The sequence below is a fragment of the Saimiri boliviensis genome, chromosome 2, assembly GCF_048565385.1.
Source record: "Saimiri boliviensis isolate mSaiBol1 chromosome 2, mSaiBol1.pri, whole genome shotgun sequence".
In the NCBI taxonomy this organism is placed as follows: Eukaryota; Metazoa; Chordata; class Mammalia; order Primates; family Cebidae; genus Saimiri; species Saimiri boliviensis.
The window spans coordinates 150865329-151009507 of NC_133450.1; the positions used below are offsets into that span (position 1 = coordinate 150865329).

The window sequence follows — 144179 nt, forward strand, 5'->3', positions numbered from 1 at the left end:
GTGTGCTAACCACCCCGCTTCCTCTCATAAGAGTACATGTGACTACAGTTAGGACCCATCTTGATCATCCAGAATAATCTCCCCAATTCAAGAAGACCCTTAATTGAATCACATATGCGAAGACCCTCTATCCATATAAGGCAACGTGGACAAGTTCCGGGATTTAGAACCTGATATCTTTGGGGAGGGAACATTTTTCAGCCTAGCAAATGGGGTGACACAGTTCTGTCTTTATTAAGCACAGTCCTAAACATTTCACCTTTGGACCACGGAAACAGTCTTTTGTCTTTTCCAGCTTGTCATTCAAAACCATCTTGCTTGTTTTGAAAACCTTTCCTCCCTTCCTCCCTCTCCCAGAAGGGACGGCGGCTCCAAAAGGCAGATGGGTGAAGTTTCTGTAAGATCTCAGCACTGGCCGGTGTTGCTGTTTTGGAGTCATCTTTCTAAGGTTTCAGTTAATTAGAGGATGCATTCCAGCCCTGTTTCCCAAACTAACATATTCCACATACCTCTGATTCAGTAGATTGGGCGATGTCTGGCAATCCAATTTTTTCTAAGTGCCCCAGGGGATACTGATCATCAGCCAAGATCTGGAAACAGTAATTCCTTATATGAAGCCCTGAACTAATACCCTCGAAATAGGGGATTCCCCTTCAATGCCGGGTGTGGCACGGTTACACGACTGAGTTTGGTGGGGAGGGTAATGAAGAACCCTGAAAACTAAACTATCCTACCTGTACGGTATTCACTGAAAGTTTCCTGGATGGAAAAACTTCCAATTCCCAATTAAACTGAGGATGACAGCGGCCCGGATTTGGCAGTCCTGCAGCTGTCACTAGCTTGGGACCTCGTGGGTCTGAGTGATCCAGCTCGGGCAGCGCCCTCATCCCGAGCCAAGGCTTTTCCTCTGTGAGAGCAGCGCCAGCAAAGGGGTGGGGTGGCAGCGGCAGAGCAGCTCTGGGCCGGGTGCCGGTGTCCACAGAGCGGTAGTTTGGCACTGGGGTGGGCTGGGGCGTGGCTTTCAGCGCCACCTCTGCAAGCAGCCGCCACTCCAGAGTGGCGCGGGCAGGGGGTGTGGGAAGACCTAGGTATATTTATTCCGGCCGGCAAGCGGGATGCTGGGGCTGCTCCAAGGGACCAGAAGAGCTGCCCGGTGTCTCAGAGCAGGCTGGTTCTTCTGACAGCGCTAAGAACCCGGCTCCCGCGTCTGGCCAGGTGGGGGCGGTGACGGGACGCTCAGTACATTTGCGGGAGTGTGGAAATCCCTTTAGGGGCGATGGGGCGCAGAGTCTGACTCAGCCAAGGGTTTATGGGGTGCAGAGTCACGCTCAGCGGGGGGACTTTGGGGGCACAGTGTCAGGCTCAGCCAGAGGTGAGGGGGCGCAATGTCAGGCTCAGCCAGGGCGTGACAGGCGCAGTACCAGCCTCTTCTGGGGGTGCTGGAGGCATAGGCTCCGATTCTTCCAGGCGGGTGTGCGCGCCCGGCAAGTATAGGAGCCTGCCCCGCCGGCCGTGCGCTCCGGCGCTGTTCCAGCGAGCAGCGGCGAGTGGCGCGCTGAGCCTCCGCTTTCGCAGCTCGCAGAGCGCCGGGCCGGCGGGAGGAGCCTGGCGGGGCCACCGCCTCCTCTGATCGCAGGCTCCTCCTCTCCCTCCGCCTCCCTCGCGCTCCACCGCCCGCCCACCCGCCGGATCCTCAGTCCTCGGCCCAGCAGAGTCGGGCTGCTTGTCTGGCCCGCGGTGCTGAGCGCGACCCTATCGAGCCGCGGCGCCCGCCGACCAGGGACAGGCGGGACTCCTGGGGCTCCACTCTGCCCCGCGCCGCCGCCTCCTCCCCTGTTGTCAGACCTGCATCGCCCGGGCCACGATTCTCCTCCTCTTCCTCCCGGAGGGGAAGGAGCGGAGAAAGCCTAGCTGCGGCTCCGGCAAAAAGCGAGCCGAGGCCCCTGCCCCAGAGGCTCGGGGCTGGAGGAGGAGGCGGAGGCGGAGGCGGAGGCGGAGGGAAGTGCGCGTCACTCCCGGGAGGAGAGTATTTCACCTCCAGGCAGACGCTGCGGCTGCCAGTTGCGTGCGAACGGCAGCTGCGGCGGCGCCGGGCGCCGGGACTCGAGTGGCTCCCTGGCCATGGGGAGGAGATCTGGACCCGAGGACGCCAGGGGCTCCTCTCCGTCTCTCTGGACCGCTGTGTAGGCACCTGAGTTAACGGACGCTAAGTGGGGTAGGGGAAGGTAAGAAGCGACTAAGACACCCGGCCCCCGGTCCACCTCGTTTGCTGCCCTAGGGGGCCACTGCTGGGGCGCGGACCCGGGTCTCGCCCACCTTCTTCGCAGCCGGCGGCCTGGCCCGCTCTGGCGTGGGGCATTTCTGCAGAAATGGGAGACGTCCTCCCGCCCTTCCTCCGTGCGCCTTCTTTCCCGGTTTCATCTCTGGATTAAGACTGACCCGACTCCCCAGGAGTCAGCCCTTTCCGTAAGGAAGGGTCCTCGAAAACGGTGTCTTGATTTCTTTCTCTTCTCTCTTTTCATTATGTTCATGGGGAAGGGAACAATGGACCTTTCAAAGTCGGTGCAAACAGCCTTAAACTTTCTGGAGAGGGATGGGGTAAAGGGATAAACCCCACAAGAAGCCGATTACAGTGAAAGGTTGATGGAATGTGCTTTGCAGTCCGGGCTTCAGTGCGCGCGCGCTTGTGCGTTTGGGGTGATCTTTGTCTCCTTACAATTCCCCCGGGTTGACGGGTCCTCCGCTCTCCGCCCCCTGCCTGGCTTTCTGTTAGCTAAGGTAAGGTGAGGCTTTAAAATCGCGTGCAGCTTCCTTCCCAGCTTTTCTCTAGGGAGTTGGGAGATTCTGGTAAAGGAGAGGGCCCTCTCTGTGGAACCAAAGTGCTGCTAATAGCACTCGTTACGACGCCCTTAGCTATAAAACCGAGGTCCTGACTTTCCTGGATGCTCTCTGCTGAGAGTTGATGAGTGTCACCAGACCTCGCCCTGGAGCGGAAACGGCTCACTTAAATTCTCCGCAGAAGGTTAGGAAAACAGACTTTGATATATTTCTCCTTTTATCAGCAGTTGGGGTTAAGCATAGCTGATAATTTTAAAAACTTCCATTGTGCACAAGAGCCACTCACTGCCTTGAGTTCGCTCCCTTTGATTCAGTGTGACAGTGTGATGCGCTGCAGCACGGTTGCATGTATTGAGATGTGCTGCTCTGCCCACTAAAAAGTAAGAAGAATTTAGAGATGGAAAGAGGTAGAGGCGTCACCTGAGCTGAGGGAGGCCTGACCCTCCAGGGCAGCCAGGCAAATCTGTTGGAAATGGCCCAGTGTTAAAATACACATTTGAAATGGTTAGCCTTATCGTTCTTTGGTTGGCTAGAATGCAGCTACTCATGTTTATCTGACCCTTGAAGGACGCTTGCTCTTTTCAGAATTGGTCTGGGTGTCATACTGTGGTTGTGTGTCTTTGATTACCTATACAAAGGGTTCTTTATAGTTTGCATTTCTGGGCAAAACAGAAGAATGTGCAGTAGGCATGTCCTCTGCTTAGTAAACGTGGGGTAGCACTTTAGAGTGCTTTATTCTTCATGCTGAAATGACTCCCCCCAGCTTCTGTGCCCCTGCATTAGAGGATCAGTTTGGGTGGAACTGGAAACGTGTCTTCTGACTTTCTGTTCAGTCCTCCTGGTGCTGTTTTGTCTGATGTATGTGTGCTTAAAGGCTCAGAAAACTAAGATTAGAAGTGAATTCTGAGTCATCACCTGTTCTTATTAACTTGTGAATGAGATAGTGAGCCGAGGAGTGGCTTATGTGTGGACAGGGAAGTAGAATCCGTAAATTCATACATGGTGCTTATCTGGATGTTCTGTGTCACAGTTAATTATTTGAGTGGTCTCCTTCTTTGATCTAGTCTGTAACCAGTGACTTAAGAAGTGTCAGTTTCATAACAGGAAGCCAGAATGGGGCAACACCTCAGTCATGTTCAAATAGGCCTAATCAAGGCTGTCCTCAAACAGCTACCAAGAAAAGACAAACTGGAGGGTAATGTAGTCTTGTGGGCCATTTCTTGAAGTTGACCTGGTACTACTCACAGCTACATGCTTTGGGGAAGTTTCTGAAATTGAGAAAGACAAACCACATTTTAGGAAGAGGAAACTTAATAATCACTACCAAATTCATGGTCTTAGACGCACATGGAGTGCTGTATGTAAGTGCATGCTTTGTAATGTGTGCTCTAAACTATGTATGAGCATTGCATCATTCACCCACCAACCCACCCACCATCCATTCAGCTAGCACTTATTAATCACCTCTTGTGGTCCAGACCCTCTGGAAGTAGTATCAACACTGGCTTTGCATGTTGGTTAAGAGGAGTTGGATACAGTGGTTGCAACTGGGGAGGCCACAGAAATTGAAGATACCTGTGTTGTTTGCGTCTATAGAGATAACACAGTCTTTGCTGTTGAAGAAATGAGCCTAGCCAGGGACATAAGAATATGAACAACTAGAAGGTTTAATAAGTGCATGTCTGGGAGAATTATGCATAGAATGCTCTAAGAAGCCAGAGAAGGAACAGATTGGGGGTGGAGGAGCAGTTTTGTGAGAAACAAAATTTATTAAATTAGACAAAATAGTAGGGACTGAAAACTGGTGTTGGAAGTACGGTCTTAAAATGGTAAAGATTGGAGGACTCAAAGTCAGACTTGGATTTAAAATGAGGCTCTAACACTTGCTAAACATTTACTGTTGGGCAAATCCCCTAATCCTTCTCATGTTGTTTCTTCACCTGAAAAATGAGTTTTAAAATGCCTTATGGGAATGTTTTGGGGATTACATTTAAGTAAATTTGCTATATATTAATATATAATAAAGTACTATAACAGGTAATGCTGTTTGGTATCAAAAGGCACTTCCAAAATTTTCTTAAAGCTATAAATAGATATAAATCATAGCTGTCAGCCACAGATCTTCATTTGATTGGCCCTTCCCGGAATGATCTGAATCCCATTTTGAGAGCAAGTCTTTAGACTTTTAAGCTAGCTATTGTCATATGGTATTGCTCTCTTGTCCAGGCTTCTTCCCATCCCAGCCACAGGAAATCTTTTCATTTCACTTGGGTTGTGAGCATTAGTGAGAAGAATGGGCTGTCTATTACAGTATATCAACTGAAAGTGTCTTGTCTGGTTTTGTACGGTAACATCCATACTCCTCTCTGCCTCCCAAGCCAAGCTAGCCCTTCTGCTTTCCTCTCTCTCAGCATGATGAATATGGAAAAAGAAAAAAAAGAAAGAAAGAAAGAAAAGCTGTGCATCTGCCTTTTTTGAGACCATGAAAATCCCCCTTACTAGTTTTCTCCATTTGTAAAGAGGTGTACTTTTCAACTAGATTGTTAAAGAAAGTCTATTTTCTCAATAGCAGCAGCTGCTGTCTAGGCGAAACTTGAATCTGTAAGCAATACTCGCTTTAGCTCTCCACTTGAAATAGACTTAAGTCCATCTGACATTTTAATAAATTGCCTTTGATAGAAATCCAAACTCAGATATTTAAAACTATCAAGTTAACTGTGCCATTTTGCCAGGGGTGGGGTAGGGAGGGGAGGGGGTAATGAATGTAAGTCAGTTTTCTGGACATTGCTCCATATGCTGAATCTTAGCATGTTGCTTGAAGAGACATTAAAGATAATATTAAAAGAAGGAAGTTGGGACCCAGAGAGGCTAAATAATTAGGTAAGGTCATATAGTAAATTAACAGCTGAGCAGGGACAAGAACTCCTTTGTCCCTGTTCCCAGTCAGCACTTTTTTTTTTCTTTCTCAGATATGTTCTTATTTTATTCCTGTTTGGCTTTGTTAGCAATTTAATTAGTTTAATGGTCAGATAATTTGCATTTTGGCTTTGAAACTCATTGCACTCAGGTTTAAGGCATACACATGTATATTTTCTCATTTCCTACTACTTACACATAATGGTGGGGTGATGTTACTTGTAATAAATTTCTGTCAAATGAGGAACTAAGTGTAAAAATAACACTAGTTTTACTTGTCTTTTCTATGAGCAGGATGAAAATTTAAAGTACTGTAGATGTGCACATTTTTTAGAAGAAGCCAGTTCCTGGAAGCCCTGTTCAGATTTGAGTTGTGAATCACCAAATAAAAGCATACTAGAATGTGTTTGCATGTTCTTTCTTTTCTTCAAAACTTAATGGCTGTAGGTCCTGTCTGCATGTTCTTTTGTTTTCCTGGTACTTGCTTTGGGAAACTTTTAATGTTGGTTGTCAGGAACTATGTTTAACAACTTTTTTATTGCATTCCTAGGATGTGCAAGGCACTGTGTTGGTTGCTGTGCAATACAAAGATAAATGAAGCATAGGGTTTTTATTAAAATGTCTTTTTAAAAAAGTGAAACAGACTCATAAACTGTGTTTGTCTTAAAACTCAGAATTGCTGTCTCCCAGCAAATCAGTTCTTTGATCTATAAGGCAAGTCTGCTTTGAAATTGTTATTATTAGGCTAACCTTGTAACCAGATTTGTAAGAAGACATTTATTTTCATTACATGGTGGTGAGTGATAAACCTTTTTACATTTGTTGTATTAAGGGTCCATTGTAGTTTGAACCATAAGTAAAAGTTCAACAATATTTGATAGGAATTTTATGTTATGAAAAGTTTGCCTGATAGAGATTGTGGCACTCTTAACCCTAATATTTTTTTAATATGGCTTTACCACTGGTTAGAAGTGTCATTAGGACGTTGTTGCCTGAAAGAGTTGAAATTTAAGACAATCCATTATTGAGCCCATGAGAAAAGAATTGACCTCTGACTGAGTTTCACGTAAGTATCTTAAAACAATATGAATATCCACTGCAAATGTGATATCATGGTCAGGTCAGATTAAGTCCCCCTCCAGTGTGCAATTGTTATCGATTTGGGGCTTTTACTTAATTACTGGTGTGCCCTTTGGAAACTGTACTTCTGTTGTCTTAAAGGTCTCTGTAATGGTGATTCACTACTCTGAAGAATGAGTCATTTTTTCACATACAATGAAGTTTGGAAAGTTAATTATTAGCATTTTAGGAATGGGAAAGATTTAGTTTAACACAGCGACAGATGCCTGATTCCTGTTTCAGAAAGAATTAGAAAAATGAGTTATTGTGTTTTTCCTTTTTTTTTTTAAATTGTGGTTTGAAAAAGTACATAACATTAGAAAAAATTATTTATTTGAGACAGGGTCTCACTCTTTCACCCAAGCTGGAGTGCAGTGGTGTGATCATAGCTGCCACAGCCTCTACCTCCTAGGCTCAAGCTGTCTTTCCACATCTCAGCATTCTGAGTCGCTGGGACTACAGGCATACACCACCATGCCCAGCTAATCTTTTTTTTTTTTTTTTTTTTTGTAGGGACAGGGTTTCACCATGTTGCCTAGGGTGGTCTTGAACTTCTGGCCTCAAGTGATCCTCCCACTTCAGTCTCCTAAAGTGGTGGGATTACAGGTGTGAGCCAATGCACGCATAATAACATTGCTTTTTAATGTCACCAGTGCCACCATTATAAAAGAGAAAAAACTATATATGAGGATTTAAAAAACATACTTGAACTGGGCTGGGCAGAGTGTGAGGTTGGCTTTAACCTTCAAGTGTTTCTTCTTGCTTCCTGTTAGTGCTTTCACCCCTTGGGCTTGTCACATAGCCCCTGTTTGCCTGCTGTGCTGCTGCTAGCCAGTAATTTTTTTTTTTTGACAGGGGTGGGGGTGGGGGTGAGGGTGGAGGCAGGGGAGTGGTGATGGGGTGGGTGGGGGCGGGGTCTTTTTAGGTTACTCAGGCTGGAGTGCATTGGCTCTATAGTAGTCCTAATACAGTATAGCCCTGAACTCCTGTGCTCAAGTGATCCAACTGCTTCGGCCTTTGAACAGATGGGACTACAAGTGCACATCATTGTGCCCCTCTTCCTAGCCACAGTCTATCCCTATTCAGCTAGGTGAAGTCCAGCCACCATTCTAGTGCTGTGTATTTACTTGTTAGAAGTTCTGCTTTTTGATTCTGTAGCACCATTGAGTCTTGAACGTAAATCGTTGAGAAGGTGTAATATGGTCGTTTTGTTTGGCCTAGTTTTCACATGCCCTAGGAAGAGAGAGACTATGACTGTTTTGTAATTTGGCCTGGAACTCACCTGCAGGTGACACCCTTTGGAAGAATATGAAAGAGTTCTGTAGTCTGTCACCTCCTCCCTCCCATACCTTTTAGTCTCTGTTGGGCAGTGTGTGGTTATTTTAATGGCAGAGTTTAGTGGTAGACATTAGTTTACACATGCAAAGTAAGGAAGATATTAGTAATAGTTTGATGGTACACATTTGGGTGAGTACATTTGCCAGGGCTTTTAGAAAACTAAACTCTCGGCCGGGCATGGTGGCCCAAGGCTGTAATCCCAGCACTTTGGGAGGCTGAGGCGGGTGGATCACGAGGTCAAGAGATCGAGACCATCCTGGTCAACATGGTGAAACACCGTCTCTACTAAAAATACAAAAAATTAGCAGGGCATGGTGGTGCGTGCCTGTAATCCCCACTACTCAGGAGGCTGAGGCAGAAGAATTGCCTGAACCCAGGAGGCGGAGGTTGCGGTGAGCCGAGATCACACCATTGTACTCCAGCCTGGGTAACAAGAGTGAAACTCTGTCTCAAAAAAAAAAAAAGAAAACTAAACTCTCTTTCATTCATAGGGATGTAATAGACTCAAGCAACCCCCTCCTCAGCCTACTTTCTTTGCCTCAACATTCATTTTAATTGCTTGTTTACTTGTGTTGTCTTTCTACTCTTTCTCACCCTAAATGCTGGGCTGTGAGCTTCTTGCAAGTAGGAACCATGTTTATTTTTTGTACAATTGGGTCTCTGTCTAGCAGACCCCTTTTCTCTTAAGAGATGCTCAAAATGGAACTTGTTCCCTGTTTGAAAAGGCTTTATTCCGAGTGGTTAAGGTTATATTAAAAATAGGCTATGAGCCGAGCACACTGGCTCACCCCTGTAACCCCAGCACTTTGGGAGGCTGAGGCGGGTGGATCACCTGAGGTCAGGAGTTCGAGACCAGCCTGGCCATACATAGTGACACTCTGTGTCTACTAAAAATACAAAAATTAGCTGGCATGGTGGCAGGTGCCTGTAATCCCAGGTACTCGGGCGGCTGAGGCAGGAGAATTGCTTGAACCCAGGAGGCAGAGGTTGCAGTGAGCCGAGATAGCGAGATAGCAGCATTGCACTCCAGCCTGGGGGACAAGAGTGAGGCTTTGTCTCAGGAAAAAAAAAAAAAAAAGGCTATGTATTACAGAGTTGAAAGAAATAGTACACTTGGGTTCTGGTCCTCGCCCTGCTGTTCATAGAAACTTCGCTATGATGCTGGATTGAACAACCCTGGATCATGTCAGTCTGGGCATCTCATTATTCATCTGAAATGTTTCTAGTGTGAAAGGCACATCAAAACATACTCCTGAGTTTCCTACTGTCATTGCATTTTGGTATCTGTACATCACTAGATCCTGAACTTTGGCAGGCCTTTGCTTGTTTTTCAAACATCTCTGTTGCCTTTTCATTTTTCCCACCTTTCAACGTTTTACCGACATAGCTTTCTTGGCTTTTTCTTCTTGAGAAGTATTTTAATGCGTTGTCCCTGGCTCTCTGCAGAGAATGCAGCCCACAGGCAGCTCTGCCCTTTGCTAGAACCTTAATTAAATCAGCCTCCCTCAGGACAGACTTCGGCTTTGGTTCTTTCTTTGGAAGGCCAGCTGCAAGGCTGGTGACGCCTGCACTCGCCATTGTGTGCCTCTGCACAGCCATCCGTCACTGCCAGCAGGTTGGAAGCCGCTCTTGAATCTTCCCAGCCAGTTGAGAACAAGGGCGAAGGGGGATGGTCTAGGATCACTGGGGAGGTAAGGGAGAAAAGAGAACTGCTTTTCAATAAAAAGAATTAAGGAGAGAAAGAAATCTGAGAAATAATAATAGGAAAAAAGGAAACCGAAGGGAATAGAGAATGACCGGTAGGTAAAACGATCCTTTTCCCGGTTTTCTAATTTTCCCGGTTGAAGAACAATATCTTCCTGCAATTCATCTCCCAGTTCTTTACTTCCACCTAGAGGCCCATGTACTTTGCTCTCTTTTTATTTTTATTTTTGGTTGGTCAAAGAGTGTTAGGTGTTCTTAATTGTTACCCTTCCTCCTCCCTTGGTCTGTGGTAGGTCTGCATTTTTTTCCTTTTATGCTTTTCTTTTTTTGGCCATGATAATGCATTTTAACCTTTTGGCCGTTTCAGCCTTATTGGCTTTAGGGTCAATTATTACTTCTCGTGGACTTGTTTAACATCGTTGGAAAAAGATATGATTAATTAGTATATTTGGGCTAAGAAAAATTGGACAGCTGCCTCCTTTACCTTGCGTAAATGAGAGAAACTTAAGAATGAGTTTGAAATATTTCTTTAAAGTCATTTATTTCATTTTAAAATGTTTTCACTTGGTTCACTTTTGGCATTAAACGTTATAAATAGACACTCTTTGTTTTGAGGGATTTATATTTTAACAGGAGAGTCCAATGTAATTTGCCAAGGATATATCCACTTTAGTGAAATTGTAGCTAAGTTGCTAATCTGAGTTTTTAAAATATAGACCATAGGCATTTATTATTTTGTTATCAGGGTAAGCAAACTCTTAGTATTTATAGCTAATTTTTGTTTTTCCAGAGATTTATTTCCTAACTAGTTTTTTAGTAGTTTTCTAGCAAAAAGACTGGCTTAATACAAAAGTAAGTGTTTAAGCAGGAAAAACAAATCTTTCAATTTTAAGTAATATTTATTCTAATTCAAAAGCTTAGTATCTTTTTTTTTTTTTTAAGTAAATTTAGTCTTTTTAGGACTATAGGTTTGAAATATTCTGAAGAAGGTAAAAATACCTCACCCCAATATATGGCTCCTTGGTAAAATGAATATTTTAAATTAGAAGACTTTAGAGATCAAAAAAATGCCTGGAGAGACTTTTCCTTTATCTACAGACATAGGACTGACTCCCATGCCCCCCAGCAAGGAAAACAATTATCCCAGCTTCTTTCACTGTTACTCATTATCCATTGCAGAAAGGACCAAAATCTAACCATACCTGAACAGACCCTATTCAGGAAAAAGACTATTCATTTGAATTCCAAAAAGAACTACTTAGAAATTAATTTCTATCCCCGCATCCAGTCATTCTCCCTAGTAACCATTTATTGCCTCTCAATAGAATTTCTCCTCTTCTCCTTCCCAGAACCTGTCTTACCAGGATCCAAGGCCTCATTCTCTCTGTAACCTCATATAAACTTCTGTGCCTCATTGGGAAGCTGGGTTATCCTTTTGAAGGCTCCCAGGCGTATATATTAAATACGCCTTTTCTTCTATGAATCAATCTGCCTCATGTCAGTGAACTTTTAGGGAGCCAAAACTCCCACAGTTTCTTATGTTTTTTCTGTATTATAATAATTTAATGGGTTTTTGGGACTGGGGAGAGTATTTTTTTTCTTTGAGGAGGGAGATTATCTGAGTGATACATGGTGTGAATCTAAAAGTCTAGAAGTCTAGTGTATACAGATGTTTATTTTAACAATAGCTTCACTTGGGAATGATATTCCCAAGTGATTTAACAAATGGATAAAGCAGGCAGGGGCATATAAACAGTTAGGGGTTCTCAGTCCCTTGTCCTTTTACTTCATAGGGAGAGGTTTATAATTAATAGATGGTGCATTTCCCTTCTACCTCTGAAAATTGACCTGGCTACATAATAAAAGTAAAGTAAACAAGAAGCTGGGCGTGGTGGCTCACACCTTTAATCCCAGCACTTTGGGAGGGTAAGGCAGAAGGATCACAACGTCAGGAGTTAGAGACCAGCCTGGCCAACATAGGGAAACCTCGTCTCCACTAAAAATACAAAAATTAGCTGGGCACAGTGGCACACGCCTGTAGTCCCAGCTACATGAGAGGCTGCAAGAATTTTTAATTCTTTCAATTCTTTGAGAAGCGCATGAACCTGGGAGGCAGAGGTTGTGGTGAGCCGAAATCACACCACTGCACTCCAGCCTGGGCAATAGAGCGAGACCCCGTCTCTAAATAAATAAATAAAACAAGGATCTTTGTAAGTAAACTAACTGCGCAGAGTGTCTTATTTCTTGGAACCATGTCAAACAATTGCAGGTGATTGTGACTCATACTGATTTTTGAGAGTTGAAGGAAAAAGACAAAAGAGCCGTGAGAAGGGCGAAGTAATAATGGAGAATATGCCCTGTGGGACAGTGTGAAGGCATGTCCTGTGGAAAATAAAAATATTTTACCCCCAAATATATTTCTTTGACATATTTTGAGATGGCTTTCAGAGGACCAGCAAACGGAAGTTGCCCTGCAAACCTGTCTGTGGGGGAAATTTGCATCTATAGAAAATATGCATTAATGCAGCCAGGCTTTCTCTTGTCCGGATCTAGGAAGGATTAATTGAGCCTGACACCTTAAAGATCTGAAAGAAACATCTGCCATCTCTCCTCTTGGGGGGTGCTACCTGTGAGGTTCATCTACATAACAAGACCACCTTTGCTAGCCAAGTCTCCTCACATAACCTGTCCTGCAGCTAAAACCTGATTTACTACCATAACCTGTTTTTTGGCTGTGCTCTGAGCCTGCATTCTTTCTGATTTCTAGAAGGTTAGATACATGCTTCTGTACCCCATCTGGGGGTTGGGTTTTCATTCTGAAGGCTTCTGTGTATAGCACGTTAAATACATTTGTGTGTCTTTTCCCCTGTTGATCTGGCTTTTGTGAGCTGATTTTTCAGTGACCTTCAGGGGACCCAGGTCCTTGGCCCCACACCTGTTTAGAGGTCTGAGGGTTTTCGATTCTTTGAGAGTATGCTGATGCACAATTGAACAGATCTCTGCATGAAAGTTGACTTAATTGTTTCAACCATCTGTGTCTGTTTTCTCCTAAATAGTTGTGTGTCTAGACCTAGCATTTATGTTGAATTCTTTGCAGTGGTTGTTTTTTTAAAAAATGTATATTATCCTGTGTGCTCTGAAAATAGAATATGTAATGCATTACATTCCGCTAAACTACATATGAAAATATTCCTTCCTACCCACACACTTTGTTTCAACCTTTGTATTTGAAAACCTTTGTAATAGCTATTTAAATATACAATCTTCTTGAAAATATTTGTCACACTTAAATATTAATTTGAAACTTGGGGAATTAGAGGACCTAAAAAGTCTCCTTTGCTAAGGAGACTTATTTTCTTATTGGATGCTTTTTTTGTGTACAAGGTATTTATTGACTTCAGTTTGTCAATGGACCTAATCTGAATCTAAAACAAAACTAAATGAAACACCTGCCTTAACCTTACTTCCCCTCAAACAAAACCAAACCACCCAGAAAATCTAAATAGTGATCCCTGATGTTTATTCTTCGTTGTGTTCTTCTGAAAGTAGGAGGTCGGGAATGTGGAATTATTAATTGAAAATTCAAGGCAGTTAGAATCTGGTTAAATATTTTATTAGGTCAGAAGTACAAATAATTATAGTAACATCTCTTTTCATGATGATTCATGCTCCTCTTTTTACTGCATGTTTTTACTTTTTGGGCATACTAGTGAATGAGTTAGAAAGATCTTAATAAAAAGAAAAAATTTCTTAGCCAAATTTTGGCCAGTTGTATTGAAACTCTTGGAAAGCAAAGATTGTAACTTGACCCTTAGATTGAATATTGTTTAAAAAATTATGTCCTCGATCAAAAAACAACAGACTTGATTAGATCGTGCCAACTTCTTGGCTATTCCTATAAGCCTGAATCTTCCATTAAAAAATTAGTTCTCTTAAAAAGTCTAGGCATAATTTGAAAGAGCTTAAATGAATAAAAAATATTATATTTTCATTAGTTGTTCAATATGAGGGGATGATGGGACCAATATGCTTTTCTTGACATGTGATTGTGTGGCTATGGGACCTTCTCTGCATTGGGTTAGAAGGGCTAGATTATTTGGGGGACTGATGATATGTCCTAGGGGGCAAGTGTCCTTAACTGCCATGTAAGTGACAAGTACCTTTGTCTTGCATATTAACATCTCAGCAGCAGAAAGAACATTAAAAGCCCTTTTAAAGAGCTCCTGCGAGTTTTGAACTGCTGCCGCTTTCTCTGTATTGAGAAGCTGTTCTCTTTGATCACAGCATTTATCGGCTGTCAGCATAACATTATAAAGTAAAGCGGAATGTTTCTTTTTGCCTGTGTGCCTACTGCATTTCATTATGTGTCGTTAAAACTATTACAAAATATTGTGAAAGGTTGAATTTATCTAGGTAGTTTGCTGCTCTTTATCTTTGGAATTCCTTCCTGCAGTTGTTAATAATACCATTTAGTCACCTATTAGTTTTCATACTAGAATTGCATTTTATAAAAATTCATCCAGACTTTTGCTTTAAGTAGTGTTGTTCTCAGTTTTCTCCTGAATCAGAGAAACTGATATAGAAATTAGTCGAATTTCTCAGGATATCAAAGAAGGATTAAATAGGAAATTTCTCTCTCTCTCTCTCTCTCTCTCTCTCTGTGTGTGTGTGTGTGTGTGTGTGTGTGTTTGTTTGAGACAGAGAGAGAGAGAGGAATCTAGTTCAAGAGATTCTTTGGCAGTATGCTTACACAAAATCAAATTGATTTCTGAATGAAAGTGGACTTAATTTTTTCAACCATTTGTTTTCTCCCCAGTAAATGTGTGTGTGTGTGTGTGTGTGTGTGTGTGTGTGTGTGTATACAGCTTATATTCAAAACTATATATATATAGCATTTTTGCTTAATTTCTTGGCAGAAATTTGTGATCTAAATTCAACAATCATTTGTTGACTATGTACTGTATATAAGCCTTTGTGAGAAGATCACTCCTGGTCTCGAGGCTCATGGTCTGCTGCAGATGAACAAGTATGTAAATTAACTGAAGCATAAGGCTGTTAGATATAGTGAACCCCAAGTTTCTCTTCAAAGAATTAGTATGTCAGTATGTTCAGCTCTCTTATTCTTTAATTCTCTATTTTAAAGTTTAACTTCCTTGTAGTTCCAGTAAACAACCTTCTCCACCAGGTCTAATCAGTAGTTCACATCTGTTACCCCAGCCCCCAGCTCCATCCTGACTCATCCCGGTCACCTGCTGCAGTCACCTGCTCTGGTCACTTTTGACCTAGGTCACCCCTGGCTACCTGCTCTGACCCAGCAGTAACCGTCCTTCCCACCAAACCACGCACCCTGCCACTCCAGCTCGGACCCCTGCTCTCTTTAAAATAGCCAATCAGGTTAAGTCTAGCTTGTGCGGTCTAATCCTAGCCAATAAGGGAATGACACAGCAGTCCCCACCCGAGTCAGACATAAGTGCCCCTTTTCCTCCTGTATCCAAGCATGTGGCCACCATTGCTCCACCCGTGCGCCGCACCCTTCTATAGAAGTAAAATGCCTTGCTGAGAGGATTTATCTTCAAATGCTATCTATTTCGTTTGCTTCATTGAAATTTTACTTGTAACAAAGCAAAAAGTAAGAAGTAAGATGATCCTGTAAGAGTTTTTGTTGTTGTTGTTGTTGTTGTTGTTGTTGTTTTTTTGAGACAGGGTCTTGTTTTGTCACCCAGGTTGGAGTACACTGGTACAGTCACAGTTTGTTGCAGCCTTCACATCCCAGGCTCAAGTGATCCTCCTGCCTCAGTTTTGTGAGTAGCTAAAGGCACAGGCCACCGTGCCCAGTTTATTTTTTTGGTTTTTAGTAGACATGAGGTCTCACTATGTTGCTCAGGCTGGTCTCAAACTCCTGAGCTCAAGTAATCCTTCTGCCTTATTCTCTAAAAGTGCTAGGATTACAAGTGTGAGCCACTGTGTCCTGCTAATTTATGGAAACTTGAGAAGGGTTCGTGCATGAAAGCATTAAGTGAGAATAGCTCAATGTTCTTAAAATCATGCCTCTTCTCTCTCTTTTTTTTTTTTTTTTTTTTTTGTAGCTACAGGGTGTCTCACTGTGTTCCCAGGCTGGTCTTGAATTCCTGGCCTCAAGCAATTCTCTCACATTGGCCACCCAAAGCACTGAGATTACAGGTGTGAGCCACCTTGCTTGGCCAAAATTATGCCTCTTTTTATAGGTTAAAAAAAAAGCGTGATTTTCTTTAATGTTATTAAAATCTCAAAATAATTGCTGTCTGTGTTTAGTTACTGTAATTTATTACCAAATAAACTGGATGCTCTTACCAACTATACGAGTCTCTCACCTTGAACTGCTTTTGAGGTAATATACCCGTTTTTTTTTTCCCCCAAGAGAATTTAATTTAAAATAATAGTGAGTTTTTAAGCTATCTTTTTGTGAGGGCAACTGCGAATTAGACAAAAGCACTAGGTACTTTTTGCAATGCTTATGTTTTTCCAGCATTTGTATTTTTTTTTTAAAACAGCATTAGTATATTTTAAGTTGATCGGTTTTCATAGTCTTAGTCATTTCTTTATTATCTAATTTAATATTTGCCTAAATTGCTTGTGCAGTTTTCTAATTGCTTTGCTTACTTCCTTGGCTCATAACCAAACCTTTTGTGATACCACTTTTCATAATCCAGTAAATAAATACAGAATGACTCTCTCAAGGAATACCTAAATACCAAAAATTATGCTTTAAAAGCTTTGTGGAGTACATTTCCAATTTTAATGTGAGTGACGTAGATTATCTCCATTTTGGATTATCTGTCTTATTTTAGGTCTTGCCACAGTCTGTAGTTGGTCTAAACGTGTCATAAAGTACTCATGTGCTCCCTCTGCATAGCATGTGTTTTCCACTAGAAATACGAAGCTTTAAGCTTTAAAACAATAGCATGTGATGGCCGGGCGCGGTGGCTCAAGCCTGTAATCCCAGCACTTTGGGAGGCCGAGGCGGGTGGATCACAAGGTCGAGAGATCGAGACCAACCTGGTCAACATGGTGAAACCCCGTCTCTACTAAAAATACGAAAAATTAGCTGGGCATGGTGGTGCGTGCCTATAATCCCAGCTTCTCAGGAGGCTGAGGCAGGAGAATTGCCTGAACCCTGGAGGCGGAGGTTGCGGTGAGCCGAGATCGCGCCATGGGTAACAAGACACTGTGTTACCATGGGTAACAAGTGTTACCATGGGTAACACTCCAGCCTGGGTAACAAGAGCGAAACTCCGTCTCAAAAAAAAAAAACAATAGCATGTGATACAAACTGACTATTAAAGTGAAATACTGGTCTGTAGTGAAATTATTAAAATGGTGCCTAATGTTTGCCTTGTAAGCCAGAGGAAACTCTTCATTGTCTTTCCCCTGGTAGGCTCCTCCTTTGTTCTCAGGTCCCCAGATACAAGTACTAACAACTTTAGAGATTAAACAGCCATTGTCGAGATAGCCTGGGAAACTTGGTCAACTTCACTTGCCTTCCAAACAAGTGATTTAAAATGGAATTTAGGAATTGCATTTCTTGGGGATGCGATAAATCTTTTATCTGTATACCCCGTAGTTCCTACCATAATCCTCTAATGATAGCAAGAGCTCACAATTAGCTTACTGAATGAATGTCAGTTTTTTCCATGAATAATTTAGATCTATAATTATCAATCAATATATTTTTAAGTCATTAATACATAATATGCCTGAAGTAAATCTGCAAACATAAAATGAAATCCTAAAGCAATATATTTGTATCTTATATTTTTAAAAATTGGAATAAATTGAGGGAGCTGTTTAAATATGATTTTTTTGGGTTATTTTATTCTAATATATGGTGCAACACCATATTACCTTTTAGGAAAAGAATCTTGTATTTGCTGCTTATACATTTACATGTTTTTCAATAAAATAGAGCTAATGGATTCAGAACATGTGCATAGACACACAAATGTTTTGCTGGAGCTTTATAGGAAAAACACAACCATGCTTACTTTTGATTTATTGACCACTTTAGTCTGTGACAGATGCCATCTGAATTTTCATGTTGGGATCCATTTTTTTGACCGTGAAGACATAAATTATGCCCAGTAGGCTGGTAACTTCATTTAGCCTCTCATGCCTTTTATTTTGTTGTGGGTACATCTGGAGACCCATTATCTCTCACCGAAGACCCCCACCCCCACCAGCCTGTTAAATAATAACAACCTTTCTCACCCTGAAACAATAAAGTATCAGATGATCACAGCCTCAGAAACAAAAGATTCCCACTTCCTTTCAGAGCTGATTAGGGCTGTGATTCCCCTGCCACCCTGGTGAGCTGACACTCAAGAATATCTACTTTAGCCCTTTCTTTGTTAAGAGAGGATCATAACGGGGTCTGTATTGTACTCTTTCATTTACTCCAGCAGGATATCTCCATTATTTTGGTCTGCTGCTTGGCACATGCAGCAGTTCTTCAATAGTACCTTGAATGGTGGTGTTTTTCTTTTGTCATGAAGCTTGAGCTTCATCTAAATAATTACTTTTGTTCAGAAATCAAACCCCACAATCCAAGTGTTTTTGACAGACACACTGACTCTGAGAATGTTCTTTGCCCCGTGTAAAATCAGCATCAATTCCTGATTAGATTCTCTTTCTGCCCCCATTAATTCCCAGGTCGTTTGGGTCCTGGGAATTGCTTGTTTGTGGCTTCTCTAATGACCATTTTGTGTTTAATGGGTTTGCTGATAGTTTAGAGCAATTTGGAAGTACTTTATGACTAGAATCTTATTCACTGTTTGGCAGAAGATGAAGGGGATTAATTGTAAGGGTATTGAATGAAGTCAGGTGACTGTGAGATGCTCTAGTTGTTAAGGAAGGGATGTAAGAGGTTAAACACCATGTTTCTGAAGCCATAGAGCACACCATGTGTTTATCCCCATCATTGCCATAAGAAGGATCCTTCCTTCCTCCCTCCCTCCCTGGCTCCTTTCCTCCTCTTCCTTCCTCCCTCCCTCCCTCCTTTCTTCCCTTCCTTTTTCCCTCCCTCCCTCCCTCCCTCCCTTCCTCTTGGCAATTTAACAGAGTAAGGTTTAATTCAAAACTTACTTTTTCACTCTAAGTACTCACTATAGAGAACATAAAAAAAATTAAAAGGGACTCCCCTGTTTTGGTGTGTCAGCTTCTGTTAAAAATGAAGCATGTATAGTTTATAAAATTATGTATGAAGAATTCCTGAGAAGATTTATATGCCTTTCAGACTCAGCACCCTGAGTTCTAGTGACACCCTTGCAAAGCTCATTCTTTGTCTCTCAATTGTTTGGAAAGACGCAGTGGAGTAAGTTAAGAGCCTAAACTTTAGAGTAAAAATACCTAGGTTTAAATCCTGATTAACTGTGTGATCTTTGGGAAAGTTAATTAACCTTTTTGGGTCTCAGTTTCTCTCATGTGTAAAATAGGGGTAATGGCATCTACCTTATAGATTTGTTGTATTAAATAAGTGAATGAATACACATAAGGCACTAATTATGTTAGCTATTTTTATCATCTTAACCATAATATTTAAATATCTGTTTTTTTCCAGACAAAATTTGAGGATTTAAAGAGATAAGATAGACTTTAGACTTTCTCACTAAATGAATTAACAATCTATATAGTTAGGTGATAACACAGATAGAAATACTTAAATTGCTTAATCACTAGATAGGTCTAGTGGGGAAATTAGAACACCCACACATGAGTGTCTATCTATTGGAACTTTTTTAGGGCCACTTTGGGTCCTCATGACACGTAGACTTTTGTCTTCAATTTGAAGAGCTTAGAATAATGATACTCAAAGTGTGACCTGCTTCAGGGTCACCAAGATACATTTTTTAAAAATGTAAAATCCAGGGCCCTCTTTGCACCAGCTGAGCCAGAAGAAATACAGGGCAAAGAGCCCAGGAATCCACGCTTTTAGCAAGCTTCTCTGATGATTCTTATGCACGCTGAAAATAGAGAACGGTTGGCATAGAACAGCAGCTCTCGACCTAGATGTTCATGAAAATCACTTAGGGAGCATTTAAAAGCTACAGATACTTAGATCCCAGGGACAGCAATCCTGATTTAATTGTTGAGGAGTGGTGCACTGAGCATTCGCCTTAGGGGGTGATCATAGCATGCAGCCAGGGTTGAGGAGCAGCGACAGTAGAACACAAGTAGTGAAGGTGATTGTCAGGGATGTAAGCTGACTTGATATTTTCAAAAAATCATTATGATGGTTATCAGGGGCTGGGAAAATGGAGAGTTACTTAATGGATATAGTGTTTCTGTTTGGGATGATGAAAAGTTCTGGAAATGGGTAGTGGTGATGGCCACAAACTTTGTGAATGTATTTAATGCCATTGAATTGTACAGTCAAAATAGTTAAAATATAAGTTTATGGTATGTTTAACACAATTTAAAAAGTACTTTATAAAAACCATTTACAATTCACACATTCTGACTGGATGCTGGGACTCACGCCTGTAATCTCAGCACTTTGAGAAGCTGAGGTAGGAGGATCACTTGAGCTCAGGAGTTCGATAATAGCCTAGGCAATATGGCAAGATCCCATCTCTGCAAAAAATTTTAAAATTAGCCAGTCATGGTGTCATGCACCATGTAGTCCTGGCTACTGGGGAGGCTTAGGCAGGAGGATTGCTTGAGTCTGGGAGTGTGAGGCTGTAGTGATCTATGATCATGCCACTGCAGTTCAGTCTGGGCAACAGAGTGAGACCCTGTCTCTAAAAAATAGAAATAAAAAAATATTAGTTTCTAAACTGTATTAAAATATTCACATATTGAAGCTTCATTTTTTTTTTCCTTTCACAGTGACCGTGTATCATGTATGCCACTGATTCCAGGGGACACGCCCCTGCTTTCCTCCAGCCTCAGAATGGAAACAGTCATCACTCATCAGGCTACGTTCCAGGGAAGGTTGTCCCACTGCGTCCCCCTCCCCCTCCAAAGAGTCAAGCTTCAGCCAAATTTACCTCCATCAGACGAGAAGACCGGGCAACCTTCGCATTCTTACCTGAAGAACAGCAAGCCCAGAGAGAAAGTCGAAAGCAAAAGAGACACAAAAATACTTTCATTTGTTTTGCTATTACTAGTTTCTCATTTTTTGTTGCACTTGCAATCATTTTAGGAATATCCTCAAAATATGCTCCAGATGGTAAGTTTGCCTGTATGTACATAGAACATATTCTAGAAGAAAAAAAGGAGGAAATAGTAGAATACTTAAAAAAATTTTTTTTTATCTTAAGTTAGCCCTAGCTAACTAATATGCGGTTAGGTAGTATGAGGTATAATTTCTTATGAATGAGAGCAATTGTTCAATAATCTGTTGGAAATGATATAATTAAATGATTGCTCTTTCTGTCCATTGTGATACTTTGTTTCAGTGCTCAATAAGGTCTTGGAGCACCTGTTTTGGAAATGTTTTCAGAGCCTTCACTAAATTCTTATGGTAGGTATGATTTTTGGACTGTTGCAAGTTTTTTTTTTTCCTTTTTTTGAGGCAGAGTCTCACTCTGTTGCCCAGGCTGGAATGCAATGGTACGATCTTGGCTCACTGCAACCTTTGCCTCTCAGGTTCAAGTGATTCCCCTGTCTCAGCCTCCCGAGTAGTTAGGACTACAGGCAAGTGCCATCACACCTGGCTAATTTTTGTATTTTTTTTTTTTTTTGAGACGGAGTTTCGCTCTTGTTACCCAGGCTGGAGTGCAGTGGCGCGATCTCGGCTCACTGCAACCTCCGCCTCCTGGGTTCAGGCAACTCTCCTGCCTCAGCCTCCTGAGTAGCTGGGATTACAGGCATGCGCCACCATGCCCAGCTAATGTTTTGTATTTTTAGTAGAGACGGGGTTTCACCATGTTGACCGGGATGGTCTCGATCTCTTGACCTCGTGATCCACCCGCCTCGGCCTCCCAAAGTGCTGGGATTACAGGCTTGAGCCACCGTGCCCGGCTAATTTTTGTATTTTTTTTTTTTTTTTTGAGACGGAGTTTTGCTCTTGTTACCCAGGCTGGAGTGCAATGGCTCGATCTCGGCTCACTGCAACCTCCGCCTCCTGGGTTCAGGCAATTCTCCTGCCCCAGCCTCCTGAGTAGCTGGGATTACAGGCACACGCCACCATGCCCAGCTAATTTTTTGTATTTTTAGTAGAGACGGGGTTTCACCATGTTGACCGGGATGGTCTCGATCTCTCGACCTCGTGATCCACCCGCCTCGGCCTCCCAAAGTACTGGGATTACAGGCTTGAGCCACCGCGCCCGGCTAATTTTTGTATTTTTAGTAGAGACGGGGTTTCACCATGTTGGACAAGCTGGTCTCGAACTCCTGACCTCAAGTAATGCCCGCCTTGGCCTCCCAAAGTGCTGGGATTACAGGTGTGAGCCACCATGCTCGGCTGCAAGTTTATTTTGGTTATAAATGTAGTGAACTAGATTTAGTTTTTTTTTAAAGTAAGTGACTACAAATAATAAGATTTGTGTATGTGGCTTGAAATGGGCTTGGGAAGCAGTTCCAAAGGAAAAGCTTAAAGTATTTTTGAGTAACAATATATATCCTGGAAGGGAAGCATCTGTTAGGATAAAAGTTCTGACATCTTTATCTAAAAATCAGTCATTTCTTCCTAATTAAATATTATCCAGGGAGATTTTAATTTCTTAAATGGTCTTTTCTTTTCACGTTAATGATATATCAATACTTTGAAAAGTTTTGAAGAAGTTGGTTGCCAGTCAGCCTTAATAGAATACTAACAATGAATTGCTTCATAAAAGAATACCATCCATCTGTCTAAAATCAGAGGGTTCGGGGCTATGAAGAGAGAAGCAGACTCTTAATAGTCTGCACTGGGCACCATATTTTTCTGCATTTTTAAACAAAGTCTACAACAGATTTTTGTCAAGTTAAATGCTTCCATCAGTAGCTACAACAGTTCAGAAGCATTTTACTACTTATAAGACTTATGAATATTATATTATTTAGTTTTCCTGGGTGCTTTAAGGGATTTTTTTTTTTTTAAATTAAGGTTCTGGGAGAGGTAGTGCTAAATACTTCTAAGAAAATAGACCTGAAATGAGAGAGACATGCATATTAGTATCCTTAGGGACCAAACTAGTAGAACACATTATGAACTTATCATGTTGATTTCCATTGCATGCCATATGACTTCCTCTCTCCTTTTCCCTGCTGAATAACCAAGTTCTCTATGCTGATTCATAATAACTAAGTTCACTGTGCTGATTCATACTTCCCAACTACTCTGCAGTAAAGGGATGCTAGACTAGTGGGAAATCAGAGCTGAAGTCTGTGGCTTTGATTGGTGTTTTCATATTCCATCTGAAACAGGGCATTGCTGATGTGGTTACTTGAATCAATGTTCTTTAGTTTCACATTTTGGCAATGTAAGTGCAGATCATCAGTGGAAAGATCTGGTATGCTGAAATATTTCAGGGACAGCCTGCCTGGGGTAATTGCCATTACATAACTTTGATAATATAACTCACTGCTCTGCAAGTGGGTAGCTGGGAAGGTGGGGCTGGCTGAGCTATGTTTCAGTGCTTAGTACAGACCACAGATTTTCTCATTAAGTGCGTTTTACTGGAAGGAAATCGCCTGGAATTTTTGGTGATGGTTTTAATGAAGCATGCTCTCCTGAGGAATAATTATAAACAATTAAGAGAAATTATATAACCATTGAAGTAGGCTCCAGATCTCGAAAGACTGGATTTCCTTCATTGTAGCTGGGTACAGTGCTTGTTATAACACCTTGGAGAATTTCAGGTAGATGTTTTATAGAAAGAGGGAAGTAGAAGAAAAGTTCAAGGAATCGTCATTATTAAGTCAAAACAAATTTAAGAGATTTTTTGTTTGTTTGTTTCTTTGATGGGAAGAGAAGCTTAAAGATTTTTAGTGTAATAGTGTACTCATTGACTTATCAGAAGCATTAAATATCAACAGTTATGAAACTGCTGTGAGAAAACTGAATGCCAGGGATATAACTGATGAGACTAATTTTAGCTGTGGTTAATATCACCTTAAAGAGAAAGTGTAAATCTAGGGCATCATAAGAGCTCAGAAACAGGAAGATGTTTGCATTAGTGTTATGCAAGTTCAAAATGAGGAATCTTTTTTTTCTCCTGTATAGAAAAATATCTCTGTGCAGCACCCCACTTCTCTATTTTTTCTCATGTTATTCCTTCCACCTTAGTTAAAGAAATTTCTTCATATGGTTTTCGAGCATATCTTGCTTATTCCTACCTTTGCTCAGTTTAAATACAGCTATCTTGGAATTCTAACTGAGCAACCAAATGGACTACTTGGATCGCAAGGGATACTAGTATTACTAGTGTTCTCTGATCCTCTTGTTTAAATGCTGCCCATCCTTTGATGCCCAGGTCTTGGGTCACCTGTTCATGAAGCTGCCTCAGTTACTCCAGCCCCACGCCTTCTTTGCTTGAGGTCTTTTGAACCTCAAGTCACTACCATATTGTTCAGCATTTCATTTTTTCATACTTGGTGGTTTTTTCCTCCAAAGCTTGAATATAAACTCTGAGGAAATGTGAGCTGATTCTATGCTTTATAAATTTTAAAATATCTGGTACAGAGTGGATAAATTGATTTTCCACAAATACCTGATCATTAGTTGATCAAAATTCAAGATGTGATTTTTTTCTCCCCTCTTCAAAATTATGGTAGACATTAAACATGTCATGCATTAAATAGCTATGGCTATTTTAATTAAATATTTTTATATTTTCATTATTATAATACCTGTTCCAGAGCCAGGTTCTAGTTCTAGTAAAGGAACACTAGAAGTAAAGAATCTCATTTTCTAAATGGGAAAACTTGCGTATTACTCAGGTTTCTAAGTAATATTTGGCTTCTCTATCCTGTAATTTCCTCATCTCTGAAAATAGAAGTTATATTGTTAGCCACTTGCCTCTTTCATTTTGTTGGGAGAGTGCACATGGCTGAAGATAGTGATGTTTCTCAGACTTGGAGAGAGGTGCTATTAACACCTACTTCATTATTCACTGTGTACGGGAAGGAACTTATGAAGACCTGATAAATGTATTATTTAGCGATTTTCACTTTTACCAGGATGTTGCGAACATACTTTCTAAAACAGCTTTCTAGTGTGAATCCCAGGACGATTTATAATTTTGCCTCTTTCTATTGGTTTATTTCCAGAGTAGATGATTCAAGAGAACTCTTTTTTTTTTTCCGTGAAGTTTGTCCTGAACTAGACGCTAGCAATTTAGTTTTGCAGTAATGTTTTAAAATGGAAATGTGTTGAGAAATTAAAGAGTAAGATGGTTCTCTGCTAGTGGAAAGGGGTGGGATTTCCATTCTACTGGCAGGAAATCAAAATATGTTAGCACATTTCTTACAGATCTGCAGTAAATAATGGTAGTGCTTAGATTTGGCTATACTCTTCTTGCATTTTAATGGGTTGGATGGAATATTAATGTGTTTATAGAAAATTGCCCAGATCAAAATCCTCGTCTCAGGAACTGGGATCCAGGACAAGATTCTGCAAAGCAAGTTGTTATCAAGGAGGGGGATATGCTCCGTCTGACCTCAGACGCCACCGTGCATTCTATAGTCATTCAGGATGGAGGTGGGTAATGGTTCTTGCCTATGGGAACTGCAAGGTTGCTCTTCAATGTGGGGGATAGTTGATGTTTCTTGTATAGAAAACTATTGTTAGGCAGAATAGCCTTTAGTTTGTGGTGTTACTCTAACCATGGAGATTTGAAAAGTTCCTGAAATAAAGCCAGAGAATTTATCCAGAGATGAACACCATAGAGTTTAAGAGCTTAGACCTTAGGTATCATTCAAATTAAGACCCCTGATTTATAGACAAGGAAGCAATACCAGAGAGCTGATCTGTCAAAGCTAAATTTTTGTTACAATTTTGAGAGGGATGAGAAAGTTAACATGAGTAAACATATATAAAAATAAGATTCAGGTTGGTAGGCTCTTAGATATTTTTTGAACGACCACACCAAGCTCGGCTGGAAGTCCAATGTGCTCTCTGTTGCACCACAGAGCCGGCTGGCTCTTAGATATTTTTAAGAGAAGTTGTTTAACCTCTAAAGTGAAGAGATTGAAATTCACAGTCATGGGTATTGAGAGTATATTAAGATATGAACTCTTCACTTTTCCCTTTGGTTTTCTAAGCAGACTCTTAGTGAATTCTTTTTTCCTACTTAATTGCGGAAGTGTATTTTACCTTAAGGTGAAATCTATTTCCTAGTATCTCAGAAAGATGATTTAGAAGTTGGCTTACAGGGGTGATGTTCCCTGCAGGACTGCTTGTATTTGGGGACAATAAAGATGGATCCAGAAATATTACTTTGAGGACTCGTTACATCCTGATCCAGGATGGTGGGGCGCTTCATATTGGAGCAGAAAAATGCCGCTATAAATCCAAAGCGACAATTGCCTTGTATGGCAAGTCAGATGAAGGTGAAAGTAGGCCAACATTTGGCAAAAAGTTTATTGGTGTGGAAGCTGGTGGGACACTGGAGTTACACGGGACACAGAAGACATCATGGACGTTGTTGGCAAAGACCCTGAATTCCTCAGGCTTGCCCTTTGGGTCCTATACCTTTGAAAAGGACTTTTCCCGGGGCCTCAATGTGAGGGTCATTGACCAAGACACAGCCAAAATTTTGGAAAGTGAGAAGTTTGATACCCATGAATACCACAATGAGAGCAGGCGACTTCAGGAGTTTCTGAGGTTCCAGGATCCAGGTCGGATTGTTGCCATAGCTGTCGGGGATTCAGCCGCTAAAAGCCTCTTACAAGGAACCATCCAGATGATCCAGGACCGGTTGGGGAGTGAACTGATCCAAGGACTGGGCTACAGGTAGGCACACCTTCTTTCCAGATCCCTGTTAGAGTCCGTGTCTGTGTGAGAGGAGAGCGAGGCTGGGGAAAGAAGCTGCAGCCGGACTCAGGCATTCAGAAGGCCCACTACCATTTGTACGCCTGGTAGCTTTGAGACATGGGGCTGGAGGCTAGGACCCTGCATACAGAAGCTGTTTTCCTTGGCTTTCATTTATGAAGCCCTTTGTGAACTGGAGTGCCAGGCTAGTGAAAAGCGGAGAACAGAAATGAGGTACTGAAAAACAGTCAGACAATTTAAGGACAATTTGCCTCTCAAGAGACTTCCTCCTTTCATTACCTTCTGAGGATCATATGAAACTCAGGCTAATTGAGGCAACTTACGAGTTCAAAGGTTAGGGCAGAATTTCGTGCTAAGTTCTAAACCTTTCTTAAAAGCCTATGGGGTGGAATATACAGTTTTGTTGTTGTTTGGACTCCTTTGCATGCTGATTTGAATGTGCTTGTTTGATTGGCACAGGTGTATAGACCCCTGGCATATGTAAGGAAGGAAAAAGTTAAGAGGGCTAGGAAATTCATCCAGATAGCAGAATTCATTTCTCCTATCTGTGGTTAACGTACCCTGTTCTTTTTATTTTTTATTTTTAGAGACAGAGTCTTGTTCTGTTGCCCAAGCTGGAGGGTAATGGTGCAGTTGCAGCTAACTGCAGCCTCCACCTCCTGGGCTCCAGCCATCCTTCGATCTCAGCCTCCCAAGTAGCTGAGACTACAAGCAATTGCCACCATACCTGTCTAATTTTTAAACTTTGTGTAGCTATGGGTCTCGTTTTGTTGCCTAGGCTGGTCTCCAACTCCTTTGCTCAAGTGATCCTCCTGCCTCAGCCTCCCAAAACATTGGCTTTATAGGCATGAACCACCACACCCAGCCTTCTTGTGCCACGTTCTAATTAACTGTGATTTCCTAATGCAGTTCTGAGTCTAGGGGAAGTAGCTGGCCTAACATTTCATTTAAAAAACAGAAGTTTTTAGTTCTGCTGAATGTTCTTAGTAAAGTCAGGGAATATCTATGGTGGAAAAAGTAAGAGGACCTCAAAACCCACGTGCCAGAATGATCTAGGCACTATTTTTTCCTTTGATGGTAGATTGTTGGAATGGGATATTACCTACAGCAATGCTAGAGAAGGCTATAGAAAGACAAAAATTAGTGAAGAAAAACAGTCTGTAACATTTTAGAAATGCCTTTTATCCACATAGGAGATACTTAGGAGATGCTAAGTGCTGGATACCCATGGGTGCTTAGACGAAAGGATACTGTCTCAGAGCCCTCATTTAACCCAGTGGATAAACAGAGACCCAAATAGATGATGATCATACATTGCAGTGAGATTGCAGTTTCAGGGTGTAATGGGAACATAAGTATTAATAGAAAGAGCCTCTACATTGGCCTAGTGAATTGGTACAGGCTCCCCAAAGGCAAAAGACCTGAAGGGAATTCAGGAGTGTGCTGTGTAGATAACAGAGAAGGAAGCTTTTTCGCACCGAGGAAATTCCATGTGCAAAACCTCAAAGGGTTGTTTTTTTTTTTTGTTTTGCTTTTTATTTTTGAAATATGATACAAAAAAGTGCTAAAAATAAGAATGCAGAGCTTCATGAGTTGCCACAATGTGATGCCTGTGTAGCCACCACCCAGGTCAAGAAATAGGACATTGCCAGCAGCCCAGAAGTTTCCTTCCTCCCTCTGCTATACAATAATCACTCTCTTCCCCACCGAAGGGAGCCATCCTCCTGAATTTGTGTAATCTACTAAAGTTTCAGCTTGCCTGTTTTTCGACTTCATGTAAATGGAAGCAGACAATATATCATATTTTGTGTCTGGCTTCTTTGTGCAGTGTTATGTTATTGAATGCTTTTCACATTGTTGCATATAGTGCTGGCTCATTTTCTTTTCTTTTTAAAATTAGAAATCGAGATGGAAGTCTCACTCTGTTGACCAGGCTGGTCTCAAACTCCTGGCCTCAAGTGATCCTCCCATCTCGTTCTCCCATATTGCTGCAATTACAGGCATGAGTCATGTGCCTGGCTGAGGCTCATTTTCATTGCTGTTTATTTTCTGTTGTATGAATATACCACAGTTTATTTATTGGTGGCCATCTGAGTGGCTTTCCAATTTGGACCTGTATAAAATTGCTTCCCCAGATGTTCCTTGATCCATCCATCTCTTGATGTACATGTGCATATATTTCTATAATTTATGGACTTAGGAGTGGAAGCATGATTGTTTCCAAGTTAGAGAACTACTTTGTTTCATTATCCAGTGATGCCAGGGATTACACCTTCTATTTCTTCATGCTGTTATTGTTTCTAGATTTGCATGATCATTAGCTGTGACTGTTTTGACTTTCTTAGGTTCCTCTCCCTACTGGTTTCTCAATTCCTTTTAAAATATCACCCTTGATTTCATAGAGGAATTATAGTTGTGATCTTTTGCCAACGTTCCATTGCATAGACATTATCTCCAATGTACATAACATAAGCACATAGGCCTTTGAAGATAATGTTCTGGTGCACTGAAATTTTCCCTCAAGTGGAGGAGGGAAGTAGGAGTGTTTTGGAGATAATGTTAGTAGGAAAGAAAGAACATTGTTTTGTAGTTGCTGAGGCAGTTCTGGTAAAGAAAGGAAGCCTCTGATATCCTTCCTCTCTTTTCTTCTCTCAAATAGGAGATAATACATTGAGACATTCTTTATTTGATTCTTTCTGCTGTATCAAGGGATATAAATAAAACTACAAAGCACTGTTGTCCAAAGAGTAGCTAATCCATACAGGGGCGGCTGTGGAATTCGTAAGGGTGTAGGCATGCTTTGGTTAGCTTTTATCTGTGAATATCCAGCCATCTGTCAGACACAGATTATAATTGTTATTTTATTTCTAGAATAGGAAGTTGACATTTTTCTTTTCATGTTTTAAACCAGAAGTCCTAAAGCAAATTTTCTGGGTTTTAAAAATCATCCCTTTACTTTGATTGCTTTTGGTCACAAGTTTGAGCACGTCTCTCAGATATTTAGTATCAGAAATAATGGTGTTTTCAGGCCAGGTGCAGTGGCTCATGCCTGTTATCCCAGCACTTTGGGAGGCTGAGGTGGTCAGATTACCAGAGGTCAGTTCAAGACCAGCCTGGCCAACATGGTGAAACCCTGTCTCTACTAAAAATTAAATATACAAAAATTAACTGGTCCTGGTGGCGGGCACCTGTAATCCCAGCTGCTTAGGAGACTGAGGCAGGAGAATCGCTTGCACCTGGGAGGTGGAGGTTGCAGTGCGCCAAGATTGCACCATTGTACTCCAGCCTGGGCAACAGGAGGAGACTCCATCTCAAAAAAAAAAAAAAAAAGAATGGTGTCTTAAAAATTTTAAATCTGTCGAATAGTGATTCTACAGCTTTAATTTAATTTAGGAATGTTAAGAAATTTCTCATTTTGCAAGGATTTTTTAAAGTGGAGACCCCTAGGGTGCACCTTAGGTCACTTATGTCAGGAAGAAGGATAAGACCCCCAGGCTATTGACACTGATGATTACTACGCTAACCTCTAGTCTCTAATTTAGGGATTTTCAAATCATGGCCCCTTGACCTGCAGTATTAACATAATTTGGTAATCCATTAGAAAACCAGAGGGTCCTACCTCAGACACTGAGGCCAGCGATCGAATTCAGCACCCCCTTCCCTTCTCCTGTTGATCCGGATGCATACTGAAGTTTGAGAACCACTGCCCAAACTCAGTGGCTCTCAAGCCTAACTGCATATTCCAGCCACCTGGGAACTTTAAAAACATAGTTGAGACCCTGTCTCCAAAAAATAAAAATAAATTATTATTTTTTTCTTTTTTATTTATTATGTAAAAAAAAAATACAAATGCGGGACCCAAACTTTTGCTATTATTATTATGATTCCCTTTATCTGAGATGGCTTCTGAGCATTGATATATTTTTCAAATTCCCAGGTAATTCTATCATGCAGTTAGATTTTTGAGAACATTGTATTAATAGAAAGGATGGTTTCAAAGAGAGCAGGTGATAATCATTTTAAAAGAAAGAAAATAGGCAGGGGTGGTGGCTCACGCCTGTAATCCTAGCACTTTGGGAGGCCAAGGCGGGTGGATCATGAGGTCAAGAGATCGAGACCATCCTGGCTAACATGGTGAAACCCCGTCTCTACTAAAAATACAAAAATTAGCTGGGCATGGTGGTGCGTGCCTGTAGTCTCAGCTACTTGGGAGGCTGAGGCAGGAGAATCCCTTGAACCTGGATGCGGAGGTCTCAGTGAGCTGAGATCACACCACTGCATTCCAGCCTGGTGACAAACTGAGACTCCATTTAAAAAAAAAAAAAAGAGAGAGAGAAAGAAAATAAATGGATTTATGGCTCAATGCTATGTGTGATATGGATGTGTGTTGAGGAAGTAAGTCAATGATTAATTGAAATTGTAGCCGTCCGTGTTCCACCTGTGACAGAGGTGGACAAACAGGTATTTAAAAACTAGGTTTATTTCCTTCTATGATGTTACTTCAGTCAAGGTTTGGAATTGTAGCCTCCTATGGAAAAAACATTAGAGATGGACAAAAATGAATATGAGAATTAAACAGCACTCTGTAATAACAACTTTGTCAGGGATTTTGTGAATGCCATGACAAATAATCAAATGCACATGCTCTTTTTCCTTCTAGGCAAGCTTGGGCTTTAGTTGGTGTCATTGATGGTGGAAGCACTTCTTGCAATGAATCTGTAAGAAACTATGAAAATCATAGCAGTGGTGGGAAGGCTCTTGCCCAGAGAGAATTTTATACTGTGGATGGCCAGAAGTTCTCTGTGACAGCTTATAGTGAATGGATTGAAGGTAGGCGAGTACAGGTTATACTCTTGTAAGACACTGTTAAGTATTATGACAGATTTTTTTTTTAGAATAGTATTTTGTTCAGATGACAGTCACCTGGTTAGATTTCTCAACTAGTTGAAATTGAAACTTACAGTTTTCCTACTGTACTTAACCTTTTAGAACAAAATCCAATAATCTTTTAGAACAGAGGTGCCCAATCTTTCGGCTTCCCTGGGCCATGGTAAAAGAAGAACTATCTTGGGCCACACACCAAATATAGTAACACTAATGATAGCTGATGAGCTAAAAAACAAAACAAACAAACAAAAAAACTCAATGTTTTAAAAAAGTTTATGAGTTTCTGTTGGGCTGCATTCAAAGTCATCTTGGGCCGCATGTGGCCCTTGGGCTGTGTGTTAGACAAGCTTGTTTTAGAATAAAGTTGAGCTGAAACTAGAGTAGACCATTCTTTAGTCTAGAAACAGTCTTCTGGGCTTGGGGTGAAGAGATGATCTATTAGGGGTGAGGAAGCTGGAGTCAAGCGCCAGCTTTCTGCCTCCAGGATCACTGCTGTTTCTTTGCCTCTGCCGAAAAGCATAGATGGTGGGTGAGAAGCATTTCTTAGCAGGAATTTTATCCTGTAAGAGGATTTCGAGGAGTTTAGTGGTACTGCCTCCAGTAATATTCTAGACAGGATAATTACTGACAGACTGCTAGTCAATGTTTCCTGTGTAGGAAATGTTATTTTCATTTCCATATTAGTGATAACTATTCATTTCTGAAAGATGGTACAATCTAGCTATCTCTCATAAGATACGGTTCATGTCTCATGTTCTCAGTGACTCTAGAAGAGGTGGACAGTTTTCTTAAGGAATGAGAGAATGAACTTTCTTTTATGCTTTCCATTCAGTAGTGCTAATAGGAGATGATCTTAGACAGGAAAGAAAAACTGAGTTACTGAGTAATACAAATCTTTCCCATCTGACCTTCTGGCTTAAAAAAAGTTTAACAGAAAGAAACAAATTCGAGTGATCTTTCAAGTCAAAATTTATTTGTCTAGTAGTCATCTTTTTTTAAAGCATTACTGAATTTTTTTTTTTTTGAGATAGATTCTTGCTCTGTCACCCAGGCTGGAGTGCAGTGGTGCGATCTTGGCTCAATGCACTGTGCCTCCCAGTTTCAAGCAATTCTCCTGCCTCAGCTTCCCAAGTAGCTGGGATTACAGGTGCATGCCACCATGCTTGGCTAATTTTTTTATATTTCTGTTATAGATAGTGTTTCACCATGTTGGTCAGGCTGGTCTCCAACTCCTGACCTGAAGTGATCCATCCACTTCAGCTTCCCAAAGTGCTGGGATTACAGGCATGGGTGCATTACTGAAATTTTATCTGAACAAAAGAATATTTCTATTCTATTCTTTTTTTTTTTTTTTTTGGTCTTTTTGTTTTTTTTCCTTTTTGTGGAGAATGAGATCTTGCTATGTTGCCCAGGCAGGTCTCAAACTCCAGGGCTCAAGGTATCTTCCCGCCTCTGCCTCCCTAAGGTGAGGCACAGTGCCCAGCAAGAATGTTTCTTAATTGCTGTTAGGGAAATTAATTTTTTTGGTAAAAATGTGAAATTTGGGATAGTGGTTGTTTTTGTCTCTACGAGTTTTTTTATTTTTTTATTTTTTGAGACAGAGTTTCGCTCTTGTTACCCAGGCTGGAGTGCAATGGCGCGATCTCGGCTCACCGCAACCTCCACCTCCTGGGTTCAGGCAATTCTCCTGCCTCAACCTCCTAAGTAGCTGGGATTACAGGCACGCCGCACCATACCCAGCTAATTTTTTGTATTTTTAGTAGAGATGGGGTTTCACCATGTTGACCAGGACGGTCTCGATATCTTGACCTCGTGATCCACCCGCCTCATCCTCCCAAAGTGCTGGGATTACAGGCTTGAGCCACCGCACCTAGTCTTTATCTTTGTTTTTAACCTGCTTGTTTTGATTCTTGGAAAGGATAATACAGAGGCTTTGGAAGAAACTGGGCTTTGGAATTAGATTGGTTTTAAATTTGGGGTTCTACCGTATTTAGCCCTTATTCAAACTCCCTGATCTTTGTTTTTTTTTTTTTTGTTTGTTTTTTTTTTATCCCTAATAAATGTAATAGCTCCTGTCTCTCACGGGATGTTTTGATGAAAGTTTATTATGCACGTGAGGTCCCAATAACTATTAGCTATCATTTTTATTGTTAGAGTTACTATTATTAATATTATTTGTATAAAATCTCATAGGCTTTAATATCTGGATGCAAGAAACATATTCAGAAAACATTTTAGATTTGTCAGGTACTTTCTTTGCATGCTTTATAGAAATAGAAAAGCAGGGTAGATTAGAGTACAAAAACAGAATCCAAGACTTGCCCAGGTTATTTTATCTGGATAGTTGGAAGAACCGGGTCCAGTGCTGATGCCTATAATCTCAGAGCTTTGGGAGCCTGAAGTGGGAGGATCACTTAAGATTAGGACGGGGCAACATATTGAGACCATGTCTTTACATTTTTTTAAAGATGGTAAGAATTTACGTATTGTTGCTTGTTCCTTGCTTTAAATTTCCCCACGTTTAATTCTCCAAAGTAAATGTGTTCTGTCACTTTTCTTCTCTTTTTTTTTTTTGAGACAGAGTCTTGTTCTGTCACCCAGGCTAGGGTTCAAGTGATTCTCCTGCTTCAGCCCCCTGAGTAGCTGGAACTACAGGCATGTGCCACTATGCCCAGCTAATTTTTGTATTTTTAGTAGAGATGGGGTTTCACCATGTTGGTCAGGCTGGTCTTGAACTCCTGACTTCAGGTGATCTGCCCACCTCGGCCTCCCAAAGTGCTGAGATTACAGGGTTTTTTTTCTTTTCTTTTATGAGAAAGGTCTCACTGTTCTCTTCCAGGCTGGAGTGCAGTACAGTCACAACTCACTGCAGCCTTGACCTCCTGAGCTTGAGCAATCTTTCCACCTCAGCCTTTCTACCTCAGGGTAGCATCCTGTTAATTAGAAGGATGACAGAAAAGTACAGATATTTATTAAACAGCTGTCTTTTGAATGTCATGTTCTCCTTCTCTATCAGTGCTATGAAGTAGTTCCCGTCTGTTTCATAAACATTTCCATTAAATCAGCTATTGGTTTATGACAGATTATATCATGAATGTTAAGAAGCAGAAAACATTTCTATACTGGATAGCATGTAAAAGAAGCCAAGTTACGAAGTTGGATTCGATTTTCAGTTCTTGCATGCTTAATTGGGAGCTAACTTTGACTTTCAAAGGAAACATTAGGAAAGATGAGTAATTAGCAGTCATTAGATTACATAATTTACATTATCCCAGGAAAGGAGCTCAGTTGGACAGGGATACCACTGTGTGACCTCAGGTCACATTGCAGAGCATACTGGTCATACTCATCCATTCAGCAGACGTCTTGGATCCACAAACAAGACGGAGTAGTGCACATGTGAATAATGTACTCTGCTACCTTCACTGACGCAACTTCCAAGGAGGTGAGCGGTCCTCCCGCTGGGAAGGTATGAACAATACCAGGCAGTATACCGCGAGAATACCGGGGAGAGAGAGGCTGCTTCCAACAAAGATGTTTGGAAAGTCCTTAAAAAATCACCCAAACTTCATAAAAGGACAGTATGTGGGTTGATCAAGAAGAATGGAAGGACATTTTAGGGGAAGAATAAAGCGTGAGCAAAGGCACAGAGATGAAGGGTTTTCGGAGACAGATTTTTGTGTTGTTTGTTTTTAGAGATGATCTTGCTCTGTTGCCTAGGCTGGAGTGCAGTGATGCAGTCATGGCTCACTGCAGCTTCAAACTCCTGGGCTCAAGTGATCCTCCCACCTCAGACTCCTAATTAGCTGGGAACACAAGCCTATGCCACCACACCCAGTTACTTTTAAAAGTTTTTGTAGAGATGGGGTCTCACTCTGTTGCTCAGGCTGGTCTTGAACTCCTGGGCTCAAATCATCCTCTGGCCTTGGCCAATCCCAAAGTGTTGGGATTACAGGTGTGAGGAACCATGCCCAGCCACAAATTGTTATTTTACGTTTTACTTATTTTGGAGACAGGGTCTTGCTCTATCTTATAGGCTGGAATGCGGTGGCCTGATCACACAGCTCACTGCAGCCTTAACCTTCCTGGCTCAGAGTAGCTGGGGCTATAGGCGCACGACACCATGCCCAGCCATTTTTTTTTTTTTTTATGTTGCCCAAGCTGGTCTTGAACTTCTGAGCTCAAGTGATCCTCCTGCCTTGACCTCCTGAAGTGCTGGGATTACAGGTGTGAACCATCATGCCTGGCCCTACCAATTCTTAAATATTAAGATTGTTAGTATGCTAATGTCCTATCCATTTTTCTGTGCTTGAATCAAATTGAAGCACTGGGTATTTATTACAGGCCTATCCTCTGTTTGACAACTTCTGCTGGAATATATGTACTTGTCACATATTAGGATAGTTTGGGGTCAGTATAACAGTTGTAGCACTGAGTTGAAATACAGTGAGAGATTTGGGGATCGAGAGCTTTCTTCAAACTTAGAAAATAATAGTTTACTAAGGTGACATCTTGTGTTCTTTCATGGCTAGTGGTACATGAAGCACTCTTTTCTTGAGGGCAGGGATCTCTCCATTTTCATGCTTTTATTATTTATATCTGTAGAGTGACTGATACATGGTAGCATGAGTAAAAATTTGATGAATCGTATGTGGTTACGTTAACTTTTAATTTGTGAATCAGTGTCCTCACACTGATTGATTTTAGAGGAAAAAAATGTACTGTTAATGCATCACTTTTTTTCTTTCTTTTTTTGGTTTAGGTGTTGCTCTTTCAGGTTTCCGGGTAGAGGCTGTAGATGGAGTGAAGCTAAATTTGCTGGATGATGTTAGTAGCTGGAAACCTGGAGACCAGATTGTGGTCGCAAGCACAGACTATTCCATGTACCAAGCAGAGGAGTTCACGCTTCTTCCCTGTTCCGAATGCAGCCGTTTTCAGGTCAAAGTTAAAGGTATTAAACTGTTCAGAGTACTACTTGGGAAACACACTGTTTTCTTGGGATTTAATCTCTGGGATTCTGTTTCCTCTCAGTCACTACTATCATCACCACCATCACCAACACCACTGTTATCAGTATTTAAGGTCATACCAGTGGAGTGCACTGAACACTAGATTCCAGGGAATATTAGATAAAAATAGCTATTGAGCAATATTCTTGCTGCTAGTGATGCATATTGTTTCCATTTCTTTGTATGTATTAAAAAAAAGAGATGTCAATTAGATAAATTGATTTTTTCCAACGTCTTTTCCATTATTTTATTTTAAGTTCTGGGGTACATGTGCAGGATGTTTAGGTTTGTTACATAAATAAATGTGTGTCATGGTGGTTTGCTGCACCTATCAACTTATCACCTAAGTATTAAGCCCAGCATGCATTAGCTATTTTTCCTGATGCTCTTCCTTCCCCCACCCCGCTCCATTTTCTTTTGTATTAGTTTTCTATTATCAGATAATAGTAAACCCAACGATAAACTAGATCCATTTATTAATAGAAGTCTTTCTTAATTAAAAGAAATCTTATGGTTTTCAAGTGCCTATTGGATTAGCAAAAAAAAAAAAAAAAAAAACACCTCACTAATATTTAAAATGGAATCAATATGTATCAATAGGTATTTCCATAAGACTACATTTTCTGGCTGGGTGCTGTGGCTCATGCCTGTAATCCCAACACTTTGGGAGGCTGAGGCGGGTGTATTACTTGAGGTCAGGTTTTTTAGACCAGTCTGGCCCATATGGTGAAACCCCGTCTGTGCTAAAAATACAAAAAAATTTAGCTGGGCATGGTGGAACATACCTATAATCCCAGCTACTGGGGAGTCTGAGGCAGGAGAATCGCTTGAACCCAGGAAGCGAAGGTTGCAGTAAGCTGAGATCATTCCACTGTGCTCCAGCCTGGGCGGCAGAGCCAGACTCCTCCTCCTCCTCAAAAAAAAAAATGACTACACAAAGAAATTCTTACTGTAAGTTGCGTATCAAAATAATGCCTGACTCTTACCAGGCATTAATTTTGAGCCTGGTACTTGGCACAGCCCCTTTGTACATTGCTTCATTTATGGTATTCATTGTGCATTTCATTCATTCTATTGCTTTTCTTCTGAACTCAAGATTAAGAAAAGAGTTTACAGTAACTGTTCAGTAAGTGCTTCTTTAGCTTTTCAGTAATTTAGAGTAATAGGTAGAGCTTTGACATTTAGGAAAAATTTTCTGCTTTGGAAAAAAACAGTGATTGGCTCACTTGGCCCTTTTTCCCTGTGCTTCATTCAACATTGTACTTTTCCTTCTTGATAATACAGGGAATAAACAAAACAAGAACACCACCACCAACAAAAAAAAAACCCCAAACTATGATGCCATCTGGCATTAATTTTTTTTGGAAATTCCAACTCTTGTTAACAAGTCTACGTGATGAGTCTTCATGAACTCTCCTCCCATGATTTATGTGTATTTTTCCTTCCTGAGTTTATATAATAAGATCATCAGAGAAAAGCTCATTATTAAAGTGCTTCTACACTTCCAGTAAATGTCAGAATTTAAAAGAATGCATAATAATACTGAAATAAAAAGAAATGGGAAAGAAAAGATGGTAATTTCTCTTTTGTTAATGTCCAGTTGCAGATTACTTTAGCTTTCAAGTAAAAGCATGGACAGTTTGACACCCTGATATTAACATCTGCACGCCATTTGTTTTATGGACTCACCAGGCATTTGGTTCTTCATATGCCCTAGGGGAGGAGACTGAAAAGAGCATATGGACGGAAACTGGAGAGAAAGATTATGGACCTTTAGGCAGATTCCAGATTATTAGTGCTGTTGAAGGGAGGATTGAGCTTCTTCAGGAAGGAACAAGCTCTCTGTCAGTGTGTGGGTTTGAGAATTGGCAGGACAGTTAGTAGTGAGGGTTCAGGCAGTAGGTGGGGACTGGACTAGATAATCTTTAAAATTCCCATGCCCTGGGATTCTGATTCTGAGGTGTGAGAGAATGGGAGCTGATGATAAGTTGTCAGTATCATCTTGGGGTTATGGAATGAAGAGAATGTCTTTTTAAAGCGAGTTTCATGTTTTCTTTGTTCTAATGTTCTTTCTTCCCTTGACCACGTCAACCAGAAACCCCTCAGTTCCTGCACATGGGTGAGATCATAGACGGTGTGGACATGAGAGCTGAGGTTGGAATTCTTACCCGGAATGTTGTAATCCAAGGAGAAGTGGAGGACTCGTGCTATGCAGAAAATCAGTGCCAGTTTTTTGATTATGATACCTTTGGGGGACACGTTATGGTAGGCAAAGGATTTGATGATTTCTTTGAAATCCTGGTTGCTAAATACACGTTTGAGGAAAATGTCAAGTTTTGGAATGAGATATAAATGGATATTAAAAGCAAATCATGTTTTGTTTCTCAAATGACAATGAGGAGGTTTTAGATGATTAAAATAGAATGTTATGACTTCATTTAGTTTACCTGGACCTCTAGTTAAACCATTTAACAGTTGTTCCATGACGAGTCAAATCAGTATATTGGGAAGAACCAATTACAGAAACAAAAAACCACAAAGGAGCTTGGTTGGTATCCATGCATGTGATTCCTGAAAGCATCAGTTAGTTTTTTTTTTTTTTAAAAAAACATAGTATTACCAAAGGGTTAGCAATACTAGCAAGCACATACAAAATATGTTTCTGTAAAAATATTTTTTGTATGCAAATTTTTGTTCTGGAAAAACGAGTACTTACTATATACTAGGCAGTATTCTATCAATATATACTAATCTGTTGGACTTCTGGGCTGCATTTTGGCTACATGTGTTGTTAAATCACTTTGTGTGCATTGAGTAGGCTGTAGCTGTAAGCAGCATTTCTGTTACAAGGATTTTTTTTTTTTTTTTTTTTTTTTTGAGACAGAGTCTCACTGTCATCCAGGATGGAGTACAGTACATGATCACGACTGATTGTGCCTCAATATCCTGGGATCAAGTGATCCTCCCACCTCAGCCCCCCCGAGTAGCTGGGACTACAGGTGTGCACTACCACACCTGACTTATTTTTGTGTTTTTTTTTGAGATAAGGTTTTGCCATGTTGCCCAGTCTGGTATTGAATTCCTGGGCTCAAGCAATCTGCCCATCTTGCCCTTCCAAAGTGCTAGGATTACAGGTGTGAGCCACTGTATGCAGCCTATTACAAGGATTTCTGAAATGTTGATCAGTGTTATTCGTTTGTTTTTAGTACTGTGATTGAAAATCTAGTGTTTAGAAGTATTGAGAGTGCTCAAACTTTGGATCACAGAAGAATTTTTGAAAATAACTTAAGCCGACAATATTATGTGCTAACTAAAACACTGGGAGGATTTAGAAATAAATATTTATCAGACTCTGATGGAGGATATCTAAATGAAGAAGATGAGATTGGGAATGACTAAAATATTTGAACAAATAAAGGAAAGCTGCAATAATGATCTCTGCGAAAGTGTTTTGATTTGTTCGAATATTTTGGTCCTAATTGAAGGCATTTGCTAAAGTATTATCTGGGAATCCAGGAAAACAGGATGCAAAAGAAAATCAAATGTTTTAATACATATTCTCTTTTGGATGTTTTCTGTTAAAACAATTTTTTTTTTTTTTGGCTAGTTCCCTATTCTGAAAAGTATGAGTTTGATTTTGGTACCTTGACTTGCAGATAATGAAAAATTTTACTTCAGTCCATCTTTCTTATGTGGAATTGAAACACATGGGTCAGCAGCAGCTGGGGCGGTATCCTGTTCACTTTCACCTGTGTGGAGACGTGGATTATAAAGGAGGATACAGACACACAACATTTGTGGATGGCCTGTCTATTCATCATAGCTTCTCAAGGTGCATCACTGTGCATGGGACAAATGGCTTGCTAGTAAGTAGCCCCACATTAGTCAACCCATATTATTGAAATAGCTAACTCTTTAATTCTCATGACTTCTCAATTTTGTGTAAGTAAACTGTTTCACACATACCTTGCTCTATCCTGCCTTTTCTGAGCATTGTACAATTTTTCTGTCTGAAGGAAACCTACCTTTTCAACCACCCAGAGTGTCCTCTTCTAAATTTGATTCAATTTTATATTTTGTATTATTTATTTATTTACAATTTATTTTTATTTCTTGCCCCTGTGGGACCCAAGCACATTGTCCCCTTCAGAGATAAAGTAAGCCTGACATGCCACTTTGCCCATTCTGCTAAGGTTCAGACCTCTTTATCCATTTGCGCTGAACATGCTACACTGGATAGCACTTGTCACTTAAATCACAATCAGTCTTGTTACCAATGACATTAATATACTTTTATTTCTGCAGATAAAAGACACCATTGGATTTGACACACTAGGTCATTGTTTCTTCTTGGAAGATGGTATTGAACAGAGAAATACTTTGTTCCACAATCTGGGACTCCTCACCAAGCCGGGCACTCTCCTGCCCACTGATAGGAACAACTCCATGTGTACCACCATGCGAGACAAAGTGTTTGGAAATTATATTCCTGTGCCTGCTACTGACTGTATGTGAGTAATTGGCAGAGAGAAAAACCCATGCGTCAAGGCCTTTGACTTTTGGGAAAGAGGTTTTTGGGGGAAGTTTTTAGTGGGCAGGAGTTTTTATGAAGAATGTTGAAATCACCTTGAAAAATGCCTTGCAGGGCTGTTTCGACCTTCTGGATTGCTCATCCCAACAATAATCTGATTAATAATGCGGCTGCAGGATCACAGGTAAGCAATGTTAAAGTGACCTCAGATGTTTTAATGTTTTTCTTGTTTATAAACAGTCTGGTTTATATGGATGTGATGTCATGTGTGCCAGTGTAACCCAAGCATGATGGTGTTTTCTGGTACTATGTGTTTAGCTGAGAGCAGGATAGCTGAGACGGTTCTTCTATTTCTCCTAAATCCTTTGTGCCCATTAGTATCTATGAGTTTAATAAGTAGACGCCAAAGGGGGAAAAGAAGTGGGCTAATCGCTAGGGTTATGTTATTTCCAGAGAGTATTTTTGGTGTATTAGGTACAATCTTTCTGGCATTTAAGTCATATGTGGTCAAGGAACTGATACTTTCAATTTCAGGGTATTGATAAAAATAGGCTTAGGTTGGGCACAGTGGTTCACGCTTGTAATCCCAGCACTTTGGGAGGCTAAGGTGGGTGGATTACTTGTGTTTAGGAGTTTGAGACCAGACTGGGCAACATGGCAAAACCCCATCTCCACCAAAAAAATAAAACAAAATAGCCAGGTGTGGTGGTACATGGCTGTCATCCCAGTGACTTGGGAGGCTGAGGTGGGAGGATACTTGAGCCCGGGAAGTGGAGGCTGCTGTGAGCCAAGATTGTGCCAATCACTATACTCCAGCCTGGGTGGTAGAGAGAGACCCTGTGTCAATAAAAACATACACACACACACACACACACACACAAACAACAACAACAAACCTCAAAAAACCTTAGCTTTTTTTTTTTCTTAATGAGAATGGATTATCTTGGAGAATACCTTATCACTCTGATCAGGGCATACACCCTTTTGTTGAATGTAAGGCTTTATTTACAAGTGGGAATCTCATTTCCTTGGGAAAGCAGCAAAACTCATATACATGCCATGAATTAAGACTCACACATGAGAATAATTTTTAAGAGAATTATGAATGATATGTTTTGGATAATAGAAGTGTCTCCTGGATAAGTTTGGAGAAATTTGTATTTATTATTGAGAGTTTTTGGTATTATTAAAACTTGTAATGTAAAAGCTAAATGATTCTTTTTTTTTTCTCCTGAGACAGGGTCTCACTCTGTCACCCAGATTGGAGTGCAGTAGTGTGACCTTGGCTTACTGCACCCTCTGCCTCCATCTTCCCACCTCAGCCTGCTGAGTAGCTGGTACTACAGGCTCATGCTTACTTTTTTTATTTTACACACACTGTGTTTGCTGTGTTGCCCAAACTGGTCTTGAACTGCTGGTCTTAAGCTATCCACCTGCCTTAGCCTCCCAAAGTGTTAGGATTATAGGGATGAGCCACCATTCCCAGGCTAAATGAATCTTTTAAGATATTATGCTATTGAGATTATAATTGTGTTGAAAATTGCAATAAAAATATGAAATTATAGTGATACCTAAATATTCATATTTATACATCATAGCTATTTAAAATATTTAAAAGGAAATAAATACCTAGCATTGTTTCCTAAGATGAAGTAAAAGATTAGTTGAAGGATGTATTTGAGATAACAAGAAAAAAGGCATCAGTGGGTGATGGTTTGAAGTCATATCTGTTATTTTCCTTAAAAACATAAAACGTAATCTGAAAGTCCCTGTCAACTGAAGATTCTTATTTGACAGACCAGAGACCCAGACGTTTGATCATTTTAGGTTTTCATTCATTCATTTTTCATCAAATATTTGTTGAGCCTGTATGAGGTTTGTGCTCAGAGTTTCTAATTGGAAAGTGAGTTTTTGAGTACAGATGACCAAGAAGTTGATGCACAGCCATCTTCTGATCTATGTGACATTACGAGTCAACAGCCAGAACAAAGATTTCTTTTAGCTCTTTTTAGAAGTCAGGGCTTGAAGATTAAAGCAAATTGCCAAGAGTTCATGAAAAATAGAAGGTGAGGCTGCCAGATACCCTTAACTGTGTCTCATATGAGAAAAGAAGAAAGCATTGCATGCATGTTCTTCCTTTTTATTCTGTGAACTGTTTATTTTCTCTCTAGAAAAACTGTTCCAGTAAAAGTTAATTTGGGCCGGGTTTTTCCTCCCAAAGTAAATCAAACCATTTTTTCATTGTACCTTTCCACTGCCTTTTACAAAGCTCCTTTTACCTGTGTTGACACCACAGTGTTTTAACAGGAAACAGCTGCTCCCCTCTTATCCCCGTCCCACTCTCATCTCCATCTCCATTGCATCCCACTCTGCCCTCAGCTTACAGGTTATGGTATGGAGTTTTCTTCTGACCCTCTAGGTCTCATCCCGTCGACTTGTCTGTTTTGTGCCCAGAAGAGTAGCAAACATTTTTCAGAGTAGTTTGTTCTATTAAGATCTGTTAATAAAATTTTGTCATGGAAAATGTTACACATGGCATTCATTTTGGTGTGTAGGTATATATCTGCTTTCCATAATTCCTCTCTCGTCTCTCCCCCCGATGGACTCTATTTGTTACAGTTAATATAGGTACTTATCATATACATTATATTTTAATTATCTCTGTATTTCTTACTAGACTGAATTATTTGAGAATAGTCTTACTGTACAGTTGGCACATAGCAGGCACTAAATAAATGTGTGCTGAATTTGAATTAATGCTGTCCTTTTACACTGTATTATTAAGTTTTAGCAAGCTATTTAATCAAAGTTCCATAAAGTGAAGTTGTCCTTCACACTGGGCTGATTTTTAATTGAGTTGTAAAATAAAGAATTGTCATGGGAATTAAGAACACTTATTTCCATTTTTATGTTTCATTTCGAGTGTCAAAAAATTTTAAACTGTTCTGTTCCTATTAAGGTCAGTAATACTGAAATTGAACAGACAGGGCCCAGCCTGAGACAGCATCTTGATTCATACATGTGGTGATTTTTTTTTTCTTTGGCAAAAATTTGCCTCGAGACAGGAAGGGAATTAGACTTGTTTGAAAGAAGTCAGTGAGCTCTGCGTGCTGGTGGACAGTTGTTTAATAGGCGTGACTCATCTATCGAACAGGTTTGGAGGTAAACAGATAAAAACCATATTGCTTAATGGTTGTGCTGTCCTGGTCACATGGAAAGCTGACTGGGTTTTAATCCTATGCAACTTGTAACATAGATAATAATGGAAAAGTTTGAAAGTGAATTTTGATACCAGCCCATTATTTCTCTTTTGTCCAATCCTGCAAGCAAAATTAAATTTGCTTTTCAAAAAAAAAAAATGGTATAACCACTTTGAGATGTGTGTACAACTTTTTATAGTCAATTCTGAACCTGAAATAATGAAAAATTTGGGTGAAAAAGATTAAAGTTGCTTATGAAGCAGTTAGTTTCTGAGAGTGTTACATAGATATCTTTATAAATCAGGGTTTTAATGGGCTTGTCCTTTCATTTGTAGGATGCTGGAATATGGTATTTATTCCACAAGGAACCTACTGGGGAATCCAGTGGATTGCAGCTGTTAGCAAAACCAGAACTCACTCCATTGGGTATATTTTATAACAACAGAGTCCATTCAAATTTTAAGGTAGGTTTCTGAATTTTAACAATTAGTATATATGATAGACAGTGCAAAGGATGAACTATTGTGATTATATTTTAGTCTACTTTGTGCTGCTGTAGTAGAATATCACAGACTGGTTAACTTATAATGAACAGAAATTTATTTGGCTCACAGTTCTTAAGGCTGGGAAGTCCAAGATCAGGGGGCCAGTATCTGGTAAGGGTCTTCTTCCTCCTGTGTCATCCACAGCAGAAGGGCAAGGAGAAGGCGAGAGAGCAGTAGAACAAATTTGTAGCCTCAAGCTCTTTTATAGTCAGCATTAATTCATTTGTGAGGGTGAATCCCTATGACCTGAACACCTCCCATTAAGCATCACCTTCCAATACTTTTGCATTGGGGATTAAGTTTCCAACACATGGTTTTTGGGGGGATGTATTCAAACCATAGCAGTTAATAGCTGAGAAATGTCAGTTTTTGATAGAACTTGTCATCAGAGAAAGTAATTTGTGGTAAAAAACAGACACCTAACCCTTCCTTGTTCAGGATATATATAGAGCATTCCATTTATACATACCTATTACTCATACAGGTATGCACAACACACACATGCACGTGTAACCTAAATAATTACATAGTGGGTTTGATCATGTGTCCTCATCCTCTCTCTTGTTTCTTCACTTGCTTCATGGTTTCCTCCCTCTCATCTTCTTTCCAGTCTTTAATGTCATTACCTGTTTATAGGGAGGTGCACATTAAATAATACGCTTCCAGGGGTTGATAAGCATAATTCATCTCTTCTTTTGATTCACAGTGGCTGTTAGTGTCCTGTTAGGCATTTAATACTAATTGCATAAATAGTGAAATTTTGCTTAAGAATAGTTGACCTGATTTAAAATGATACAGGTCAAGTAAACTAAAGGCCATTTGGAGTTTCAGTTTTTTCACGAAATTTGACTTATTTTGTGCTCACAAGGCACTTTGTTTTCGTTACGTGTATAATGCCCAGATCCTTTACCCTGATGTCACTCACACAACAGTTCAAGGAATACTTTGCATTTTTGATACTCAGAGAACCCTTTAAAAACCTAAGTGTGTTACAGTTTGAAGAGCTTAGACTCACTTGATGAAGAGTTGAGGAAAAAACTATATAGCACTGATTTTCGTGAGCTGAATAGTTAGTATTTAATGAAAGTAGCATTTCATAGTAGAAATCCTCAAATTTTCTTAATTGTAAATCTTATGAAAAGCACCTCATTCTAATTAATTTTTAACATGTAGTAATCGACTCGATAAGAATATTAAATTTAAATAACATGAGTGGATGATTAGGTGTTAATTTGTTATATTTGGAAATGACCGTCCAGGATAATACTTCATAGTCAAAGGAGATCGAATTCTTGGGAGTACTCAAAAAGAAACATGCCATTTTGGAATAACTCACAAATACCTACATGCACACACAGGCACACACCCACATGTGCGCGCGCACACATACACCAGCACTTACGGCTTCAACTGCTGATGCCTCCCAAATCTGTACTAGTCCAGATTGGTCATGCTTACCCTACTGCCTACTGAGTACCCTTTGAATGTCTTGTGGGCATAAATAAAACATGTTTCAAACTAAAATTCTTATTTTTAGGTCCAGACCTATTCCCATATGTCTCCTTCAGTGAATGAAACTACTACTCAGCTTGTGCCCGAACCAGAAATATATGAACTTTTACTGCTTTCTCTCCCTCACCCCCAGACATTTATCAGTCACAAAATGATATCAGTTCTACCTTGTAAATAAATCTCGTTTTATCTGTTTTCCACCGTTAGTATGGCCACAAGTCTAGATCATCTTTATTTCTCTTCTGGATTACTGAAATCATCTCCTACCTTATTTACCTCCCTTTTTTTTTTTAAATCCTCTTTCAATCCATTATCCATTTTATAGCTACAGTGTTTTTTTTTTTTAACTTGTAGTCAGTTGTGATGTGTTTATTAAATTCCCGTTGTTCTGACTTCTATAGCTCATCAATTCCATGTGATCGATGTTTGCTCCTCTTTAGCCTTCTCCCTTGTATTTCCTTCCTTCTTACATTTTTGTTTGTCTGTTAAAATTTTTTTTTTTCTTCTTGGCTGTTCCATCCTCTCTGTCATCTCCAGACTTTTGTACAAACTATTCCCTTGAGTTTTTTTCTCTGGTTCTTCAGCTCCTTCCTCCCACCTGCCTCCTCTGCGCCACCAATCCATTCTTTAGCAGGATTAATTTCTCTCCATGCTTCCGATTTCAGCTTTAAGATATCACTTCTTTTAGGAGACATTCCCTGAATCCTTTTAGCTCCACCCACAAAAAAGGCCTCCTCCAGATGCCTTTCTCTTCTGCCCAAGCCTCATCTATTTCCTTTATCATATGCTTATCGTGTTGGATTGTAATTATTTATTTAATTGCTAGTGTTTGTGTTAGCAACAACAAGGACCATATTTTCCTTGTTAACTAATTTGTAATACTTGGTACCTAACAGTAAGTATTTGTTGAATGACTAATGAGTAAAATTATTTAAAATATCTGGGAAAGTAGCTGCTGTTTTTTTTGTTTTGTTTTTTTTTTTTAAAGATGGGGTTTCACCATGATGACCATGCTGGTCTTGAATGCCTGACCTCAGGTGATCCACCCACCTCGGCCTCCCAAAGTGCTAAGATTACAGACATGAGCCACCACAACTGGCCGTTAATATAGTAACTTTGCTATTTATGCCCTGCTCCACTTTTTTTTGGTAGAAGTGATAAGCTAAATCTCTTTTCATGAGTCATTGTATATATTTTTGTAATTTGGGATTCATATTCATTCCAGTCGATTATTTATATTTTTCAGGCTGGCTTATTTATTGACAAAGGTGTCAAAACAACCAACTCGAGTGCTGCTGATCCAAGAGAATACCTCTGTTTGGACAATAGTGCAAGGTAAAGCTGGCTCTTATAAGTCACACTCAAGCTGTACCTTGCCAAAGCAAAACTTTCCAACTGGAGCTCATTTGTGCTCTTTCTCTGGTAATACATTTAAAATGAAGTTTTAAAAGTTCATAAAAGAATTTTTTGCAAAGCATTTATTCTATTGTTCCAGGTCTTGTGACTGGGCTTTTATCTTATAGAAATGCCAAAGAGGTTGATGTTTTTCTCCTTTTTCATTGCTATAAATAGATGGCTAGAGAGAGTTGCAGAAAGAGAAAGAAAAAGGGGAGATGTGTTGAGAAAGTTTCCAAATTTGGTGTGGAATATGATTCATTGAAAAATAAGTTAAACTAAGATGTTTAGTCGAGTCTTTGAAAAACCAAACCACATAGAATATATTCTTTGTGGTCGAAATGAACACTGCGTTTAATATTTCAAAAGGAAAGATCCCAAATTTGATGAGCGAGCTGGTTCCGGTTCAGTCCTTTGTAGCCTCAGATTTACATGATAGCCAGGCTCTAGGTTACTTTCTTTTGTAATCACAAAATGCGTTAGATATGGATCAGCATTTCAGCAGAGTTCTCTTACATGCTATATGCGAGCTAAAATAAATAAAATGTCTCAGATGAAAATAAAATTTTCTGGAAAAGATGGCGACTTAAAGTCATGTTCAGTAGAAACTGTGTACATATTATTATTTTCCATACTTCAAGTTGATTGACCAATTTATGGAGCTGATAGGGTGTTAGACTTAATAGACTTTGTTGATGGACAATTAGGAAAGGAATACCAAGCCTGATTGTTCTTCAGAGAATAAAGTAGGAAGTACACCATAAGTTGGTGAGCTGACTTCAGGGTGAGGCAGATTCTTGTGATACTTTAACAAGACATGAGATCAGAAGAAAACTGGGGAAAGTCTAGTTGCTATATTACTCATCAGGATTCCTCAAACATCAAGTTGAGCCTGAAATATTGTTATGCAATAATCAGATTGCTTTGAGAAACCCAGAAACTGTGGGTGTTTTAAAAAATAAAGTACTGGATACATAGAAGTTGATCAACAAATGAAGAGAAAAAATAGAGGAGATAAACTTAAGAAGAAAAAAGAGTATATAGATGACAACAAATTATGAACTAAGAAGAGAATATTAGCTGGCAAATAATTCTATCTAGAAGGTTATTGCTGCGTTTTTGGTTTTAAAGAGTTTATTATAATGGGCAGAACTAATATAATTCATTATAATTGGTAGAAAGTAGTGTGTTTTTTGCTTAGCATTGCCAGAAAAATCCACAAACACAATAGGTTCTCTTCCTGGCCTTAAAAAATTATTTATCTATGTATATATGTTTATGTATAATAATGTGTATGTGTATATATGTATGTGTGTATGTATATTTGTATAGAGGAATAAATATATTTGAGTTCATTGATGTTTTAATTAGACTTTACAATAAAATAATTTACTCATAGTGGCTAAAGTAGTTCCTTATGAGGTGTATGTATGTGATGTTATGAAAATGGTAATCTTTCTTCTCTTCATTATTTATTTCTCTTACTAGTTTATAAATACGTATTGACAAGGAATTGGACTCCATTTGGAAGTTGTTATTGAAAAAAATTAATTATACCAGAACAATAACAAGAGCTCGTGCATATATTGAGCTAATGTTTACAATATGCTCATATGTAGTCATGCAATTTAGACATGGCAAAGATGATAAAACTAGTGTAAATGAGTAATAAACCAGCTCATCTATTAAAGACCAGGCTTAGAGAATCCAAAAGATATTTAGTCTGTTCATCAAAGAGGAAGTTGAGTCAACAGTTAATCAGATACGCCTTTCCCTGTGTCTTCAAGACATGAAAATTCAGGAATCCCAAGGTGGAAAATTGTAACTCAAGAAAGCTCTTGGTTTGAAATTAGGAAATTCATCTAAAAAGTGAAAGGGCATTAAAACCAACTAGTACATTGAAAGCAGAGGACAATTAAGAGAGGGTTGAGAAGTGTGCTCAAAACTCATTGATGATAAAAAGACAATTGGGAAAAGTAACTATTTTCTATATGCCAAGTAGGAAGGAAGGAGAAAATAAAGGATATCAAAGCAAGCGGTTAGTTACTGATTGTTTTTTTTTTTCCTGTACATGCCTGGGTGCTGTGGGGGTGTTGTGATTGATTTATATTGATAGAAAGTTCAGAAAAGTTGAGATGATTACAGCAGAGAATCAGATGCTGCTTTATAGTACTTTTTTTTTTTTTTTTTTGCTTTCTTTTAGAAAAATGTGTCTTCTTTCCAGGACTCTTCCATCTGCTTAGTATTATGTAATGACTGCAAAGCTGTTTGGCAGAAACTGCAATGCCAGAGAGTAGATGTTGGCTTAGAGTCACACTGTTTACCTCTTAAGTCAGAGCTAGTTAGGGTAAGGGGACTTGGGTCGTATAATCTAAAGATGGGTATGACACTCTTTGTCTTTGCTGCTACTGCCCCAGTTTACACAACACATGCATCTGTCTGAAACACATAAAGAGCATTCTGACTAGTCTCCTTAGAGTCCATTCTCTAGAATCCGTTCTCCAAATAGCAGTCACTGATCTGTGAAAAGAGCCAAAAAGAGACTGCACTTGGTGGCTCACGCCTGTAATCCCAGCACTTTTGGAGGCCAAGGCTGGCGGATCACAAGGTCAGGAGATTGAGACCATCCTGGCCAACATGGTGAAACACTGTGTCTACTAAAAATACAAAAGTTAACTGGGGGTGGTGGCATGTTCCTGTGTTCCCAGCTACTCAGGAGGCTGAGGGAGGAGAATCGCTTGAACCAGGGAGTCAGAGGTTGCGGTGAGCTGAGATCACGCCACTGCGCTCCACCCTGGCAACAGAGCAAGACTCCGTCTCAAAAACAGAACAAAAAAGAAATTTGATCACATTACTTCCTTAATTCCATGCTCCCATTGACTTTCCTTTGCATTTCCAATGGAAACCCACGTTTTTACCTAGCCCTTGCCCACCTCTCTATTCTGTCTCCCTTGCTTCTTTCTCTCCAGCAAACTTCCTTGTTGTTCCTGCACATGCTAAGTTCAGTCATGCCTAAGGACATTAGCACTGCTATTCTCTCCATAGCTGCTTCTGCCATCATATACATTTGGTGAGCACCTATCGTGTGCCAACAGCTGTGGTATTAGCATTAGACAGATGATATTCCTCACTGCCGAATTGGGTTTTGAAGAGCTGTGATTTTTTTTTCTTCCATTAGCTTTGTAAGATTAAGATAGAAATGACTTTTGTAAAAAGTAGGTGGACTTATGGAGCCATTTTAGTATTTGAGTATCATGTATTTGAGTATTTGAGCATTATGAGGCCATTTGAGTCTTTGAGTTGTTATAGTAGACGGTTTTTGACACCAAATTTTTTGACCTTTTCACTAAGGTCTTTGTAACTGTTTCAGAGAGAAGAAAAAGAAAAGGTTGAAGTTCAGTCTTTATAATAAATATGTTAATTAAATATCATCTGGCCAGGTGTGGTGCTCACACCTGTGATCCCAGCACTTTGGGAGGCTGAGGCAGGTGGATCACCTGAGGTCAGAAGTTCAAGACCAGCCTGCCCAACATGGGGAAACCTCATCTCTACTAAAGATGCAAAAATTAGCTGGGTATGGTGTCATGTGCCTGTAGTTCCAGCTACTCAGGAGGCTGAGGCTGGAGAAATGCTTGACCTTAGGAAGTGAAGGTTGCGGTGAGTAGATTCCGCCACTGCACTTCAGCCTGGGCAACAGAGCAAGACTCGGTCTCAGGAAAAAAAAAAAAAATACAGTCTATTTTAAATTTAGGCATTTAATGATATTGAACCCAGTTTTATCTGTATCTAAACATGTAACCAGCATACAGCTCAAATTACACTCTCGTTCACATATATGTATGTTGAAATATATTATTTTATTAAATAAGTTTATATTATTAACGTGTACTTTCAGCATTTGTAAAGACATGCCAGACTTCGTGCTCTGGGGTTTCTTCGGAAATGATTTTTATGTAGTAATATTCTGCAGTGTTCACTTTAATTGATTGTTCAAAAAAGAACTAAGAAAACATAAATGCAGTTGGTTCTCTGGAAACTTATATGTAACAAAATGTAATTTCTTCTTTGAATCTTTAAAATGTAAGTAAGTTGTATCTTAAGAAGTTTTCCTTTGATTTGGTCAAATTTAAATTCTGCTTTTTGACTCTTATAACTAATTCCTACAGCTTTTATATTACATTTTAAAAAATCCTTTTTTTAACCCCTAGATTTCGACCTCATCAGGATGCAGACCCTGAAAAACCACGTGTTGCTGCTCTAATTGACAGGCTCATTGCTTTTAAAAATAATGATAATGGAGCTTGGGTCAGAGGAGGAGATATTATCGTTCAAAATTCAGCGTGGGTATTCTCCACAAAGTTATTATCTGATGACACTGATGTATTATTTTTCAGCTTTTTTTTAAAAGCCAGTAGCATGCACAGTGATGATTATTGGAATTATACTATTATTAATAGACAGGACAAGCTCTGAGGAAGTATGCTAGAGTTGAAAGGCTGCACATGTTTGAAATAGTCTCATTCTGATGCTTTTATTGGAACAGAACTTGTCCAGTGGCATGAGAGCTTTTGATGAAATTGAACAGAAACTGGAAATTTAACTTTATGTAACAAGCATGGTCTATGTCAGAGAGCTAAATAAAGATTTTGAAACTACCTGGATCCTTTCCCTTCCTCTTGGAAACTCCTTATTTTCGATGGTTTTCTATTGCCATTCAAAATAAAAGTTTTATAATTCCACCTCAGTAAGTCTGTTGACTTATGTCTTAACATGACTTGAGGCAGTAAGTATCTCACTTTTTTTCCCATGTATATAATTTTAGGAGTGGTCTCATGCATGTTGAGCTAAGAGTTTATATTCAACAGTCTAGAAAAATGTGTGTGTGTGTGTGTGTGTTTCTGGCACTGAAATTAGCTTCTTGGCATTTCACGTCATTTCTGACTTCTTTCATCAAAAAACTGATATTGTGTTAAATCTGTAGAAATGGCTTCAACATCATATACCACAGCCTAATTGTTTTTAAAACATAGTTATAAAAATAATAATTATAACTAATAATTTGATACACTGCTTACTGTTTGCCAGGCACTGTTTGAAACATAGAAATTATTATTTTTTGAGTCGGGGTCTTGCTCTGTTACCCAGACTAGAGTGCAGTGGTGTAATCACAGCTCACTAGCCTCAACTTTCTGGGCTCAAGCAGTCCTCCCACCTCAGTCTCCCAAGTAGCTGGGACCACAGGCATGTGACATAATGCCCTGCTAACTTTTTAATTTTTTGTGGAGACAGGGTGTCCCTACGTTGCCCAGGTTGGTCTTGACTTCCTGGGCTCAAGCGGCTCTCCTGCCTCAGCCTCCAAAAGTGTTAGGATTACAGGCATGAGCCATCACACCCTGCCAACACTAGAATGTTTAATACTCTCAAGAATCCTATGAGGAAGGTTATATTTTCATTTCAACTTACAGATGGGAAAATTGAGAGAGGTTAAGTAGCTTGCCCAAAGTCACACAGCTAATAATTTGCACCTGACCAGGATTTGAGTCAGGTGCCCTTGCTATAGATGCTGTGCTCCTAGTTATTGTGAAATCAAATTTTTGTATGGTCATGTATAGAGTAAATATTGGGACCTCCTGGATTTCATGATAATTAAAAATAGAGAGAATTACCTCTTTTTCCATATTATGGTGAGTTAAAATGTTCTTCATTCTCTTTTCTTTTACAGATTTGCAGATAATGGAATAGGACTGACCTTTGCCAGGTTTGTAAATGCTTAAAAATACTTACTTGATTATTTTAAAGATTTAAGTTAAATAACCCTTAATTTTTTTTTCCCTGATTATACACAGGAATGTTTTATCATTTGTTAACATTAAAAAACATTAGCACCCTCTTCCTGATACCACTAGGGGGACAAAAATACATTTTTTTTCTTGATTAATTGAATTCATACTAAAGTACTATATTAATACTGCTGGAATGTCACAGAAGGATAATTTTTGCTTAGAAGAAAATACTTTTGATTTGACTAAAGTTCTCAAAAAGTAGAGAAAAAAAAGAGGAAGGGGTAAAAGTAGGGAGAAAATTAAAAAACTATTATTTTCTTTCTTAGAAGAATTTAGCAGCAGTCTTTAAGAAGTCAACTTTTTGTTCTATATATATTTTTCATCAGATAATAATCATTCTAGTTGTCATATTAAACATGCTCGTCATTTAATTCTTATATTCAGGGCAAGTTTGTTCTCATTTGCAATGTTGTTGCTTGAGACTAGAGCAATCAGTCATTGCTGCTGAATTAAAGTTCATTTGTTTATCTATAATTTGCAAATCATGTATTAATTCACATGAAGGCTGAGTGTGCTGGCTTATACCTGTAAGCAGTTTGGGAGGCCAAGGCAGGAAGATCACTTGAAGCCAGGAGTTTGAGACCACGCTGAGCAACATAGCAAGACCCTGTCTCTACAAAAAAATTTAGAAATTAATCTTAATCAGGTGTGGTGGCATAGCTATAATCTTAGCTACTCTGGAGGCTGAGGTGGGAGTATCCCTTGAGCACAAGAGTTCAAGGTTGCTGTGTTCCAGTCTGGGTGACAGCATTACGTATATGTATATATATATATATATTTTTAAGAGACTCTGTCTCTTAAAATATATAATTTTTTAAGACCCTATCTCTTAAAAATATAAATTACACATATAAAAATATATATATTTTAAGAGGGGGATATATATATATATATATAAAATTATCATTAGGTATAATTTTTTTTTAGTTTAAAAGCAATTTCAAGCCTGGGTGTGATGGCTCATGCCTATAATCCCAGCATTTTGGGAGACTAAGGCAGGAGGATCACTTGAGGCCAAGAGTTCAGCATGGGCCACATAGCAAGACCCACCTCTACAAAAATTTTTTAAAAATTAGCTGGGCATGATGGCGCACATTTGTGGTCTCAGCTACTTGGAAGGCTGAGGCGAGAGGATTGTTTGAGCACAGCAGGCCAAGGCAGCAGTGAGCCATGTTCTTGTTATTGTACTCCAGCCTGGGTGACAGAGCAAGACCCTTTCTCAAAAAAAAAAAAAAAAAAAGCAGTTTCTGAAGATGTGTAAATATGTATTAGAAAAAGCTATTGACTTCTTTTAAAACTTTTAGCCTTTTAGTTATAGCATGCCTACATTTGGGCATAAATTTAAATTTCCTAGAGAAGTGTAGCTATTGATTGTTCTCACTTTAACAGTGATGGAAGCTTCCCAAGTGATGAAGGTTCCAGCCAAGAGGTATCTGAATCTCTCTTTGTTGGGGAGAGCAGGAATTATGGCTTTCACGGTGGTCAGAACAAGTATGTAGGCACTGGAGGAATAGACCAGAAGCCTCGGACATTACCCAGGAACAGGTAAGCATAGCTTTAGCTGTAGAGTGTTAAATTTAAGTAGTAAAGGAAAACCTAACCCTCAGGAAAGTTTCTGTAATAATCCTGGATGGATTGGTTCCTACTGTGACTCTTTTTCTATTTTATTATTTACTACTACTACTACTACTACTATGATTATTATGTATATTATTGTCCTGAAATTTTGGAGCATTAGTTATTAAACATTTCATATATTTAATTATCAATTTTATAACAAAGAAACCTGTCTTGTTTCTCATTCCTTATGTAAGACCTTATGTAAACTGTTTTTCTTCCGTCTTGAGCCATAGAAAGTTGCCAAACCCTAAACTATGACATTAGGTCAGGTTTTCCTCAACGTGTGTTGTTGGTTTTCAGAATTCGCTACTGGAAAAAGGAAATTACCTACTGAAAAGAGTCCTAGGAAATGAGAGTTGATTGATGCCAAAGTTAACTCAAAACCCAACCACGGCTGTATAATTAATGGTGGTTTAGATGTTGAAGGGAACAGGGTAGGCTCTTGGCACGTGTTCTGTCATCATAGTCACAGAGTCATTAAAACTGTACTTAGCACTTCTTCAGGGCTTTAAGGAAACTACTAATTCATATCAGTTCCGAGGCACCGTTTGGGCTTCTCATTTTACTTGTGAGAAAACCAGGTAGAAAGATGTTAAACGGTGTTGTTAGGCCTTACATCTGAGCCCATGTCATAATTCTTCAAGAATCAACTCCCCTAGAGGAATGCTGTCTCTGGATGTTGGGCTAGAACAAGGCAGAGGAATGGGCAGACAGACTGCTAGCTTTGGGGAGTGGGGGTGCAGAGCCGAGGCCTCGAGGAAGAGCTGTACTGTTTGCTGGAACAAGGTTACCTATGCTTGGCTTCTCACCCCTTGTGCTCGTCATTGTGGAATATTGAGCACTGCTATGTGCTACACTCTGTGTGGAACTCCTATTAGCCCACAGAATCCACTGGGAAAAGAACTTCATGGATTTTTTAAATAGCTAACATGTATTAAAATGCTTATGATATGTCAGGCCCTGTTGCAAATATATTTACTTAATTCTCACCAAGCTCAGTGCTATAGGTACTGCCAACATCCTGTTTTACAAATGAACGTCTTACTAAAGGTGGAAGAGGCGGATTCAAACCCAGTTAGGTTGTCTTCGATGCTGTTCTCTTCACAATTAGGCTCTTGCTGTTTCTCCTAATGTGCAGATTGCAAAAAAAAAAAAAAAAAAAAAAAAAGCTGTATTGGTTGGCATGTGGACTGCAGTGTGATGGTGGAGCCAAATCAGTTCCACTCTGTATTTGATATTGACCTCCAGTTTTATTTCAAAATGCTTTTTGCTGCTTTGGTAAGGAAGATTTTCCAAAACTAAAATTTCTCCTTGATTAATGGAGCCAGCTTTAATCTTATTACATCTTTATAACTTGTATTAGTCCATTTTCACACTGCTGATAAAGACATACCTGAGACCAGGCAATTTACAAAAGGAGGAGGTTTATTGGACCAACAGTTCCACGTCTCTGGGGAGGCCTCACAGTCATGGCAGAAGGCAACGAGAGCAAGTCACATCTTACGTGGATAGCAGCAGGCAAAAAGAATAAGCTTGTGCTTGTTTTAAAACTCCCGTTTTTAAGACCATCAGATCTCGTGAAACCCATTCACTATCATGAGGAAAGCGGTCCCTCCCAAAACACGTGGGAATTATGGGAGCTACAAGGATAAGTTTGGGTGAGGACACAGAACCAAAATATATCACAACGTTTTCTACAGGGGAGAACCGTGTTGAGATGTACGCCTAGAAATGATGTGTGGATTGTTAACTAGACTATTTGGTTTTCTCGCTAGCATATATGCTTTTGCTATATGCTACAACACTGCCTAGTTGTAGGATAATTAGTTGCTATAGAGATCCTCTGCCATGCAATTAAAGAAGTAATAGGAGAGGAACTTAAGGAATTCAGAATATTTCCAGTTCTACACATTAATTATGGTTATTGATTTATGATTAGTAGGCTAAGGAGTTTGTGTTTGAACAGAAAGGGGGAAAATGAATAAAACAAAATTATTAGTCTAGTTAACACTGTTGACATAGTAAGCCTTGAGGGCTCCTGCTTTCACACTTTTAAGTGTATCATTTCACCTTTGTACTATCATATAGTGTCTTGAGAGGCAGTTCTCTGCCTAAGCACAGTCATGTCTTTTGTTCTCATGGCAAATTTGGTAATAAAGACTGAAATAAATAAAGAAATTTGGGAATAAAGACTGAAGTATGTGAGGTTCCAAATAAAAGATCTTAACCGAGTTGATTCAAGGAAGACAAAGTAACCTTTTCATTTTCTAAAATAGCATCTTTCTACCCATTCAATCTATTATAATGTTGTGTCTTATTGTCTCTATAGCACTTATTTTCTGAAATGATCCTTTGTTTTTCTGTTTGTCTTTCCCACTACAGTGTATGTTTCATTCAATCAGGGATCTTGTCTTGGTTCCCACTGTATCCTAGCGCATACAGGATCCTTAGCAGTATTCATAAAACCAGTAATTGAAGTGCTGCTAAGGGGACAGCCCATATGCATTAAACAAAATCTTTTATTTCCACAGGACATTCCCAATTAGAGGCTTTCAGATTTATGATGGGCCCATTCATCTCACCAGGAGCACTTTCAAAAACTATGTGCCAACTCCAGATAGGTACAGCAGTGCAATTGGCTTCCTCATGAAGAATTCCTGGCAGATAACCCCCAGGAACAACATCTCCCTCGTGAAGTTTGGTCCACACGTAAGTAAATCCTATAGTTCCTATGTAGTGACTATGGTGAGAGAGGGAGGGATAGCACATTCCCAAAGACAAAAACACAAAGGATCTACCCTGAGTCTGTATGAGTGGGAGGAGAAATACACACAGAGGCAGCTCCTGATTCCATGCACTCTCTCCTATTGAGTTCAAGGTGAGAACAGAAGTCCTGTGTGACTTGGGGTATTTTTGACATTCAAGTCATACCTTGATAGGGAATATGCCTTCAAGTGATGATACAGGGGTTGTAGAGTTTCATAGCAACAGGAGGACATACGGTCATGGAAAATTCAGTGAAATACGCTGGTTGGGAAGCCCATTTCCACTAAGAGATTTGGGTCCTTCCTGCTATTTTGCTTGTCTGAGGGCTGTTCTTCTGGGGGACTAGAGGATAAGAGGTTGGGAATAAAGAGGAATATTGTGGCAGTATGATACAAATTGGATTATTTCCTTTTTTTTTTTTTTGTATTTTTTCTTTCCTTTGAGGCAGGGTCTCGCTCTGTCACCCAGGCTGCAGTGCAGTGATGTGAACAGTGTTGCAGTCATGGTTCATTGCAGCCTCAACCTCCTGGGCTCAAGCCATCCTCCCACCTCAGCTCCCTAAGTAGCTGGGTCTATAAGCATATGCCATCACATCTGGCTACTTAATTTTTTTTTTTTAATAGAGAAAAGGCCTCATTAGCCTGGGCTGATCTTTAACTCCTGGCCTCAGATGATCTCAATGTGGCCTCCCAAAGTGTTGAGAATAAGGTGTGAGCCACTGCACCTGGCTGAAATTAGGTTATTGCTGATATAAACAGAAGGTTTTTATGAAGATTGCAGATAGACTGTAAAAATTACCATTTACAGTACAGTAGCCCACGGGAATCATGTTCTTGGTAATTTCACTGGTATCACCTGTACCCATAACACACAGGCCGATCTGATTCCATGCCCCCAGGCTTTCTTCATCTTGCCAGTTCCATGATGCCAATGGCACAAGACAGATGAGTCTCAGGACATCTAGCTCCCTGTTCCCACCGGGAGTCACACCTGGAAATAAGTCATCACTCTCTCCTTCACATCCACCTACAAACTTTATAGTTACCCAATTTAAAATAGAGCTTGATAGGTTTACCAAAGTCTATGTCTGGTTTCTACAGTAGCTCAGGCATGGATCAGAGGCACAGGTACAAATTGGAGTGTCAGCTCGGTTGGCTGATTCTTTTTTAGGCCATATGACTCCAGGAGAGGGGCAGGGGTAGGCTGGTAGATGGCGCCCACGTTAATCAGCAGGGTGAGTCTTGGATCACCTGTCCAATATGGAGACTTATTGTTTCCTTACTGCCCACGTGGACCTCCCCATAGTTCTCCATGTATCGAGTTTTGGGATCACTGGCATAGGCATACTGAAAAGCAGTTTGTTAGCTACTGCATTTGTTGTCCTAAAGTTATTACAGCATAAGATAATCCACACTAAGTCCATCAGTTCATCCAGTCTGGAGCTTTCTATCGTAGGGGATGCTCTAGAGCTTATAAAGGGAGCAATTTGCAAAATTTGCTTTACTTAAAAGTGTGGAAAATGTGCTCTAAACTTTTCTCAGATTTAACAACATGAGGACAGAAAAAAAGTGTGGAACCAAGAACTTGCAGCTGCTTGTCCCAGACATGACAGTTTTCCATTCAGTTGCTTATCACTTAGATGTTCTGTTGATTTAAAAACACCCCAGGGAAAAAAGTGCACAAAAGCATTTCAGAGATATATCTGTGTTGAACAGCGTTAGTATCAAATAATGTACTGCTAATAAGTAGCAGCTAAAGACTGTAAAATGTATCACCTGCACCCCATTTTGCAGCTGTGCATTATGTGTTTGATAAAGGCTTTAAATAAACTCCACTGGGTGTGAAAACTACTGAGCTGAGTTTGATCTGTATTGAGGAGATAGTAATATAGGCTTTTTAGCAGATTCTATTGTTTATCAGTAACTCAGCAATACTAAGCCAACAATTAAATTGTGTTTCTGTTTTGACCTGTACTTACCTGTTTATTTTTTTGGCGGGGGGAGTCATATGAACCAGTAACTAAAGCATTTAGAGATAAACTCATCAACTAGCTTTGAAGATAACTTATCAAAGATTTTTATTTCTTTGAGGTATAATTTACACTTAGGGAAATGCACAGATCTTACATGTACAGTTTATAATTTTTGACAAATGTATGTGACTGAATAGTCCCTCTTCTCACAACTCTTCTGATTTCTCTCACTACAAATGAGTTTTGTCTGGCGAACAGGTCATAGTTTTTAAGTGCGGAAAAGAAGAAGAATACAAATAAAGATGAAGTATAGCATTTGCCCATTAAACACCATAAGGTTTTGGGAAATTCCCCCCAAAACCCAGCATGTCGTTAATTGAGTACAAAACTTAGGTTGATTTGAGTGCCATAGCTGCCAACTGAACTGTAACTGCTCATAGCAGTGACGGAACTGCTCTAAGCTTAAAGCAATCACAATGGACCTGCAGTTGGGTCGTTCCTGGGGAGATGGCAGGAGCCCTCACTTTGTGATGTCCTTCTTTTTCACTGTGGTCAGGTCTCTCTGAATGTCTTTTTTGGAAAGCCTGGCCCCTGGTTTGAAGACTGTGAGCTGGATGGCGATAAGAACTCCATATTCCACGACATTGATGGCTCTGTGACAGGATACAAGGACACTTATGTGGGAAGAATGGACAACTACCTGATCCGCCATCCAAGCTGCGTAAATGTTACTAGGTGGAATGCAGTGATCTGTAATGGGACCTATGCCCAGGTAGGCTTAGCGAGTGTGTGATGCCCAGGTTCCTCCCAGCTCCTGCAGGCACTGTTTCTGTGAGAGGTACCCTTCAGCTTTTCAGTGTGATGGACATTTTCCACAGTATAGTTCTTTCTTTCCCCTCCCCTTCCCTTTCCAGTTCCTTCCTCTTCTCCTTCCCCTTCCCCTTCCCTCCGCCTTCCCTTCCCTTTCCCGTTTCCCCTCCCCCCTTCCTCTCCTTTCCCTCTTTCCTCCTCCTCCTCTTCCTTCCCCTCCCCTCCCTCCTCCCCCCTTTTCTCCCCTCCCTGCCCTCCCTTCCTCTCCCCCTTCCTTTCTTTTCTTTCTTTCTTTTGATTCATTAGAAGTCATGGACACCTGGAATTTTTCTTAAAACTCCCCAACTCCAGAATTGTTTAAGAAGTGGAAAAGTGAGCCCCAGAGAGGAGAGCTGATTTACCTTTGGTTAAATATGTTTAGAACGTTGTTGGGGCAAGAACCTACGTTTCTTGACTCTTAGGTTTTCTTGCCATACTATAGCTGTGCCCTCTAGGAGGGATTTTTATCCTTTGCTTTGGGGGTTATTAATCTCTACTTAATTAAAGAATCTAACTTTTAAGACAAAATATCAATAGGTCACATGAAAAGTGAGATGTTCTGGGGACAGAGTGGAGATTAGGAGTGAGTGGACCAGAAAGGAATCCAAGGAAAATTTTCTAATTATATTATGATAAACTTGTCTATGAAAATATGAAGAAGATGATATAGATGGAGAAACACCTGTTTGAAGACATTAAGCATTAATGTGTATTAACTTGATGCCTAGCATAAGAGGATGAACTACTTTGCAACGTACTATGTATGGTTAAGAGCACAGACTCTGGAGCTAGACTTCTTGGATTTGAATTGTGGCTTTGTTATCTTCTGAAGTATGTATTGGATAAGTTAATTAACTACTCTATGTCTGTGCACAATGGGGATAATAGTAATTACTCTCATATGAGGCTACTGTGAAGACAGAGTGCATGCATATATGTAAAGCATTCAGCATATGGCCTGGCTCATAGTTGAATGCCTGCTGCTCTTAGTATTATTTAAGGAGAAGAGCTGTAAGTTGCAAAGGCGGTTTTAATAGTGAAATTTTGGTGCTGAGAGAGATTGCAGAATTGGAGGTACCAGTTGCCCAGGATTTTGAAGGTACCAGATCCCACCCCCACCTTCTGCTCCATGCTTTAGACAATTAAATGATAGGATTTAATAATGGGCTCTCAGAGGAGATAAAGGCATAAAGGACATAGATGATCAGAACATGGAGACAAGAATTAGAGGAAGAGCAACGGATTTTCCGCCTAGAACTGGGCTCTGATAGCCCTAAAGGCAGGAAAGCAGCCCCTTTCGTTGATTTGCTGCTAGGTGTTCTTTTTGTAGTATGGGCTCTTCCTGGGGAGGATCAGTGCTGTGCTGTTTCCCTCTCCTGAGCTCTGCTCACTTTGCCGGTCAGAGGTGTGTTTGTGGGCTCCCACCTGTCACTTCTCTGAGCTCCCTGAATTTCCTGTAGTTTCTACCACCTGAGCTTTCAATAGTTGGAGCTCCTTGGATCAGAATTCTTCACTGCTCTTCTGACTTTGAATTATGACAATTAAAGAAAGTGATTTTAAAATTTTAAAACTTAAAAATAGTTTGGATCCTTATCTCTAGACAAAGCAAAGGGCTTGAGTTTCTGGTTTATTTTAGTGGGCGTATTAGCTTCTTTGTGGCTATGGGATTTCTCATTCCCATGAGCAAAAATTAAAAAAAAAATGTTTTTAAAGTAATAATTGCCTAAGTCCTAGAACGGATGGGGAATTAACTATAGTAGTATAACGAAGAAAGGAACACGGTTTAAAATGTGATTTATTTTTTCCATTTATCTTATTCTGAATCAGAATTGCCTTCCCCAAATTAAGTTTACCCATCAATACCTAGGAACTATAGAAGTTCTAGAATTAAAACAAAAATAAAAAATAAAAAGCTTTTAGTCTTCTTGTAGCTACAGTTTTGGCTAAAGTTCTTGGCAGCTATGAGTATTCATGCATGTGTGCATACATCTGCCTGTCTGTCTTAAAGTGGCACGTACACACTAATGAAAACTTTATATATGATTTTTTTGGTGCCATGACTCGGATGAAAACTTTGTATTTTTTAAGTGATCATAAATGTATCTATAACATACGTGGTTATGGTAGCTGTTTTGTAAATTACCACTGCTACTGTCAATGTGACATATTTTTTCATTTGTTCAACATTCACTCAGTAAAGCATTCAATCCTTTGAATATCAAATGTGTTTGAGACTATTAACCTGATCTATGTTACAAATCAGAGTAGTAATTCTGTTTTTATTTACAGATGAAGAAGTCGTCTAACATTTCTCAGGGGGGAGTGGGGATGGTAGGACCATGAGCCAGAAATTTACTCCTGAGATTGTGAAATTTGGGCCAGAAGCCCAGATCTGCAGCCATTTGTTGTTACTTAGAAACGATGTAGTATGCAATTGTAGGCAAAAAATGGGAGCAGTTGGATCTCGAGACAGAATGATCATGATTTAACTATTTGTAAATACTTTTTAGTGGTATATGTGCTTTTTTTTTTTTTTTTGAGATGGAGTTTTGCTTTTGACAACCAGGCTGGAGTGCAATGGCGTAATCTTGGCTCACTGCAACCTCCGCCTCCCAGGTTTCAAGCGATTCTCCTGCCTCAACCTCCTGTAATCTGGGGTTATAGGAGTGCGCCACCATGCCCAGCTAATTTTTGTATTTTTAGTAGAGATGGGGTTTCACCATGTTGGTCAGGCTGGTCTCAAACTCCTGACCTCATCATCCGCCCTCCTCAGCCTCCAAAAATGCTGAGATTACAGGTGTGAGCCACTGCCCCCAGCTGAATATATGCTTTTTAATGACCTGAGGGATAAAGGTGCTCAGAAAGAAAGATGGTTATATAGGGAGAATTAAGGTTAGTAAGGCAAGGAGCAGATATACGGTGTATGCATATCCTCATATATATACACACACTATAGAAATGTATAAATGTACATATAAATATACGTATACATAAATATGTATAATTAAACATGTTAAACATAAATATGTTTAAATTAATATATGTTGAATATATATTTAAATGATGACCATCAATAGTCTTAAAAATATGTTTTCTATTTTAAATCTTTAAGTGGTATCAGTAGAGTATTAAATAATTGAAGTAATTTAAAAGGACATAAAATTGAGGAGTCAATATGGGTAAGATCATAGAAATGAAAGGGAAAATACAAAAGTATTGTAGATTAAATGTCAGTATTCTGCATCTGCTTTAATATTCTGGAGAATTTGGTTACGGATACTGATTTTTTTTAGGAGAGTTCTTCTAAGAATTTTCCTTTGTAGGATACATTTGGGGATGGTTTTGTTTTGGCATAGCAAGTAGCTCAAATGCCACTGGAATAAATTCAGGACTTTCACATTTGTCTCAGTTTAATATGTTTTTTCAGTTGTTGCACAGTACTTTATAATTTTTTTTTTTTGAATGGCTGAAAAATGGTTTTGTGGGCTGATGTAGGCCATGGAAAATTGAAAGCCAAAGCTCTAAGATATATAAATTTTTCATGTCTTGGTTTAGTGGAAAGTGTCTAGATTTGACTAGAGGATATCAGTTTTCACATGAGTTTACTAATTTTTCTGTATATGTGTTCTTCAGACTGAGAGATTTCTTTGACAAGCTATATAAGCCGCAGAAGTTTCATATTCTGATGAATAAGCTGGCCTGTAGGGGTGGAAGCGGTGATGAAGATCTTGGCTAGCAGAGCGCATGGTCTGTTTTTACCATTTCTACTTTAAGTCAGCTGCACTATAAGTGGCTTAGGATGTGGTTGGCTGCTTCTCACTTAGTCTGGCACAGATCACAGAATCTTTTCAAAGTCGAGACACTTGACTCTGTGCTGGAACTGTCTTTCTAGCTGTTTACGTTTTCATTCTCTCCCCTTCTTATTTTTTTAAGGTCTATGTACAGACATGGAGCACTCAGAATCTTTCTATGACCATTACACGAGATGAGTATCCGTCCCACCCTATGGTGCTCCGAGGTATTAATCAGAAGGCTGCCTTTCCACAGTACCAGCCTGTCATCATGCTGGAGAAGGGATATACCATCCACTGGAATGGGCCCGCACCACGGACTACATTTCTATACCTCGTCAACTTCAACAAGTATGTTTCTAATACTGTCATTTCAAATAGTCGAGTGAGTAGTAATGTGGAGAAAAAGAATAACTTATATCTCCTTTGCAGCAAGCAAAGAAAGCCAATTTTATGTCCTTTGCTTTTCTTGTAGGGAGGCTATATATTTTGTGTGGATGGAATTAAGAGATTATACAGATGGAATCCTGTCATTCCAAAAACATTTCTTTTTCTCTGTGGTCAAGTTATTATGCACATAAAGCCATTCAACGATAGGTTTTAATACAGTTTGGTGAATGCTTTAATTCCCTGTAGCTGGGATGTTAAGTAGTTTTATATGGTGTTCCAGCAGATGCTTACCTGAAAAATTAAAAAGATTTTTGAGGCTGAGTTTAGACTTGGTGGAAGAAAGGGGTGGGATGGATTAGTAATACCTGCTGGGTCAAGAAGTGAAAGAGTTGGGACATGAAGGCCAGGTGTTTACTAGCCCTGCCCGAAAGCACTGTTTTATCCCTTCCTGATTTCTCAGTTGTCTGTTCTAATATCCCATGCAATCCCAGGTGCAATTTTTACAGTTAATTTATTCAAGTGTTTAGTGTGTGTCAGCTGACATAAAGATGAATGAGAGAAGTGCTTGCCTTCTAGGAGTTCACAGTGGAAAGGTAGAAAAAACTCAAGTAAATAGATAAACCAAAGCTGTTTTTTAGTGGACAAATGATAGAGAAACTATTAAGTAATTCTGCCGAAGGGAGTTGAGCCAGGCTGCAGTGAAGAATGATTCTGATGAAGTGATCAGTCTTGTTATGTTAATAAAAGCACGGTGTTGGGAAGGAGCCAGTTCTCCTGGGGGAAATGATGGATTCAGTGTGATGGGGACATAGGATGTATCAGGGGAAGTGACAGAATGTGAAACTGGGAAGGTGGGATGGGACTATTTAGAAAGCAGGGGTAAACCGCATGTATCTTATTAATCTAGATACATGTGGCTATAAACCCGTACAACTCCATGAAACTGATGAGATACGTACCTGAAAAATTGAAATGGCTCGTTCACCTGACTCATCAGCAAGCCCTGACTTGTCAGAATACTCTTAAAACATCCAGTTGAAATGAACAGAGAAGGACTAGAGGATACAGGATTTTAGCTGTAAGCAGCTCACTTCCAAGGATGATGAACATCGTGGCAGATGCCCTTGTTCTGAAATTGTTAGGCCTCTGGCATGTGCTCTGAGCTGAACCATTACCGTTACTGTTACTGTTTTCCTCTAATTGTTGCTGCTGTGCCCTGTGCCCCACCTACACAGTAACCAAGCCAAAAGGCCAGTACTTACTCCTGTCTCTTCCTTCTCCCTCATCACTCCATGTTATCAGTAACTACACTTTGTTGGTTCTAGCTCCTAAAGTCTTCTAAACCGGTCCACTTCTTTCTACCCTCAGTGTTAGTGGCTGGGTCAAGCCCTGATCCTCTCTTGCCTAGCTCCATGCAGCAACCCCCACCTCGGTCTCCCCACCTCCAATCCTTACTCCACATTGTGACCAGAGTGAGATTTCTGAAAGTCCAATCTGATATCATCAGTGAGTTGCAGAGAAGTCAATGAAAGAAACAAATGATTGTCAGAGAGGATGGAGAGATGTCAAAGGGTTAACAGTGTTCTGTAAGTTTTATGGGGCAGAATTATGAATTGGAGGTGAGGTATGACAAGAAAGTGATATGCAGTGTTCTGAAAAACACTTTGCATACCTTCCCATCAAATACCCAGCAACTAAAAATATTTTAAAGTAAAAAAAACAGCTGAGCCTGGAAGTTTCAAAAATCCACATGGGCATGAAATTCAGCCATACTTCTTCAATCAGCTAAAAGTTTATAAAAATTACATGATGGTCAGAGGCAAAAGGAAGAGATGGACAATTTTTTCCCCTCAATTTAAGATAATTATAGAGGAGTCATAGATTTTGTCATAATGGCCACTTCTGAAAATAACACTTTAAAAGTTATGAAAGCAGTACTTATTCATTAAATAAAACAAGGAAAATATAGAAAAACATAAAGAAAATGGAAATAATCTCTAGTCCTCCTAACCAAAGCAAGGCTTTGTAAACATGTATAGTTTACTCCCCTCTTTCTAAACTCAGTTGCTTTGTGCATATGGATGTGCCATAATTTTTTTTAACTACCCCCTTGTTCCATGAACATTTAGGTCATTTGTCCTGCACCCCCCATTTTGCTATTATAGACAATAATCCATATAACATCTCATATATTTTTTCTGCATTTTCTAATCTTTAGTGGGAGTATTTTTTTCACTTTAAAATCTAGGTTTTTTTTTTTTTTTTTTTTTTTTTGGAGACAATGTCTTGCTCTGTTTCCCAGGCTGAAATGTGGTGGTGCAATCTTAGGTCACTGCATCCTCTTCCTCCCGGGGTAAATTGATCCTCCTACCTAAGCCTACCAATCAGCTGGGATTACAGGCATATGCCACCACACCCAGCTAATTTTTGTATTTTTTGTACAGACAGGGTTTAGCCATGTTGCCCAGGCTGGTCTCAAATCCATGCACTCAAGTAATCCACTCACCTCAGCCTCCCAAAATGCTGGGATTATAGGCATGAGCCACTGTGCCTGGCTATGTGAACAGTTTTAAGGCCTTATAACATATTGTTTAAAATTTTTTTGGAATGATGAAAAAGTTCTGAAAATAGATAGTGATGGTGATTGAACAACGTTGAGAATATACTTATTGCCACTGAACCATATGGCTAAAAATGATTAAAATGGTAAATTTTATGGTATGTATATTTACTACAATAAAAAAATCAAAAAAGAGAGACAATGATAAAAGGAGGAAAATGTTTTTAGTGGTTTTAAAAAAGGATTAATTTTATATGTAAGGACACTAAGAAAATCCTATGGCAATTTAGTGATATGCATCAAAAGCTTTAAAAAGGCATCTACCTTTATATCCAGCTATTTTGCCACTAGGAACTCATCCTAATACATTTATAAAAGGTAAACATATATTTATAAACACAAAAATTCCTTAGAATGATTTTGCCAGTGTACGCTTCCACTCTCCATGTACTAGTATTTTCATCTTGGTATACCCATACCCAATCTCACTTAATTTTCTTATCTTTTTAGAGTATCTGTTTTATACAACTTTTTTTTAATGTTCTTTGAAATCCTGTTAAAACTAAGAATTTTGGGGGCTGGGCATGGTGGCTCACACTTGTAATCCCAGCACTTTGGGAGGTTGAGGTGAGTGGATCACTTGAGGTCAGGAGTTTGAGACCAGCCTGGCCAACATGGTGAAACTCCATTTCTACTAAAAGCATAAAAATTAGCCTGGCATGGTGGTGTGTGTCTGTAATCCCAGCTGCTTGAGAGGCTGAGGCAGGAGAATCGCTTGAACCTGGGAGGCAGAGATTGCAATGAGCCAAGACTGTGCTACTGTACTTCAGCCTGGGCGAAAGAGCAAGACTCTAGCTCAAAAACAACAACAACAAAACAAAAACAGAATTTTTTTTTTTTTTTTTGAGACGGAGTTTCGCTCTTGTTACCCAGGCTGGAGTACAATGGCGCGATCTCGACTCACCACAACCTCCACCTCCTGGGTTCAGGCAATTCTCCTGCCTCAGCCTCCTGAGTAGCTGGGATTACAGGCACGCGCCACCATGCCCAGCTAATGTTTTGTATCTTTAGTAGAGACGAAGTTTCTCCATGTTGACCAGGATGGTCTCGATCTCTTGACCTCGTGATCCACCCACCTCAGCCTCCCAAAGTGCTGGGATTACAGGCTTGAGCCACCGCGCCCGGCCCAAAAACAGAATTTTTAAAGGCTCATATTTTTGCTGTAAATCTATTGATATGAGAAATCTGAGCAACAGATACAGGTGGGCGATTTGTTACGCTGCCATGGTTCAGAACTTCTACTGTCAGTGACCCAACACACAGAAGAAATTTAAGGAGAAAACCGTGGTTAGGGGCACGAAGTGGAAGAAGTGGGGGAATGAAGGGCAGGTATTTGCATACACTCTAGTACTTAAAAGATAATGGCTCAAGTGCAAATTAACTTTTTTATGTTTCTCCTTTAAAGAAATGACTGGATTCGAGTTGGCCTTTGCTATCCATCAAACACAAGTTTTCAAGTTACCTTTGGCTATTTGCAGCGGCAGAATGGCTTATTGTCCAAAATCGAAGAATATGAGCCTGTGCATTCGCTGGAAGAACTGCAGAGAAAGCAGTCTGAGAGGAAATTCTATTTTGACTCCAACACGGGGTAATTCAGTGAAACCAGGGAATGAGAATTATTGCTGTTTTTCTGTAGTGGTGAAATTGCTAGTTCTTCAGCATCATGGCTGTTTAGTTAGGTAGCTGATATGGGTAATTTCTGCACATCTCTATTAGAGGTTTAGAGGGGAACTAGAAGGACTTGTAATTATAGTTGGCAGTAGGGATCGAGTGAAGATGTTTGCTGTATACCTTTTAAGGCAATTGAGAGAGAGAGATTATCCCTTGTCAATGAAGAACCAGTAGGCCCAGTTGGAAATTACAGTAATTTTTTTTCTCATAATAGTTCTTCATATGATTATTTACATGTAATATAATTCGTATTTCAATGAAAGCTCCTTTTTCTCTTCCTGTCTTAAGGTTATCTTTCAAGTTGACCTTGAGTTTTTAAAAATCACTGTGTAACTGTGGAATATTTGCTTTCAACTTTCTCTAGGTTGCATCTTTCCACTTTTTAATTCCAATCCTCTTCTCCTGGGGTCCTGTTGGTTTTGACTGCTTTTACCCAGTTACAGTCTCAGCCTGTGGGCTATGGTAGGCTCCATCTCCTGTACCCTTCCAGAAGGTAGCATGTTCCTTCAGCCTCTCTCCTCATGCAGACTTTCTTCCTATAAGCCATTGTCTATGCACTGTAAAGATACCAATGGAAAGAGGACGCATTTCTTCTGCAAACTCATGGTCCATTGAGGAATGCGGGCATGTAAAGCAAGTCATTAGCGAAGGAAAAGTTGAATGCTCTTAGCCCTAAAGATAATTCCCTGTGGCTTTTGGTCTGCCTCAGAAGTTCAGCCTAGAGTACCAGTGACATCCTGAGAGGATGATCCTGGAGCTAATTCTTGAGAAACAACTTAGGAGGAGATGGAAAAAGAGAAGGGTGAGATGTCTTACACAGAAGAGACCATGTGCACGAATGCATGGAGGCATGGCAGAACGTGGCATTGCATGTTTGGGGAAAGGCAAGAAGTTCAGAGTGGGGAGAAGGGTGGGAGAGTGATTTGGGGAATGAAGCTGGGGCTCAGTTGGTAAGTGCCTGGTTAGCCTTTAAATAAGATGCAACTCATTTGCCCTAAGTCCCCCAGCAACAGTGTTATCAGCTTAAAAGTTTTATTATCACAATTGTCTCCAATTTTTAATTTTTTTTCTCTTTTTTTTTTTTTTTTTTCTTTTTAAGAGATGGGGTATCACTGTTGCCCTGGCTGGAGTGCAGTTCACAGGCACAGTCATGGCACAATGCAGCCTTGATCTCCTGGGCTCAAGTGATCCTCCCACCTCAGCCTCCCAAGTAGCTGCTGCCACCACATCCAGCATTGATTTTCAGTTTTTGATTAGACCTAAACCACTATTTGGACTTTCATTCTGTAAATGATAGAACTTTCAGATTCCCAGTTGATATTCCACAAGAATAAAAAGAATATCCAGATTTGTAAGGATAGTCTAGTGACAACTTAATGATTAAAAGTGTAGAAAGATGGGAAATACTTTCTGATCTAGGTATTTCAAGAATCGTGAAGTGCTAATTCTTTTTATTTGGTTGGTGCAGAAGTAATTGTGGTTTTTGTCATTTTTTTTTTTAATGCTCTCAGTTCTAAAGGTATTTAATGTGCCTTTTGGGCCGATTTGTACCTCATAATCTCAACTTTGTACTGTTCATTGACCTCATATTAAAATGTGAATTCTTCATCTCTAGTAATCAGTCACATTTGATCAAGTTTTTTAGCGTCTTGACCTCCTTTGGTTTGGAAGGACTGGGTTTGCTGACAGAGGTTGATCTGCCACCTGGAAGTTAGATTTATCTTGGTAGTAGGAAGATAATTCAGAATGGGTGGGATGGACTGTTCATTTTGCCTGATTTTGGTCCTAATATAGACAGAAGGAACCCAGGTCTGTCTGCTCTTTGTAAATATTACAGGAATTGATTTGAGACTTTATCTTGGCCTTAGCCAAACAAGTCACAGTTCCTGTTTTTATTATTTCAGTTTTGTGCCTTAACCAAAATGATTTATGAACAAGAACAGCAAAATGAATGACCACACTAATTTACCAAATCCTCAACTCAACACATGACGTATAAAGTTTCCCAAGGAATTTTTGAGTCAAACCAAATTTCATCTTCCTAAATTACCTATGCAGCTAATTCAAAGCAGAAATCAGCTTTGATATGTTCTAGAACAATGGAAGCAGGGCACGAAAGTATTTTCTAAAGTGTTGTTGCATATGACATAGGACCCTTGAAGGGTTGAAAGAAAACAGAAACAACTTTATTTATTTTATAATTTTTTTTTTTTTTAAGGAAAACTTACTATAGTGGAGGAATATCCCTTTTGGCCATGAGTTTGATTTGAGGAATTTTTTGAGTTTTCAAGAGTAAGTCTAACTACAGTGATTGTTCTTTGTGTGTATGTGCAGGTTACTGTTTTTGTATCTCAAAGCCAAAAGCCACAGGGATGGCCACAGTTACTGTTCATCTCAGGGATGTGAAAGAGTCAAGATCCAGGCAGCCACAGACTCAAAGGACATCAGTAACTGCATGGCCAAAGCATACCCACAGTACTACAGAAAGCCATCAGCGGTCAAGCGGATGCCATCCATGCTCACTGGACTCTGTCAAGACTGTGGCACTCGGCAGGTAAACAAAGATGAAAAGTGGTCTTTGGCCAGGGAGAGAAAGTCAGAGGGTTTCTTTGCAATAGGAGTACTTTTCTTTGAAACATCTCTGTTGCCCATTTATGGACACTGCATGGTATATCCTGAATTTTGGCCCATGCTAAAATGTGATGAGGATAAGAAGCAAACTAGTCCAAATTTATAACAGAGATACGTCCCCCTATGATACGTCAGTTCGCCCTGGACAACTGCAGATTTTCCGTAGTTTGAAATTAAAGGTTGCTATGTTGGTCCTCATTTTTTTTTCTTTCTCAGATATTTGATACTTTTGCAATATTACGGTTGGATTTAGTACCAGTGATGTAAAAAAGATACTTTGTTTTATTGGCACAGTGTTTTATTGGCACACTTTTCTAAAAATACAGCTAATATGAAAATTATTTCCTTTTTATAAGGTGGAAATTCGCTCTATTTTTGAAATATATGCCATTGTATATATCTGTAATTAAAAGTACAGACTACCACATCACTCTATTATTTCTGTTAAAAAAAAAAAGTACAGACTGACTTAGTTTAGAAATGAAAATCCTTCTTCTAACATTCTTGATTAGATGGCCTCCTACTGGATCTCAAGAAAACACTGCAATGAAAGTGAACCCACTAATAGGAGGGAAAATTAGGCATACAGAAGGGGTTCCAAAGGAAATCAGATCAGTTCCAAGTGAAAAAACAAAGGACGGAGCTGCCCTGATTTATATTTCATCTTTACACTAACAAATAATAGGCTAAGGGAAGTGGTTCTCAAAGTGTGGCCCCCAGACCAGCCGCATCAGCATCCCCTGGGAACTTGTGTAAAATGGGAATTCTTGGGCCCCACCCACATCCTAGTGAATCAGCAACTCTGGGGATGGGACCCAGCAATCTGTTTTAACCAGCCCTGCAGCTGATTCTGATACATGTTCACATTTGAGTCCCACTGAGAATTTTTTTTAAAAAAGCAATAATTATCAAAAATATGCATACTGTCTGTTAATATGGAGAAAACTAAATCTTTTCATTTCTTACTATCCTAAGTGATTTAAGAAAACAAAATTGGCTGGGCGAGGGGGCTCATGCCTGGAATCCCAACACTTTGGGAAGCCGAGGTGGGCAGATCATGAGGACAAGAGATTGATACCATCCTGGCCAACATGGTGAAGTCCCATCTCTACTAAAACGAAAGTTGCTGGGTGTGGTGGCACACGCCTGTAGTCCCAGCTACTCAGGAGGCTGATCCAGGAGAATTACTTGAACCTGGGAGGTAGAAGTTGCAGTCAGCCGAGGTCGCACCACTGCCCTCGAGCCTAACAACAGAGCGAGATGAGACTCCATCTCAAAAAAAAAAAAAGAAAAAGAAAAAGAAAAAATTATTTCCACTAATAAGTTCCATATTTTCTCTCATTTTTTTCCGTTATTTATATCCATTAGTGGCAGTAAAAGCAGGAAGAAAGAGGTGGATTTATGTTTCCCACTAGGACACTGGGATGTATAAGTTGTTTTGTTTTTGTTTGCTCTTTCCATTGTGATGGAGTCTCTCTCTGTTGCCCAGGCTGGAGTGCTGTGGCATGATCTCCACTCATTGCAACTTTGCCTCCTGGGTTCAAGTGATTCTGCTGCCTCAGTCTCCAGAGTAGCTAGGACTACAGGCGCATGCTGCCACAACTGGCTAACTTTTGTATTTTTACTAGAGATAGAGTTTTGCCATGTTGCCCAGGCTGGTCTTGAACTCCTGACCTCAAGTGATCTGTCTGCCTTGGCTTCCCAAAGTGCTAGGATTATAGATGTGACCCATGCCTGACCAAGTTTTTTTTTAACAGCAGCTCTGCTGTCACTGTCTTAGTCTCTCATATTTCTGAGCCACCTCTATTCTCTCAGGCAAGTAAAACCAAAAATAAACCAACCGGCCAAAAGCAAAAACAAAAACACAAAACAACACTGTATATGACGGTTATATGATTCCTTGCCAGACCCGTATAATAATCTGACTGTTAAAAAGTGACATTTTGAGATAATCTTTGTGAGGAAGTAAAATTTCCAGCCTAATTCTCAAGCTGGATTTGTTACAACCCTTCTATATTGAAGATACTTTACCTAATTTATAATAAACATTATAACTTATTAAAATAATTTAATAATATTATCATTGGAAATATTCTAGGCCTATCTTACTAAACGATTGCATGCAGTAATACTTAGCATTCTCTATCTTGTGCATGAAGCATTGATCAGAACTCATTTTTTAAAAATGTATTGATTACTGACTTTGTGCAGTTGCAAAATAGTTTGAAGTATCTGGGAACATTACTTTCACTTGAAAATTTGTGAGTAGCTTTTTTTTTTTTTTTTTTTTTTAAATGTAGAGGCAGGGTCTCACTATGTTGCCTAGGCTGGTCTTGAAGTCATGGTGATCCTCCCACTTTGGCCTCCAAAATTGTTAGGATTACAGGTGTGAGCCACCACGCCCAGCCTAATTTTTGTTCTGAATATCAAAACCAAACACATGTATATTAGGAGTAAATAGGAAAATTCACAGGAATTTTTGACTCCAAACTTGGAGACTTCAAAGAACTATCCAGCTTCTGAATGCTGCTTAGGATCATTTAGATCGTTAATTTTTTGGGGTTTTTTTTTTTTTGAGATGGAGTCTCACTCTGTTGCTCAGGCTTGAATGTAGTGGTGCAATCTCAGCTCGCTGCAACCATCTCCCAGGCTCAAGTGATTCTTCTGCCTCAGCCTCCCAACTAGCTGGGACTACAGACGGGTGCCACCATGGCTGGCTGATTTTTGTATTTTTAGTAGAGATAGGATTTCGCCAGCTTGACCGAGCTGGTCTTGACTCCTGGCCTCAGGTGATCCGCTCACCTTGGGCCCCTCAAAGTGCTGGGATTACAGACGTAAGCTTCTGTGCCCGCTGAACGAGGGTGGAGTGCTTGCGGGAAAGCGAGGCCCTGTGTGAGTGTGACAGTATGGAGAGAAGTAGGGCCTTGTCTGTAAGGCACAACTCTTTTTATGGAACGCTTTGCAGGTCACAAAGAGGGGTTGAGACCTGGGCTTGTACAAAGTTACTAAAAGTTTCTAAACCAGATAGTCCTTGTTATCTACACTTCTTTCCTTGGTCCTAGAGTGACTGAGTCCCAATTTGGGACCATAGGTTTGAAAAACACCTTAAAAAATATTTGTCCCTATTTATCCATAAAATGTTTATAAATATTTACATATAAATATAAAGCACATTTATTTAATCACATATGGAACTGAAGTGAACAATAAGAATAAAATTTATTTGAAACTGGAATTGCTCCAGAAAATGAGGAACAAATATATACTTGCTGTGTTAAGAATATCAGGATGGAATTCTAGGTCATAAAATATGTACAAAAAGTTTAGAATAAAATACACCTACTGACTTTAATTATAATTATGTTTATATTGAGGGAACCTTTTGGAGGAAGGTAAGAGGTGTCATAAATATGAAACATCTTCTCTGCCTAGGTGGTGTTTACTAGTGATCCTCATAAAAGTTACCTCCCGGTGCAATTCCAGTCACCTGGTAAAGTAGAAACCCAGCGTGGAGACCCGTCTGTTATTTCTGTAAGTACCATCTGGTGTTGTCTTAGGCTGTTCTCGGTGGTATAACAAAATACCATAAACTAGGTAGCTTATAAACAACAGAAATTTACTTCTCAGTTCTGGAGGCTGGAAAGTCCAAGAGCAAGGTGCCAGCAAATTGAATGTCTGGTGAGCCTGGTTCATGGATAAAGCCTTCTCACTGTGTTCTTACAGGGTAGAAAGGTCCAGGGATCTCTTTCAGGCTTCTTTTATAAGAGCGCTGATCCCATTCATGAGGGTTACACTGTCATGTCCTGATCGCTTCCCAAAGATTCTACCTGCTAATAGTGTTACCTTGGAGATGACATTTTCAACAGAAAAATATTTGGCAGGACACAGACATTCAGACTAGATGTGCACACTGGCGTAGCTTCTTGCTTTTATCTTCTATCTTGGTGACATGAATTACCTCTGGCTATAGTCACTGGTTTGTAATCACATTTTCTGTTATTGGTAGCAAGCAATACAATAGAGGTATAAATACCTCCTGAACATTTGTGTTTTTAAATAAATTTAAGAAATGTTTTTTTCCTGAGTAGATGGTGTCTACTCATTAACCTTATTCTTGGAAACTTTATAAAATAACCTTCAAGGTTGTTTAAGATATGGGAAATAGAGCCGTGCACGGTGGCTCAAGCCTGTAATCCCAGCACTTTGGGAGGCCGAGGCGGGTGGATCACGAGGTCGAGAGATCGAGACCATCCTGGTCATCATGGTGAAACCCCGTCTCTACTAAAAATACAAAACATTAGCTGGGCATGGTGGCACGTGCCTGTAATCCCAGCTACTCAGGAGGCTGAGGCAGGAGAATTGCCTGAACCCAGGAGGCGGAGGTTGCAGTGAGCCGAGATGGCGCCATTGCACTCCAGCCTGGGTAACGAGCGAAACAGTGAAACTCCGTCTCAAAAAAACACAAAAAAAAAAACCAAAAAAAAAAGATATGGGAAATAAAAGTTTTAACAACTCTTTGGCCTTTTAAGATTGCCTCTTCTGTATTTTTTTCAGCTGAGGAAAATGCAGATGCAAAGGGTTCCTTGTCTTTGCTAAGTGGCTTGATGGAAGTATAGACATGAGTTTCAGTATCAACACTAGCATGTGTGCATAGAGCCAGGCTAGCCACTGAGAACCAGGTCTCAGCATGTGGCCTGTCCAAAATCAGGTTGACCTGGGTGCCACCGTACAAAGAACCCTTTGGGTGACAGGTATACAACCTTTCAACCAGGACTCAGCCAAAACCTGTGCCATTTCACATGGTCTCCTTAGAGGCTTGGTTTTTTAGTGGTGGGCAATATAATCACAAATCCATATATATGTGGACAGAATTAAAGTTTACTTTGTTTCTTGTTTTTTTTTTTTTTTTTTTATTGTGGTAAAATACACATAAACTTTACCATCTTAACCATTCTCAAGCGGGCAGTTCATTGGTATGAAGTCCATTCATATTGTTTTGCAACCATCCCTGCCATCCAGCTCCGGAACTAAAGTTCTACTTCACAACTCTGAATTAAGACTATCCCTATGTAAATGTAGCTCAAAGATTCTTGGGGTTTTTTTGTTTGTTCGTTTGTTTTTGACACAGGGTCTCACTCTGTCACCCAGGCTGGAGTGCAGTGGTGCAGTCTTGGCTCACTGCAACCTCCACCTCTCAGGCTAAATTGATCCTCCCACGTGGCTGGGACTAAAGGCACAGGCTACAGCACTTGGTTAATTTTTAAAACATTTTTTATAGAAACGGAGTCCCACGGTGTTGCTCAGGCTAGTCTTGAACTTCTGGGCTCAAGTGATCCTTCCACTTTGGCCTCCCAAAGTGCTTGGATTACAGGTGTGAGCCATCACACCAGGTTAAAGATTCTTCAAGTCTGTGTTTATACCTGTTCCCCTCCTTTAGCAGTCCTGCATTTTGTAATACACGCGATGAAATTTGCTGTCTCAGCATCTGACTGCAGTCAGCTGCATGAGGAACCTGATCCCAACCTGTTAGCTTGGTATCTGGTGGGAGTTGCATAAGGGAAAGCAGGTGGGTGCTGAGTCTCACTGCTCTGGTAGTTTACTAGATGAGAGAGAGAGAGAGAGAGAGAGAGAGAAAGAGAGAGATCATGGGGTAGGGGTGGGTATGGGCAGAGCGTTTTACCAAAAAAAAAAAAAAAAAAAAAAATTTCAGGCAGGATATGCCCCCTGAGAGAACATTGTAGGACTCCATTGCTACACACTGTGTGCATGGGACTCCAGAAAAATCATGCTTATCTCTAGTACTTTTCACATTCATTATCTGAAAACTCTTCCCTCCGATCTGGCATTGCATTAGGGTTTTTGTTTGTTTGTTTTGAGACAGTCTTGCCCTGTCACCCAGGCTGGTGTGCAGTGGCTCTATCTTGGCTCATTGTGACCTCCAGCCTCCCGGTTCAAGCGATTCCCCTGCCTCAGCCTCCTGAGTAGCTGGGATTACAGGCACCAGCCACCATGCCTAGCTAATTTTTAAATTTTTATTAGAGATGGGGTTTCACCAGGTTGGTCAGACTGGTCTTGAACTCCTGACCTCAGGTGATTCACCCTTCTCAGCCTCCCAGAGTGTTGGGATTATAGGCATGAGCCACTCCACCTAGCTGGTTTTGTTTTTTTTTTTAAGACAAGGTCTTACTATGATGCCCAGGATGACCTTGAACCCTTAGACTCAGGTGACCTTCCTACTTCAGCCTCCTGAGTAGCTGAGATTACAGGCATGGGCCACTGGACCTTGCTTTGCTTTAGTTTTCATGGAAAGTTTTGTGTGTGTGTCTTTTTAAGCAACAGGTTTTGGGGATACTTTTCATGGGGACAGTTTGAATATGCCGAGGACTGTTATGTAATTTTTCTTAAATGTACCTCAATTTTAAGTATTGAGATTTTAAAAAATAAGGAAATATGTCTAGTCTTTTCACATATAAAATTTACTTCAAATGCTTCCAGAACTTTTCACTGGATTGGTGTAATTTAAACATAGCTAAAGGACCCGTTTTTCTTTTTTCTCTGAGACAGAGTCTCACTCAGTTGCCCAGGCTGGAATGCAGTGGCACCATCTCCACTGACTGCAGCCTCCGCCTTCTGGGTTCAAGCAATTCTCCTACCTCAGCCTCCCAAGTAGCTGGGATCACATGCATGTACCACCACACCCAGCTAATTTTTGTCTTTTTAGTAGAGATGGGGTTTCACCATTTTGGTCAGGTTGGTCTCAAACTCCTGACCTGAAGTGATCCGTTCACCCTGGCCTCCCAAAGTACTGGGATTGGATTACAGGCATGAGCCACCGACCTTAAGCCCAACCTTAAAGGGCCATTTTGAATATCACTGAGATGAAAAGTGATTAGAAGTAAAATTTAAACATTATAATTTCCCCAAGCATGGACAGGTACAGTGGTGAGAACATTTCTCTTTTGTTAGCCTTTAACGTAGTTTATAATTTTACATCTTAGAAACAGTGCCTTTGGGTTTAATTAGAGTTTAGTCAGTTGTTTTGTTTTGTGTCTTCCTTTTTGGCTGAGAAATTAATGATATTTGGAAATGTCTGGGGTCCTTTTTCTGGAAAAGATCACAAACCATTGATTTAAAGAGGATAACTATGAAAACTTAGCTCACAATAATTGTGAAATAAATGTAGTAGTTCCTTGTAGCTTAAATTCGAGTAAAATTACCACTTTGTCATTTTGATCTCAGAGGAGAGCTGTATTTATAGCAAACTACAAATATAAACTAACATGGAATTCCTGTGGGTCAAGGCATGATATATATTTCTATGTGTGTGTGTATCATTTTCTGAACCAATATGACAATAAATGAACCATCTAAGCTGAAGTATAGAGGCAGCCACCTATCATTGACTTACAAAGCTTTGACCCCAGTTAGAGAGTATGTGTAAGAAGGAACGCCTTGAGCACTGCAGAATGAGTCACCTAGTTTAGCTGAGTTGGGGACACCACGCCTTGCTCAAAGCAGCTTCTCCAGTCAGCAAACATCAGTCAAGGCAGAATCTATAGGCAGCGTTTAGTATCACAGGCACAATTTCAGATGGTGAGTAAAAACCAAGTGAAACATACAGTTGGAATCTTGGAAATATACTTTGAATCATGGGTTTAGAAGACAAAGGGAAAGGGCTGGAAACATGAGTCATCCTGCAGATGTTCTTGAAATGATGATGACAGAAGTCGTTTTTGTGTTCTCAGGTCAATGGCACCAGCTTTACCTTCCAAAACGTAGGCGTCCTCCTCCTTGTTGTGAATGCGTGCAGTGTTCCATTCCAGGTGACGGAAAGAAAGGATTTTCTTCTTCCTAACGTCAGTCGCATGGAAGAGTACTTAAAAACAGGCATCCCTCCAAGGTAGGTCAAGCTTGTGCTGTAACAGGGAAAAGCCACCTTAAAGATGTGGAGTGCTCCAATCCAATAATGGCTGGTCAACTCTGATTTTTTACTCTGTGGACATTCAGGCACTGTGCAAGGTATTCATTCCTCTCCTACCTCAGATGGATGCTCACGTCGTCTAAGTGGCAGAACTTGGATGTTGCAAGATTTTACAAAAGGTGGAAAGGCTCTTAGGAGGGAAAAAAGTTCATTATTTGGAACATTATTATCCCACTTTTGATTTATTTTTTGAGTCTCATAAAACAGGTATCAGAGAATTATACTTTTTAGTATTAAGTTGATATATTTTGTCCAGTCTCCCTCAGAAGGCTTATTACTATTTGAAGTGATTTTCCAGGCAGTTTACCTTTGCAGCCATCTGTCCCACTGATGCTCTTGGACAACAGCACTGCACTATGACTGCTACAGGAAGTCATCACCTGGGTCATTTGGAAATGGCTGGAAAAGAGTAAATTGATTTTTGAAGTGGTTGAGTGTGCAGTTGCTCTTTTAGCGCACTAGTCTGATTAGCTTTCTTTGCTGTCTCTGAAGAAAGCTGCACAGCAGAGAAACCTTTCCTTTTCTGGGTTCGTTAGACCCTGCCTAAAGGCAAGGAGATGAACTCGGTGTTTTCTGCCTTTGCCACAGACGTTGATTTATACACAGGCTTTCATTTAGTGGAACCATTAAGGAAGGAACATAAGCTTCCCCCAAATTAAAGGCCTATCTGGCTTTAGAATCATTTTCTGATTGCTTATGCTCTGTATAGTTTATGGAACCAGATCCCAATAAATTCCATGAAGTCACTGGATTATTTCGATATAACATTAATTGTGTATTTGTAGTTCTGTATTCTGGTTTAAGACACTTGTACGGCCTCAATTTTCTTAAAGGATTTAAAGATTTTTCTTAATGGTGAAAACACATGCACTCACTTCCCCTAAAACAATCTAGGATTTAAACCTCACCACAAATATTCAGGACAACATGGCAGTATTGCAAGGTACCCCATAGATTTAAGAGGTAAAGCCAACTCATTAACAGAAAGGCTTTAAGATACTGGTAATGATGTTTCTTGATCTGCCCTCTGGTTATACAGATAGGTTTTGTTTGCAAAACTTCAGTGTGTGCGTTGTATTTTAATAAAGTATTAAGAAGGCGTGGAGCAACTGGCAGTGACTTCTATGGAGACTGAGCACATGTCTATGTGTATAGGGTTGGGGGGGTGACAGATCTTGCGGGTAATTTTGACTTATCGAAGAAGGTCAGGTCTGCAGGGTGGTGGTGCTTAGACTGCTGCACTATTTCTAGATTGTGTCACCACTGCTTTAGAAGGACTACAGTAGGCTGGGTGTGGTGGCCCACACCTGTAATCCCAGCACTTTGGGAGGCCCAGGCAGGCGGATCACCTGAGGTCAGGGGTTTGAGACCAGCTTGGCCAACATGGTGAAACCTCATTTCTACTAAAAATACAAAAAATTAGCCCTATATGTTGGTAGATGCCTGTAATCCCGGCTACTTGGAAGGCTGAGGCAGGGAAATTGCTTGAACCCAAGAGGCCGAGTTTGCAATGAGCTGAGATTATGCCACTGCACTCCAGCCTGGGCAACAGAGTGAGACTCTGTCTCCAAAAACAAGAAAAGAAAGACTACAGTAAAGAACTCATACTAGCATGATACTTAAGGCTCTTAATCTTAAGAACTATAAACACCCATATTAAGACATACTACGTAAATCTCAACTTCCTGTAGACATCCTTGATGACTCTGAGAATAAATCAATCTGATGTTACCTTTTAATTAATTAGAGCTACTCAGAGCCCCCTAAACATTGATTTGTTCTTGAAATGAAAATTTTTTTTTCAGTAACACTGGCCAAGAGGTCAGGCACAGTGGCCCATTCCTGTAATCCCAGCACTTTGGGAGGCCGAGGCAGGACGATTGCTTGAGGCCAGCAATTCAAGACTAATCTGGGCAATGTAATGAGACCCCGTCTCTACAAAAAATTTAAAAATTATCTGGATATGGAGGCACATACCTGTAGTCTCAGCAACTGGGGAGGCTAGGACAGGAAGACCCCTCGAGCCCAAGAGTTTGAGGCTGCAGTAAGCTATAATTGTATGACTGCATTTCAGCCTGGGTGACAGAGCAAGGAACCTATGTCTAAAGAAGCAAAACTAAACAAAAAACAGTTGCCCAGGCTGGAGTGCAGTGGTGTGATCACAGCTCAATGCAGCCTCAACCTTCCAGGCTCAAGTGACCCTCCTACCTCACTTCCAAGTAGCTGGGACTAGAAATGTGTCCCGCTGTGCCTGGCTGGTTTTTTTGTTTAATTTTTTTAAAAAAAATTGTTTGTGGAGATGGAGTTTTGCTGTTTCCCAGGCTAGTCTTGAACTCCTGGGCTCAAGTGATCCTCTCATCTCTGCCTCCCAAAAAGTGCTGGAATTAAAGGTATGAGCCACTGCACCCAGCTGGCCAAGAACATTTCTGATTAAAGTTTTTGAAGCAGTGAGTTTGTATGTAAACACACACACACACACAGAAAATAAATACATCATTAAATACATGCTAAAGGATATGCAACAGGAACTGAATAAAAGGAGAGACTCTCCTTGTTGCTGAATGGAAAAATTAATAAAAATGTCACTTTACCTTAATTAAAATATAAATTTGACACATTTCCATTAGTGTCCCAGAAGGTACTTTTCTATTGTACTTGACAGCTGATACTCTAGTTCATCTAGAAGAATAAATGAGAGAGTAGTAAAATATAAACAAATTACAGTAATACAAGGAGCTTGTTTTATGAAATATTAAAATAAACCATGAAGCCATAGAAATTAGGCCAGCATAGCTTTGGCAGAGAAGAGCAAGATCAGAGGAGAACAGAGAATCCACATATAGAAACGAGTATGTGTGTTGGTTTACTGTGTGACAAAAATTCCAATTCAAACCATGTAAAACCCATTTTATTTATTTATTTTTAGAATTGTGTTATCCATTTGTTTAATAAATAGATAATAGAATATAAATAGAATATTTGAAACGAAACAAAACCATTCTCCCATGTTACAGTAAACTTATTCCCTGATAGACAGTGGAGAAGGAACGGTGAGGGGTAGATAATGAGATATTACTTAATGGCCCAGTGTATGTTATTTGGGTGATGGATACCCTAAGTGCCCTGACTTCACCACTATGCAGTCTTATGAATGTAATAAAATTGCACCTGTGCCCTACAAATTTATACAAATTATAAACAATAGAAACAATAAACTATTTCCCAAAAGAACTGTGTCCCAAACCATTTACTCGGTCTGCAGTCCCCAAATTTTTTGACATCAGGGACCGGTTTCATGGAAGATAATTTTTTCCATGGACCAGAAGGGGAGACAGATGGTTTCAGGATGATTCAAGCGCATTACATTTACTGTGCACTTTATTTCTATTATTATTACATTATATACCGAAATAATTACATGCAATAATTATTTCATTATATTACAATTATGTAATTATATTGTAATTATATAATATATAGTTGTATATCACTATGTAATTATATATATTATATATTACAGTGTAATTATGTTATAATATATAATGAAATATTACAATGTAATAATTATGCAACACACCATATGTAGAATCAGTGGGAGCTTTGAGCTCGTTTTCCTGCAACAAGATGCTCCCATCTGGGCGTGATGGGAGACAGTGACCGATCATCAGGCATTAGATTTTCAGGAGCGTACAACCTAGATCTCTCATATGCTCGGTTCACAATAGGGTTCCTGCTCCTGTAAAAGCCGAGTGCCACAGCCGACCTGACAGGAGGCAGAGGTCAGGCTATAATGCAAGTGATGGGGAATGGCTGTAAATACAGATGAAGCTTTGCCAGTCTGCTCACCTGCTGTACAACTCAATTCCTAATCTACTGGTACCCCTCCATGGCCCAGGGTTGGGAATCCCTGCACTACGTGAACTTATGTAAATGATTTGGTTTCTCTATGTGTTACCTCTTTTAAGAGCAACATTTGAAGCCCATAGTGGGAGTGGAGAGTGAGAACTGGATGAAAACGCATCTGGGCTTTTTTTCTTTTAGGAGTTCTACTTTTATCTAATACTGCTATTCAGCACTCAGTTCAGAAAGCTACTCAATAGAAAGATACTCATGCTGAAGGATTGAAACTGGTTCTGACTTTCTAAATTTTACATACAGGTCAATTGTTCTGTTGAGCACAAGAGGAGAAATAAAGCAGTTGAACATTTCAGACTTACTAGTACCTCTGGGATTAGCCAAACCAGCTCATCTTTATGACAAAGGTTTGTATCTGTATTATTCCGTGAAGTTCTTACAGGGCCAGCAACTATTTTATGGTGCCATTCAGTTACCAGACGATTTTCATGAGCTTGTTTTGCTGGAGTGAGTCTCGTTAAGATGATTTCTAAATAAGGGAACAGTATGAGAGGAAGTGTGTTGGGATGTGGTTTGTTATCAGGGGCAAGAGGTGGGTGGTGAAAGTTCATTTGCTGATGTGAGGAAGTGTTGAGTTTTTAATAGCTGCCTTTGTTTTGCTCACCTCCTGCATTCTCTTGCTGGAATATAGCTACAAACATTGAAATTTTTTTCTTTTCTTTTCTTTTCTCTTTTTTTTTTTTTAGGAAGCACCATATTTTTGGGATTCAGTGGAAACTTTAAACCATCATGGACTAAGCTGTTTACCAGTCCTGCTGGACAGGGCCTTGGGGTGCTTGAACAGTTCATACCTTTGCAGCTGGACGAATATGGTTGTCCCAGAGCTGCCACTGTCCACAGAAGAGACCTGGAACTGCTAAAGCAAGCTTCAAAAGCACGTTAGAGACTAACTGTAACTTAAGTGCTGGGGGAAAAAAATGTGAACTAACTTATTTAATTTATGGCATTTTTAAATGACACTGTTAACCCAACGGAACCATTTTCCAGTTTGATACAGAACAGGGAGAAAAAGTGTTTGCAGTCATTGCTTGGATACCAGCTTCATGCACCTTCTAGTTGTACAAAATGTTAAAGACGTCATTTGTATTTGTAAGGCTGGTGTGAAGAGAGCAGATCGCTATTGCTCACTTTCTACCCCAGTATTTTGTAATATCATGAGCAGTGTTTTTACTTTTTGTATAATGGGGTGGGGTGGAGTGGGGGCTTCTGAGAGTCAGCCTGTGGTCTTTAGAGGACCAGCTAGTGTAGCACCTTGGATACTTGAAGTCTAATGCTCAGTTGTGTCTGGTGGCAGTTGACTTGGTGGCTGGCATGTTCAGCAGCGTCTGGGGCCCTGTTTCTGGGCAGCCTTTGAGGATTTTCTATGATATTGAATGACAGAGTTTTAAGCGGCAACTCAGGCCCAGCTCATGCCCTTTTTTGCCTGGACATGTGCTGTTTTTATTCACTTGTATATCAATTACTTGTAAGGGTTCAACTTTCAAACAGGAAGTATATTGGGACAAAAGGGCTCTTGGGGATTAGAAATCCCTTTAATCTGTGACCGTTGGGCAAAAACTTTTCCTGCAGCAAAAGTCTGAAGCTGTTGGGACCATTTTTGCAGCTTTAATCCTTAGCTTGTTTTGACTGTGTATTTGTGTTTAAAACGCAGAGCTGAACTGAATATTTCCTTTTTTTTTTTTTTTTTTTTTTAAGAAGTAGGTTGTTTTCCTGAACCGTAAACTTGTATCGTTTTAACTTGCACAAAGGAAGTCTGTTCTTGGTGTTGCTCTTGCACTTGGGTTTTCTGTTGTCGTTTGTGTGGATTTTAAAAAGCTTTTCTGCTCATCCTCCTGCCAGGAAAATCCCAGAAAGCTTAATGATACCCCGAAATGATTACACCCAGGGAAGAAAAAAAAGGAGCGCTTTCTAGGGTCAGAATCATGGAGCGACTACTCAGAAATGAACCTCTTTGTAGCCTTACACGAATGAGTCACTCTTTCTTAATGACATGTTAAAGCCAATTAAAAAGCCATCATGCCCAGCTTCTCTTTCCGTGGAGTCCATGCGTCTCCTGCCGGTGAATCACATGCAGCAAGAGGCAGCTGGCTCTACAGCCTGGGATGCTGCCATACCAAGAGGAAAGGAGCAGCAAAATGTCTTCATGCTCTTCTAAAATCCCCTATGCATGAAGTGTAGAGGAGGGATGGCCGAGGGCAGGTGGTAAGAAGTGTGTTCAGGCTGACACTGGCAATGAGTAGATAATTTCACTTTCCTCTTCCAAGGGCAAAGGCTGATGGCCTCTACCTTTGTATCCAGGAGAAACTGCGGAGCAGCTCTGTGACTTCTGTTATTTTACAAAATATGCTACCTCAAAGTGCTACCGATAAACCTTTCTAACTGTAAGTGCTCTTACTAAGGGCACATATCTTATTCAAAGTTAGTTTTTTGTTTTGTGGGTTTTTTTTTTTTTGTATATTGATGAATGAGATATTACCTATTATTATTGGATCATGGTTCCTGAAGCTTATTAAAGTTTGCATGTGTGTGTGTGTGTATGTGCGTGCGTGTGTAAAGTTTTATGACTTAAATATCTTTATGTGTGTTTTTTAGAGTTTGGTTCTTTAAAGATTTGGAGAAGATATGTAAATTACCAAGGCACTCGGTTTTTCTGTTTTATATACTAATAATCAGGGCCTAAGTTAAATAAAAATATGTGTGCATGTATTCTATATATGTGTGTATGTGAATTTATTATTTTATTTTTTTTGAGATGGAGTCTTGCTCTGTCTGTAGGCTGGAGTGTTGTGAAGTAATCTCAGCTCACTGCAACCTCTACCTCCCAGGTTCAAGCAATTCTCCTGCGTCAGCCTCCCGAGTAGCTGGGACGGCAGGCACCTGCCACCACACCCAGCTAATTTTTTTTATTTTTAGTAGAGATGGGGTTTCACCGTGTTGGCCAGGCTGGTCTCAAACTCCTGACCTCAAGTGATCCTCCCACTTTGGCCTCCCAAAGTTCTGGGATTACAGGCGTGAGCCACCAGTGCCTGGCCTGTCTGTGAATTTATATCTCTATGTATAAATTTAAAATTCAGATTCCAGTTGTAAAGAAGTTACTGACTGAAGTGAGGAAGACACTTGGTGGACAGAATCTACCAAGTAAATATTGTAAGAATAAGCTTCAGAAGGGCAGGGACTATATTCTCCAACACAGAGGTTCTCAACCTTGGCTGCACACTGGATTACCTGAGGAGCTTTAAAAAAATATAGAGGTCTGGACTTCCCTCCCTTCCCCCCAGATTCAGATTTAATTGGTGTGGGGTGCAGCCTGGGCATTGGAATTTTTTTTAAAGCTCCCTGGATGATTCTAATATGCAGCCAGGTTTCAGAACCACTGCACTAATATAATAAGCCCACTGTTTAACTCCAATCTGTGATTTTTTTGTGACTAAAACAAAATTGCATTTATCTATTATTTTTATTTGCATTTCCTATGTTACTCACAAAACTACCAGCCCTAAACAAAGCTTTTCACTATTGTCTCTTTTTAGTAGAAGCTTTTAATAGTTTTTAGTCCTCAATCCTCTCAAGTCATCAAATTGGTTCTATACACTGATACATACATTTCAGACTATTGGGAGCTAGCAGTCTGTTCTATTTCTACTAAGAAAATATATTCAAGGGTGATTTATAAGTTCGTAAGCATTTTCCATCAGGTGAGGCAGTTGGTTGAGCTCCAGAAATGTGGTCGTCCACAAATCAGCCAGCTGATGAGAAACACAGAGGCTCTCATGTATCCACAGACTGAGGTTTAAGTCTTTGCTGTGATTCCTGCCTCGCCACCTGAGTCTGCATGCCATCTATTCAGAGGCTGGAAGAGAGTGCTGGCAAGAAGATGAAAGGCAGACACACCGACTCATGGACTATGACTCCAAAGCAGCCTGTAAGCTGATGTTTAGACTCGGGGAGAGGAAAAGAGGATTTATGAGTCCTCTGTTCTCTAACTTAATCAAGAGACAGCACATCCTCAAGCCATTAAGCTCTTACTTTGTCTTAAGGAGGGGAGGGTAATGAAGGGATAGGTCGAAGCTTCAGTGCATTAGATAACTACGGTAGGTTTTTGTTCTTTAAGAGACGAGGTCATGTTTAGAGGAGTCTGGTTGAGAGGCATTTCTGTAAGAAGGAATGAGCTTAGTTCAAGTGTTTTTCTCTTTGTTCCTAGGAGGTAAGTACAATACAGAGATTCCATGATAACAATGTTTGTTAATTTCATCATGCAGAGTTGGAGCTTCCTTGTGGAATTCTTGTTTCGTTTTTGGATACTTATTAAACAATGTTTAATAACCTGATACATTCCCCTGGAGGTAAAGACCTTTAATAGGGCAGTAGACTTGTATCATTACTGTTAGTCTTACTTGGTGATAACCCAGTCTGCTGGAAATGTGAGCAGACACTGAGCTGAAGCTAATTTTCAACAAAAGGTCAGGGAGGGAAAAAGAATCAGGGAACTCCATTCCTGTTTCCTTGCTCACAAATGGCAAAATGCTGTTCACGACTTGCTGGACCATTTGAGTCATTTGTGAGAAAAGAGTTGTTGTTTTTTCCCCTTATTTATCTTCAATTTGAGAAAGAAGCTAATAAAAAGATGCTTAAGTGGGCCCTGGTGTTGTGGATAAGGGCACACTTTTTTTTTTTTTTTTGAAGTGGTAAATTTAAACAAGGACTGACTGAACTGTGATTTCTAAAAGAGGAACTGTACCCCACAGAACATCCAAAATTATCAACCATGGCAAGCTGTGAACATGTTATATCTGAAAATACAGCAAAGCGTGGACCAGAAAACATCATTAGAGATGTGTTTTTGTAATTTTCCTAAGAGAGACAAAATAATTAGTCTAAATCTGAAAAATGGTAAGTTTAAAGTTCATCCACAGAAAAGCTGGCTTCATGATCATAATTGAGAAATCCAAGTTGGCAAACATCTGCCTACAATTCTGAGCTAGGAAGTTTTAATGTATTTAAATATAACAGAAGAAAAAGAAGAGTAATATTTTATGAGGTGAAAATTCTATGACATTTAAATTTCAGTGTCCATAAATCAAATCTTACTGGAACACAGCCACGCTCATTTGTGTATACATATTAACTGTGGGCATTTTATGCTGCCGGGGTAGGGATGAGTAGCTGCTACAGAGACTGTAAGTCTGAAAATATTTACTATTAGGCCCTTTACTGAAGAAAAAGTTTACCAGCCCTTGATCTCAGTGTAGACCGGCATTCATTGTCCTTGGGTTCTTGGAACCTTCCTACATTGTGAGAATTTTTAAAATAGCAAGTTAAGGAAAAAATCTGCATCAGAATCAACTGAGGTGCTTGAAGAAAACGCAGAATCCCAAGCCCCAGCTGACAGGAGAACGGGCATTGCTAGGAGTTGGAGCTGGGAATATGATGTCATAACAAGCGCTCCAGATGATTATCGTGAACCCTAAAGTTTGACCATCTCATAGAATGTATTGAACCTGTTCTGCCTTTCCCTCTTTTCCTTCAATAGAAAACACATCTGAACAAAATTGACTTTTTTTTAACCTTAATGATTCTATCTACACAGTCTTCCCTAGAACTTCTTCTGACTAGGGCAGATTTGATGCTAGACAGAGTATGTAGCTGTTACTTGGGCAAAGGTTTGGAGCCCATAATTGAGTCCTCCCTGCATGATGCCTGAAATACCACTAGAATGATTCCTTTGGCTACAGTTATTCCTACTCTGAAATCCCAGCCATTCTTTATTTTCTGAAAGTTTTTTTTATTATTATTATTTTAAAGACTTTAAAGGAAAACGTACATTTGGCCACAATTAGGCTGCACAGACTAACAAAAACATAGGTTTCTTTGCTTTTTGATGAAACTGTATCCACCCTAGTTATTTCACATTTATTGAGGCTCTAATTGGTAATTGCAGATGTATTTTTTTGTGAGGTAGAATGAATCATTTCATACAAGCAGTTTGCTTTGCAAGCACAAATCTTTTAATGCATGAACTTCACGGAGGGTTGCAGGATGTGGCTGAGTAGAGTTGGTGGATAATGAGATTGACAATTGCCAGGGAAGAGGGTGGTTATGGGAGGTTCACCTCCCATCAGCCCGTGTTGATTGTCAACATCCGGTTCCTGAGACAGGAGGGCCTGGGTCAGGTAGGTTTCTGATGTGGGAGAATGCAAGATTTGCAAGTCTTAGGAGGCAAGAAACATCCTTAGCTCCCATGATGGGTAGGAGAACAAAAGTTCTGATGGGAGAGAAAGATGACAAAACTTCTGCCTCCTTTAAGAGTGTGTGCGGTCAGTTGCTTTTTTAAGGAAAATAGGAAGAGAGGAAGTCGAGTGGAGGCAGGGTAGAGCGTCTGATACAGTGATTTGCTGTAGGTGTGGATGTTTTGGTGACCCATCTAGGTTTGATTCTCCTAAGTCTCTCTACTTAGTGGTAGTTCTGGGAGCAGCTTCCTCCTCCTGAGTCTCAGCTTTCCCATCTATAAAATGGAACTATTTGTACTTTTGTGGCATTACAGAGGTGATTAAATGAGAACAGCTCTAGCTCCTGAACATGGCGGGTCATCAAAAACACCTGATGGTTTGTTTTCTAAAAAATTAGATTTCCAGACCACTGTGAATTCTAATTTAGTAGTCTGTTTGTTGAGGGTTAAGGATTAGGGAATCTGGATTAAAAAAAAAAAAACTTCCAAGATAATGCCAGTTTGGGGAACCACTGAGTATATCTGATGCAAAACCCTGCCCTCGTTTCAGCACACTCTAGTACTATTGCTCGTATCTAGAAAACGGGACCTGAGGCCAGACAATCCTTGTTCAATGAGTTGGTCTGAACATCATCATGAGGTTTGCATTCATGCCCTTAGTTGCCCTAGCACCTTAACTCAACAAATCAGCTGTGTGGGAACTGGAGCTATGAACTGTAGAAAAAAAAACAAAAAACTCTGAAAAACACTTGGCTTCACCCTGTTGTTCTGCAGCTAGTATGTGTAGTTTTCAGCTCTTCATTCTTGTGTGGGGAAACTTTAGTTCAGTTAATAATTTGTCTATTCTATTCCCTCTGTATCATAAACTAAGAGACTAGAAACATCTCATTTCTATCTCTTAGTTCTTTAACCACATGCAATTTCACTTTTCCTTCCTATCAAGTAGGTAAAAATGCTATTATATAGTGAAATGGTTTAGAGCTAAAGTTTGTTATGGAACAAACTAAGCTGAGTTCAAGGACTTGGAAAATGAGTGCCTTTGACAACACACTTGTCCGTGATTCTGTGCCCCCCTCCCAGCTGCCCACCCCTGAGACCCTTGTCCTGCTGGAAGACCACATTCTCAAAACTGTTTGGTAACTCATGTTCCACTGCTGCTCACATGTTCCCTTCTAACCCTCAGGATCCTCAGCCCTTGCTAAAGTAATTCAAAAATCAGGTCAGTCCTCATGTCTAAAACAAATTCTCTCTTGGGAGGCAATGCAATTTTAGTATCTGCCCAGAGCACCTTATAGTTCTGAAAGTAATGTGTACCCAGAATTTTTGTTTACATATCTGATTTATTGGTTTTTAAAGCACTTTTGCCCTCTGGCAGCATATTGAACTCTATATGAGACTGATTTCATCTGTGTGTAGAGGAAATGACAGATCCAGAAAATTCACACCCTGGAGAGCTAGTTCTGGGTAGTGGAGTCAATATATCTACAGGATATGAGTATTTGTACTTGAGTGGAATCCCTCTGATTACCTTCCGGAAGGTCATGGATTATACTGTGATTTTCCTCCAGCTTAAGCAATGTTCTCAGAACACAGCTACTAGATGAGAAACAGTACCTGGCTCTGAAACATATAATCCACTCAGATTCCAGGCCTAGGATCTTGGCCACAAGAAAGCATGTTTATCCCAATATCTTCCTGGAAGCTGTGCTCTGTGAACACTGGAAAATTCTTTCTTTTGGTAATGTCTTGCATTTCTGTAAGTCACCTATTTTAATAGCTAAAAGGAAGAGATTTGTTAATTATAGTTTTCCTTTGTTGCAGCTCTGTATTGAAGACATATGCCAGAAAAGTTAAGGAAGGATGCAAGTAGATAGATGATACATAAACAAGATTAGGAATCATAAGGATTAGGGGCTTCCTGTGCAGTTTTTATCCTGAAACTGACCCCAGGAATAGGGTCAGTTACAAACACAAAATTATTTTTGTGAGGGGAATGTGTGATTTCATTACATTGGCGATCTAAACTTTCTGGCTCTTGTTTCAAATTCCTTGAAATGAGTCAATTTGTTGATTTCAGTTATAAGTTTTGCTGTAATATTATCTAAAATAATTAGATTTAAAGTCGATAACAAATGTTAAGTGTTTTTGGAGAGTCAACTTCTAAACTAACAATTTAGTATTTGTATTATTACTACCTAACACAAGAGGCTCTTTTAATTTTATTTGGTCTTTATCTGTTTACAGAAGACAAATGACTAATACGAAGCATAAAGTTAGCCAATTACAGACTTGAAGAATAGGAACATTGGAAGTAAAGAATAGTGGCTCTACCTTGGTTTTTTTACTTTTCCTACTATCTCTACTCTTCAACTAGCAGGTCAGAGCCAGTGAACTCTAATCATTGAATTTCTAAGTTTGCTTAGTGAGAAAATCTTTTTCTAAACAAATTCTGCCCTCCTTGTTACTTTGTATATGTGTGTGTGTTGCTCTCATATGTCTGAGAGTTTGTTATACGAATGTAATTATCTCGTTGAGGGCTACAGAAATAAGCCACACTGGTGTGTGTGTGATTGGTAGGATCCTGCTTCAAGGGAAAAGTTAAATCTGTTAATTACCATGGGGAAGTTAGCTACTTAGATATACCCACCTGCTTAGTATGAGCTTCTGAGTTTAGAGGGAATGAGGGCCCTAGCTTGTCTCTGTGGTCAGACTTCTATGAGTCAAGTTGCATTGAAATGGGCTGTTGAATAGTGGATGTCAAGGTTTCAGGTACCACTTGGAAAAAGAACAGGTTATAAAGGGGAGGCTACCCTGTATTAACGAATATCATCTTCTCTGGACTCTGGCATTCTCTTTTGTTCACCAAAGCCCAAGACTCCGTTTCTGAAAGTGAGGGTTATAGGCCACATCCATCAGAACTATGGAAATTGCAGGTTCATGGACTCCGTTCTGGGTGGATTGAATTAGAATCTCGGGTTGAAACCTAGAAATCTGCCCTTAAGTAAGCAACCTAACTAGTGGAATGAGTCACAGAACCTGGAAATAGATGCGTGACAAAGATGGCATTACAATTCAGCATGTAAAGGATAAATTATTCCATAAATAATGTGAGAAAAATTGGTTTTCTATATGAAAAAAATGTGATTAGATCCTTATCTCACACTGTGAAGCAAAATAAACTCCATCTCACATGAAAAGGATATTCATCCCAATAGCCCCAAATGTTTTAACTGATTCCAGCATAACTTTAAAATCTAAGTCCGAAGTCTCATCTAAATATCATTCGAATCAGATACAGGTGAGACTGAAGGTGTGACTCATCATGGGCAAATGATCTCCAGCTGTGAGCCTGTGTGATCAAACATGTTACGTGCTTCCAAACACAATGGTGGGACAGGAACAGGATAGCCATTTCCATTCTATTTGTAATGCCATCTTTGTCACACGTCTACTTCCAGATTCTGTGACTCATGCTACTAATTAGGTTGCCATTTAAGGGCAGAACAGGGTAGTGGGTCCTGAGCAATTCAAAACCTTAAAAGCTTGAAAATAATCTTCTTTGACTTGAGGCTCTCCCTGCCAGTTCTAGCAGGGTTGAAGTCCCACTTTCTGAACCCACTGGGGCATGGCCTTGCCCTCATGGCTTTGAGCAGCCCTATCCCCATGGCAGTTCTCTTGATGGGGCTTTGAGCAAGCCCTGGCTCCCTGGTGGCTCTTTGCCTGGGTCTTGAGCCCGCAGTTTCCCAAGACGTAATCACACACCAGTGGCTCTAACGATTGGTCTTAAGGGTGGCCATGCCCCCATGGCTCCACTGAGAATTGCCCTAGTGTGATTCCTCTGCAGTGGCCCCACCTCATGGCTGCTCCAGGCTCTCCAGATCATCCTTTGAAATTTAGGTAGAGAGAATCAGACCCTTGTAGCTCAGCTGGGTATAATGTATATTGAACCAGGGCCATGAGAGCCACACCTCGGGCAGTGGAGGAGCCTGGTGACAGAGTTCAGGAAGCAGAATCTTGAGACAGTGCTGGGCAGAGGGTGCCAAGGTCCTAGGGGTGCCAGTGACCCCTCCTTTAAAATCATTCTCTCCCCCAGGTCATTGCACTTAGGCCTGTGAGGTGAGTGGCAGCCCCAATCTGAAATGCCTTCAGGATCATTCCTCCATTGTCTTGATGAGTAACACCTGGCCAATCCATACGAATTTCCTTATCAAAGGGTCATTTGGCCACACCCTTTGTGTCAGCTTCCAACACTTCTCACTTTTTACAGTATACACAGGCTGAGAATTTTCCAAATCTTTAAATTCTGCTTCTTTATTGATTAAAAATTCCATCTTTAATTCATTTCTCCTTTCTCACATTTTACTATAAGCATTCAACAGAATCGAATCCAGACCTTCAATGCTTTGTTTAGTTTATTCAGCCAAATATGCCATGTCATTACTCACAAGTTCTGCCTTCCACAAAAATACTAGGCCAAGAATACAATTCAGACAAGTTGTTTGCGACTTTGTGATGAAGATCACCTTTCCTCTAGTTTCCAATAGCATGTTCCTCCTCTCCATCTGAGACCGTCTTATCAGAATAGCCTTTACCATTCTGTTGGTGACCATGTAGGTATTCTCTAGGAAGATTCAGCCTTTCTCAATAGCTCTTTTCTTCTGAGTCCTTACCAGAATTACCGTTTATGGTCCTTTCATGCCAGCGTAGGTTTTTCTAGCATGAGTCTCACTTCCAGCCTCTATTAGTCAAGTCCAAGAGCTGTTTCAACATTTTTAGCTATTTGTTACAGCAGCACCCCACTTCTTGGTACTAATTTTATTTCAGTACATTGAGGCTGCTATAAAAAGTAATGTATGCTAGGTAGCTAACAAGCAACAGAAATTTATTTCTCACCGTTCTGGAGACTGGGAAGTCTGAAATTAAGGTGCTGGTAGATTTGGTGTCTGGCAGGGACTCATTTCCTGGTTCATAGATGGAGCCTTCTGGCTTTGTCCTTACCTCCCAAAGGCTCCGCCTCCCAACGCCATTGCATTAGTGCCTAGATTTCAACACAGGGATTTTAGGAAAACACAAACTTTCATACCATAGCACAATGGAATTTTTATGTGACAAAAGATACCTTAAGCAAAGTCAAGAGACACACCACAAACTTGAACAAGTTATTTATAGCAAGTATAACAAGTAAAGATTACTATCTATCTATCTATATAGATATATATAAAACATATATGTATATGTTCTATAAATCATTGAGGAAAATAAAAGCAAACCAGGAAAAAATGGGCAAATAATCATATCCAACTAATAGAATAGAATAGAAATCTGAATGGCAGCTCTATTAGTATTCAAGGAAAATGAAATTAAAAGATGAAATGCCATTCAAAGGGTTAGTGAATATGTAGAAAAAAATGAAACTGTGGAATCTATTGTTGGCTGGAAAGTAAGTTGGTACAAATACTTTGGAGGTCAAATTGGCAGTATCTAAAAACTTTGTATATTTGCTGCCTTAATTGTTTATATACACCTGTGAAGTTCTCGCTCATGTGTACCAGCAAACATGTTCAGACAAATTCATTGCTGTGTTTATATTGCTGAAAAATTGGAAAGAACATGAATGTTCATCATGTGGGACTGTATAAATACATGGTAGAATATATTGAACTACTCTGCTTCAGATAATGATGAATGAATTATGTCTCTGTGTATCAATATGGATACATTCAGAAAACGCAGTGCTGGGTAGACATAAATGAATTCATATGAAATGGTAATATGATATTTATAGATATACACTTATTTTTGAGGTTGCATGATCCAATTTTCTACCTCTAAGCAGAGATTTTCTTTCTTTCCTTGCTAAACTTAAAAATTCCTTATTTTACATTTAGATCTCAAATGTTAGGGCTAAAAACTCTCCTAGAAATTATCTTATCCAATCTCCTTTTAAACATTTTTAAAAAATGGACTTTTAATTTTAGAATAGCTTTAGATTAATAGAAAAATTATGAAGATAGTACAGAGAGTTCCCATATACCCTACACTTAGTTCCTTCTATTAACATCTTACATTAGTTTTTTTTTTTTTTTTTTTTTTTTTTTTTTTTTTTTTTTTTTTTTTTGAGATGGAGTCTTAGCCTGTTGCCTAGGATGGGGTGCAGTGGTGTGATCTTGGCTCACTACAACCTCCACCTTCCAGGTCAAGCTATTCTCCTGCCTCAGCCTCCCAAGTAACTGGGATTACAGGCGCCCACCAACACACCTGGCTAATTTTTGTATTTTTTGTAAAGCTGGAGTTTCACCGTGTTGGCCAGGCTGGTCTTGAACTCCTGATCTTGTGATCCACTCACCTCGGCCACCCAAAGTGCTGGGATTACAGGCATGAGCCACCATGCCTGGCCTAACATCTTACATTAATATAGCACATTTGTTACACTTCATTAACTAATGCTGATATAATAGAGTTTATATTTTATTCAGAGTTTCTGTTTTCAGCAAATGTTCTTTATCTGTTCTAAGGTCCCATAAAGGATATTACATTGAATTTATCAGTCATGCCTTCTTAGGCCCCTCTACAGACTAGCCATTTCTCAGACTTCGCGTTTTTTTTTATGATCTTGACAGTTTTGAAGAGTACTGATCAGCTATTTCGTAGAATGCACCTTATTAGAAGCTGTCTGATATTTTTCTCATTTTTGGACTGAGTGAGAAAGACTGTAAAGTACTATTCCCATCACATTATGTCAACTGCACATATTATTATCATGACTGAATCTCTTTTGATGCTAACCTTGAGCACCTGGTACAGGTAGGATTTGCCACATTTCTCAACTGCAGAGCTGCTTTTCTGAACTTTCCCTCTTTTCTATGCTGTATTCTTTGGAAGTCACTATGTGCAATCCTCATCCATGTCTTTCTTAAAAGGAGAAACTGGAGCTCAGAAAAATAAAGTGATTTGCCCCAGATCATAGAGTTATCTGGTCCACAGTACGATTTGGGTTGCAGTTAGAGGATTTATTTCATATATAATTTAAAAATTTAAATTTCAATCAATTTAATCGTAAAATTAACCAATATAATTCAATTAATTTTATTTCACTTAAATCATTCATTTATTTATATGTAAAATTAAGATTAAGGCAGTGGATTTTGCACATATAAAATCTACTTTCCCCTCCTCCTCACAACCTTTCTACCTGAGACATACAGAATTATTAGATACCATATTTTCTATATTAACTCACACAGAGCTGGCTCAAAATAAAGGAAAATTTGTACTTGTTGGAAATATGGAAGTAACTAGTATTAATGAGCAGGATATAAACCTCTGTGTGGACCAGAAAGCTACACTGAAAGCCTACGCTTAACATTTGCCATTTCAAAGGAAATTCCTTTGAAACATGGTTCAGAGGACCAGAAGTGCCTTCTCAGGTGTCCTGAATTGCTTGGCTCTTGGGGGTAGGCACTGTAGCCAGAGGGATACTCTAAAGTTCTGGGTTACAGCTCAGGGACCCTAGGTACCTATCCGAGGGTGGTTCTTTAACCAGCCCTGGGGTTAAAGTATCTGTTTGACTGGGGCTAAAGCCCTGGGGTTCAATGAGAAGTTAAATGATTGCAGGGTGGAGTGATAAAGTACAAGAAACAATGATGAACAAAGGAAGCAATAAAATGTCAAAGACAATTTCGGAAAGTATTTTCCATAAAATAACAAGGACAGTTGTTTTTGTGTTTTGTGTTTCAAAAGAATCTAGAAATACTCCGGTAACTTGGAAACCTTGAGACAGAGGAAGTTTGGAGGAAGTTACTCTGTGCTAAGATCCCTGTCTTTTTCCGTAGAGAAAAGAAATACTGATTACCTTTCACTTTGTCAGCATATTATAAGTGTAAGAATGTATGATAAACACAAAATGCTTAGCTTCTACATTGGAAAGTGAAAAGTAAGAAGCTTATAAAACTGACCTGTTTAGTGAAACAGCAAAAAAAAAAAAAAAAAAAAAAAATTAGAATGGCAAAAAATAAAATGTAAAGGTGGTAGAAATCAGTGTGTATATATAAATATGTGTGTGTGTGTGTGTATATATATGTGTGTGTGTATATATATATATATATATATATATATATATATATATATAAATTTTTTTTTTCTGGCTCTGTCATCCAGGCTGGAGTGCAGTGGCATGATCTCAGCCCACTGCAATATCCGCTTTCCAAGTTCAACTTATTCTCCTGCCTCAGCCTCCCAAGTAGCTGGGATTACAGACACCCCAAACAACACCAGGCTAATTTTTGTATTTTTAATAGGGACAGGGTTTTGGCATGTTGGCCAGGATGGTCTCGAACTCCTGGCCTCATGTCATCCACCCATCTTGATCTCTCAAAGTTCTGGGATTATAGGAGTGAACCACTGCACCTGGCCAGTGTAAATATATTCATAATTATACAAAATAGATACAGGTTAAGCTCACTTTTCTAATACTGAATTCAACAATCTCTGTTTGGACTAAAAAGTAAGATATAATTATGTGTTGTTTATAAACATATCTTAAAATGATAGGGAATGATTAAAAATGAAAAGAGAAAAACATATTACTTTTTAAGTTTATATAACAAAGTTAATACTAATATTAGTAGAACATGAATAGAATATTCAGCAAAAAAATAAAGAAAAAAGACAACACATAAGAATAGGCAGTAGCATTACAAAATGAAGAGGAAGGCCAGGTGCTGTTGCTCACACCTGTAATCCCAGCACTTGGAGAGGCCAAGGCAGCAGGATCGCTTGAGCTCAGGAGTTCAAGACCAGCCTGGGCAACATGGCGAAACTCCTTCTTTACAAAAAAAACACAAAAAATGAGCTGGGCATTGGCGTGTGCTTGTAGTCCCAGCTGCTCAGAAGGCTGAGGTAGGTAGGAGGATCACTGGAGCCTGGGAGGTCAAGGCTACAGTGAGCTGTAATCATGCATCACTGTACCCCAGCCTGGCTGGCAAAGCAAGACTGTGTCTCAAAAAAAACAAAACAAAACAAAACCCACCAACATGACAACAACAAAGAGAAATATCCCTCTCAGATCTCAGAAACTGATAGGTCAAAGAGGCCAAATTAAGTTACCAATTACTCTGATGAATTGTGAACGTAGGAAATGAGACTATCTTGTTCTCCAGTTCAAGATATGGTGTCATCTTCAATTCACTTTATAGTGTGTGCCATGCATTTCTCCTGTATCTAAGCACATATTTCAGTTCTCCAAACTGATCATGAGTTCTCTTCTCTATGGGCCTTTATACAAGTTTTCCTCCGCCTGGATCTTTCTCCTTGCTAGACTTTTTCTTGACTAATGGGCCCCCGTAGCACCTCATCCTTCTCCTCAAGTGGCATGTGAAATTCTGTGTTGTAATTGCCTGTTACATTATTTTGTCCCCTACTGGGCAATAAACTTTGGAGGACTGCAGCTATACCCTTTTTTATTGCAGCACAGTGCCTGGCACGTGGTTTACTTCTTGAGGAAATAAATCAGTGGAGGAATAAGTTATGTAAAAACGAAATAGGATCACAGATGGAGGGATTAATTCCACCTAAGAAAAAGGCTTCAGAGAAGACACAGCCTTTAAGAAGAAACTTGGAAAATGAATAAGGACAAACGTTGTTCCCGGTGGAGGGAACAGTGTGAACAAATACCCGAAGGCTAGAGAGGGCACAGCATGGCAGGAAATTTGAGTAGTCAAAATGCTGGAGCATTAGTGACAGAAATGAAGCAGAAAGTAGAGATTGGGATTTCTACTTTCTGGAATGCCATGCTGAGGATTGTAAACTTTAATCTGCAAGCAAGGCCCATGTGTTAGAGGTACTGAAATATTCGAATGATCGTGGTTGTTGTTAGAGCTCTTCACTGAATATGCTAGTTCTTCATGCTTCTAAGCCTGTATTAGGATTACATATTTCTTTGTATACCTTTGAGATGCGTCAGGGTCAGATGACTTACTTGGACCAATGCTAATGAGTAATGAGTGAAAGTAACGTATGCTGTGTCTGGGTAGAAACTTTAAGAGACACTGTCCGATTTGTCATTTCTCCTTTTTTGGCCTCAGGTTTTATGGAAGCATGAGAGTCCTTGAGTAAGAAAACATAGAAAAGACTCAGCTCTTCTTTCAGGGACATGAATAAGAAGACACAAGCCTTTTTTGTTTTAACTCACTGAGAAGACTGGGTGTGATGACTCATGCTTGTAATCCCAGCGCTTTGGGAGTTCAAGGCAAGGGTATTGCTTGAACCCAGGAGTTTGAGACCAATATGGACAACAAAGCAAGACTGTCCCTATCAAAAATTTTAGAAATTAGCGAAATGTGGCAGGCCGAGGTGGGAGGATTGCTTGAGCCCAGGAGTTTGAGGTGACAGTGAGCTATGATCACGTCACTGCACTCCAGCCTGGGTGACAGAACAAGACCCTGTCTCAAAAAAAAAAAAAAAAAAAAGACACTGAAATACAGTGGTTATTTGTTGTTGCAGCATAACCTTGCCTGTTCTGACTAATGTGCATGTTTTCAAATCTGATCTGTCTGTTCTGTCATTAATTAGAATTGAGACCAGGAGAAAAATTTAGAAGACCATTTTAATTGGTCAGGCATTGGCAGTAGGAAAAGTGAAGAAGGGTCAGTGAGTGTGAGGACAGACACTGCACTGATTTTACTCATTTCTGTGTTTCTGGTGCCTGGTACAGTTCCTGGAATAAAAAAGAAGTAGGAGAAGAATCCCTATGCTCATGCTTTCATAAAGACTTGTAGTGGATTGTGTAGTGTCCACCAAAAGGTAAAGTTATGTCTAAGTTTTAACTTCTGGTACCTACAAATGTGATTTTATTTGAAAATAAGGTTTTTGTAGATATAATTACTTAAAGATCATGAAATGATAGTATCCTACACTTAGGATAGACCCTAAATCCAATGACTAGTGTCCTTCTAATAGAAAGAAGAAGGAGTTTTGACACAGAGCACACAGGGAAACACAGCAGCCAGAGACATGTTAAGACAGAGTCAGAGAATAGAGTTATGCAATTGTAACCCAAAGGGCACCAACAATTGCCAGGAGCCATCAGTAACCAGGAGAGGGGTAAGGAATGGATTCTCCCTTACAGCCTCCAGAAGGAACCAAGCCCCTCAACATCTTGATTTTAAAGTTCTGGCCCTTAAGAATGTGAGAGAATAAATGTCTATTGTTTAAGTCACCAAATCACCAAGTTGGTAGTATTTTTTTTTTTTTTAAATAGAGTTGGAGCTTCCCTATGTTGCCCAGGCTTATCTCAAACTCCTTGGCTCAAAGGATCCTCTTACCTTGGCCTCCCAAAATGCTGAGATTATAGGTGTGAGCCACCGGCCCTGGCTTAGTTGCAATTTTTTATAGCAGCCTCAGAAAACAAATATAGGACTTTGACTCCACTTAATCAGGTTAGGTAGCATTACAGTAACGTTTCCAGTTACGTTCTCTCTCTTCATTTTATACTCCACCTTTTTCACAAAGTAAGAATTGTGTTTCTGATTTGTGACATTGTGGAATTCACTCTTAGCAGCTAATGCTCTTCTGGGCTATGTTTTAGGCTAGCCTATAGCGTTTTTATGTTCTTCTATTGAACTCCTCCATGAAGTAAGCAAGCCTGATTGATGATCCTGAGCCTGTTTTCTAGAAGCTCTCTGGGTTCCAGGGTTGCAAGATGCACATAATTCCCCATGTAGCTGACTGGATGCAGATCTGCTTTGCAGACTTTCCTTTCAGATGGATTGCAAATTTGAGCTTTTGCGTGTGTGTGTGTGTGTGTGTGTGCATGCGCGTGTGCCCATGTGCATGTGCATGTGTATATTTGTGTGCATGGTGGTAGGGAGCCTCATTTGGGTTGTACATGTTCCAATTTCTATCTGAAGAATGAATCTATCTCTGAGTATCAAACTTAGAAGGAGGAGAGAGTTATCATTGGGACCTTACAGAACCATCCCCAAGAGAAGGTGTTCATTAAACATTTGTATAAATGAATAAAAATTAAAAGGATTCAATTCAAGAGATCTTACAGAATTTGACTTAACAGGACTGAGTGGTACTTATCATTGGAGTTGAAGAAGGAAGAGTGTAAGATGATGCTGAGGTTTCTCACTTGGTGTGTGAAGATAATTGTGCTCTTAACTGAGTATCTGTGTGTAAGAACAGCCAGAATATAGAGGAGTTTATTTTCGTTTGGCATGCTAGATGAGGATTTCCAGGAGACTAGTTTGAAATGCTGTTTGGAACTCAGGCTAGAATTGGAAATAAAGATTTGGAATGAGATAATGCGGAAATGTATATACAATGGAGCACTTCACTTTTGTGGGCTGAATAGAGGCAAAGATTCTGGAAAGGGTAACCATAGAAATTTTCAGAAACTTTGGAAGAAAACCAAGAAAAAATGGCATTTCAGAAGTCAGAAAGGAGAAAATTTCAGGAATGAGGAAGTTTTAAATGGTATCAAGTATTGCTGAGACATTCAGCAAAATTAAAACCAAAAAATGGTAGTAGAATTCCATTATAGATTTTTTTCTCTGAGATTTATTTATAAAAAAGGCAAAAAGCAAACTAAAAATCATATTTTCTAGTGGCCACCAAGTTGCTAGAAAGAAAGGGTGGAAGCAAAGTTTTTTGAAAACAGGGAACTTTGAGTGTGAATGCAGTTGGTGTTGGAGAAAGCTGGTTGTGTGAGCTCTGTGAAATCACAGTGTGGTTAGGCCCAGAAGGGGGGTTTGTGAGCTAGGAAGGAGGCATATGATAAAAGAAAGAGGCATTTACTGAGCATCTACTATGAACCAGAAAGCTTTATTTTTTGAAATTAAGTAGCTAGATACATGCAGAAGCCATTAACCAAGATAGAAAATCATGATGATAAAAAGTGGTCTTTAAGGTATTGGTAAGAACGTGGTGAAAGGACTAATTTGGGGGGCCTGAGCTGAGTGGGCATAGATGTGAAGTTAGCTGGGAAGAACTGTCAGTGATCTTGCTGACTCTGAGGGGTTGAGGGGCTGGAGGTCACAGAGGATAATTTCCATGTATGTGTATGAGTACAATACCACATATACTTCAATCTGTTGTCAAGGTCTACTTCATATGCAGTTAGATATGATGCTGAATCAGCATAACTAACTAAGTCAGCCTATCAACCCTAAGATTCCATCAATTGCAAGTCTCACCATTATTTTATGTATTACTAAGTAAGAAAGAGAATAAAAAGAAACAACTCCATATGAATTGTCACAGCAACCTCTTACTGCTTTGAAATGTCTCTCAACCATTCCAAGGAGTTTGGTAATTTGTCCTGCCCCCAGTTGCCTTCCTTGCCTTGTGATAGGAAATCATTTCGCACATACCTTAATAACAACCTATGACATCATCTTCTTGTGAACATCTTCTTTTTTAGCTCCTGTAAAGCATTTGTTATTTCTTTATGAGAAAATATGGAACCATAGTCATTCTTTTTCTCCTACAATGAATATTTTCTGCTCAGTTTTTCTGTCTTTGTACATCCACAATAGACTGTTTATTTTACTTATGTCAAATTTATAGCCTGTGCTGTTTTCTGTGTCTTTCTGCATTCTTGAAATCTTTTATCTAAATGTTAAATCATAGTTATATTCAATGCTGTAGTACTGATATATTAGTCTGTTTTCTGTTGCTTATAACAGAATATCTGAAACTGAGTAGTTTATAAAAGGAAAAGGAATTTATTTCTTACGGTTATGAAGAAGAGGCGGCCAAGATTGAGGGGCTGTGTCTGGTGAGGTCCTTCTTGCTGGTTAGGGCTCTGAAGAGCTGTGTGGCAGTGCAGGGCATCACATGGTGAGGGGACGGAGTGTGCTAACATGCTGACTCACATCCAATCACCTCTTAAAGGCCCTACCTCTCAACATCCACATTAAGTTTCCACATGAGTTTTGGAAGGGACATTCAAACCATAGCAACCAGGTTGTACATGACTCAATAGAGATGATGACATTCATATGAACAGGTGTGACCAATGCTGTACGTACCTCAGCAATGGCAATTACATCATGACGATGCCTTGATGATAGGAATTGTAAAATGCAACTCCCTGGAATGTAAAATTGCATTCCAATTTCAAAGATGTTAAATGTGAAAAAAAGTATCTTACTATTGCTGAGATATACAAATTAAATTTTACAGAAATATCATAATTGAAATTTACAGTTAAACTTCAACCTTAATTATGGCGACTCTGCTATCTAACTTATTTTTAGCATTCCTAACAGATACTGTGTGAAAACTGATCTGAGTCTTAACTTGGCTTATATTCTTTGTTATTCCCTGAAGGAAGTGTGAAATGCCCAAGACCCAGGGCTGGGGGAAGGGGAAAAATGAAGTCTTGTGTATGTTGCCCCTAATACCTTAAACTGGTGTATGTATCTCCAGCAGAAAATGATAGGTATTTTTCCTTCATAGATGAAACTGGGCCTGCTTTAATTTATGTGAATTCTTTTTCTTAATCTTAGGGAAGGGAAAAGATGCCATATCACTTTCTGAAACAATAAAGGTAAAAATCATTCACAGAATTGCAGTGCCAGAGGATCTCAGAAAATATCTAGTTCTAGAGTGTCATGTTTACAGATTGAACAATTGTTAATTCAAGTCACATGTAACAAGCCATGGTGGAATGTGTTATTCCTTGATGTGGAGGAAAAAACAAACACAGGTTAAGCCATCAAACTGGAGTTTTTAGTAAGTAAAAAATTGTGCTTATTAGACATGGCTGTTAAAGCCAGTCAGGTATTCTGTACTGGATATTACACATTCCCAAGAACAAATCCTCTCCCCGTCTCTATATTCTGCCTTCCATCAGTCACACCTAGCTCTTGTCATTTAATTTTGCTTTGCCTTGTTTTTGTCCCTTGTTGGGTCAGGGTTGGTTTGTTCTGTAGAAATAACAAATGCCTGGATTTCCCCCTCTTCAGCGCTCTGGGGTGAGTTAAATCCACAGATGTTTATGAGTGGTGACAATCCCTGTTGGTGGATGTGGTAGCAATACTTTGAGAAATGGCTATAGTGAATGATGCCAGCTGAAGGGGAATCCCAGGAATTTGCTTTCATTTAGATCAGGCACTTGAACTAATTGAAGAATGGCTCTCACTTTTTTTTTTTTTTTTCAGCTCTTATAAGCCTTGATGAGGCCCAATTTTGCTTGTGGAATCTGAGAGCATTCTTTTTGCTTTTCATCTGATCTGGCTGGGAATAGGGGAGTGGAAGACAATTGTTCAAAAGGCTCTCAGATCTGTTTCACAAGAAAATTTCCATAGGAATTCTAGGAAGAGAAACAAATGGTTTAGGCCGAGAGTATTTGTTCTATTAAACATTCCGGTGGCTGGTTCTGTGGCCAGCAGGGCAGCCAAGCCTAAGGAATTTCAAGAGACACAGCCCTTTTTTGAATTGGAGCCCTATGTCTGGCCACAATGCTAATTGTTTCACATCAGCAATTTAGTATATTGTGCTATGGGGGTGCGGGCGTTGGTGAGTAAGGGGGCTTCAATGGCTTCTTTTGTTAGAAACAGGCTAATTCCTAGTACTTATTCAAAAAGGTTACAGTTAGAAAGGATGGTGAAACAGAGCTTGAGAAAGTAAACATGGGGGCACCCCTTCTTTTCATTATAAATTACTTCCCTTTCCCTGCTTCTGTAGTTGTCAGATGCCGAATACTTGCCATCTTGGGATTCTCTTTTGCTGGGCAAGAACGTAGCCTAACCTAACTGTGGGTTGCAGATATCAGAATGCTGTAGTCTAAACAGCTGGCACGGGAAAAAGGCATGGAAGTGGAGGGTGATGGGGATTTGAACAAAGCCCAAACTTGCCTTGGGTTAACTTGATTTACAGGAATCACAGGACCTGGAAAAACTCCAAGCCATGAAGCCTTTGTTTGGAAAGTTTTGCAGGATAAAGGCTAGCCAAATCTAAATAAAGCTTTTCCATCCGTGTTTCGAAACAAAACATTGAAGGAAAAAAAAAAAAAAAAAACAACACAGGGTGCCTTTATCTTTCCTTGCTACTGGCCAGGTTTTAAGTTCAGCAGAGGACTAGAGAGCGGGATGTGGGAAAAAGATGTAATCAGTTTCTTTGAACAGCTTTAGAATGGATCCCATCTTTTGAACATAAACACTGCAGGGTTCTATTACTTAAAGCAAATTAGTTGTTTTTTCCTGATGTTTTTATTGTGGTTTTAACATTTGTAGGACTCACACTGTAAGTTGGGGCCGTGTCAGGCTGACGCACAAAGCGTCAGTGACTTAGAAAAGCTATATTGGTGGTGGGCCTATGCATCTTGTATGCCTTGATGCCACCTCTGGCATGGCCACCAAAGGAAGTCGGAGTCTCAGTTCCCTCCTCTGTGGAATGGGGATGCAAAACTAATAATTTTACAAAAGGCCAACATAAGTAAATGTCAACTGTAAAGATTCAGAACTTGTACAGTGTGCCTTAAACACTTTGGTCTCTCCCCCACACACGAATTCATCTACAGCAGCCCCCTCGATCTGTTGTTTTGCTTTCTTTGGTTTTGGTTACCAATGGTCACCCTTGGTGTGCAAATATTAAATGAAAAATTCCAGAAGTAAAAAATTTACAAGTTTTAAATTGCATGCCGTTGTAAGTAATGTGAAGAAATCTCATGCTGTCCCTCTGGGATGGGACTTATTCTTCTGTGCAATGTATTCACACTATATACACTACCTATTTACGCTACACGCCTGCTAGCCACAACTCCCATCTTGGTTATCAGATGGAAAAAACAGCATATACAGAGTTCGGGTCTCTGTGGTTTCAGGCATCCACTGCGGGTCTTGGAATATATAACCCACACGTAAGAGGTGACTACTATATTCATGTATCCAACATTTACGGAACCAAAAAACACAGTAGCTACTCAGTATTTGTTGAATACAAATGTTTTAGGACAAAGCGTCATTATTATTCTTTGTAAAGCAGGGGTTGGCAAACTACAACCCACATTTCTCTTTTTGTAAACAAAATTTTATTGGAACACAGTCACACCCAGCATTGATTATGGCTGCTTTTGTGCTGCAACAGCAGAGATGAGTAGCAGAAAGAGACTTTGTGGGTTGCAAAGTCCAAAATATTTAGCATCTGGCCTTAGTGGAGAAAATCTGCAAACCTCTGTAGCATAGCACTAACCTGAAAACATTAGGTACCCTTCCCAAACTCCTCTACTTTCCCATAAATAATGTATCCATGAATATTTCTAGAATAATATTTGTCAAAGTATGCTCCAGGGCATGCATGTTTTACGAGCTGCTCCTTTCTGGTTTAGAAAGCTTAGAAAATAGAGACTTATCATGTATATTATGAAGTCTCACAGTTAAGAAAAAGAATCTGTCTAATTTTGATTCAGTGTTTTCAAATTCATGTGACCTTATTAATCTTTTTGTTTTTCACAAGTTAATGTTTTGTAGAGGATGTTGCCACAGAAACACCTTAGGAAATCTTGGTAAACAGAATGTATTTTGTGGGCTAACTCCAGAAAACTGGAAATGACTACCTAATGTGTTGTGTTGAGAGGAATCATGAGGTACTGTCAAGGTATGGTGGGATAGAATACAGCAAACAGTTACCTAGATCAACCACAGCACGTGTACTGAGGGTTTGCAACCACATGTTTAGACCTTACTGAAAGTGCTTTAAAATGAGAGTCCACATGGTCTCTACATTGCTGCATATGAAGTGTGTCTTCAAAGCTGCTTTTCTGGTGAGGCTTATAACCTAGTTATGAAGAAACTTCACAAAGAATTACAGTGAGGGCCATTGTCTTCCAGGAGAACTTAGAAGATGACATTAAATTGGTTATATATGTGAACATGGTTATTACACATCATTGTGCTTCTGGTATTCCTATTACGCATATGTTATATCTTTTGTAGTTGTTACTATAGTTCTTGGATATTCTGTTCTGTTTTTTCAGTGTTTTCTTTCTTTCCTCTTCAGATTTGGAAGTTTCTACTATTGTATTTTCTACTTGTATTCTCAAGCTCAGAGATTCTTTCCTTAGCCATGTCTAGTTTACTACTGAGACCATCAAAGGCATTCTTCATTTCTTTTACAGTACTCTTGATCTGTAGCATTTGTTTTTGATTCTTAGAGTAACCATCCCTCTGCTTGCTTTACCCATATGTCCTTGCATGTTTTCTACTTTAAAAATTAAAACCCTTAACATAGTCATAGTTGTTTCAGATTCTTTATCTGGGCTGGGCACAGTGGCTCATGCCTGTAATCCCAGCACTCTGGGAGTCTGAGGCAGGAAGACTGCTTGAGGCCTGAAGTTTAAGACCAGTCTGGACAACACACTGAGACCCTGTCTCTACAAAAAATAAAAAAATTAGCTGGCCATGTGGCATGCACTTCTAGTGCCAGCTACTTGGGAAGCTCAAGTGGAGGATTGCTTGAGGCCAGAAGATTGAGGCCGCAGTGAGCTGTGACTGTCACTGCACTTCAGCTTGCCAGAAAGAATGAGACCTTGCCTCAAAACAAAAACAAAAAACCAAAAACTCCATCTAATAATTCCAACATCTCTGCCATATCTGAGTCTGGTTCTGAGGCTCTCTGTCTTCAGATTGTATCTTTTGCCTTTTAGTATGCCTTGTAATCTTTTCTTAAAAGCTAGACATGACATACTGGGTAAAAGTAATTCCAGTAAATAGACCTTTAGCGATGTGGTGTAAGGTGTCGGGAGAGAAGTCTGTGCCTTTGGGCTGTGAATCTCCTAAGTGCTTCTCAGTGCTCTCCTTTGCCTTAGATGGGACAGAATGGCTAGATGGGGCTGGAGCTGGGTTTTCCCTTACTCTCGGTTGGTTAGGCTCTGAAATAACCCATTAGGGTAGGCCCTGGTTAGTTACTCTTGAGAGCAGACCTTGTTAAGATATACAGAATGCTCTGGCATATGTTAAAATGGCTCCCTTTCCCCTCCATCTGAAGGAAGTCTCAGTGGATTTCTCTCCAGCCTTCATTGTGAGAACCCGGTAGAGATCGTGGAGAACTCACAAGAGCATGAGGTTGCTCCTGTGAATGGCCCCTCTGGAGTTTTTAACTCTCAGATCTGTCCACAGCAAGGCTTCAGCAGCTCTTCAGTTACAGTTTGGGTTTTCCTATCCTTTCCTGTGGAGGTTTCTGTTTCTGCTCTCGTCAGTTATTATTCTCTGTAACCACCTGTCTGTCTCTCTAGCTTTAAGGGCAGCAGTTTGGTGTGACCTCACTTTTCTGATAGATCTAAGAAAAGTAATTGATTTAAATTTGCTCAGCTTTTTACTCATTGCTAGGACAGAGTGATGACTTCCAAGCTTCTTACATGCCAGACTAGAAACTGTTTACTCATTCTGTTTACCTACTCGGCCCTAAAACATAACAAAGCAGATGTTTTGTCAGAATCTGTGTGTCAGTGATATGGTTTGGATCTGTGTCCCTGTTCAAATCTCATGTTGAAATGTAATCCCCTGTGTTGGAGGTGGAGCCTGGTGGGAGGTGATTGGATCATGGGACTGGTTTCTCATGGTTTAACACCATCTCCTTTGGGGCTGTCGCCCCATAGTGAGTCCTCATGAGATCTGATTGTTTAAAAGTGTATGGCAAGGTCAGGCGCGGTGGCTCACGCCTATAATCCCAGCACTTTGGGAGGCCGAGGCGGGTGGATTGCGAGATCAAGAGATCGAGACCATCTGGTCAACATGGTGAAACCCTGTCTCTACTAAAAATACAAAAATTAGCTGGACATGGTGGCGCATGCCCGTAGTCCCAGCTACTCGGGAGGCTGAGGCAGGAGAATTGCCTGAACCCAGGAGGCGGAGGTTGCGGTGAGCCGAGATCGTGCCATTGCACTCCAGCCTGGGTAACAAGAGCGAAACTCCATCTCAAAAAAAAAAAAAAAAAAAAAAAGTGTGTGGCAGCTGCCCCTTCTCTGTCTTGCTTCTTCTCCAGCCATGTGAAGTGCTGCTCTCCTTTTGCCTCCTGCCATGATTATAAGTTTCCTGAACAGATGCCACTATGCTTTCTGTACAGCCTGAAAACTGTGAGCCAATCAAACCTCTTTTATTTATAAATTACCCAGTCTTGGGTATTTATTCATAACAGTGCAAGAACTGACTAATACGGATCAGTAGGTGTTATAAATGTATTCTTTGAAATGCCATCTTTGCTCCATTTAGCAGTATAAAAATAGAAACTAAAAGCATTTGGTATATCAGTAATAAAGAATAATATTTCCATGTATCAGAAACACAACAAACCCACTGAGCTATAATTCGGGGTTGGTTCTGGGCCTCGTGGGGCTGTATGTCTGAAAGGGATCAGGAGCTTCTTGAAACTAGGGGATTGAATGAAGCTCCCCTGGTTAAGAAAGGAGTCTGGAAAGCTCCTTAGGGCTATCACTTCTGTGAAGTTTTGAACCCAGGAAAGAAGGAAACTGTAAAAGCACACAACCAAAATCTTAGGCAAGCCCCACACATTGGCAGATCATCGATATTTTCAAGGTGCTGCAACATCACACAACGCATGGGAGAGAGAGGTCGCTGTGAGCCCCCACTAGAAGTTGAAGTTGAGTGCTCTGAGAGGCCAGACAGAAACAAGCAAAACCTGGAGACTGGCAGGAAAAGATGAAAGAGAAAAAAATTTCACCTAAGATGAGCTGAAATACATAGTCCAAAATGTAAGAAGAAATTCGTCTAAAAGAGACAGCCAACATTTGTGACAAATTCACTTTATATACAATTAAAATAATAGAATAAGGCTAGGTGTGGTGGCTCACCACTATAATCCCAGAAGTTTGGGAGGCTGAGGTGAGTGGATCACTTGTACCCAGGAGTTCAAGACCAGACTGGCCAACATGGAGAAACCCAATTTTTAATGAAAACAAAATAAAACAGAACAAAAATTAGTCAGGCATTGTGGTGGACACCTGTAATCCCAGCTACTCTGGAGGCTAAGGCAGGAGAATTGCTTGAACCCAGGAAGCGGCAGTTGCAGTGAGCTGCAATCGTGCCACTGCACTGCAGCCTGGGTGACAGAGTGAGACTCCCTCTCAAAAAAATAAATAAGTAAATAAAATAATATAATAAGATAAAAAAGACTTTAAACACACAAATTTAAGATGAACAAGCAGTAAATACAAAGGAAAGGACCCAGAGTAGCTGCTTACACCTGTAATCCCAGTATTTTGGAAGGCCAAGGACGGAGGACTGCTTGAGCCAAGGAGTTCAAGACTAACTTGGGCATTAGAGTGACAGCCCCATCTCTACTAAAAAAAAAAAGGAAAAAAAATTAAACAAACAAAAATAGGAAGAAAGGACATAAGAATAGTTACATATGAAATAGAACCACCTTGATATCATGTACATAAAAAATCTGGAATATGGAAAAAAAACTTAATAGGTTGGATCAACTCTAGGTTGATGCAGCTGAAGAAAAAATGCTCTGAACAATTGTATTAGAAATTCAGGCCAGACACAGTGGCTTATGCCTGTAATCCCAATATTTTAGGAGGCTGAGTCAGGAGGATCACTTGGGCTGAGAAGTTCAGGACCAGCCTGGGCAACATAGTGAGACCCTTATCTCTATAAACATACCTACATACATACATAAATGGAAAAAAGGATAGTGAGAAACAATATGCAAAGAAAGAACAACTGAAGACTTTTCACAGTTAAGGAAATTCACAAATCCTTACATTTTAAAGTGCACAAAGAATAATGAAAATAATGAAAAGGATAAGTAGAAATAAATGCACATGTTGACACAAGATGGTAATGTTGCAGAACAACAAGGGTAAAGACAAAAGTTTTAAAAACCACAGGAGAAGTTTGGGCACAGTGGCTCACACCTGTAATGCCAGCACTTTGGGGAGTTGAAGCAGCTGAATCACTTGAGGCCAGGACTTTGATACCAGCCTGGCCAACATGGCAAAACCCTGTCTCTACTAAAAATAAAACAATTAGCTGGGTAATAAGAAATATCTGAGACTGGGTAATTTATAAAGAAAAAAGATTTGATGGACGTATATGCCCAGAGAGGCCTCACAATCATGGTGGAATGCAAAGGAAGAGCAAAGGCTCATGTTCCATGGCAGCAGGCAAGAGAGCTTGTGCAGGGGATCTCCCATTTATGAAACCATCAGATCTCATGAAACATATTCACTACCACAAGAACAGTATGGGGGGGATCTGCCCTCGTGATTGAATTATCTCCCTCTGGTCCTGCCCTTGACATGTGGGGATTGTTACAATTCAAGGTGAGATTTGGGTGGGGACACATAGCCAAAACATACCCTACCTATTCTAGGGGCTGAGGAAGGAGAATCACTTGAATCTGGGAGGTGGAGGTTGCAGTGAGTCTAGATTGCACTACTGCACTTTATCCTGTGTGACAGAGTGTGACTCTGTCTAGAAAAAACACAAAAGAACAACAACAACAAAACCACAAAAGAAAAAGACAGAATTCCTGCTAACAAATCTCCTTAGATGAACAACAGACTTCTCATCTGCAACAGATACCACATCACAACTGGATAATATTTTCAAGGTGCTGATAGACAATTAACTGCAATCTTTGAATTCTAAAACTAAATGAACCAGGATTCAAAAATAAAGATCATATAAAGACTTTCAAAAATACATTGGAATATTTAACAACTTAAGATCCTTAATGAAAGAACCATTAACAGAGATCCAAGGACTGGGATGAAACAAAATGAAACAAAATCCCCAAGAGAAACTAATGTTCTTAAAATGCTGTTTTACTTAACCATTGACACTATTTACACACATGCACACACACACACGCACACACACAGCACAGATGTCAAAATTCCAGGCAAGAATACCAAGGAAGAAGGTGGAGTAGGGATGGGAGTTCTTATGAGATTGGGCAGGAAAAGGCAGATAAAAATATTTAAATGATTCTAGACCAGTGTTTTTCCAATTTTGGAATGCGTTAGAATCACTTGGAACACATAGGTTGTGTAACCCACCCATAGAGTTTCTGATTCATTATGTCTGGGGTGGGAGCTGAGAATCTGCATTTCTAACAGTTCCCAGGTGATGCTAAGGCTGCTGCTCTGAGGTCTATGCTTTCAGAACCACTCCTCCAGACTTTACTAGAAAAACTAAGTATGTAGGTAAAAAAAATAATTGAGTGACCATTAAAAGAATAGAAACTGTGTATAGCTTTAAAACCCCAAAAGAATAAAATAGACTACATATGTGTGAACCCCAAATATCTGAGATGGGTCTCAATAAATTTAGAAAGTTTATTTTGTAAAGGTTAAGGACAAGTACCCATGACACAGCCTCAGGACATCCTGATGACATGTGCCCAAGGTGGTTGGGGGATAGCTTGGTTTTATACATTTTCAGGGAGACTTGAAACATCAATCAATATGTGTAAAGATGTACACTGTTTTGGTCCAGAAAGATAGGACAACTCCAAGTGGGGAGGGGGCTTCAGGTCATAGGTAAAATAAGTGACAAATGATTGCATTCTTTGAGTTTCTGATTTGCCTTTCCAAAGGAAGCAATCAGATAGGTATTTATCTCAGTGAGCAGAGATATGACTTTGAGTTCTGTTTGACCTTTTTAAGGAATTTCCTTGTGGACAAATTGTGAAGGAGGTTATGGAGCTTTTTAAATTTTTGTAGCTGTCTTTTTTTTATCAATATAATGGGAGGAAGGTTTGCCCTAAAGCAGTTCCCAGCTTGACTTTTCCCTTTGCCTTATCCCGAGGTTTATTTTCCTTTCACATATGTGTATGTGTATATATGTATTTTAAGTGCAGCAGAAGAGAAGAACGGAGCAAACATAAGAGTGAGGAGGAGGAGGAGAAGGAGAATGATTAGTGCAAATTAACATGGTAGCACTAAATCCACACACTGGAAGGTGGTTTTTACAATACATAAACTGAAAAAGAATTTGTATGCAGAATATATCAAGAATTCCTACAAACCTTTAGAGAAAAGACAAGACCTTGAGAAAATTTGCAAAGGATGTGATCAAACAATTCACAGAAAAGGAAACCAACACGGCCTCAAAGCATATCCAAAACCCAAAAGCAAAGCTTAGTCTCACCAGTAACCAGGGAAATATAGATTAAAGGCACAGATTTATTCCCAGCAGATTGGTGAAAATTTAGAAGTCTCATAATTCCAAGCGTGAGTTGGGATGTGGAGAAACAAGACAGAAGTCTCACACAGGAGTGGTGAGAGGCTACCCTGGTGCAACTTCTTCAAAAACAATTTTGACATTCTCTAGTAAAGATATGATCTTTGTATCATATCAAAGATGCACATTCTCTTTACCCAGTGATCCAGCAGTTCCACTTACGAGGAACATAGAGTCTTGCATGTGTGTTCAGAGGGATGTGCATAAATGTTCTTGAGCATTTCCTTGTGATAATGAAAAACTAGAAAAAACTAATCTTATTGCCAGACAGTAGATTAGAATGTAGGATCTTTATACCATGGAATACTGTGAAGAATTAATATGAATTGTTAATCTATGTGGCTATAGATTCTGCCTGTAGATTCTTTAATGTTCTGTATTACACAAGATTATTTACCTCTCAAAAAAAGCAAAAAAAAAAAAAAAAAAGAACAAAAAAAGATTATTTACCTCTAGAATCTGCCTATAGATTCTTTAATCTTCTATGTCATAGAACATTATTTACTTTAAATACTTAGAATCAGCTTCAGTTAAAATTATGGTTGAAATTCTAAGCCACATGATTCACTGATACTTAATAAAAAACTTCAATGATGTTATTAGCATAGTGCTTTTGAGACTCTCAAACACTAGGTTAGCCCTTATTTTTTGTTTAGATGAAAAAGATAATGCAGGAGGTTAGAGAATATTTACATTCCAGTTGCCATGATTATAAAATTTATGCTTCTTTTGTCTTCAGTTATCATGAAATTATCTCTAAGAGCAAAGAACTTTCCTGTCACATGCAAACATTTGTTGAGTAGAGCTTGTAAGAATGTTGACTTGTAAACTTGAGACAATGTATGTTTGTTTTAGGAAACTACATTTGTTAAAATATTTGTAATAGAGAATTGTGTGTGTGTGTTTTAGTTAAAAAAATAAACTTTGTTGGTCATTTTGTTCTTATTTTAATTAATACATTCAGTATATAAAAACTCATTTAAATTAGAAAGGTGTAATTTAAGATAAAATTTAAGAAGAAACTCTGTAAAAAGATTTTTTCAGGTAAAATAGTTATTCTATTCTTTTTTTTTTTTTTTTTTTTGAGACGGAGTTTCGCTCTTGTTACCCAGGCTGGAGTGCAATGACGCGATCTCGGCTCACCGCAACCTCCGCCTCCCGGGTTCAGGCAATTCTCCTGCCTCAGCCTCCTGAGTAGCTGGGATTACAGGCACGTGCCACCATGCCCAGCTAATTTTTTGTATTTTTAGTAGAGATGGGGGTTTCATCATGTTGACCAGGACGGTCTCGATCTCTCGACCTCGTGATCCACCCGCCTCAGCCTCCCAAAGTGCTGGGATTACAAGCTTGAGCCACCGTGCCCGGCCCTCTATTCTTAAAAACTATAATAAAAAAATCTAATTTTCCAGTTACATGTATTAACATGATAAAACTTAAAAACAAAAAAGAGTGAGAAAAGCAAATTGGTATACAGTAAGATGACATTTATACAAACTATAAAATCATTAAAAAACCATTCTCTATTCTTTTTACTAGAAATGGCAATGTCAAATAAATATAAATTTTACTTATACATAAAATACCTGGGTGATAAATTATGAAAACATAGATGCTAGTGACTTGTGAGGAGAGATAGAGCCATAGTGAGGTTTCAATGATATTTGCTATGTCTACTTCTGAAAACGAATGATCTGATGAGAATATGGCAAAAATATCACCTGTTGAATATGGAATGGGTACTTAGATATTTGGATTTTGAAAGGATAAACCATCACATGCCTTCTTATTTGTAATATAGAACATGAATAAATAGATTTGTGAAAATTGTATTATTTTCTTATATATATAATTCTTTTTTTTTTTTTTTTTTTTTTTTGAGACGGAGTTTTGCTCTTGTTGCCCAGGCTGGAGTGCAATGGCGCGACCTCGGCTCACCGCAACCTCCGCCTCCTGGGTTCAGGCAATTCTCCTGCCTCAGCCTCCTGAGTAGCTGGGATTACAGGCACGCATCACCATGCCCAGCTACTTTTTTGTATTTTTAGTAGAGACGGGGTTTCACCATGTTGACCAGGATGGTCTCGATCTCTTGACCTTGTGATCCACCCGCCTCGGCCTCCCAAAGTGCTGGGATTATAGGTGTGAGCCACCACGCCCGGCCTATATATAATTCTTATTAACAGTTCTACAGATCCTTCCATGGTCCACCTAAAATCAAGCCTTGTATATTCATACAGAATCTAGGCAACCATACATAACTCCAGGAACAGGGGCCTCATAGAGGTGGTTTCTGCTGTTCGAGCACTGAGCCGTCAGTATCTCTGCATTACTCTAACAATGTTTCTACACATTTGAGTTAGCAACCTCCTGCTTGTCCACAGTAACTATCAGACCCACTGATCTGAATCTGCAACCTTTATTTCCTCCATTCTCCTGAGTTTCTATGAGAACAGTTGCCTTCAATCCACATTAGTTCATCCACCTGTGTTCTGGATTCTCTGTTTACTTTCTCAGGAATCACTTCATCAATGATGCCTTCTGACTCTGTATCTTCATTCTCTCTTAGTGTTTTGGTTTTGCTTTGATATACAATTGCACTAAACTATCTTCCATCTTTAAAAAAAAAAATTTCCCTTGACTATCACCCTTCCATTTTCACAACACCTATCCCTCCTTTAACAATTTAAATTCATTTCTGAAAAGTCTGTTGCTAAATGAAAAGCCATTACATAAAGAAAATATTTTCATTATTTTTAATGGAAAAATTTTGATGAATTTCATCAGAACCAATGATACCCAAATCATTTTTGCAGTTAATATATATTGAATGATAAAAATAAATTTTTTACAAGTAATGAATAACATTTTGAAAGTTGATAATTTGTGCATTAAATATGATAGAATGAAAGTTTCTAGAACTAATTATTACTCTTTGCATCAATAATTTTTCAACTTTTTTGGGGCTTGTGGTATCTTCACTCAAAGTCCAGTTAATCTTATAGCATAGACACGCACCTGCAGCACAAAAGTCCAGACGAGAGAGTTTAGAAATGTGGAGTTGTTACGTGTGAAAAAAGATGGAAGAATCCTAGAAGATGCCGTCTCCGTAGCCTCTTTTTCGCATATTCAAAACAGATTACTTGGGTTTATACAAACATGAGTGCAATTCAAATTTGTTTTCATGATGTTCTCTGCTGGGAAACTGTTGTGTCAAGTAAATTGGGGAGTGTAACTTTGCCTGGAACCAGAATACTGAAATATCACTTCTTAATAGAGGACTTGTCTAGTATGTTTTAGGTGAAAAAGGCATTATAATAAAGCAGAAGGAATTGCCTCAAAAGTGCCATAGTATTTCAAGAGCCATTATGGCGAAAACTCTTTCCTTACCGGCTATTGTATTGAAGTGTCGTAACTCTTCAATGACAAACTTCTCAGAAGATAAATCTACTTTTTCTCACCCCACTCCCCCCGACACCCTGCCACTACTGTCAATTTATTTCCAGGGTTGTTTGGTTTCTGCCTCTTAGTTTACTAAGTTATCTTGGCAAGAACCTTGCAAATTGACTTTCTTGTTTAGAAATAAGGTGTTTTGACTCGGCTGTTTAGAAGTATTTCACAGAGCTGATCATTTCCTCTCATTTGAGTGTCTTTCTTCCCTTGATTTCAGTTTTGTTGAAAAAACGTATATTGAGGGACCAGGTAGATACATTGTGTCAGAAAACTATTCTAGGTGCCAGAGATGTGGAGATGTAAAAGTTAGATCATTCTCTTCTTGAGAGTTTTATAGGATGGGGCTTGAGTGTCAGGAGAAGACAGGTAATAGCTTTTCTGAAAAAAAGTGGTACCTGAACTAAGCCTTAAATCTTTTTGTTGTGTTTTGATTTGTTTTGAAATGAGGTCTCACTCTAGGCTGGAGTGCAGCGGCACAATCAGGGTTCCCTGCAGCCACAACCTTCTGGGTTCAAAACTCCTGCCTTAGGCTCCTGTGTAGCTGGGACCACAGGTGCCTGCCACCAAACCAGCTAGATTTTTTTTTTTTTTTTTTTTTTTTGAGAAAAGATTTTGCCATGTGGCCTAGGCTGGTCTTGAATTCCTGGGCTCAAGCGATCCTTCCACTTTGGCTTCCCGAAGTGCTGGGATTGTAGGTGTGAGCCACCATACCTGGCCATAAATCTTAAGTATTAATATGGTTTTCCACTCTTCTTATTTCCTTTCTATCTCTTTGGCTTTTCCTTTTCATTTTTCTTCTTTTTTGCTATTTATGGTTACTAGTTGTCTTAGTTTGTTGCTGTTATAACAAAATTTACCTTGTATTGGATAATCTATAGACAACAGTTCTGGAGGCTAGGAGGTCCAAAATCAAGGTGTCACTAGAGTCCGTGTCTGGTGGCTCTCTGCATTCGAGATGGTGCCTCTTGCTGTGTCTTCACATGGCCAAAGAGATGAACACTGTATCCTCACATGGTGGAAGAAGCAGAAGGGCAGAAGGGTGGAAGAGGTGAACTCACTCCTTCAAGCCCTTTTATGGAGACAATCATCCCATTCATGAAGGCAGAGTCCTGATGGCTTAATCACTTCCAGGTGGCCTTGCCTCTTAATACCTTCACCTCATGGTTAAGTTCCAACATGTAAATTTTGGAGGGACATGTACATTGAAACAGTAACATCAGTCTTTCCTCCTGGACTCTTTACTCTCTTCTCATTCTGCTGACTCTACATACGTCTATGACCTTGACTATCACCTGTATTCTGCTAAGATCTGTCTCTCAGACTCCAAACTAGATATATTACACCACTCTGAAACACTTGTGTTTGCCCTGGACATTTATTTTATTTTTATTTTTTGAAACAGGGTCTCACTGTGTCACCCAGGCTGGAATGCAATGGTGCAATCTTGGCTGACTGCAGCCTTGACCTCCCTGGGCTCAGATGATACTCCAGTATCAGCCTCCCCAGTAGCTGGGACTAAAGGTGCACGCCACCATGCCTACCTAATTTTCACATTTTTTTTTTGTGAATACTGTTTTGCCATGTTTCCTGGGCTGGTCTCGAACTCCTATGCTCAAGCAACCCTCCTGTCTTGGCCTCCCAAAATGCTGAGATTACAGGTGTGAGCCACCAAAGCCAGCCTGGTCTGGATGTATCAAAGGCAAATGAACCTGAGACATGTAAAATGAATGATTATTTAACTCCTTAAATCTATTTTTCCTCCTGTGCTTCCTGTCGGTGGATGGCACCACAGTTTTTAGATACCTAAGCCAAGAATTTAAGAGTCATCCTTGACTCTTCTTTTTTCCTTATCTACCATGTCTATTTGGTCCCCAAGAGCTACTGAGTTTGCTGCTTCACCTCTCTCATAGCCCTCTGCTTCTCTGCATTCCCACTGCTGTCTCCTTAGTTCAAACCTCCTCATTCTCTGCCCATTGCGTTTACCTCCTGACTGGTCTTTCCATCCTCAGGATTGCTCGCCTTTAAGTCTTTCCGTATCGCTCCTGCAGTGACCTCCCAAAGCACAAGTCTGGTCTCTTTATTCCCCTGATTAAAATCTTTTGATCACTCCTTATTGATATCAGGATGTTCTAGAAACAGGTTGACCTGGCTTGTAAGGCCTCACTGATGGAAATTCCCTACCTTCTTCCTAATTTCCAACAAGTACAACTACATACAGCTCCTGGTGAAACAGGCTCCCTTACGTTATTTTGTGTTTATTGTTCCTTCTGCCTGGGATTTTTTGGTCCATTTTCTTTACTTGAAAGTCACTTGCAAACTACAAAAAAAACTTCCCTGTCTCCTCCCTTTCCAATTTGGCTCCCTCTGACCCACAGATTCCGATAGTGGTGTGTGAATTCTTGTATCTAGCACTTAACACACCACACATTTATCACCAGTTGCCTGTCTGTATTTTCTACTTAGTCTCTGGAGTCCTTGAAGCCAGGGACTGTGTTTTTGTTCTCTGTGGGCTTATCTCCTAGAGTAGTGCCTGACACAAAGGCATAAAAAAAGTTACTCAACAAATGTGTGTGGAATGAATAACCGGATCCAGGCTTACCGAAGGTCCCATGGCCATCAGCCTGGCACTGATTCCTTTTCAGTCTGCATTGTAAAAATCAAGAAAAAGGGAAACAATAGAAAAAAGATAAAAAGATTTCTCAATAAAATGCTAAGGAAATGTCTGTTGAACAAGAAAATCTTGTTTAAGCTTTTTAAAACAGTCCAGACTGACATCTAGAGCAAAATCATACAGAAAAATTCCTATCAGGCATAATGGCATTAAAGATTATGAAAGAGCTTTTGGATAAATTAAAAAATAGCAACTCAGTGGAACAAATCCTGAATAGTGACTTTGAAATTTATTAGCGGATACACGTTTTAAAATAGTCACAGGTGAAGCTTCTTAAAGACTGGAAAGATCTCCTTAGGCAGATCTACCTGATGATAACAGTAATTATTGCCCAGAAGCTGTGGCTCATAGGCACTTCCAGCACTTTGGGAGGCTGAGGTGGGAGGATCACTGAATCCAGAAGTTCAAGACCAGCCTGGGAAACATAGTGAGACCACCGTCTGTACCCAAAAATTAAAAAACAAAACAAAACAATTAGCCAGGTTTGGTGGTGCCTGCCTGTGGTCCTGGTTATCCGGCTATTTGGGAGGCTGAAATGTGAGGATTGCTTGAGCCTGGGAAGTCAAGGCTGCAGGGAGCCCTGATAGTGCCACTGCACTCCAGCCTGAGTGACACAGCCAGACTCTGTCTCAAAAAAAATTATTATTATTTTAGCTAATATATATGAGGATATTCTATGTACCAGGCATTATCCTGAGCATTTTGCGTATATTATCTCAACTAATCTTTACATAACACTGTGGAGTATGTATAACTATTAGACTCAGGTTGCTGATAAGGAAACTAAGGTCTTGGTAAGCAGTTCAGCTGGATCAAAACCCAGTGTTTTCTGCCTTCTAATCAGGAGGTTTTTCCTTGGGTTATAGAGCTCGACTTTGCAGGCAAGGCACAGGCAGGGATGTGTGCTCCAAGGGCCACTTTAGTTCTCAGACAAGCCGCAGTTACAGTCAAGACACAGTTGGCAAGATTATGTATAATAGTGGACCAGAGGCGATGGAAGGAGCTAACCATTTTCACTCAATCCCACTTCTCGCTTTCCTGAGTGGTTTGTGGGTGTGAGTGCTGAAAATGAGCTTCCTCTGCAGGAGGAGGAAGTGGCGGGGCTTGGAGCCAGAATGACTCATCAGAACTCCCTAAGGAAGTCAGGACAACAGCGGGAGACTGAGCTTTCAACATTGGACATGCAGGTGGCTTCAACTGAACATGTATGTGTGTGAGAAAGAGGGAGGGAGAGAGAGGGGATGCAATCTAGCAAATGAATTATATAGGGAGCGAGCGCAGGAACCTGTCTTCATTTATTCTGAGGCTCCTCAGAAGCTCAGGTTCACAGCTCAGCTCGTGATAGACCTCTCCCCACCTACTGTGTATGTGCTTGATGACTTAGGAAGATTTTATGAACTAAACATTATGGGATCTAACCATCACAAATTTCTATCATATTATCGATCCTTGTATCAAAATGAAAACATGGAGACTAAGAACAATTAAATAACTTGTTCAAGGCCACTCTGAAAATGAGAACCGGAGCTTGGGTCCCAGAGTAGCACCCCCAGTGGGGTACAGGCTTGGCTTATGCTGTCTTGTATTGACTCACAAGAGCCCACTGTTAAATATTTAGGAGTTTGCAAGCCACTTATTAAATCATTAGTAGCTTGAAATCAGCATTTTGTAAGTAATTATACTACAGAAATTTATAAATGCTAGAAACTGGGACTCCCTTGCCCCCAACCTCGAGACAGATTAGTGTGTCTAACCTGTCGTTGTTCCCATGACTATCGCGTAAAGTTTTTATTAAATATGACATCGCAATCCACTGAGGAACAACAGTCTTATTTAGACTTCACGACATCCAACTAAAGCAGATTGGCGTGTATTCTTTTGTAGAGCTAGGTCCCTATAAATGATTGTTCCAGGGAGGAACAAAAGTAAAGCTAGTAAGACAAACCTAAAGAAATGTTGCTTTCTCTGTATTTCATTTCTGTTGCAATGCTTTGAAACTTTGTTGTTTATTTACATATTTAAGATCCGAGTCTCTTCACAAGAAGGCAGAGGGAGAGACTTCATTCTTGGTGCTTCCTAGTTAGTTGTGTGAAAGAGGATCACAAAAATCTGTTTCTTAAAAGCAAATATAATCGAAACTAACAGTAAGCTCACCAGCTGCAATCAAATGAGGGAAGGTGCCAATTGCAATAACTGTGGAAACCTGGTAGCTAAAGAAAGAATCAGAAAACTCTACCATGGCTGGGCTTAGCATAGCTTCTAATCCACACCCACCCTCCCGAGGCAGCACTGGAGAGATGGGGAGTCTATAAAGTCCTGAACATTCTTGTCAAAATTCCCAAGTTTGTGGAGAAGCAGACTGAGGGGGTGAGTGGGAAGTCTGGGGGAAGTTAAGAGAAACCCTTAAGTATCATCACAGGGTCTCAGTCGAGAAAAGAAGGGCTTTCCAAGAAATTGGGCAATAATCTGAAGGCTTTGAGGACGCTCACCCTGTGGGAAAGGTTTTGGGGGACTGGCACCAACAGCCAGGTAATATGCTGTCATACAGGATATTAAGAGAGCCTCTGAAGAAATTGGCCAGGCCTCGTGGCTCATGCCTGTAATCCCAGAAGTCGAGGTGGGCAAGATCACCTGGGGGCAGGGATTCGAGACCAGCCTGGCCAACATGGTGAAACCCTGTCTCTACTAAAAATATAAAAATTAGCCAGGTGTGGTGGTGCATGCCTGTAATCCTAGCTACTCGAAAGTCTGAGGCACAAGAATCGCTTGAACCCAGGAGGTGGAGGTTGCAGTGAGCCGAGATAGTGCCGCTGCACTCCAGCCTGTGTGACAGAGCGAGATGCTATTTCAGAAAATAAAAACTCTGAAGAAATAGAAGAGCTCATGTCTTCAGATTGAGGATTAAGTCTGCTCAGAGCCCCAGCAGAAGGTTCTCCTGTTCCCTTGCACCACAGACCACAGGAAGATGGGTCTAGTACAACATTCACTGCCTCACCTGCTGCCCAGAGGAAAAGACAACACAGTCTTAGATGAACTGCTAAGGCTGCCGTCGAAGCCTGACTTGCATTCTACCAGAGTAAGCAGAAGTTCTGGTTAGAGCTGTGGGCCTTAAACTTGTGTGGAAAGACAACAACAGAAAAGCAAGCCGTGGAGCTAGATAAATTGAGAATAAGGAAGCAAAGAAACAGGAAGGAAAAAGAGAAAGGGAAAGGGAAAAAGAAAGGAAGGAAAAAACGGAAGAGAAAATGAAAGGAAGGGGGGGAAGGAAAAGAGGGAAGGAAGAAAGGAAAGAGGAGGGAAGAGGGAGAAAGGAAGGCTAGAAGGGGGAAGACAGCGTGGAGGGAAGTCAGGGGAAAGAAGGGAAGGAGGAAGGGAAAAGGAAGAAAGGGCAGAAGGCAGACAAAGGAATGAAAGGCAGGAAAGAGAAGAAAAGGAAAAAGGAGGGCAGTGAGGGAAGGAAAAGAAAGGGGCTGAGGAGGGCAGGAGGAGGAGTGCAGTGGGGAAACACAGTTGAATAGTACACGTTTCCATGGGTCCCTGGGGTCATAAAAGAATTACGAAAAGAATTCCTTGTTCAAAACAGGAATTTATAAAATAAGAATTTACGGACATGATGGTTAAGAAAACCTCAAAAACCAAAATGACAACAACAAAAAAAAAACAGCAAAATGAGACAGATTTCAGAGCCAAGGGAATAACGTAGGAAACAAAATAATGTGATTATAAAACATACATGAATTAGAAACAGCAGAGAATAGAGTACACACAGCTGAAGAAATGATTTACATGGGGGAAATGCTGAGGATATCATAGTGAATGCAGCAGACAAAGGTAACAGTTGAACACAGAATAAAAGGTCTCGCCACCACTGATCCTCTGGCTCATTCTTAGGGCCGCATCCTACCAATTCATATTTATTTATTCTCAGAGATAGGATCTTACTCCGTTGACCAGGCTAGAGTGCAGTCATGTGATTATAGCTCACTGCAACAATGAACTTTGGGCAAAAGGGATCCTCCTGCCTCAGCCCACAAATAGCTGGGGCTAAAGGTGTGCATTAGCATCAGGACTAATTTTAAATTTTTCATAGAGATGGGGTCTCACTATGTTGCCCAGACTGGTCCCAAACTCCCAGGGTCAAGCAATACTCCCACCTGGGCCTCCCAAAGTGCTGGGATTACAGGTGTGAGCCACCACACCCAGCCACAAGTATTCATTTATTTTTATTCTTAGTAGAGATGAAGGTCTCACTATGTTGCCCCTGGCTTCAGGCAATCCTCTCACCTTGGGCTCCCAAAGTGTTGGGATTACAGGCCTGAGCCACTGTGCCTAGCTACAAGTGTTTCTTAGAGCTTTCAGATGATTTCGTTGCAGAATAAGGACTGTGGACCACTTACCCACCCTAGGTGATTGCAATCCTTCTGATGGTGTTAATTGCACCCCCATGTTGAGCACTCCTAAATCTTTCTCTCCATTCAACTCTGGACTAGGCATAGATACCTCTGTCTGATGGATTTTTCAGTAGATATCTTAAATGTGAAATTACCGGACGTCTGTTCCTAGTCCAACCTATACTTTCTCTACTCTTCTTTCTTTCTGTAAATGGTGTCAGTTTTAACCCAGTTGCTCAGTAAAACAGAACCAACCAAGCACTAGAATTTGTCCTTGGTTCGATTTTTCTTATTCTTCCACCTTCAGCCCACTAGCAAGCCCCATCCCCTCTCTTTATAATGTAGATCCCAAATTTGCTACTCTTCTGTATTCTTGCTGGTATTTCTCTAGTCCAAGCCACCAAGTAATCTCTTGCCTGGATTGCTACAAATTTAATCTCCTAACGGGACTTTCTGCTTCTACTTTTTCACTTCACCACCTCTTTCAATGTATTTCTATGGTCTTCTGAAAACATAAATCACTTTATATCTCTCTCTGCCACTCCTGCTTATGCCTATTGAAGGCTTTGCATTGCATTTTGAATCAAGTTGTAACTTGGTGTCTTGGTGTAAAACTCCTTTCTGAACCGACTCCTGTGTACCTCTCCAGCCTCACATTCCCCTCTCCTGCTCTCCCACTGAGCTCTAGCCACATGGGGCTTCTTTCTGTTGCTCAAATGTGCCAAACATTTCTTTCCTTCTATGCAGCCATCAGCATTTTCTGTTCCTTCTATGTGAAATGTCCCTTGGCTCCCAGCTCCCCCATCCCTTTCTTTGGCTCTTTTGAATCACTCGGGACTCAACTCACATGCCACAACCAAAGGGAAGCCTTTCTTGACAAAAATAGCCTTTTCTTTACTTGTTCAGTATGTGTCCTTATATACAGTACATGGTACTTACCACACACAATCTGAAAATTATATTGGCTTTCGATTTGTCTTATTTCTTGTTTTCTCTCTCCTGTTTTAGAATATGTTCATAAAAACAAAGTTCTTACACATTTTTCTACTCTCATCTCCAGTGTTTAGATGCTTCAAATTTATTTGTTGAATATACCCAAATGAAAACCTACAGTAAAAATAATCAGTGTTGAGGATTAGATACATTTAAATAGAGAACTAGAATAGAATACTTAGAATTACAGAACAGATTATAAGTATTAAAAACATTGACACAGTTAAAATAACAAGATAAGCTATAAAACTAAGAATGTGAAGGCAATTATAAAAGACTAATTTTCTTGTTCAAGTGAATTATTTTTATTTTTTTAATTTTAATTTGTTTTTTGAGACAAAGTCTCACTCTTTCACTCAGGATGGAGTGCAGTGGTGTGACCTTGGCTTATTATAGCCTCGACCTCCTGGGCTCAAGTGATACTTCCACCTCAGCCTCCTGAGTAGCTGAGACAACACACCCAGCTAATTTTTAAATTTTTATTTGCCGAGACAGGGTTTCAACTTGTTGCAGAGGCTGGTCTCAAACTCCTGTGCTCAAGCCATCTGCTTGCCTTGGCCTCCCAAAATGCTAGAATTACAGGCGTGAGCCACCGCACCTGTTCAGGAATCAGTCTTTTAATTTTGCTTTCTAAACTTGTTCTGCTAAATTCAAGTACAATTCAAAATAAATAAGGTTTGGGGAAAAAAATAAATGTAAGTACAATTAAATCTTATATTTTAAAACACAGCATATCGAATATATCTCCTTTTATATTTTTTACTCTACCTATTCCCTTTTCCTGTTGATATACATTAATAGAAAAGAGATTATAAAGAGAAAAGAGATGATTATCTCTGGGTTGTGAGAGTTCTGGGGCTTTTTTCATAATTAAGAAATATTTTATTGCTTAAATTTTTTAAAAAGGAGCATGTACCACTTTTATGCAATCAACAAAGAAACAGTGAATGAAAGATGAAAAGTAAACTCTCCCAAGAAGCTACTGTGAAGACGAGAATTGAGAGGGTTCAAATTAAATAGATTCTATCCAAAGCTTTGCCTTCTTGCTTCTTGTTGAAGAAGGGAAGTACTGGGATATAACTGAATGCTGATGAAATTGATTGAGAAGTAAGGATGTGTGCATATGGCATATTCAGAAAAGAAAAAATGATCTATAGTGCCAGAATCCTTCCTGGGAAGGGGAGAGTGGGTGGTTTCACAGGACTCATTGGAAACTATCCTGTTAAGAGGTGGGAGAGTTATCTTTTGTAAGAGGAGGAGAATATGGGTGTGGGCAGGTGCAGATGGGTATGTAGATTTAGAACCAGTGGTAGAAAGTTGAAAGGTTTAATAGTGGCCGGGCGCGGTGGCTCAAGCCTGTAATCCCAGCACTTTGGGAGGCAGAGGCGGGTGGATCACGAGGTCGAGAGATCGAGACCATCCTGGTCAACATGGTGAAACCCCGTCTCTACTAAAAATACAAAAAATTAGCTGGGCATGGTGGCACGTGCCTGTAATCCCAGCTACTCAGGAGGCTGAGGCAGGAGAATTGCCTGAACCCGGGAGGCGGAGGTTGCGGTGAGCCGAGATCACGCCATTGCACTCCAGCCTGGGTAACAAGAGCGAAACTCTGTCTCAAAAAAAAAAAAAAAAAAAAAAAAAAGAAAGGTTTAATAGCTAATCACTTACATCAGCAAAGTTGGAGACAAATTATTAAGTACTTGAGAATGAATGGGTGGTGGGCTGGGTGTGGTGGCTCATGCCTGTAACCCCAGCACTTTGGTAAGCCAAGGCGAGAGGATCACTTGAGCTCATGAGTTTGAGAACAGCGCAGGCAACATGGAGGGGCCCTGTCTCTAAAAAAAATTAAAAAAAAAAAATTGGCGAGGAGTGAAGGTATGTGCCTGTAGTCCCAGCTACTTAGGAGGCTAAGGTAGGAGGATCACTTAAGCCTGAGAGGTGAAGGCTGCAGTGAGCCATGATAGCACCACCGGACTCCAGCCTGGGTAATAAAATGAGATTTTCTCTGAGGAGAGAGAATCGGTAGTGGAAATTTTGAGGAAATTACAAAAAGTCTGAAAGGGTAGAAGGTGTACTATACTGCTATAGATGTATATAATAAGATTAGCGGATACTGTCGAGGGCTTAGTTGAGGTTGCTCATTGTAAATATAAAGTGACATCAATCTGCATGGTAAAATGATATTTCTCCAGCCTTGCTCAGCTGTTTGGGTGCAGGTGTGGAGAAACTGGCTGGTTGAGTTCACTCATGGTTGGTGCTTTGCTCAGAATGTGTGAAACAATGAGAAGAAAGTCCAAGGGGAGTTCAGGAATTTGAGGATGAAAATTGTAATGGAATCTAACATGGATGAGGAGAGAACTGAAGAAGCTCTGATAAATGAGAAACTGGGGCAATCTGTAATTTGAGAAGGACAAATCTGAAGAAATGTCCCTAAGGCATTTGAGCTGTGTGTCTTTCATTCAAATACAGAGAAAGAAGACTAGCCAGAGTATTCATATTATAGTTCCAGTCCTAGCTCTTCTGTGATGGATAGCTTTGTGGTTTGGCATAAGCCTTTCACTTGGGACTCAGTTTCCTTATCTTTAAATAAAAGGCTTGACTTGGATCAGTATATCTCAAATTTCAGAGTACACAGAGATTAATTGAGTGTTTTGTTAAAATGCAGATTTTGATTCAGTAGGCCTTGGGTGGGGTCTAAGGTTTTGTATTTATAGTAAGCTTCCAAGTGATTTATGTGCTGCTGGTCCATGGACCATACTTTGAGTAGCAAGGAACAGATAAATTCTGTAGGCTTCAAAATTCTAATTATAAATCTTGGACCTTGAACTATATTTTCATCTCCTCCTTGTCTTTTTTTTTTTTCTTTTTTTTTTGAGCTTTGTCCATTCATCTTGAAACCAAATCTTTGGACACTTCTTTCGATTTCCCTGAACTGGGCAGGAAGTAAATAGAGAAAAATGCAAACCCTGCAGAATGACCAACACCCAGCAACGGAAACAAAGGGTACTGATGACGTCTTACAGCTTGTGCCTGCCTGGGTGGGGGTAAATGACACTGCCTTTTCCCAGGCATGGTCTGTCAAACAGGAACGTACTATCAGGCAGGAAATGGCTTCAATACAAACAAGGACACCAGAGATGAGGCTAGATGGTAGACTGATCGCAGCAAATGGCATGTTACAGAGAGCTGCTCAGATCAATTTCCTCCCTTTGTCATGTCAAAGGTTTTCGCCATGTCAAGATTCCTTTGCTTCAAAAACATATGCTCCCAGTCTAATGTATTTAAAGCTGACCACCACAAATCTACTCAGGCAACTTTAGTTTTCATTTTGTCTTGGAGGCTAAAGTCTACCAGAAGATCATCTGGTAACCACTTAGAGAAACTCACTTAAACTGTTCCCGTATTGTATGTTTCCCATGTGTAACGTTTACATTTCAAGAGGTCCTGACTATGAGGATGTGTTTTTCTGGGCTGAACATGTTTTTCACAGGCAATAAATTCGTGTTTCAATTATTAGAAAAATATAAGTACTTTAGCAGACTGAATCTGATATATTAGATCCAAAGGCAGAATTTGTTATAAGGAGAAGTCACTGAAAGAAAGGAACGTAAGATGTGTGTAACAGTCATAACTATTTGAGGACAGGTTTTTTTTTTTTTTTAAGACAGAGTCTCCCTGTGTCACCAGGCACCAGGCTGGAGGGCAGTGATGCAATCTCGGCTCACTGCAATCTCCGCCTCCCAGGCTCAAGCGGTTTTCCTGCCTCAGCCTCTGGAGTAGCTGGTACTACAGGCAAGCGCCACCACATCCAGCTAATTTTTGTATTTTTTAGTAGAGACGGGGTTTCACCATGGTCTCGATCTCTTGACCTCGTGATCTGCCCGCCTTGGCCTAGCAAAAGTGCTCGGATTACAGGCGTGAACCACTGCTTCCAGCTGAGGACAGTTTTTGTTTAATGTTAGTGATAGTAGGAAATGCTGAGGGTGAGTAATTTAAGGACAAGCCAGAATCAACGTTTCCTTTCAGGATCTGATTCAACAGAGGAAGAAATCATTCCGAGAAGTACTTATCAGCTTGGTATCACACATGAAACTGCCCAAAGGCCAAGTTCAGAAAGGACTGTGGCAGGCATACCCAGGGTCTGAGTGTCAACTTCCACCCTTTTATCCTGTGGGCAACCTGCTTTCTTAGAGAGGGAGCTCTGCCATGCTAAGACTGAAGAAGGGGTTGATATCATTTAATAGCTGCCACTTTTGAGGATGGCAAAAAAAAAAGAGAGAAAAAGCCATCTTATCTAAGGTCTGTCTGCTAGGTTTTCTTTAAATATCCTGACTCCATCCAAGAAATGTCTTGGAATGTATTTCACATTAATCTAAGCCATCTTTATCTCCAGGGAATGATTGGATCTCAGATGAAAGTCAGGGTGTTTATTCGTAGCAGCCATTTGCAGTGGAGCAAGCAATCTACTGAACTATGAAAAGAGCAGTCACAAAAACCCATTTCCACAGGAAAAGAACACTGTGCATATAAACACCAAGGAACTTACTACATGCAAATGAACTCTCTGCTTGCTCTCCTCCCTCACTTCTTACTGGGCCTTCATACATACTACGGAATTCACAGGCCCTGAAATAGATGATAGCATTAACTAAGCTGAAATATCACACTAGATCACTTTAATTATAAAGCCAGAGTCCATCAATGGATGGAAACAAGGAAGCAGGAACTGGAATAACCTTGCTCGAAATGCATTAAGTTACCGTTTTGCAAAGCAAAGAAATTCCAAGGATTTTCACAGTAGGCATTTTGGAGATTTTTTTTTTTTTCTAAAGGGCTGGGTGGGGATATGAATGGATTAAAAGACTGCAAATTGCTTTGAATAAAGTAGAGGATTTTTTAAAATAGAAGGAGTTTCTACTACGTGTAGCAAATTAAATTCCAGATGTTTATCACTACAAAATCTCTACCAGATGTCCAATCTCACGCTGGCTGGGGATGTTTATTGAAAGTGAGGCATTCAACACCTGTTCTACAGAGACCTCCCCTTACCTTTTCATCTGTACTAGCATGTTAATCATGCAAGAGTGATGAAATATTTAGGCTTCACTGGATAATTAAAGAGGCTAGGAAAAATTATATAACTATTAATTACTCTAAATGCCATTTAAGTAAATGACTACAGTGCTCCTCTTGGGATATTTTTGAAGATTTATGAACAGCACTATTTCAAAATATGGAATTCCATTTTTGTAAGCTAATTCCAAGTGGAAAAGGGGCTTCAGATGACATAATCTAACCTAAAGGAAGGTTATCGACATTTAGCATAGGTCCTTGTGTGAAAAACAAAAGCGGCCCCAATTGCTGCTATAAATTATCTCATTTGCTCAAAACTCATTTATTGCAGAACCTTCCCTGTCTTTTCTGTTGCACAGAGTAAATGAACATTGCATCTGTAAGCACATCGCTAGTCAGTGGGGCGGGCACTCCCAGGCTGTTGGAGGTGGACCCTTATGGAAGTCACTTCTCTCTTTGGTGTCAAATTTCAGTCTGAATGTCAGTTTGAGTTCTACAGTTTAAGATCTATGTTAAAAATAGGTTACTTATAGCCGGGCGCGGTGGCTCAAGCCTGTAATCCCAGCACTTTGGGAGGCTGAGGCGGGTGGATCACGAGGTCAAAAGATCGAGACCATCCTGGTTAACATGGTGAAACCCCGTCTCTACTAAAAATACAAAAAAAAATTAGGTGGGCATGGTGGCGCGTGCCTGTAATCCCAGCTACTCAGGAGGTTGAGGCAGGAGAATTGCCTGAACCCGGGAGGCGGAGGTTGCGGTGAGCCGAGATCACGCCATTGCACTCCAGCCTGGGTAACAAGAGCGAAACTCCGTCTCAAAAAAAAAAAAAAAAAAAAAAAAAAAAATAGGTTACTTATGATTACAATCACTGCGACTTTTGAGTGAATGCTGAAATTTCCACTAAATCAATCTGAATTGATCTAATTTCTGGCTTGTGTAATGATAGTTACTGTCTCTGTGGCTTGCTGTTTGATAGGGAGGTTGAGCAAGAGGAATAAAATAAGGCGGCTTTCTTTGAGGCTCATGCTCCCGTGTCATCTGTCCTACACACATTCTCTCTTCTTATCTTGTCCCCTTAGATAGCAAGACAAATTACCTTTATGTGATTTTCTTTTGCCATCTGAGACCTGCCCTTATGATGAAATTAGCCTGAATTTCTTAAAATTTTTTTTAAAAGATCTTATTTTTTTCAGAGCTGCTTTAGGTTCACAACAAAATTGAGCAGAAAGTTCACCCTCACACATACACAGTCTCCCCTACTGTCAACATTCTACACCAGAATGGTGCATTTGTTACAATTAATGAATCTACCTGTCATTATGTTTTCCAGAAACTGGTTAAATTCCGATTGATTTAGTGGAAATGTCAGCATTCACTCAAAAGTAGCAATGATTGTAATCATAGCTAACTTATTTTTAACATAGGTCTTTAAATGCAGAACTAAACTGACATTCAGACTGAAGTAAAACACCAAAGAGAGAAGTGGCTTGCTTAAGGGCCCACGCCCACCAGCCTGGGAGTGCCCTGCCCCACTGACAAGCAATGTGCTTACAATGTTCAATTTACAAATTGCCTTTTTATGATCTTCTTTTACCTTCTGAGACTTGCCCTGATGATGGAATTAGCCTGAATATCTTTAAAAAAAAAAAATGAAATTTAGTCCTTTGACATATCATCACCCGAAGTCCATAGTTTGCATTAGGGTGTTGTACATTTCATGGGTTTGGACAAATGTGTAATGACATGTGTTCACCATTATAGTACCCTACAGAGTAGTTTCACTGCCCTTAAAATCCTCTGTGCTCTGCCTATTCACATTTCCAGCCCCTCTACCCTCTATCAACTATCAATCTTTTTACTATCTCCATAGTCGTGTATTTTTCTGAGCATTATATAGTTGGAATCATACAGTACGTAGTCTTCAGACTGGCTTCTTTCCCTTAGATATGCATTTAGGTTTCCCTCATATCTTTTTAGGGCTGAATTCTTTTTATTTACATAAAATGTGGGAATAGGGCGAGTGAAAACACATGATTGCTTTTCATGAGTTGAGGCTTCAGTGTGTGGTCCTTCTACAATAAGGTCTAACACCTTTGATTTTGATAGCACCCAAATCAACCTGGAAAGTATTCATACGCTAGTTATCCTACACCTGTTTTGCCACTGTGATGTTCATATCTGTTTGCTATTCTCTTGCCCTTCTATTGCTTTTCATCCCAATAAACACAAGAATCTACTAGACTTAAGATGGTTATTGTTACGAGAGGTGGATCATTATTCATTTCTACAAATGAAAGGATAGAAAGAATATTTTAATGCTTTTCTATTCAGACTAACCAGTTTGTTTTCTGATTCCATCTTCCTGTTCAGCAGAGGGCACTCCGACCTTACCTAGAGCCCAGTATTTTTTTGTTTGACCAGTTTTGGAAAGTAGCTGGTTTATCTATCGGTACTTCAGTTTCATAGTCAGCAGTGAGCACACAGTCGACATGGAAACAGGATGGACTAGATTAAGGTTCATTCCCATTGTGTATGATCCTGAAGCCCTTTGTTATCCCTCCCCTAAAACCCCTACTATTCTCTATTGGAATTCATGCATTTATGTGTAGTCTTATGACCAGTCTGTGAACTCTTTGGGCCTGGGATCCCTGTATTTCATCCTTAGGCTGTAGCACAAAGCCTGACACAGACTACACATTGTAGCAAAACAGTGGCAAAACAGGTTTAGGATAATTAGCATATAAACACTTTCCTGGTTGACAGTGGGCTATCAGAATCTAAGGTATGTTAGCCTGGGGCTTTATTGTGGAAGGAAAACAACACTGGAGTCAACTCTTGATGTGCTATGTGCTTTTACTCTCCCCATACCCACAGTTTACGTGTCTAAAAAGAAATTCAGTCAATTAAAGACATGGAGGACTCTTAAATGCATATTACTCAGTGAAAGGCAATCTGAAAAGGCTATATTCTATATGATTCCAACCATAGCTATGTAACAAATATCTGTTGAGATGAATGAAAAATAAAAGGTAGAATCTGACCTGCCTCTAACAAAGGGAAATTGTGTATGTGTTTATGTTTCTTCAGATGCCATCATTTTGCCTTGAGGATTCAACAGTGTTCCTAGTTGAGGTCATACCCATGCTCTGTATTACTTTATGTTGAGAGGTAAAAATGGTATCTGCCTTAGGTCCAGAGTGGGAGAGCCCATTGCATTATCCCTTTCAGCATGGCATGATGGTTGATACCCATAATGGCCTGGTCATGTCATGCCAAGTAACATATATGCTACTTCTCTGAGCAGAATTTGGGCTGGTAAAGCCCGAGACAAATCTAGCTTTCTCATTTGTATATCCCTTTGCCTGGTCCTAAAATGCCTGGTTCTTCATCTTTGAATCTGGAGTAAGTGGGGTGATCTCGGCTCAGTGCAGCCTCTGCCTCCCGGGTTGAAGCGATTCTCCTGCCACAGCTTCCTGAGTAGCTGGGATTAAAGGCATGTACCACCATGCCCAGCTAATTTTTATATTTTCAGTCATGATGCGATTTCACCATGTTGGCCAGGTTGGTCTCAAACTCCTGACTTCAAGTAATCCGCCCATCTCAGCCTCCCAAAGTGCTGGGATTACAGGCATGAGCCAGTGCAACCAGCTTAATTTTGTCCTTAGTTCTAGTACCTCATTTCTGAGTTTTAAAAATTCTAATTGTGTTGTACTTTCATACAGGTTTATCATTTTACAATTTTAATTAGTTCATTAAAAAATTAGGTTATAGTTTTCATCTGTTTTGTGGGCATTAGAGTGCTTTTGTTATCTGCAGGGGTGTTTTCCAGTGACTCATTTTCTATTTCCTTGTAAAATTGTCCAGAATTCAACCATAGTCTTTTTCTGCTGCTCATTATATGAAATCAGTTTTTCTCAGCTTTCAGAAGGACGGATTGAGTCAGGATAGCATTTCTAGCTTCACTGCTGTTGAATTCTTTTTGTTGATTAATAGCTTTTGTTCAAAAATGCAGCCTCATCCTTTTGCAGATCTTTGGTTTTATTACTCATCCTAACTTGATCTGAATTGTCTCTGTCACCTCTCTCTCTCTCTTTTTCCCCCTGCTGTTGGTCAATTTAGGTTCTATTCCCAGAAGTTTTTTCTGGCATACAGCTTTTTCCTGGAAGACCACTAGGGCAAATATGTTTCCACAGTTCATAAATCCCAGGTTAAATCAGCCTCTTAAAAATCTCATTGCCATCCCTTTGGTCTCATCTGCGAAAAGCCCTTCCAATTCAACTGCCATCTTCAAATTGGCTGACCATGCTTTCCAGCCAATAGCTTTTGGAGTTATCTTTTTTCAACATCCATTAGATATCCCTTTCCTTCCCACATCTTCCCGCGGAATATGCGTTGAAACTACCTGGGGCTTGATTATTTGTTCCCCGCTACTTCTCCTCAGGTTCATGAGGACAACTTATTACCTGATTTGGTTGTAGATATTATTGTCTGTGGCTATTTGGTTTGGCTCCGGCTGCTTTCTTATGGGGTAATTTAAGGAGATCAAAAATTGCACACCTCTACCATCAACTTCCCATATTGTATTTTGAAAAGAGACTGATTTTTTTCTTCCCAGTGTATTTTCTATTGTAGATATTATCTTAAATTGTGGAACAGGAGGAGGCATCTCCAGTTAAAGAACTCTCATGAAACAGATACCTCACTTTCAACCCTTTAAAGGCACACCATGGTGAATCAGTGTCTACTGGGCCTTTGCATCAGGCTCTTTTGAGAGAAGTGGGCTTGGGAAGAATATATAGCAGCTCTATTTTTAGTTCTTTTTCCTGTAAAAGCAACAACAACAACAAAAACCAAGAACAACTCCTCTACTTCCTCCACTTGCTTTCCTTCTCTTGATTCGAATTCCTGGGAGTATATTTCCCTGGCTTCTTATGTAAGGAGTGGCTTAGCAAAATAAACTTCTTAAACACTTTTCCCACTTCCCAAAGCAGCTATTGACAAAGATATGGATCTCAATCTAAACATGCGGTGAAACTCATGGGATTGTCTGGAATCTTTGCATAATGAATTTTCTCCATGGGATCTTTGCTTTCTTTTCTATCTCATTTGGACTCCTCCCTTCCTGAAGTTATATGGTAGGCCATTTAGTTGATGATTTTTTTTTCTTATTTTTTGGTTAGTGACCAATTTTAGAGTACCTTGAATTGGGATAATTATATAATCCAGTGGTTCTTTAACTTGGTTTATATAAAAATCACTGGGATTTCCATATACCCAAAACTCGAGATTCAGATTCAATTTATAGGGTAGGTCTATGAATCTGCACAGGCTATATATACAGGATGATGCTGATGGTTGCTTGGCCCAGAGAACACACTACATTAGCAGGTGCCAAAATTATTTGCAGAGACTAAACCAAAGCTAAGTTTGATGGCTGTATTGTCTAAAATAAGCAGTGAGTTTTCAGAAAGAAATGCTCTGTTATGGACATTCATTCTGTGTTTTTTTTCCTGTTAACATATTAAATTATCACTGTGTGTCAGGGCCTGTGCTTGGTGGAATTCCAAGATGAAAGAGAGATGGTCCTAGTCTTTATGGCTAATATGAGACAAACATGCAAAGGAATGATTCCAAAGTCATGTGCAAAAGGCAAAAGCATTGCCCCTTGATATTCTTAAGGAACATCTGTGGCTTTTCAAATTTGCCAAATAATTTTCTTTCAAAGTATATCTGTAATAAAAAATAAACAGCAGTAATCTCAGATGTAGAGTCTGGGCTATTACATAGATTCTTTTTCATTAATCACTGCCACAGAATTCTGTTCCAATTTTGTTTGGTAAAATGATAACTACTTGTTATGATCCTTCTCATCTGTTAAGAGTGTTAAATCCAACAATGCCAAAGGTTTTCTGAGATTAAGTTATTGCATAGTAGGGCTTCTCAAAGATTGGTAAACCTGTTAAAATCCGTATTCCCAGACCCCACTTTAGGATATAATAATTCAGTAGTTCAGGAGTATGCTCTATGAATTCGCATTTTTAATCTCCCAAGGAATGCTGCTTCTGCTGATCTAAGGGCTACAGTTTGAATAATGCAGTTTTAGAAGAGTCATTGCTAGTACTCAGGAGCTAGTAATTAATATCTTAAAGAGCAGCAGAATATAGAGATGAGAAGGCTATTTGCCAAGGAGCTGAGTGTTGGAGAATAAACAGAATTTCTTACTGTAAGAAAGGGCAAGGAGATTTCCAGGCAGATGGAATTGTATGTGCAAAGATATAGAGGCACAAAACATCAGCATACATACAGCCTAAAAGTCTACAGACTCTGGAGACAATGGAAAAAAACTGAGCTCTTACTTGGGCGGCAGAGGAAATGAAAGTAAGGGAAAAGCTAAGCTTCTACTTGAACAGTAGAGGAAATTAAGACAATGGCATTTGAGCCTCAAGGAAGCAAATTGTGCTAAGAGATAGCAGGATGCCCAGACAGCCTCACGTCTTCTTGAGGTATTTCTGAGAACAGGGTGGGCAGTTTGCTTCCTGGGATGAGTTAAGTGGAGTTCTTCCTGCATAAAGCAGAGAAAGTTTAGGGCCCCCATCCAGATCTCTGATTCTGTTATATTAAAAATTAGTTTAAAATTTGGGGGCATGAAGTCCAGGCACAACAGCTCAGATCTATAATCCCAGCACTTTGGGAGGCTGAGGCAGGTAGATCACTTGAGGTCAGGATTTTGAGACCAGTCTGGCCAGCATGGTGAAACCCCACCTCTACTAAAAAAAAAAAAAAAAAAAAAAAAAAAAAGCCAGGCATAGTGGTGCATGCCTGTAGTCCCAGCTACGTGGGAGGCTGAGGCAGGAGAATGGCTTGAACCTGGGTGGTGGAAGTTGCAGTGAGCCGAGATTGCACCATTGCACTCCAGCCTGGACAACTGAGAACGATTCCATCTCAAAACAAAACAAAACAACAATGACAACAAAAAACTGGGGACATGAAGAAGAAAAATAATTTACATGTATTTTTGTTTGATTGGAAACATCCAAAAATAAAGTAGACAGCCAACCTCTGTGAAAGAGGAAAACGTCTCCAAAGATTTCACAATAGCCCTGAATACATGCATTTGTAGCTGCACGTTCACTTGGGTATAGCTCCTTGACTGTGTACCTTGGTGAAGAAGCCAACAGTAACCCAGTTTCTCATTAGAATGAGCTTCCAGAGAATGTTGTGTTGTTGGGCACCCAAGAGCACTGCTCCAGTCAATAGATGTAATGACAAGGCATTCTACTTAGCAGCTTCTGAAGTTTACTGGAAAGAAAACACCGTGTAAGTAGGAACAGTAATTGTGGACCCAGTGACTTTTGCATTGCTGGGCCTTCAGTTCTTTCCCCAGGAGGACTGATCTGCCTTTAGCAAGAGGAAAGAATGAGGAAGCCCAACCAAGCCAAACAGTCCCTGTGTGTGTTTTTAATGGGAAAACTCATGTATACTTTACCACACATTCTTCTGATGAAAGGTGAGTTTTCTCTCTTTGTTGCCCCAGTGGCTGCTGTATATTTCTGGAGCCTGAGGTACTTCCACTCTAATAAAAAAATTGAACCTTATCTCTCAGCAGCGACTAATAGCAGACCCTAGGCACCTGTGAATGGCCTGACACACTTGCTCTTTCTTCAATTTTAGCTGTCCAGGTCCACAGGCAAAGTAGCACGGCAGGCTCAGCGGCAGAACAAAAGCCAGGGGCTCTTTACTTGCTACAGACTGGCTTGGTAAATGAATTTGTCACAGAAATCTTCTTGGAATAAAAGGGACTCAAGTCTGTTGGCTTTTATTTATTTATTTAATGCTGCTAAGAATTGAAGTTGACGCTGGTTATTTCAGCGACACTTCACAGCTCATGCACTCCGGCATTTTTTCATTTATGAATGTATATCAAACGTCTGCCACGTACCAACCACTGGGCCAGGCGCAGAGAAAGTCATCCCAGTAAGTCTCAGCTTTGGAACTTTTTTCTAATAGAGAAGTTAGAAAAGTATGCATCTTTTTTCATTATGTTGAAGTACAAGGAGTATTTCGTTTGCCAGGGGAAGCTCCACAGATAGCAAAATGTAAGCTGACTTCTTAAACAAAGAGGAGTTTGCCTTGCAGATAAAGGGTTGGTTGGGGTCAGGGTGATACTCTGGGAAAGGGAAGAGAGTACATAGGACACGGAAATAGCAAATGTAAAGCTGTAAGAACTCTGTAGTCTTTGAAAAACTGTAGGGGCCGGGCGCGGTGGCTCAAGCCTGTAATCCCAGCACTTTGGGAGGCCGAGGCGGGTGGATCACGAGGTCGAGAGATCGAGACCATCCTGGTCAACATGGTGAAACCCCGTCTCTACTAAAAATACAAAACGTTAGCTGGGCATGGTGGCGCGTGCCTGTAATCCCAGCTACTCAGGAGGCTGAGGCAGGAGAATTGCTTGAACCCAGGAGGTGGAGGTTGCAGTGAGCTGAGATCGCGCCATTGCACTCCAGCCTGGGTAACAAGAGCAAAACTCTGTCTCAAAAAAAAAAAAAAAAAAGAAAAAGAAAAACTGTAGGGAATTTGGATGGAGACAGGTTGGTGCTAGGAGTTGAAGACGGAGATGCAGGAAGGGCTGCACAGCGACGGGCTAACTAGATGGGCATGAGGAAAAACCCAAGGTATCTTGTAAGAGTCTGCATCTGGATATGTGTCTTCTCAAGTGTCTGTAAATATACCACACACTTCATCTTTATAACGGGGTAACAATTGTGCTTACTTCAAAGGTTGCTGTGAATATCAAGGGAGGTAACATGTGTCAAGTGCTCAGCCTGTTTGCTGGAAGTTTTTTATTTTCTGTGAATTACAGTAGAAGTTATAGCTTTAATAGGGGCTGTTCTTGTTAGTCATGCCGATCATAACATTTCTGCAGAGACTTTTCCCTCTGGGTCTGTGAATAACTGTGGAGAATCTGAACGGGCAACCTGGGGAAGCCTGTTTTCATTTCAGGGGCTGAAGAGTAGGTAAGAAACACTTTGAGAAAGTTAGAGTTCTGAGTTCTTTCCTTGAGCGTAGGCTTGTGGAGAAGGCAGGAAGAGTTCTGCATCTCCAGCCTAGAATGAACAAAATCTTGATCAGAAAACAGTGAGAATGAAGGGGTGAATTTGATAACAAATGTGTCTCCAAATTTCTACCCAAACTAGACTCTGCTTAACTCGACACTGCTCCAATGGTGCTCTCTAGTGGCCCACAGGAAGACAGCATTCCCTATCAACAAGAGCAAGGCTGATAGGCGAAGAACGTGGAATATTATGCAGCTGTTTTTACAAGAATGAGTTAGAGCGATCCTGGTCAACTTGAAGGGATTTCCATGAGGGGCCGAGAAAACCAGGGCACAGAAAAACATAAATAATGGAAACTCCTTCATGCTAAACGAGAACCAAAAAAAGTTGTTCCGACAATGTTAGATGTGTATATTGTGTATGATTAAATATGCTATTTAATCATAAGTATATAATTAAATAGAATTATGTGAGCATAAGTAATATATGAAAAGATATAGATTAGGTTATTAAAATAGATTCCCTTGGGGTGGGAGGAATGAACAATGTACCAGGAAGATAAGAGATTGCAAAAGTCAAAAAGAGAGAAAAAAAAGCTCCAGATATAAAATTATATCAGAATATACATATATATTCAAAAATAAAGGCTTATTTACAAGTAAAATGATACAGATGATGACAGTTTCAAAAAGTTTCCCCCAAAATGTGAAATTGTATGGAAGATAACCTACTTATCTATTTATAGAGGTTTTTTTTTTTTAGTAACTTTAAAAAATGACTTTAGTGACTTTTTTTTTTGTCCAGAGACTTTGCAAAAACCCAGAATGACCACTCTTTTAAATGATGGTGTTATAAAAGTTCAGTGAGTGTAGCAGGATTTGCTGAGCTTTTCTTTTTTCTTCTTCTTTTTTTTTTTTAGATACTGAGTTTCACTCATGTTGCCCAGGCTGGAGTGCAATGCTGTGATCTCAGCTCACTGCAACCTTTGCCTCCCAGGTTCAAGTAATTCTGCCTCAACCTCCCGAGTACCTGGGACTACAGGCATGCACCACCATGCCCAGCTAATTTTTGTATTTTTAGCAGAGATGGGGTTTTACCATGTTGGCCAGCCTTGTCTCAATCTCTTGAATTTGTAATCCGCCAGCTTCAGCCTCCCAAAGTGCTGGGATTACAGGCATGAGCCACCATGCCCAGCCTGCTGAGCTATTTTTAAAGCTCTTCCAGTGTGAAGTCTGCTTTATCAAATCCCTAGCTTTTGCTTTCTGCCACCACAGTGTGAAAAGAATCTCAAATCTGACTCGACATTGTGCTTTCTTCCATTTATAGCAGCCTTTACATGTGATTAAACCATGTTCATGAATGTTGTCTTTTCCCTCCCCCCCTCCCTCCCTCTCTTTCTCCCTCCCTCCTTCCTTCTTTCCTTCCTTCCTTCCTTCCTTGTTTTCTTTCTCTTTCTTTTTTTGAGACAAGATCTCCTTTTCTTGCCCGGGCTCAAGCAATCTTCCCACCTCAGACTCCTGAGTAGCTGGGACTACAGATGCATGCCAAAATGCCTGGCTAATTTTTGTATTTTTTAGAGAGATGAGGTTTCATCATGTTGCCCAGGCTGGTCTGGTCTCGAACTCCTGGGCCAAGCAATCTGCCTACCTTAGCCTCCCAAAGTGTTATGATTATAGATGTGAGCCACTGTGCCTGGCCATCTTTTCTTGTAGTTACTTCATTTTATTCTTCACTTTTACATTAAGGGCAATAAAAATCTACCTGAAAATACAAATTGAAACATATAATAGTAATACAGTATAGTGGAAGGATCCCAGACTTGAATCTCAGCTCTGTCACTCATAAGAGCCTTGGCAAGTTATTTATATTTCTGTTCCTCAGTTTTCTCATCTGCCAGATGGGGATAACACTAGGACATAACTCATGGATTTGCCGTGAGAATTGAATGAGATAGGGCAAAGTACTTAGCACAACTCCTGGCACATTGTCTTCATTCGTTCATTCATTCATTCATTTTATCAAGAAATCCTTCTCAACGGCCTACTATGTGCCATGCTCTGTGCTGGACATTGGGAATACGGAGAGACAGATCTACGAAGCCTCCGTGAATCTACAATTTAGTAGAGGACACAGAAAAATCTAATGGCCACACAACAAGTGGTTGAAAACTGTAATATGTGCTGAGAAGAAAACATATAGGGAGTAACAAAGGACTTGATCTGGTTGGGGTCAGGAAAAGCTTTTCTGACTAAGCACTGTGTAGGCTGAGGTCTGAAAGGTGAATAAATAGTAATTTGTTGATACAGAGCAGGCAGAGGAAAGACCAGTTCAAGGCCTGAGGCAATTGGGAGAATGATGCATTCTAGGAGTGGCATTTCAATAAATGTCTATTCTCAACCAGCTCCACCTGCCCTGGTTTCTCATGATATTTATTTTATGGAAGCTGTGAAGATTAAACTGTGTCTACTTTGTGAGTGATATGTAAATCAAATAAGAAAATATATTTAAAGCTATTGCAGTAATCTTAGACTAAATGTTCTTTCCTCTAATATCTAGGCTCTGTCATTGAGATATTGAAAGTAAACTAAAAGACTAATTATTAATGATGAATGGGAATGAGTTATTCCAGATTTATATACGTACGTATGTCTACACCAGCCATTGTGTAGATATCCAGCACTGCTTTTGGAGATCTGACTTTGTTTGTGAAAAGTGAAGTTTTGCCCCAATGCAGTCTGGGACTTCCATTTCCGAACCTCTTTGCAAAAGTTTTTGTGTTTTCAGTTTCCTTTGCCAAGGTTTCAGAAGTTGGTTGGGATGTGGAAAAGACAATTGGTACGACTATCACAGCGTTCTCTAGCCATATATATTTTAGGAAACAATCTCTTCTATTTTGAATAATAACAAGGTGCTAATTTCAACTCACTACAATTTAACATGTTGATTCTGTGCTAGGCATTAAACTAGTTGCTGGGCAATATTATTAAAACAGAGTTTGTATTCAGAAAGGAAGAATTTTGTGTAATAAAATTAGAATTTGTTAGTCTTCTACTCTCCTGGAGGGGAGTCAACCGAGCTTGGATGCTGATAGCAGAAAGCAAGGTAGCCTGGAGAGCTCCCCATTCTAATGGTGCCAAAAATGATTCTAGTGTAGTTTTTCTGCAATGCTGCTTTCTGCTCAACTCTAATGGTATTTGGCACCATGCAGTAAAACCTCTGTCATTTTAATCCATGGAGAATGAAGCCCTCCTGCCACTGTGCTCACCCCAGCAGCTAATGGGCTTCAGCACCTCTGTACCCGCTTTGTTCACTGTTCACTTCTCCCTTCAGGGCTTGTGGAATGCATCTTCTTGGTGGAACTTAGGTCACATGTCAAATCTCATGGAGAGGGATTCTTAGGACTGAAGTTTCAGCTCTCTAGCCTCTATTGTACAGGCAAGCATGATTTAAAGGTTCTGGTTAGGAGTTGAATGAAGCAGTTTGCAATACTGTTGACAGTCCATGTCCTTCTCTGGGTCTACAAAAACCTATAATTAAACTTCAAAACAAGAACGGCAACAACACCCCCATTTTCTTGAAAAAAAAAAAAAATGAATACAACTATCCTTCTCCTTTCTAAGGGGGAGAATCAAAATCTCACCAATCATCACAAACATCCAGATGTACCTTTATCCTCTAGTTTAGGAGTTGGCAAACTACTGCTTTCAGGCCAAATCCAACCTACTACCCATTTTTGAAAAATAAATTTATCTTGAAATTGTTCATTTGTTTGCAGTCTTTGGCTGCCTTTGTACCCCCGTGACAGAGCTGAGTAACTGCTGCAGTTAATATATGACACACAAAGCCTAAAATGTTCACTGTTGGGTCCTTTACAGAAAAAGTTCTTTGACCCCTTTTCTAGCCAATCATAATTCTCTTTTATTATACCCCAACTAGATCGTTTCATCATTAACACACCATATATGAAATAAGAGAGAACAAGGAATTAACGAAAGAAAAGGTTAGTTAATATCTTTGAGCAAGAGAGAAATAGGAGTATATAATATACTCATCACTTCTCCACTTTTCTCACTCCTCATTCCATGCTCCCTTTGCCCCCAGTGAAGGTGTAAG

At 39.9% G+C, this 144179-nt stretch overlaps 1 protein-coding gene across 4 annotated transcripts; it reads left to right on the plus strand.

Moving 5' to 3' along the window:
• The first annotated feature begins 1137 nt into the window (after positions 1-1137).
• Positions 1138-86705, plus strand: CEMIP2 (cell migration inducing hyaluronidase 2). 4 transcript variants are annotated; one of them, XM_074394682.1, is made up of 24 exons: positions 1138-1215; positions 20776-21118; positions 25433-25573; positions 26266-26827; positions 31527-31696; positions 36516-36704; positions 38858-39027; positions 40419-40628; positions 41068-41273; positions 41408-41477; positions 44829-44957; positions 47797-47885; positions 52154-52285; positions 53668-53703; positions 55178-55333; positions 57940-58117; positions 60703-60918; positions 64929-65137; positions 69202-69384; positions 71802-72021; positions 75531-75629; positions 79844-79998; positions 84238-84341; positions 84681-86705. In XM_074394682.1, exons 2-24 carry the CDS (start codon positions 20788-20790, stop codon positions 84875-84877), a joined length of 4152 nt encoding a protein of 1383 aa, XP_074250783.1. In that variant the 5' UTR covers positions 1138-1215; positions 20776-20787; the 3' UTR covers positions 84878-86705. The 4 variants fall into 4 exon arrangements, with proteins under 4 accessions (XP_074250783.1, XP_039317361.2, XP_074250785.1 ...); XM_039461427.2 differs by lacking the exon at positions 1138-1215 and adding an exon at positions 1704-2225; XM_074394683.1 differs by lacking the exon at positions 1138-1215 and adding an exon at positions 7816-15716.
• The last annotated feature ends 57474 nt before the right edge of the window (positions 86706-144179 follow it).

Coding starts and splice junctions, on each gene's coding strand:
- CEMIP2 (XM_074394682.1), top strand. CDS start 20,788: ATGTATGCCACTGATTCCAGGGGACACGCCCCTGCTTTCCTCCAGCCT. Junction 25,574..26,265: donor TATAGTCATTCAGGATGGAG/GTGGGTAATGGT, acceptor TGTTCCCTGCAG/GACTGCTTGTATTTGGGGAC. Junction 75,630..79,843: donor GAGACCCGTCTGTTATTTCT/GTAAGTACCATC, acceptor TTGTGTTCTCAG/GTCAATGGCACCAGCTTTAC.